We start from the raw sequence: 144,179 nt of genomic DNA, 5'->3' as shown, positions 1-144,179 counted from the left end.
TAGATTTAATTATCTTATAATAAAATTTGTTAGAAATTTATTTAACCATTCTAGCGCTCATATTAAATATATAGAAAAAAAAAAAGAAGAAGGAACATGTTATGGAAATAGTGTATTTTGGTCTTTATATATATTGTTTGAAAACCAATTTGGGTTGGTTGAGTGGTCAGCTCACTCGTTCACTTAAACAAGTGTCAAAAGTTCGAATCATGCCTTGTGTATGCAGCAACTCATTGACCAGCGACAGACCGTTAAATGAAGCTCAGATCCGCGATGGATTAATCATTGACCTGTTGAATTAAGAGATACCATAGGCAACCAAAAAAAATATATATTGCTTGAAGGGAAGGGTTTTGGCTTTCACATATCATTGCATTTATTAAAAAATGAGATAGCACACTTTAAACAATATTGATTATTGAAGTGTGACACATAGAATAGAAGTGCCTTTAAGAATCTTGGGTTTGTAGGATTACATATCAATTCAGTAGTTCAGACTTCTCTCTCCAATTCTGAGTTAAAGACAAGCAAAATTGTGTTTCCACATGCATTTTTCTTTACCTTTTCATACACCAATACTTGCTTAGCATAAAAAACAACAAAGAGGGAGAATATGTGTTGCAAATTAAAGTGTGTTTCACTTATTTTGTTGAATTAAATTTATATTATTAAAGTTTTGTACATATATATTCAATTATATTTAGTTTGTTAATCATTTAATAAAATTTTCTGATAATTGTATCATGATATAAATATAAAGATACTAAAAAAACAAAAATGTTTAAGAAATGCAACAAATACAAAATTAATAACATTTTAGGATAAAATTTATAACAATTATTAAAAATTATGATAATTATAAAAAAAAGTAATTATTTTTCATATTCATCACTACTTAGCAGTCATAAAACAAATAACATCAAATTACATTGTATTATAAAAAAATAATTATATATAGTGTCAAGTAAATAAAAAAATTAGTCTCCAAATCGGCTGTTATTAGTGACCAATTTTGTTAGTCGCTAAAATTGATCGTTGAATGAAATTTAGGGACCAAATTTTTTTAATCATAAAAAATTTATATCGATCATCAAATCAATCGCTATTAGTAACCAATTTTATTAGTCGTTAAAATCAGTTGTTATTCTGCTAATTTTCTATAACGACAATTTCGAATAAACAAAAATGTTGTTACTATATATTATGGGAAAATTTTCAAGTATACCGTCATACCGGTGTTTCAGTTATTTTTAACCGTTAATCTTAACTATAAAAAATATATATAATATATATAATTAAGATTAAGGGTTAAAAATCACTGATACATCAATATAACAGTACACTTGAAAATTTTCCTATATTATGTCTCAAAAATGGTGTGTGACAAGAAGTATCATTATCCAAAGGACAAGTACAACTTATCCTAATAAATTTGGATGAGTTTAATAAGAGGACAAATGTTTATCCTATATATGCACTTGAATTCACCACAAACCGTACCAATGAAGAAAAACAAAAATGAAGTTGTTGGCCACTGCCAAAGTTACATGTTCAAAATTCAAAGCACCGGCATCTCTTTGGAATTGTAGCAATAATAATGAATTTTATATATATTTTTTCTTTATCTCTCTTTTTCCTGCTTTATTAGAATGAATTTCATTGATGATTCCATTTATCAAGGTTTGCCACACTCAAACAACAGTAGTACACTAAAAAGTACTACAAAACACGGCCCTCCATTTATTCTCCCTTTAATTTTTTTCTTTTTTTTTTTCTTTATATGATCTCTAATCTCTAACAATATATAAACCCTCCCACCCCTTATCACATTTCCTCATCATCCATCACAAATTCCTCTTCTGCTTCTATATCTTTGTGTTACTTCAATTATTACTGTATTACTGTTATTATTATTATTATTATCTTTGAGGTTGGTCTTTCTGTTTATTTTATTTTCTACTATTATTTTCTACCACATACTATATATTTCCATATTATTATTCTTTAGCATTTAAATAAATACATAAATTGATAAATTATTGTATCTACCTTGAAACTTGTTTTATAGTTTTCAGAGACGCTAATCAATCAATGACGAATATTTTTTAATTATATTATTTTAGTAAACTTTTTTTTGTCCCTGTACTATTTTAAATTTATTATCATAAGCAGAATAATTCTTAGTAGTTATTTTGAGAAAAAAGTTTTTCTTTGATTAGGAGAAAACTATAGTTTCATTCAAAATAAATTAAATAATATTATTTTTTTAAATATTAGACAACTAATATTTTTTTTATTTTATATTTAAACCAATACTAATTAATTCTCTTGCTTATTCTGATGTAAGTCAGAATAAGCGAGTAATTATGAGCAGACCAGGGGACTGGAACTGCAGGTCATGCCAGCATTTGAACTTCCAAAGGCGGGATTCGTGCCAGCGATGCGGCGACTCGAAATACGGCGACAGAGTCGTCGATTTCGGGGGTTTTGGAGGAGGAGGAGGTAGAGGATCTTCATTTGGAATGATGACCGGTTCCGACGTTCGCCCCGGCGACTGGTACTGCGCCGCAGGTAACTGCGGTGCACACAACTTTGCTAGCCGCTCTAGCTGCTTTAAGTGTGGTGCATTCAAGGATGACTTGGCTGGCGCCTTCAACAGCGAATTCTCGCGCTCGAGATACGGCGGTGGCGGTGGCGGCGGCGGCGGTAGACCTGGATGGAAATCCGGTGATTGGATATGTAGCAGGTAATTTGATTTTGTTTCATGCCTATCATGTGTTTGTGTTTATGCTTACTAATATTTAAGCTTTAAGAATGTGTATATATGCTATCATGCATGCACTAAGTTTAACTTTGTGCATGGCTTTTATTCTAAAAAAAGAAAAAATTATATAAAATTTCTTATGCATGGATATGAATTCGGAATTTTGGATTCTGTTTTATTATTATTTATTTATTTTTTTGTTTGAACAGATCAGGATGCAATGAACACAACTTTGCTAGCAGACTTGAATGTTTCAAATGCAGTGCTCCAAGGGACTACTAGCTAATTAAGATGCTGCGAGATTTCTTTATTTAATTTCTTTGGGATGTTTAAGATCAATGATATGTAAAATCTGATGAAGAAAAAATTGTGGTTTCAAAAGGCCATGTTACAAGAGAAGTTATGATTAGCTAGCTAGTTATTACATTACATCCCTTAGGCTCTTTCTTTTTAAGAACTACAAATCAATGTTGTTTTGGTGCTTTTAAACTATTTTGTTTTTTTTTTGTCCTTTTTTTTTTTCCTTTTTTGTGTTAGAGAGTTCATCATTTATTGTATGGTGCTTGGTTTCTTAAATTAAGATGATTCTCCTTTCTCTACTTTTGTCATGAGATTGAACTAGTACTTATCACTGATTCATCATTGATCTAATCCTTAATACTAAGGGGTGGACCACTATATATAGTTTACATGGTATCTCATTATTAGATTCTTACAACTCAAAAGCAAAATGGAACTAGACACAGATATGTATATACCAAGAAATATATTTTTTTTGGGGTTTGACCAGAAGAATAATTGCAATTGCTTTGAATAAGCATCACAAACAATTCAGTTGTTCAAATGTGGAAAGAGAAAAAAAAAAAAAACAGAGGAAAAAAGAAAAAGAAGGAAAAGAGAGATTATTTTCAATATTTGAATTAATAAACCAAAGTTAACTCTCTATGAGTTAAGCACATATCTCTAGCTTAGCCGATTTTTATAAAACTCTATTCTATAGTATTGGTTTATTGAAACTCTATTTTTTAGAAATAAAATACAAGGTGAAAGTCATAGAACCATACATTAATCTTATATATAAATTTCTAACATAATTTATGGTGTTTAGTATGTTTCTAAAATATAACTCAAACTACATACATCTTTCGTTTTCATGACTTCACAAAAAAAATTAGTTAGCATATTTGAGACAAAACTCAACATTGGATTCCCTTGGTTGAATGTAAAGTATACCTTTAAAAAGAATATGAACATTGTGGATTCAAAAGATAACTCAAGACTCTTCAAACTATATATGCTTTTATGTAGGTCTATTGTCTGCCTTTCAGGCAAGCTTTATTTATATTTAGTGAAGTGTCTCCAATTCTTTTCAGGAAAGCTTTATGTTGGTAAAGTAGTGTCTCCACATCTAAGATTATGCACAACTTACATGGCCTTTGCTTTTTTATTACTATTATTAATTAATGCTATTAGTTTGTTTTTGTTTTTGTTTTTGTTATTGGTAATGGTGAAGGTTATAAAATATTTTGAATCTTTTTACTACTATATAATATTAATTATTAAGTGTATATTTTATTTTCTTAGTATAAAAGATGCACTCTTTAAATTGTTTTCATTTCTTTTTATTTATTTTTAATATAATGAAAAAATGTAAGAAATGGCTAAAAAATTATACATATAATATTCTTCTTATTCAAAATTAGATTAACCTATCAATTTTAAGGTTGAATTGGAATGATTTGTGATTAGACTTTCCAATATAGGACATTTTTATTATTAGACAAGCTCCCCCTTTCCTTTTTGGGTTCCCCTGTCTAGCAAGTTGGAATTATTTTAGAAATAATTATAGTAAGTGTACACAAAAAATTAGCTACCAAATTAGTTATTAGTATAAATTACGTGTTAAAATATAAAATATTCATTAAAAATAAATTAAATAATATATATATTTATATACAAATATATGATAATTGATATAGTAATTAATTTTAGTGTACAAATAGTATTATTTTTAGATATCATAAGTACATACAATTATGTTTATTATTTGAGGGGAAAACAAAAGAGATTCTTAATTATAAATGAGGAAATTATTTCTATTGGTTTTTAGAAAAGTTGGCATCAATAGATGAACAACACCAATGAGAATACTAAAAAGAAGTGAAGGATAAAAGATCATTGTTTTTCTATTTTCTATTTCAATCCGTTGAATCAAAGTATCAAACACTTATGACTAGTTTATTCCCCCCCCCCCCCCCCAACAAAAAAAACAAAAAAAAAAGGGGAAAAACACACATTACTAAGTAAAAAATGGTAACTGATCATAAGAATATAATTTTAATTACTTTCAAATTTTAGTTATCATGAACTAAAGATATTAACCCCATTGAATATTACAAGTGACATTAACCAAATAAAATCCTTTTTATCTCTAAAGGATTTCCCATTGGATAGTGAGGAAAGAGGTCCAACATATCATCAAAGGCAAGGAAGAGAGTTGATTGCCCTGATTATAAGAACTTGAAATGCAATAGATTGCAAACATCTTCCATGTCCTTTCTGTTCAAAACTTCAATTACAGGTTGCGTGCTCCATAGTGGCTATATCAGGCAGCACAACCTCAAACATCTAAATAGAGATGAACAACTATTTACATCTCTATATATTTGCCACCATCATTCAATGTGTTCTTGTAGATTATATTAGTTTGAAAAACAATTCTCTGCTTACAATAGAAAATAACACAATAACAACGACAATATGACTACGGATATTAAATACCTCTTTCCCGTTAAAATAAAAAATAAAACTAGCCTTTAAAAGACCCAAGGAAATAAAAAAGCCTTAATAATAATAATATTCACCATTCTCAAGTGAGAATAATACACGGGCTTATACACAGAATTGGGCCTTTACTAAGGATACCAACAAAGTATTGGTGTCAAATAATTTCGGATTTTTTTTTTCAATTCATTTGAACAAAAAAGAAAGCCCATTACAATTGTCTTCCCTAGCGACATTTCATGCGAATTTAATTTTTCGACGGACATCAAAATCAACTACTAAAATCAGCCACCAATATATTTGTGTATAAATACATGTGTAATTTAATTTATTTTCAACGTGTATTTATATTCCGACATGTATTTTATACTGGTGGCTGACTTTGATGGCTGATTTTAGTGTACACATAGCATTGTTCTTAATTTTATTTATTAGGTTGGTTGGTTTTTCTCAAAACATGATGATAGCAACAGCCAATAACAGCCTCGGCTTCTATAATATTAGTACAGCTTCATATCTGTTTTCTTCATGTCCTCTCTCTCTCTCTCTCTTCTTTGTTAGGCACATTACACAAACAGCTTAAATCTGCTTCTCTCATTTATAACATTTATCTTTCTATACTTAAACTCTCTGCGTATACATATATAATTCTACACACATTCGTTATTATTATTTTTTTAAATTTATGCATTCAAATACAAAAAGAGGATATACTACAAATCCTGCTTAGGCAACAAGTATGATGCAAACAAAAGTCCCAAGTTCTAAATGGAAGCCTTAAATAAAACTACACATTCCTAGAATGTTAACAATTATAGCGCCGACAATACAACACTCTAAATAGCATTAAACCCAAGACAATACAATAGTCTATCTGTGAAAATGACTCCAATTATCCAACAAAATCCATGTCCATTCTAGCTTCCATGGGTGGGAAGAACAATCATAAATAGCCATCTTGAATATCTACTGCATTCCAATAGATACAAAACATAAGAAGTTAGAACCCCAAAGAAACCCTAGGATTCAAAATATCATCCTATTACAAGACCAAAACATAAATAAATAACACCCATTAGGTAAACTGTTAAACAGTTGAGCATGATGTTGACAACTATAGGTCATGTGAACTTTAAGTCTGACATCTAAAACTATAGCTCATGTGCAAAATCAACGCAATGACGTTTTAAGATTGAGCAAAAAGAACCTCAAATGACGAAATTAGTGAATTACCCTCATTTTCAGGGGTTTATTAAGAAAGAATATATGAAAGAGGAGCTTTTTGTCCAAATCGTGCTTCTCCTAAGAAATAAAAGACTCTATTATGCACTATCAAAATTACAGTTATTGATCAAATTACTCCCTAACAAGTAACAAGACTCAAATTTGTAAATCATAATTTGCAAAGGTCATGTTTGGACAACATTTTTTCCTTTCTTTTTTAAGACCTAATCTGAAAAACTGAAAATCATACAAACTTACTAGTGGCTGAAAATCTAAATTCCAACAATTACAGATTCTTACTCAGATTATTACTTAGCCGTTATTGTCCTTAAGAGCAAGGAAATCAGTTTTTTTTTTTCATAAATCCTCAAAAATCCTTCAGTTGATTTTTCACAATTTCTCTAGAATGGAGAGTCCATAAACCCTAACAGTTCAGTCCTCTTGTATATTGTAAAATCCAAAATAAGGGTAAAGTTAACCACTTCAACCTCCATGCTTTCTTTATCCTCCTTTTCCATCACACCCCTTCCAAAACAAACCACAATAAGACTAATTTAACTCTAAACTCTCTCTGTCTTCCAAATCTGCCCAATTAGCCAATTCTGAATACTATTTGAAACTATCAATTTTATTATAAACCAAAGAATGTGTGGCATGTAATGTAGTCATGCAAATTGAGATCCAAGTGGTGCAAGCCTTGTCCTTGCACCATAAACAGCCTCAGAGCAATTATTCACAAACAGAAATTTGTAATTCTTGATGACACTTCACCCAACACACTTCAATACCTCAACCCTTCCAAACACAACTTTTGTAGTTCTTATGTCTATTCTAACAACAATGCTACAAAAGCCGAAGTATTTTAACCAGAATTTTTCACAGGATCACGATGATGATTAAATGAATATAGTATAGTGGTAGAATCCACTTTCCAATCCAAAGCTAGTAATCATTCTACACCATCATAACAATTAAATTGAATTCAAGCAACCTAGCAATGTCCTTATTCTTTTTGGTGATAAGCAATGTTCTGGATTCAAAATGTATTACCTAACTACGCAATGTTCTTACTCATACCACATTGTTCTTAAACTTAATTAGAGAAAAGATTCTGGCTATCTAGATATAAATTCATACTCAGCTAGTAAAGCTGCAAAAGGTACCAAATCACAACAGCTAACCACCTACAAAAACAACAAAACGGGGTACAGTTCATCACAACTTGCAATTCTACCACTCAGTGCATATAAAGCAATCTCCTCTTATTCCAAAACCTAACTATAATAGTGAACTGTAAGTTATAACTGTCAATAACTAAAATGAACCAATAACTTATATCTCAAACAAGCAACACATGAACATTCTTATTCAAAATTTGCAATACCTCTCAATGAGACGGAATCATGCCGGTCTTCCTCGCATAAGCGAAGATCCCACCGGCCTCGATAACAGGGCCGGCATCTCCAATTGATTTCAGCGCATACTCCTTTCCAGTGGTATGATTGATCAGCTTACTCTCCTTCAACTCAATCGTAACAACATCACCAGTCCTACACTCCTCGCACAACCTCCCCTCCGATTCCAGCGGGTAAACTTCTCCGGTCGCCACTGAGTTCCGGAAGAATATCCTCGCGTATGACTCCGCAACCACGGCCGCTGCACCCGACGCGCCAAGCGCAACTGGCGCGTGTTCACGGGATGATCCGCAGCCGAAGTTGGCGCCGGCGATGACGACTGTGTACTTGGTTTTCGACTCGCCGGGCTCGACGAAACGCGTGGCGTAGGAGGACGGGAGGCCGATGAGCGCGTAGGTTCCCAGCTTCTCGTACTCGTCGGGTTTTGACGGAACGAGAGTGAGGTACTCAGCGGGGATGATTTGGTCGGTGTCGATGTTGTCGCCGACGACGTAGCAGAGGCCGTGGAAGGTTGTTTCTGCGGCGGTGGTGGAGGAAGAAGGGGATGAGGTGGCGCGTGGGGTGAAGAGAGAGTGGATGCGCGTGGAGGTGGAAATGGCGGTGGAGATGGCGCGTGAAGTTAGGGTTTGGTTTGGGTGAGTGGGGAATGTGAGGGAGTGAGAGGGAGAGAATGGAAGTTTGGGTTTGTGTGAGGAGGTGGTGAAGGTGGTGAGGTTTTGAGGTGTGGTTGTTGTGAATGCCATTGTTTCTGTTTTCGTTTTTCTTTGGTGACGGCGAAGGTAAAACACACACTCTGCTTTTGTAATTGATTGGAACGACGTCGTTTGAACTGGGTGGCAAACTTGGGTTATGGAGTCAATGTGGTGACGGCTATAATGTTCTGATTTGAATTTTATTCTTCTAATACAAAACTTTTACCTGCACAACAAAATTAGAATTTCTATTAGAGTCCTTACAATAAACTTGTCTTTTCATTTATTAATTATGAATCTAACTAATTCAGTAATTCATGGGGTTGTATAAAAAACTAACAATTAGAAAATATTTTCAATTAGACAAGAAATTTTTCAAATTTTCTTGTATTTTTTTTATGATCATCAATACTATGATGTCGTATAGATTTTATTCTTTAGAGTGGGAAGTTAGCAATATATAATAGGACTATGCTACGTGTACACTAAAATCACTCATTATAAAATACATGTTGAAACACACATGTATTTATATACAAATACATTAGTGGCTGATTTTAGTAGCTGATTTTAGTATACGAATAATATTTTTGTTGATAGTTAATAATCGTTAAATAATAATTTATAGTCAAATCTATCAAGTCATCTAACGGTTTTCAATTATCAACTTCATGTGAAAACAATTAGATGAGAGTTTTCACCTAATTATATATATTGCCTTTGTAATAATATTATATATTCTTCTCTTTATCCGAAAAAATAAGTTAAATCAGTATCATGTTCAACTTTAATTGATTTTGAAGAAAGAAAAAAAAAAGCTGAAATGAAAAGATGTAACTAACTATGCAGAATAAGCACAGCATCATGCAATGTTTCCAAAAGAATTATGCAAAATCCTCTATTCAGAAGAATCAGTACAGCATAAATCAATGAACTTCACATGTATCTACAATTCAATTCCTGCTGAATATTCTTCACTAACTAGCCTATCATTTTAGAAGTTAGAACTCTATATATCCTAGTGTCTGCAATACTCTTGAACGATACTAGTGCTTTTACCTACTACTACAGCAAAATTGAAGTATCTGTGCATCATAGCTACTACAATCTCCTGATTCATCAGTGCCTCTTTACCTTCACAACTTCCTCTCCAGCAAAACTACGAACAATCTTCCTTACATCTTTTTTAATAGAAAAGAATGCTGATGCTACTGCAATGTACATTGCTGGATATATATGAACACTTTTAGCATGCCCCATAATGACTTCTCTAATTAGAGCCCACATGAGAAGAAGCATTCCAAGGAGACTCATTCTACCTGGTTTTATCAGCCCATTAATTGCTCCTCCCACTGACAAGTAACTTCCGGCTATAACCTGCAAGAGGAACCCGGATCGAAAATGAGTACCAAATATAATCAACATTTGTTTCTTAGCTCAAAGATTTGACAGGCCTGAGGGCCTATGCACTAAGGCATATGGCCTAGACCCAAACGAGGGTCGGCTGTACTAACAAAGAAGGGGAAGCCAGAAGCTGAAAGCCTTTTTTTTTTACCCCCTTCTCTTGTGGAAGTGAGCTGAACAGAGTCAATATTAACAAAGTCAAGGTCATCTCAACGATAACATGCTTAGATTAGATTTGAGCTCATAAGAATATAGTTCACTAGAAACCAATACACAAATTCTACACTTAAGACTTCGTATTACTAAACTAATAGGTGAATCAATTCTCTAACATAAAATTTTTGCATGAGCTGATCATATGTATATTTCCACTATCTATTAAGAAAGTGAAGCTTAGTCTGCAACTTAGAAACGAATTCTAAATAAGAATTAGGAAATATATATAACTGGATCATGTGAAAATTTTTCATAAGAGAAGATCGATTCTTGTATATTCAACCTCTAGGCGTTGAAGATCTGATGCAGCCGAGACTGGCCTTGTATTTAATTTGTGCCGCTCGAGCAAATTTCCAAAGCTCGGAAACGGTTTCCAGTGGATAATAGCCTTTGCAATAGCTCCTGGGTAGAGAAGAGCCTTCACTATGAAAACTGGGAAGACCTCACTTGCAATCAACTGAGAAGATGTCACTTCTAATGGTGTCTTACATATTCCAATTCTGCATGGAACACTGGGAAAACCCAATTGAGAACTTTTCCTTAGCATCATTGCCAATAGTAGTGCAAAAAAAGTTGTTTTGAAATTTGAATCATCATTGAAACACATAATTTAGAGCACTATTTCAGAACTTCATTTCAGGAACAAGAGAAAAAAAGAGCCCACTTTATGACCTTATTGCACTTTTTTTGTTTATACATATCCCGTTCGAGTCATACAATCAATTATCAGATTAGACTGCGTACATTATACATTATATCCTATGGATGCGACCCTTTCTCAGACCTTGTGTTTACACATAATACTTGTGCACCAAACTGCACTTCATAATCAACTGATCTAAAATAAGAACAAAATATGTTCCTAAATGTTAAATATTACACCACCCTTAATTTCTTTTCTTCTTTAGTCTTTGCCCCTTAATCTCTTGCTGAACAAGCCTTTTCCATCCCAAGAACTCAAAACCACTGGCTAACACTAAACCATTGTAATGCTAATCATCACCCCCCTAACTTCTGATTATTTAATTTAAATTCTGATTTTTATATTGCTGAAAAAGAAAATGACAAGAAGCATTCATTTTCTTCTTTAATGGTTTCATTATGAATAGGGTACCCTGAATCAATGACCAATTTTCCCCCTTTCTTCTCACTTACTAGTTACTACTAGTGTGTGGTTCAAATTTCTAGCTTCTTATTTTAATCACACCACTATTTGTAATCTAAACGTGATAAAACAAAAACGGCGAGACAATAAACAATTAAAGAAAAAGAAACTATTGACGGGAGAATAAAATTGATAGGTATACCTGAAAATGGGGACTTGAAAGATGATGATAACGAAATATATTGAGAAAGCAATGGAACAAATTAGGTTAGCCCATCTCTTGGAAGAAGCCATGGAATTGAAAGTCGAAATCTTTTTGAAAAGAACTTCCAAAAGGGTCCCCCAATTTAAGATGTTACAGTTTTTGACAGCTTCAATTTAAAGCTTGTGTTTTTAATTTCCAATTTTTACGATAATGAGAAAATGAGAATTGGTTAATGTTGAATTTTTTTTATTTTTTATATGCTAATTTTATATCTTAAATTCTTATCAACTCTTTCCAAAAAAAAAAAATTTCTTATCAACTGTGTTTTTTTTTTTATTAACTTCTTTATAAATATTTACTTATTCATTTATTTTTATGCATTTAACGAGAGTTAAATTTAAAAACAAAATTTCAATCATATTGTCTAGAAATTTTAGATAATTGTTATATATCTTCACTTAATGTTTCTATTTAAATTTGAGAAAGGGTTTGAATTAAGTCTAAATATTTTTATTTTTTACAGCACTAATTAAGATATTTAGGCAGATTGTAGAACAAATATTGACATGCACCAAAATAAGACAAATTTATGCAAAATAAAAAATGCAGTAAAATTTATATGACAAATTTATGCTTCTATTTAAGAGTCTGGTCAATAATTACTATATATACAAGTCATAATTTAAATTATTGATATTTATTTAAATAAATGAATGATTTGATCACTCAAACAATTTAAGTCGAGTAAATTGTAGTAAATTTTATTCATTAATTTAAGAAATTACAATTACCAGGTACCAAACAAGTGTGACCTGGGCCCAGAAACTCAGCTTCATTGTTGATTGTTGGGCTGCACTTCACTTTCTCATTTTATTGACCCCTAATATTTTCCTTCTAAAAAACACTTGTGCAGCTCATTTATGGGCATTTCACAAAATGGGTCTTGTATCAAAATTTTTTAGCAGTTTTTTTTGTTGTTTACGGTCTCATCCCTTAACTCGTTAGGATAAGGACTAATTTGTCGCGAGATTTGAACTCTCGATACTTACTTAAGCAGACGAATGAGTTGACTACTCGACCAACTCAAGTTGGTCTTTTATATTGTTTAAGAAACAAACTTATTTTATTAACCAAATAGAATTAACTTATGTTAAATTAACCATAATTGATAAAAAAGTGTTTCTTTTGGGGTGGAGAAAAAAAAGTAAGTATTTTTCTTTTGAAAAGGCAAATCCAACTATGGTAAATATTCTCTTACCTTTTGGCAATCATGAAGCAACACCATCCTGAGATTTTTAAAAGGCAAGCCCGTCCAAAACCAACCAAACATATTAAATTCAACTTGGAGGGCCTCACATGTGACATCAAAGTTGAGATGACATTACTCCACATCACATGTGGGTCACACATCTCCATGCAATAATTTGTGTGGTACCCCTCTATTCAAGCAACAAAAACATAAATTTAAATTCTATGAATAATTTTTGTGAGAAATTTTTTATTTTAAAAGTTACTTAATATTTTTTAAACTTTCTTATAATAATTAAAATATTTAATCTTTACTTATCTATTATTTTATTACTTGATTATTCTTAAGATAAAAATTGGTTCCCATATATCATCTAACATTTCATAAAGTTGCAACATAGTATTGTATTTATCCAAGAAAAGGATTTGTAATAATTGAACGGCAGCAATCATATGTGAATCGAAGTGATGAGTATAAAGCACAGAATCCAATTCTCTAATTTTACTTTTATTTTTGTTTATGCCATGTCAAATAAATAAACCTCATAAGTGGTTGACATAAGTCTTTGAAAAGCTTTATTAACATAAATTTTTTTTAATTAATTTCTAATCATTCAAGTAATTAGTCTAACCGATTTTTAACTATTTAAATAATTAATCTAAACAGTCTTTGTAAATAATAATTTATATTGATTTGAAACCGATTAAAAAATTTTAAATTGCGAATAATTACTTTATCTTTCGAACAAATGATTAAGAATCGAAAATGGCATTTATTTATTATTTATTGGAGAAAAACTTAAAACAGCCCCTGACAATTACCTCAAAAGATAACAAGACCCTCGACAAAAAAAAAATACCAACCCAACTCCTGAACTTTATTTTTATGGGACTGATTAGCCCCTGTGCCAAAAAAAAAGTTAATGTTATTTTTTTTTGCACAGGAGCTAATCAGTCCAAAAAAAATCAAGAGTCGAGTTGGGTGTTTTTTTTCTTGAAAACCTCGTTGTCCTTTCGAGATATTTGTCAGGATTGGGTAGGGTATTCACTCTTATTTATTTATATACTTAGCACCTATGTTTCTGTTAGTAGCCTCACATGGCAAGTTGAAGAGAGGGGAAAAAAAAAAACAAAAAATAAAAGATAAGATTTGTCACACTCAATATACAAAAGCTAATCATCATTCATCAACTCTGAAACCTTTCTTCCATTTCCAACAACCAACCATGTCTATGATGTGGAACAACCTTCCCTTTGATCTCTTATCCAACATCTTCTCTTTTCTCTCACCAGATTCCTTGGCCATAGCAAGAACAGTTTGCAGAAACTGGCATGCATGTTCAAATTCTTATCCTTTGATTCCAAGAATTACAAACTGTGCAACAAAGTGTAAGGCTCTTCAACCATGGTTCTTGGCTCTTCCAATAAGAAACCATAGACCATGTTGCTATGCACATAATCCAGATACCAACAATTGGCATGAGCTTCCACTTGAGTTCTTACCAATTTCATTGGTTAAACCAATTGCTACAATTGGAAGCCTAATCTTGTTGAGGATCACAAACTCCACAACACTTCAACTTGTTCTATGCAACCCTTTTACAAGGCAATTTAGGTACCTTCCTAATTTGAACATGTCAAGGACTAATCCTGCTGTTGGAGTAACCCTTTCGGAGTATCCGAAAAATGATGTTCTGTTTCAGTTTCCTTGCTTTAGAATCTATGTAGCTGGTGGCATGTCTGAGGCATCATCACAAGGTGGTGCAACATATAATCCAACTTCAGAGATGTATGATTCAACAAAGAACAATGAGAACTGGGAAATTGTTGGGTCAATGCCTGTGGAATTCTCTGTTAGGCTAACAGTTTGGACACCAAATGAGAATGTGAACATCAAGGAGAAATTGTATTGGATCACATCTGCAAGGGCATATAGTGTTATGGGGTTTGATGTTAGCAACAATACATGGTTCCAACTCGGCGTGCCCATGGCGGAGAGGCTCGAATTCGCGACACTTGTTAGGAGGAGCCATGAGAATTTGGGACTTGTTGGTGGAACTTGTGATGGTGGTGGTTGCATTTGGGAGCTGAATGATGATGGGGGAACATGGTGGTTAGTGGATAAGGTTCCAATTGAATTGGGGTTGAGATTGTTGTCAGGGCAGAGGAATTGGGATAGTGTGAAATGTGTTGGTAGTGATGGTGTTATTTGTTTGTATAGGGATCTTGGTTCTGGAATGGTGGTTTCTAGAAGAATTGGTGAAAAGGGTAAGTGGGAATGGAATTGGGTTGAAGGGTGTGGTTTTGTTAAGGGGAAACAAGTGCATAATTGCTCAATTAGAGGAACACTCATACACCCAACTCTTGCTTCCTCTGTTATCTTTTGAATGAGTCTTTTTTTTTTTTTGTTACAAGTTTGTAAGTGATTGGATTTTGTATGAATTTGTGTGAATTCTAGCTAAACACCTGCAAATAGTACTTCGACGTTCAATTTCAGTGATCTTGTAATCAATGAAATAATTAGTTTAAATTGATGAGTATATAATTATGTTATATGCTAGCTTTTTTTTGTTATCCATAGTATTTCCTAACTCAACAGGTTAAGAACTAATTCATTGCCAATTTGAACTTCATTTAAGGGTCTGCTGCTGACCAATGAATTGTAAGGCGGAATTCAAACTCTCGACATTTATTTAAGCGGACGAGTGAGTTGATTATTCGACCAACCCAAGTTGGTTTTCAATAATGGTAGCTAGTAGTTATGTAATTGCTGGACACTACTACATTAGTTTTGAGACACATGATTTTGATGCTTCCCATGTGACAAAGGTTCTCTTCAATTCCTTGTAGAACATGTCCCCTGTTTCTCCATGATTTTGATTATACTTGCATTCAAATTATTTAGGAATGAATTCATTTGACTATATGCGGGGAGCTGAGGATGCAGAGCGTGAGAATTCTGCTTTTGTCTGGGGCTGTAGTGTTATTTTGAATAGAGTTGGGCCACTACTGTAAATTTAGTATTCTCTAGGGGTTAATGTGAAATATGTGGCTGCTCTTGGGGATAATGTACAAAAACAAGACATCAGGGTCAGACCTCTGTCTAATGAAATTATGATCTTCTAAAAAAGAAAAAAAAATGATTGGTTATTAAATTTGTAAAGCTTGAACTTGAGACCTTTAATTTAGAATATTTAGTATTTTTCATCTAAATTAATCTCGTACTTATTATTATATAATGCACATTAAATTTATAAAAAATTAAATGTATGTTTATATCTATTAATATACCAATTATAAGATATATATTCATCATCTTTGTAAATACGGTTACATTTTATTAGATATATAAATATATAACTATTTATATACTTTTCTCTATCAATTATTTAAAATTTCATCATTTTTATTAAAAGAAACTAATATAAAAAACAAAAAATATCTATAAAAGAAACTCATATTTTTAAGATAAAAACAAACTCTTATCTAAAATAAATTACTAAAATATAATTATTCATTAATCTTCTTCTATCGATTTAAATTTTTAAAACATATCATGTATACTCGTATATTTTTATTTTCATAAACCTAAAAAAATTACATAATAGCAAGAGATTCTATCCAAGCAGCATGCAGGTTGCGTGATAACCTAGCTTAGCCACATGTTATCCATCCACGCAGCACGCGTGTTAGCTTCTCTGCGCCACGTGTCTTCATCAAAGCAACAAATTGTCTGCATGTTAATGCTGTTGCGCCACATGTCATGCATGCAGCAGTACGCAACATGCGTATTGTCCCGTGTCTCCTTACAAGCGGCAGACTTTGCTCCGGAAACAACAGTAATTTATGGTGAGAGTTGAGAGTTGGTGTCGCGGGTGTATTAAATGGTGGTGGGGCTGAAGTCGCGAGTGTATTAAATGTTGGTGGGGCTGGGGTTTGCTTTCATTCTATTGTTGAGAGTAGTGGGGTAATGGAGTGCTGAGACTAAGTTGTTTCATTTATTGAGTTGTATATTTTGAATTTGTTTAAGGTTGAGAGTGAAATTAAAACATTTAAAATGATACGTAATTATACGTCTCCTGAAAATCATATTTTCAATTATTTAAAATATCTTAATTATATAAGTTTGTTATTTTTGATTAATTTATTAGTATTTATTTGGTTAACATAAATTTAATAATTTATTATTATTTATTTAGATAATATTATTTTAAATGTACTGTTAAATATTAATGAATATTATTCTTTTTTTTGTTGATTTTTAAATTAATAAATAAGACACATTTTTTTTTTAACTTTCTGGTATAATATTGTGAATATGATTTTGTTAGGTAAATTTTAATGATTAAATTGAAAAATAGTAAAAATATTTATAAATGTTTAATTAATAAATTCGAATTAATATTATTTTTATTTTAAAAAATATTTCTGGTATAATATTTTATTTTATTTTTTGTTTCAACATATTAGGATTATAAATGGTTAATTAATAAATTCGAATTAATATTTTTTTCTATTTTAATTAATAAAATAATGTTATAAATGTAAATAATAAGATATTCGAATTTGTTTAATTATTATTTATTTTCTTTTCTTTTAGAAGAAGTTATTAATTTATTTTTTTTGTTATTTATTAAATGGGCAAAGTACTAAATTGGTCCCCTACGTTTGGACGTAATTCTGTTTTGGTCCTTAAAGTTTAAAGTGTTCTATTTGAATCCAAAAAGGTTTCATTTAACTTCAATTTAGTCCCACCAGAGGTCAAAGATAAATAATTAACAAAATGTCCTACATGACAGCAGTATAAGGACAATGTCGATAATCTAGAGAATAAGTACAAGCTCCATAGGCACAAAATCAACCGTGGATACATCAATACATTTATTTATCATTTTTCTTATAATTAAAATGAAATATTTTCTATAAAACTAAAATCGTTGCCAATTTGAACTTCATTTAAGGTCTGTTGCTGACCAATGGATTGCTGCATATATAAGGTGGAATTCAAACTCTCGACATTTATTTAAGCGGACGAGTGAGTTGATTATTCGACCAACCCAAGTTGGTTTTCAATAATGGTAGCTAATAGTTATGCAATTGCTGGACACTACTACATTAGTTTTGAGACACATGATTTGATGCTTCCCATGTGACAAAGGTTCTCTTCAATTCCTTGTAGAACATGTCCCCTGTTTCTCCATGATTTTGATTATACTTGCATTCAAATTATTTAGGAATGAATTCATTTGACTATATGCGGGAAGCTGAGGATGCAGAGCGTGAGAATTCTGTTTTGTTTGGGGCTGTAGTGTTATTTTGAACAGAGTCGGGCTACTACTGTAAATTAGTATTCTCTAGGGGTTAATGTGAAATATGTGGCTGCTCTTGGGGATAATGTACAAAAACAAGAAATCAGAGGGTCAGACCTCTGTCTACTGAAATTATGATCTTCTAAAAAAAGAAAAAAAAGGATTGGTTATTAAATTTGTAAAGCTTGAACTTGAGACCTTTAATTTAGAATATTTAGTATTTTTCATCTAAATTAATCTCGTACTTATTATTATATAATGCACATTAAATTTATAAAAAATTAAATGTATGTTTATATCTATTAATATACTAATTATAAGATAATATATTCATCATCTTTTGTAAATACGGTTATATTTTATTAGATATATAAATATATAACTATTTATATATTTTTTTCTATTAATTATTTAAAATTTTCATTTTTATTAAAAGAAATTAATATAAAAAATATAAAAAATCTATAAAAAACTCATATTTTTAAGATAAAAAAAAACTCTTATCTAAAATAAATTACTAAAATATAATTATTCATTAATCTTCTTCTATCGATTTAAATTTTTAAAATATATCATGATATACTCGTATATTTTTATTTTCATAGACCTAAAAAAATTACATAATAACAAGAGACTCCATCCAAACAGCATGCAAGTTGCGTGATAACCTAGCTGAGCCACATGTCATCTATTCACGCAGCACGCATATTAGCATCGCTGCGCCACGTGTCTTCATCCAATCAGCAAGTTGTCTGCATGTTAATGCCGCTGCGCCACATGTCATGCATGCAGCAACACGCAACATGCGTATTGTCTCGTGTCTCCTTACAAACGACAGACTTTGCTCCGGGAACAGCAGTCATTTATGGTGAGGATTGAGAGTTAGTGACGCGGGTGTATTAAATGATAGTGGGGATGGAGTCACGAGTGTATTAAATGTTGGTGGGGCTGAGGTTTGCTTTCATTCTATTGTTGAGAGTGGTAGGGTAATGGAGTGTTGAGACTAAGTGGTTTCATTCATTGGGTTGTATATTTTGAATTTGTTTAATAGTAAGAGACTCCATCCAAGCAGCATGCAGGTTGTGTGATAACCTAACTAAGCCACATGTCATCCATCCACGCGTGTTGCGTGTTAGTCTTGCTGCGCTACGTGTCTTCATCCAAGCAGCACGTTATCTATATGTTTATGTCATTGTGCCACGTGTCATGCATGCAGCAGCATGCAATATGCGTATTGCCCCGTGTCTCTTTGCAAGCAGCAGATTCTGTTCCGGAAACAGCAATCATTTATGGTGAGGGATAAGGATTGGTGCCGCGGGTGTATTAAATGGTGGTGGGGCTGGGGCTTGCTTTCATTCTATTATTGAGAGTGGTGGGGTAATAGAGTATTAAGACTGAGTGATTTCATTTATTGTGTTGTATGTTTTGAATTTGTTTAAGGCTGAGAATAAAATTAGAACATTTAAAATGGTACGTAATTATACATCTCTTGAAAATCATGTTTTCAATTATTTAGAATATCTTAATTATGTAAATTTATTGTTTTTGATTAATTTATTAGTATTTATTTGGTTAACATAAATTTAGTAATTTGTTATTATTTATTTGGATAATATTATTTTAAATGTACGGTTAAATATTAATGAATATTATTCTTTTTTTTTGTTAATTTTTAAATTAATAAATAAGACACATATTTTTTTTTAATTTTTTGGTATAATATTGTGATTATGATTATGTTAAGTAAATTTTAATGATTAAATTGAAAAATAATAAAAATATTTATAAATGTTTAATTAATAAATTTAAATTAATATTATTTTATTTTAAAAAAATATTTCTAGTATAATATTTTATTTTATTTTTTGTTTCAAGATATTATGATTATAAATGTTTAATTAATAAATTCGAATTAATATTATTTTTATTTTATTTTCTGTTTTAATTAATAAAATGATGTTATAAATGTGAATAATAAGATATTTAAATTTGTTTAATTATTATTTATTTTATTTTCTGTTAAAAGAAGTTATTAATTTATTATTTTTGTTATTTATTAAATTAATTCTTTTTGTGGTTGAATTTTACCATGCTAATAAAAATCTTCTGCCCCGTAAGCGTGACCAGCCAGAGACGTGGCATCCGGCGGTTGACGATGCCTTATGAACCACCGGATTCTACCAGCCACTCTTATGGAAAGGTGGCAGCCGGAGACACATACGTTTGTCATGCTAGTGGGTGAGGTTACAGTGACACTGGAGGACATGTTACACTTATTTGGCCTACCAATTAATGGAGAGAGTGTGACTGGTTGGACCGATAGCAATCACGACTTCTTGGTCACCCAGAGCCTCGTAATATTGGATACTGAATCCCAAGTGAGCAGTTCCTCCAAAAGCTACATAAATCTTTCATGGGTTCGCCATATTAGAGACACACAGTCTTTGGATACATGGGAGTCTATTATACATTATATTAAGTGTCACATCTTCTGTCTGCTGGGTACCACCCTCTTCGTGGATAAGTCGACGGCATATGCTCATGCGAAGTATTTACCATTGCTCCAGAATTTTGATCAGATTGGCAATTACAGTTGGGGGTCAGCTTGCCTTGCGCACCTTTATAGGTCACTGTGTCGTGCATCACGGTACGATTGTAAGGAGATGGATGGGCCACTTAGTTGTTTGCTTGGGCGTGGGTGCGTATGCTGTGGCTGGCGCCCATTCTCCGACACCAGCTTGTGCCGGTTGAGATACCGGTGACACGCAGGTAACGTCATTATTTTATTGGAATTTGACTTGTATGCTATTTATGGTTTACTGGCAAGATGTAATTCAAACTATGTGAATAATGTTCTCTGTGTAGATGGAATCATCATCCACGGTCTCGAAAATGGATGTTTATGACGCAGGCGAACATTAGGCACGCACTCGACTTTATGGAAGAGATGAGTATGGGTTTTGAGGTTTTTTGTTATAATTTACGGTATTATTAATAATCTAATGCCCCTTGGAATATTTTGCAGTTTGTTTGCAGGCCGTATGTCGGCATCATCACTCCTGCTGAACTACATGGACACCTTGATGTCTGTGACACGGTGGGGCCATTGGTGTTATTCGAGTCAAATGGGTTCCTGCGGACCGAGTGGTTCGCCAGTACGGATATGCACAGTCCCCCCTCGGGCAACATAAGCCATACCAGTTCTCACCACAGACATTTGGGGAATACGATATCATCTATCGATTCCTTGACAGTAGTGGTCCTGTTCTTGATGATGCTTACATCCCAACCATCCCATCACAGTAGTCCTCACAATCCCACCGGGCATTGGGTGCTCAAAGTCCCACATCGAGTAGTATGGGATGCTTGATGTTGTATATAAGGAGAATGTTCTTTCCCCTTAACAGCTAGCTTTTAAGGTGTGGTTCCCCACTTTCCTTAGATACTTAACAATGGTATCAGAGCGTGGTTGTCGGCGCCATGGAAATGGCTACCTACCCAAGTCCCTAACAATACACCGGCCCTGAGAGCTGACAGCTTTTAAGGCGTGGTTTCCCACTTTCCTTAGATACCTAACAATGGTATCAGAGCGTGGTTGTCGGCGCCATGGAAAGGGTTACCTACCCAAGTCCCTAACAATACACCGGCCCTAAGAGCCGATAGCTTTTAAGGTGTGGTTTCCCACTTTCCTTAGATACTTAACAATGGTATCAGAGCATGGTTGTCGGCGCCATGGAAAGGGCTACCTACCCAAGTCCCTAACAATACACCGGCCCTGAGAGCCGATAGCTTTTAAGGCGTGGTTTCCCACTTTTCTTAGATACTTAACAATGGTATCAGAGCGTGGTTGTCGGCGCCATGGAAAGGGCTACCTACCCAAGTCCCTAACAATACACCGGCCCTGAGAGCCGATAGCTTTTAAGGCGTGGTTTCCCACTTTCCTTAGATACTTAACAATGGAATCAGAGCGTGGTTGTCGGCGCCATGGAAAGGGCTACCTACCCAAGTCCCTAACAATACACCGGCCCTGAGATTAAGGTGAATACCGAATACTGATAGACCGTAGCAAAGTGGCTACTGTTGGGTCAGTGTCGATAGAGTGAAGCCGCTGTGGACGTCGGCTCTCGGGGCCGGTGTATTGTTAGGGTCTTGGGTATTATGGATGCTCAAAGTCTCACATTGAGTAGTTTGGGATGCTTGATGTTGTATATAAGGAGAGTGGTTCTTCTCCCTTAACAGCTAGCTTTTAAGGCGTGGTTCGTCTCATCAACACCATCCACTAGCTACACCTGATAGTCGAGCCACTGTATGCATCAAGTTGCATATTCGGATCGATCGGGGTCGTATGAATGCATCACAATAGGCTCTGATCAGTTTGGACCTGAATGAGCCGACATAGGAGCATGTTGGCGAGTATATCCCTAGTCCTTCCACCCCAACAAGTGGGTCAGGTCCAGTAGAGGGACAGGCAGGTGTGTCGAGTCCAGTGGAGGGACACGCAGATGGAGGTTGGTCCAGTCTGTCCATCAACCAGGTTTACACCGTCAAGTGTTAAAAGGATAGCGAACAAGACGATGGGGTTTTCAAGAAGTCGTAAGCTGTTAGTCAAACTTTGTTTATTTCATCATTGTATTTGTTGTATTAGTTTTTAGTTTAATCGAACTTTATTTACTTCATCGTTGTATTTCTTGTTTTAATTTAGGGTTTCCTCGAAGTTTGTTTATTTCATCGTTGTATTTCTTGTTTTAATTTTCAGTTAGTCAAAGTTTGTTTAACTTCCCATTAGTCAAACTTTGTTTAACTTCATCGTTTTATTTGTTGTATTAACTTTCAGTTTGAGTCAAATTTATAATTGAATGCGTTATCTCAAATACATTAACTTAAAATTACATAGATATTGAAATCCATAATTGAACTACATTAACTGAAAATAACTACATTGAAATTTAACATTGAAATACATTGACTCAAATTACATAGATATTAAAAGTACTACATCTATGACCCTACAAACCACCATTGGAAATAAAATCCTATAAACCACCACTGCCACCAACCCCACTTGATCCAGCACGTTGAGGACATCTACTACGACTATGTCCCTGTCTCCCGCAAAGACGACATACCCGGGGACCACGCATTTTCAGCGAGTCAATTTGGGACGACCTTTTGACTTTTTTCTCAAGGCAGGATTCGCGACCATCGTCGGTCCCGGGTAATCAGGCCATGTCTCCGTGTCACCTAACGGAACAAACTCAACTCTATAGACCTTCTGAATCTCTGAAATCTTGTATATATCGCCGACATACACCTGTCAATCCAGTCGCTGGTTAGCACAGCACACAATAACATGGCGACATGGAATTCGCTCTACCTGAAAATTCCCACAATCGCACCTCCGTCGCGCAAGATCAACAACTAACACTTTTCCACTAGGCATTCCGCGCACCTCAAACACCTCGTTTCTTCTATCAAACCAGTGCACAACGATGTTACCTGCACGCTGCGTGTTTGCCTCTATCCGCTGAGTCTCAAACTTTGAGAAAGTAAATCCAGCACGCTTGCGCTAGTAAGCCTCAGTACTCTTACGTGTAAACAACTCGTTCAACCAATAATATGTTGCTCGAACTAGCACCAAGATAGGAAGATTTCGAGCACCCTTCAACACCAAATTAATGCACTCGGCAAGGTTCGTCGTCATGTGACCCCATCGATGTCCCTCGTCAAATGCCAACACCCACTGGGGACGTTCGATGTTGTCGCACCAACAAACATATGCCTCACCTCGTTCTTGCAACCTCCTATAGTTGACGTTGTACTCCTCCATTGTCCTTGAATACCCAATGTTGACCACAAGCTTTTGCAAGTTCAGAACTTCGAATTCCCTTAAGAAGTTGCTACCAATGTACCGAATACAAAACATCCACCATGCTCTCGGAGGTTTCCGATCACCTCCGCTACGATTTACTACGGCTCAAATTGACTCATGATGATTGGAGATTATACCCACGCCGTCTCTTCTTACAGCATGTGTTCGTAAATTACTGAGAAAAAAGTGTCACGCATCAGCAGTCTCACCCTCGACAATGGCAAAAGCAATCAGTACAATGTTTTGATTCCTATCTTGCGCAACTGCAACCAAAAGGCAATCTTTATATTTTCCATATAGGTGGGTCCCGTCAATCTGAACCAGCGGCTTGCAATATTTGAAAGCTCTTCTGCATGGATTAAAACTCAAGAATACCCGATGAAGTATCCTAACACCGTCCACCTCTTGACTCTCGTTATACAAGGGTCGTGTTTCTCTTTGGACTTGTGAACTAGGCATCTTTTGAACCATTGCCAAGAATCACAATGGCAAAACTTCGTAAGATTCTTTCCATCCATCAAAAACCTTGGCTATCGACTTCTGCTTTACCAGCCAAGCCTTCCGGTAACTAATAGTGTAGTTGAATCTTGTCTGGACTTCTGCAATTATAAATTTGATCTTTATGGATGGATCGGATTCAACCAATGGCTTCATAGCCTCAGCAATCGTGTTCGAGTCTAACTTGGAGTGATTTTGTGAGATTGTTCCCATGGAACACGTGTGCCTCCTGTTGTATCTCCGAATCTCCCAACAGGATTTCTTCTGTATCAAGCTTACTTGGATAAGCTAGTCGCGCCCACGTCCATAATCTTGCACTTTGCATAGAATGTCTATCGCTCGGATTCGTAAACAACGTAATCGACTCCCCTGGAGATAGTGTAACTCTGAATTGCCGCAATGACTGATTTTCTTGAACCGTATTCCATTCCGATTATAAACTTCCCATCCTCAGGATCAGCAACACCTATAAGAAAACGAATTTGTCGTTCATCGATCCGCTAAAACAAAATCAAGTAAACATACTATCAACTGCTCACATACCTATGTTTGCATATTCAAAAAACTCCGGTGCATTCATAGCGTCCAGATCCAAGCTACGCATAAAAGGTGGAACTTCTATCGGTTGACTAACTGCGGTTGGAACCACTAAAGTTTTCACCACTGCCTCACCTCCCCCATTGCCGTCCTCGTCCTCATCACCGGCTTCGTACGTAGCTTTGAACTCCTCATTGTTATCATCATTCATTCCCGAGTGCGCCTCAACTCTGTCATCTTGCACATCTGTGTCATGTTGAACCTCATCTGCAACAATATTCTCAAACTTAATGTATAACTCAATCCTAAGGTGTTGCACCTAAGTTTGCTGGTGAATATGAAACATCTGCTGAATACTAGTTTCGTTGACGATTGGCATAACCTCAAACCGTATCAGGCTGCCAAATAGGACAACCGGACTCCTGTAGAGAATGTTGGTCACCCTCTTTAAAATATCAACCTCTATGCTTTGGCAAAACCCGTACTATAGTTCCGCGAACGTTATAATGCACGAAACCACAAACGAAAATATATTTTTACACGCAAAGTTCATACCCTCATACGTATTTCGTACGACCTCACGTGGTAAACCACTATATTTACAGTGCCCTCCATCGTACCAACCCTGGAAGAAAATACTTCTCTCACGTTGCAACGCCATCCAACCAGCGCCTGCCACGTGTGCAACACGTAAGATGTGTGTTGCCTGCCATGCTGCCATGTGTGAATCACATTACTTGCGTGTTTAATGGATGGGCGCCACGTGGCAATACGTTACCTATGTGTTTCGTGAAATTGTGCCACATGTCCAACACGTGAATTGCGTGCTGAGTCAGCACGATAACTACATGTTGTGCCTGCATATCTGCAACATCTATACACTCAAAATCTTTATTTTCAGGTAAAGTTCACCTTTAAAAGCCATATTAAAATTCTTTAGTCTGTAGTAAAAATTTTAAAAAAATATATATATTATATATATTCTTAATTTAATTCCAACAACCCTTTATGTTAGTATGTGCCAATTTCGAAGGAAGTGCCTTGTCTACATAGCCATTAGCCCATATGTTCAGTAACATTTGGCCATGCCACGCCTCAAAACATTTCCAAATGTTATCTAACAAAAATGATGAGATATGTTAGTATTTATACACCTAAAATTAAAGGATTAATAAGAATAGATTTATTTTATTCAATTTCATCTTTTATTTGAGTTCATTTCAATTTAGAGAGTTTAAAATGAAATTTGATTTTATTCAAATAAAATAGTCAAATGATAGTCTACTTACAAAATAGTCAAATAATTTTATTAAAAATTAATGAGCACCTAATATTTTCTTTTTATTAATAAATGATCCATTAGAGTGATAGATATTTCTTATTTTTTATAAGTAGTCTTAAATACAAAGTTATCAGGATTAAGAGAGCCAAATTTCTTGTAAGATCTTCAATGTTCTAATAGATTAACACAAATAAGAACATGTTTAAAGATTAATTTTTTGCATATTATTTGAACAATTCAAATTGGTTAGCTTTACTTTCAATTTTTGAATAACCAAACTCTCTCTAAAGTCCAAGCACTAGCTCCAAAAAAAAAAAAAAACCAAAACGAACCCAGCAGATTATTTAAGTAAGTCAGTTTATGCACGTAAAGTGTTGGTCTAGTGGTCATCATATATAGGGTTGGCAATGGGTAGGGTAGGGTATGGTTTGGACCCTATTCTAATCTTATCCGCGGGTTGAGAATCTCTCAACTCTAACTCTATCCGCACCATAAAGTTCTAAACTCTACCCTATCCTATCCTACCTGCAAAAATATCAAATTTTTTCAAAGTAAATGTAAAATTCAATTATTTCGAATTTTATACATATTAATAACATAAAAAATAAAAAATTAATGCTTTAAATTACTTAATTAACTAATTAGTTTAGTGGTTGTTCACTTATTGTAAGTCATTACATAAGGAATGTTGTAGGTTTTTTTTTTTTTTTGGTGACTAAAGGTTGTGGGTTTAACTTTTACTTCCTTCACTATATATCTAATTTTTATAAAATATGTGTTATATATGAGGTGCAAGTAAAATAGGATAGGGTATATCTTAAACTCGTATTCTACCTTACCTGCAGACATACCCGAATCTTACCCTACCCGAACGGATTGGATATCCGTGGGTAGGGTATAAATTGCCAACCCTAATCATATATGTCTTACAACAAGTATATTTAGATTTGGATTCAAGATTTGATTAGACCAAATAATAGATAAAACTTTTAAATATTGTATGTGTAAGTATAATATGAGTAAATTTGTAATACCTAAAATTAAAGACGGTCTAATTTATGTGATAAAAAATTTAAATTAAATAAAAAGAAAGATAAAAATGAATATTCGAAGGAAAAATAAGATGAATCTGCTATGGAGAAAGCCCACTTGCAAGTAATAATGTTTTAGTCTCAAGTCATAAAAAATATCTATAACTAATTTATACATGTAGATTGTAGTGAAACATTATTGATTAGTTTTTTACAGTGTTACCGTTAGTGATGGATTATACATTTATACTCTTTTCATGGGTGACATTTATCTAAGGATAAAAGCTTTATGTATACTATATTCTACACATATGTATGAAAAAAAATATTTGTATTATTTTTTACAGAATGAAAAAAGAAATATATGATTTATTTATAATTTTTAAAAAATATTTATTTTTATTAATTAATAAAGTATAAATATTCATCGCTTTGACTTAAGAAATTCTAATTAATATTTTTTCTAATTCTAAAACTTTTAATTAGGTTCATATATTAAATAAATCTTTCTTCTAGAAATAACTAATAATCATTTCATAAAATTCTTGGGTAGTTTAAATAAATTTATACATTTAGACATTACAAAATTCAGAAAAGAAACTATTAAATTATTTACAAATGTAAAAGATTTTAGAATATGAAATTGTTCTAAGGACTTGGTCACTTGATGATTAAAAAAATTTACTAAAATGTATGGACTTAAAATGATCTATAAAGATTTGATTCAAATTTGATTTGATCAAAGGCTTTACAAACAATTGACATTATTTTTTACAATTTCATTATGTAGATAATAAATAATGTGAATAACATAAATAATGGGTTGCACTCTTAGGTTCAATAATCATGAAAAAAATATCTCAACCTAATTACTTATCTTTATTTTTAATATCACTTTCACCTTTTATCTTCTCCATTTTATATTTTCACTTCCACTTACACTACACCCTAATTCATGACAACTAACCATTTTACCACCGTCTCCCCTACCTGTCACACTGCTCATCGTCGCCAACAACGAAGCTTCTCAGCACTGTCTTCGTCCGCCATCGTCACAACGAAGCCACTTTCTCCTTTTCTGTTCCGTCGCTGCTTCAATGCTGCACCTCTGCTCCTGCCATCACTTCTCCTCTTCCAACAGGACAACAGGATGCAAGTCCCGTGCCATCGCTGCCCCTCGCGAACTCTGTTCCGCGCGTCCTCCTCAACACCGCCGCCGCCTTGACCCAGTTCCACGCGTCGTTGCTGCCAGCGCCTCGACGTGAATTATGAGCGACGTCCTTCCAAAGCAGCGCCAATCGTCCTTCCTGCTGCGCGTCTTCAACGGTCAAGTCTGACCCAGTCTGTCACTGCGCTGCCACCCTCCCCACCGTGAGTCTCCTGTGCCCTATTTTTATCGCGTTTGTATTTATTTCTCTTTTCAAACCATAATGATTAAAAGAATGTTTTTTTTTTTTTAGTTTAATGGATATCTTTTCTAAGTTATATGGATGTTTCTTTATTTTTAGATGGATGTTTCTTCGAGTTATATGTGTTAGAAACAAGAGACTAAACTGGAGAAATAATTTATATGTTATTGAGTGTATTCAAGTTGTCTGGAATGATACAATATAAAAGGGTATTTATAGGTACTAAGAGAATCGTAATAATAAAGACGTAATCTCCTATAATAAATATTCAGATATACTAAATAATACTAATTGATCTTAATTGATCCTAATTATATTCTAACATCCCTCCTCAAACTCAAGTGACAACTTGAGTTTGAAACTTATTTAAAACAATGAAATAAAAAGAAAAAAATTGCATAAACTGATAAAACGGGTGCAGACGGAACTGTCGGAAGGAAACGCAGATGGAACATCCGCTTGTCTGAATAAAGCGCAGATGGAACTGCCACTAGTCTGAAGGAAGCGCAGACGGAACTGCCGCTTGTCTGAAGGAAGCGCAGACGGAACTGCCGCTATCTGAAGGAAGTGCAGACGGAACTGTCGAAAAGAAATGCAGATGGAACTGCCACAAGAAAACACAGACAAAACGCAGACGGAACTGTCATGAAAAAACACAGACGCAACTGCCACGAGAGAACACAAACGGAATTTTCACGAGAGAACGCAGATGTAACTGCCATGAGAGAACGCAGATGGAACTGTCGAAAACTATATGATTTCTTCATGAGAATAGGTAAGCAGCGGATGACAATGGTGTTTGATCATTCAACTCAAAATAGGCTAGTCGGTGAGGTGAAAAAGCATCAAAGGAGTGACAAAAGGGAAAAAAGTATGGCATAGAAAAAAAATACAAAAACTACGGTGATTTCACCGTAAGGAAAACAACATATTCTCTTTAAGGAGGATACTATGGCTCTCATACCATGTTAGAAATAAGAGACTAAACTGGAGAAATTATGGTATATTATTGAGTATGTATTCAAGTTGTCTGTTCAAGTTGTCTGGAATGATACAATATAAAAAGGTATTTATAGGTACTAAGAGAATCGTAATAATAAAGACGTAATCTCCTATAATAAATATTCAGATATACTAAATAATACTAATTGATCTTAATTGATCCTAATTATATTCTAACAATATGCATGTTTTTTATTTTGGGTGGATGTTTCTTTTAGTTAAATGGATGTTTTTTTTTCATAGGAATCACGGTACAGCATCGGCAACGCCACATAAATCATGGTACAACAGTAACGGTGTCACGGTAATCGACGGCGATGGCGTCACTTCCTTGGCTTGTTCATGCACTTGCGACATGGATGACGAGAAGGAAAGGATGCGTACCTCACGTCAAAACTATCACCGGCGGCGACAGCGCATTGCGGCAACGACGGATATCCGGCAGCATGAGCGGCAGAAGGTTGAGTCGATGATAGAAAATGTAGACATGCTGTGAGAGAATGTAGTGAAGGTTACATTGTGTGTAATCTTAATAATTCAAAAATCCTAATTATTCTTAATTAATGTAAAATTTGACTTTTACATTTAATTTAAAATAAATTTTTTATTCTATTGTTGTTCAATGTGAGTATTGTTCTCGGGTATTTTCTCTATTTCTTATATCTAGTAAAAATTATGTTTTCTATAAGGATTATGTTAGGTAACTAATAATTTTATTGGACAACATAAACAACGGATCTTAAAAATGGTCAAATTCAAGTAAAACACACTACGTTCTAAAATATTCACATAAATCATAATTTTAGAATAACTATTCGCACACCTAATAAATTAAACATCTAATATATCTATTATTCACATTATTTAATATTTTCATTATTTATCTATATTTTTCCTTTTCATAATTCATATACGTGTGAGTCCACGTCACGAAGTTACGTATTGATTTTACCTTTTTCTTTCTACAATTTTATTTCTCTTGTTATAAAATCAAGGGGTTGTTGGTGTCCATTTAAAATTATATGAATTAAAATATTCGACAAATAAAAAAAAAAAGGGATTATACGAAGTGAGTGGTATCACACCAGTGCCACCAATCTACATATATTCTTGAAATACATCAATGGTGATTTTATTTTTTCTTTATGCGGTACAACTTCCATAGCACTAATGATTAAGAATTAACAACTTATTTCCATATTAGGTTCTCTCACGGGCCATATTTGACGGTTTTTTTATTTAAATAAAATAAATTTTTTATTTATCAATTTAAATCAAAATATAAAAATTATTAATTGTGCTTTCGCTGATAAAAACAAAAACAAAAATAAACATTATAATATTTACGCTCACAGTTAGGGTCAGGGATGGTAAAACGAGTTGAATCCGTCGGGCCAACTCGCTAGGATTTGAAATTCGCCAAATTAAAAAAATTCGCCAAACTCGCACCGCCAAAATTGACGGATTTTGACGGAACGGGACGGGTCGGTCCGCCGAGCTGAAGATTTTTATTTTTTTTATTAAATAAAAGAGTGATTACTATTATAAAATTAATAATTATAGAATTTTCAAACACTTTTTTTTGTTTTTGTTTTTATTCTTCTTTTAATTATTAATTTAAAATAAAAATAGTTCTATTAACAAATATTATTTTGAACAATTTTATTGAAGTTAAAAAAAAAAGATAATAAAAAAATTATATTATAATTTAAATATTTTTTATTTGTATTTAATTTTTTCATTATTATTTTTTAGTTAATTTTAATGAATTTTATTTCAAAAAAAAAATCAAGCGGGCTAGCCCGCCAATTCGCTATAAAGGGAGACGGACTAACATTTTAAATCCATTTTAATTGGCGGGACGGGCCAGCCCGCCCCGTTTATGGGGCGGCCCTAGGCAGGGCGGGAGATTAGAGCGAACCGACCCGCTTTACCACCCATACTCACAGTGAAAACAACACTAAATTCATTAATATTTTTTCTATTTGCACGTAAACAATTTTCTTTCTCTTCTCTTTTGTCCATTTTTTGGTGGGAGTGATAGAAAAAATAGAAGAGAAAAATTGTTTCATTTTCGCTAACAATAATAGCAAAAATGTAAAAAAAATTCAGTGTAACGTAAATAATATAATTTTTATTTTTACTTTTTTATTAGCAAAATACAAATAAATTTTTAAAACAATATTTAAATAAATAAATAATTTATTTTATTTAAATAAAAAATCCCCATATTTGAATTTCAATTTTAATGGAATCACTGTAATCCATTAAAAGTTTGATCCATTATTTGAGCAATCTTTTTATGTTCATGATAACGTTGATCATGTGTTGAAGATGATGATTACGACGATGACAACTTTTTTATATCAATTTGTTGAAAATTTTATCTTCACTAGTTTGAAGTTTTAAGAGAGCGCACGCACACACATATATATTCTTTCTTTTCTATAATTTTTTTTTGAAAAAGTATATGTAGATAATGAAAATATTAAATAATGTAAATAATAGATATATTGGATATTTAATTTATTAGGTGTTCAGATATTTAACTTATTAAGTATGCAAATAGTTATTTTAATATTAAAATTTAGATTAATAATTTAAAATGTAATATATTTTACTTGAATTAGATCAATTTTAAAATCTATTATTTATTTATTTAAAAAAGTCATTAGTTACTTAGCATATTTTTTTTTTATCAATTGGTAACTGTCCAAAGCTTAAGAAATTTATGATAGTAATGGTGTAGTTATGCGTGAAGACAAAAGAGTAGATGCTGTTTTCTGCTCTTAATTATTTGTTTGAAAAATAAATTAATTTTTTATAATTTAAAAATTCTTAATTATTATTAATTAATAATTGGTGTTGAGACACTACAACAAACCCGGCAGATGGCGGCGGGTGTTTTGCGGCGGTTGACCTTTAACCGCTCCAAAATTGGAATTAGCGGCGGTTGATGCGGCGGCTGCTCTGGGTGTTGGTAGTCGTTTGTCTTTTAGCGGCGGTTTTTTTGGTAACCGCCGCTAATTGTACACAATCGGCGGAAGATGCTGATCCACTGTTTGCTGTTTAGCGGCGATTACAGTCGAACCGCCGCCATCTTGTAACATTTATATTAACTTCGATATTCGGACGTTATAACTTTTTACAGGCTAACAGAGTACGGACTACTTAATTTCTCGCTAATTTCTTGACCCTCGTAATACAAAAATGTTGTCTTTCATAAAATATAGAGTTTTCCGTTAGTAATTAAATTGAGTTTGCCTGTATTTTAATTTGTGATATATTCTAATAAGTTTATTTTCACAAATACGTTTCATGTTAAGGGAACATCAACCGTATCACTTGTTTTACGTTAGAAAAAGTTTAGTTTAATAATATATTTAATGAGGTGAACAATCTTAAAAATGAGATTTTTCCTTTTAGTATAAGAACTTCTATGTTTGTATTCAGGCATAACTATAAAAGAAATAGTTAAAGTATGTATAAATTAATGCTAATTTCAAATTAGCATGTGTTTATAATAGGCTTCTTCGAACTTAGATCCTACTAATCATAAATCAATTAATTGTAAATGTAGTGAAATAGGTCACACTGCAATCCAACTATTAAATTAAAGGACACAATGTAGTTTGTTTAATTAAAAGGTCAGTTTTTCTCGTCAACATCATATTCACCCGGCCAGAAAAATTCAGTCAGGAATCTACTGGCTTCACGTGACACAGGATGTGATAGGTCATCTCCAAACCATTGTTTTTTGTTCAGATTGAAGCGCTGTTTTGCAACATGTACGCCATCTTCTACTTGTTGGTCATCTGAAGTTTTATTGTCTTCTTCCGACACCTTATTCAGGTCAAACTGCATGGACATGTTAGTGCCAGTGGATGAGATTTTGTCTAAATTGTCTGCTGAATCAATGTCTGCCCCATCTAGAGTGTCGTTAACTACCTCGCCTGAATATTCAGCTAGAACTGATAATATGAATCCGCATACAACATTATTAGTATAATCAGAATATGCCAATAACTTCCAAGTCATTACATAGTACTTTAGGAAAAAAAATGGTTCGTGTAATTTATTAAGACAGGATTCAAAACTAAACAAAAATAAACAACAGTTACCATCTCCTTTGTTGACCGTTTGGGAAGATTCTTTGGAAAAAAGCTATGTAATTTGCAATTCTATAAATTTCATTTCCTTCTGTGATGCAATATCCAACTCAACTGAATGCTTGTTTGTAAAGCGCATCTATATAATAAAATTCATAGTTCATTATCTTTTTCGGTCAACACTGTGTCTGTATTAAGAACTTTGTATATAATATATTTTTTTAACCTTTAGTTCAGTAAGTACATCTTCAGAGCTCTTTCCAGAAGCACATGTCACAAAAACATATCCAAATTTCTTCTCATACATTGATCCCCATTCATAGAGTTCCTACAAATAAAGAAGGTTGACATTGCAAATATTAACGCAGCAATTTTGTTATTATATTTCAACTTTACATATGTATTGATCAAATATAGTTTAAGACAAGTTTAATAGGGTATGCTTGATGAACAAACCTGCATTGTAGATTCGTTAGCCATTTCCAAGTATTCATTGAAACAAGAGCGTCCTGAAATAGCCTCCAACCAACACCAGACATTCAGTTTGCGAAACCATATCTCTCTAGCAACAGAAATTGCATGTTCTAATGAAGAGAATGGCGAGGCCATAGCCATCTCTTTAGCGAATGTTGTGCTTGCACAGCATGATGAAAAGTCCTTCATTTTCCTTTGCCCTGTTATGCTATCATGTTATGTGCAATAATATTCAGTAGTGACAACAACTTTAGCATTTATTATATCTAATAGTTTGCAAATTATGATAAAAACGAACATATCTCTTCATTGTAAGCTAAAAATTTCCAACAAAATCATAAAAAAATTGGAAAGCTACTTTTATTTATTCAAACCCACTATTCTTAGATTTAGTTGAATTTCGAAAATACCACTCGTGCTATAACTACCAATCTACATACGCCATGAACATTAAGCCACACATTGATCATAAAAAGACTGTTGTTAACAATCGTCGATATTCTCATCTGCATTGTCTGCGGGGTCTTCTACATCATCATCCCTGGTCAACTGCAAGTCTCCAATGTCACCTGCCTCTGAAAAGTTCAACCCTGGTTGTGGAGAAAAACCAACTTCAGCTACTTCATTCTCTTCCCCCATGTCATACAAGTCTCGTGGCTTGACATGAACCACTATACTCCATGCTTTATCTACTTCATCATCCACATAGTAGACAAGATGGGCCTCTGATGCCAATATGTACGGCTCATGGTCTTCTTGATCACCGGTGTGTATCGAACGAGAGAAGTTAACACTAGTCAGACCCAAGTGATCTTGTTTTAAACCCCTACTAGTAGTCGTGTCCGCCCAAACACACTTAAACAACACGACTGAGAATCGACAACTGTAATTCAACTCAATTATGTCTACTATTTTGCCATAGTATGGAACACTACCGACAGCCACTTTGTTGTCACGCATGCTTGCATAACTTCGTGTATTAGACGAGACATATACTCCACTATTTTGGGTTTTCATTCCTTCTTCCTTTTCCATAGTTCTAAACTTATAACCGTTGATATTGTATGCCCCGTAACGTGTTGCTTGAAGTATCGGTCCACATGCAAGCCATTTAATCTCGTCTGGATACTGTGTGCTCTCCATCGGAACCTGCTATCATATAACAATCATTCTTAAATTCATGATTTATCGTTTTATTATAGTTAATGTTTGTAGCTATCGAGGCATTTGGCATAATGCATTTTATATTTGCTCACCTGTTGCTTGAACCACCGAACAAATTCCTTGTGGACAATGCTGTCTATTTTCGACTGCGACCTTGTTTGATCTCGTAGCTTTCTCTTTGTTTTAGCTCTAAATGAACTACATAGAATTGCAGAACATTATTCGCAAATAGTGCACAGGTTATATGATAAATATTCGAGGTTTGAATCAGAACGTAAGATTACTTACTCAATAAAGTCAGTAACAACCTCGCAGTTGACTAGCACGTGACGATGTGCTTGCAGTCGTTCCATCTGACTCAGCTTAAAATATGTTGCAGTCCCTATCGCCTTTCCAACTTTTGGAAACATGGTTTCATACGCATTAGGGAGTACTCCGCTAGGTTGATCGTCAACTCGCACCGGTCGATTCATTCTAGTCTCAATGTTATCCAGATATCTAGAACAGAAAGTTAGGATTTCCTCCGATAAGTACCCCTCCGCAATAGAGCCTTCTGCTTGAGCCCTGTTGCGCACATACTGCTTCAAACGGCCCAGATACCTTTCAAATAAAACCAATTCGTATGCTCAGGATCATAATTTGTGCACAAATGCATGTTATAGATATGGTTATATACACACTAACCTCTCTATCGGATACATCCACCGATAATGCACTGGGCCACCAAGTTTTACTTCTTCAACAAGATGAACGATCAGGTGTACCATGACCGTGAAGAACGAAGGGGGAAAAATCATTTCCATACAACACAGGGTATGAACAACATGATTTTGGAGTTCATCAAGCTGTAAAGGGTTTATGGCTTTCCCGCAGAGTGCTCGAAAAAATGATGAAAGATCGGCAATTACGCTGTCCACAGGGGCAGGCAGTGCATTCTTAACCAGAATTGGAAGTAAATGCTCCATCAGAATGTGACAATCATGACTTTTCAACCCAGCCAACTTACGCTGTCGCAAGTCAACACAACGCGTAACGTTGCTAGCATAACCATCTGGAAAGACAACTTTCTGGAGAGTCTTCAGGAATGTATCCTTCTGTGATTTTGACATTGTAAATATTGCAGAAGGATATTTCCCACCATCGCGCGGCCACAACTCTGGCCTTATACCCATGCATTGTAAATCCTTTCGAGCTTTCAGATTATCCTTTGACTTGGCACTATCATTTAATACCGTGAACACTACGTTATCGCAGACATTTTTCTCTATGTGCATCACATCGAGGTTGTGACGTAGCATATTATCTTCCCAGTATGGGAGTTCAAAGAAAACACTCTTCTTCTTCCAATTTGAGTCAAACTGGTTGGCATCTTCACCACTACGTCTTTTATGTCCTATCACGTTTGGAACCTTTCCGTATGACACGTGAATATATGATTGTTGCATCAAGATATCTGTTCCAGACAACATCTTCGGAGGATCCCTGTTCTCTACTTGGCCATCAAATCTTACCTGGTCTTGTCTAAATTTATGAGCTTGATTCAGAAATCGACGATGACCCATGAAACACCATTTTTGACTAAATGTGAGTCGCTGTGCCCTAGCATCCAAATTACAGGTAGGACATGCTAAGCCGCTGTACGTATTCCACCCAGATAAGTTTCCCAATCCTGGAAAATCGCTAATAGTCCAAGTCAATGCCGCATACAGCTTGAAGGTGCATTGGGTATGAGCATCGTATGTTTCAATGCCTTCCCATACTTGCTTCAACTCATCAATCAAGGGCTGCAGGTAAATATCTATATCATTACCTGGCATTTTAGGACCAGGAATAATCATGGATAGAATGAAAGAGGTCTGACTCATACAAAGCCATGGAGGAAAGTTGTACGGGATAAGAATCACCGGCCAAACGGAATACTTTGTGCTCATGTTTCCAAAAGGATTAAATCCATCGCTAGCCAAGGCCAGGCGAACACTACGCGGATCCGATGAAAAAGCAGTATGCTTTGCATCAAACTTTTTCCATGCTTCAGCGTCCTTCGGATGCCTTAACAATCCGTCGTTGTTGTGACCCTCCTTATGCCATAACATGTCTTTAGATGTCTTGCTGCACATGAATAAACCAGAAAAAATGAAAAGAAAGAACAAAATTTACAGTTTGAATAATATTAAATATATTTACTTTATTTTTAATAAATTATTTAATATTTGTTTCAATTGACCCAAGGAGGTTGAAGGTACTCAATTTTACTGGGCTAATAAAGGGGCTTTCTTATGAAAGAAGAATAACTCCCCTTGAGGGAGAACTTATTTCACGGGACTGCCTAAAGAGAGTCCTAATGTAAAAAAAACTAAGTATCTTAATGAAGCAGAAAATCCTTAGGTGCTTTTTATTTAGCCCTATTGGCAGACTATGACCAATTGGATGGTTAGAGAACAGGGCTCCCCATCGAACTTTCTTTCGGCCTTCCTTTTGCCAGCAATGGTGATCTCTCATGACTCTTAACAATTCTCATTGTCTCGAAGTTAGCTGCTTGGAATGAGGGAAAGTTTGGTTTTTGATTTTGATGCATATTAAGCCTTAATCTTCCAACTGTTTGTGTAAAAAAGTTGTGGTGTCTTCTATTATGTAAACAAATTTGGATTTTGATGCATGTTAAGTCTTATTCCACCAACTGTTTGTGATAATGTCAAAGACACCAAATGTGCTGATAGAAAAGTGCTCTGCTTTTAGTTTAGTTTCTATAATCTGTACACTTCCATTGTAACATCCCATAAGTGGTACAAAATATTATGAGGATATGGTTGTTAGAATTACCTTGCACGTTGCTTATCTCTTGAATGGATAGATAGAATAGTGGATTAGACTACTTTATTCTTAGTAATTCTGATAGTACTTTGCTGACTGTGTGGAATTGCTCTTTCTAAGTTTATATACTCTCTTTCTCGTTAAGAAGACTTTGCAAAAATTTGTATGTGGTTTTTTTTTATTGAATTAGTGTTCCTCTGACAGAAAATTAGATTCAAGGTGAATTCTACGGGGGCTAAATTTTACCAAATTTATTTTTCAGATTAAATTTTAGCTATTTAAAAATGACTTATTTTTTTTTTATAATTAAATATTTTTAAAAGTTTTTTTGCAAACTAGACATCACCTTTTAGGCACCATAGGAATCACCTGGTTTGAATGAAAAATCAATTACCGAACTTCTTCTTTTCCTGTGACATCAAAATTCACATGAATATATACTTTGCAGAAAGCGAGGAAGAGAAGATAGATAGAGAGTTTGCTGTATTGCTGGATGCTTGTTTAAATACGGTGAGACCCATTTACTAAGAAATTTACTTATGTTTGAACACACACATATTCAGAAAACTGTGAATAACATATCATAAATGGTGTGCTCCAAATCACAATCCTTCCTTAACTACCTTTGTTTGCAATCTTTGATTATATTTTTTTCTCAAGCACTTCTCATCCGATTTAAAATCTTGTTAGGAAGCTCATCTTGTGTGCTCCCTTCTACGGTTGTCGTGTTGTAAAATCTATGGTGACATTTTAATATGCAAAATTTCAATAATAGATGTGATTTTTATTTAAGGCATGTAATTTGTGTAGTTACACTGAATTTTTAAATTAATTACATTTGTATCATTGGCTTTTGGTATGTTTTTACTCTCTAATAAGGGTTAGTAGTTTGCTTGAAGGTTTGAAAATATGCCTAAGAAACCGCGGTACAACTGTATCTCCAACGCTGCCACTGAACATGTTGCTGAGACTGCCGAAAGTTCTTCGGAGGATGAAGATTATGATCCCGAGGCTGATGAGGTTGACTCATGGGATGATTACGTTGATGACTTATATGCTGAAGAAGAAGCTGTACCCCGGAACAAGTCCAACGGTCGCAAGAATACAGATTATTGGAATGTTGTTGTAAGCGGTAAAATATCTGTCATTGGTCTGCATTGTTTAATCATAATTGGATGGACTTTGTTTTTTTTTTTTTATTTTAAGGTAACACTAATGCAATTAATCCTTCTATTTTGTTTCTTAGATGATGGCATCACAAGAACGATGAGTTTGAGCGTCAGAGAGGCCATAGTTCTTCCACCTAGCAGAAAAATACTTTTGGAGTTTAATGAAGAGTTGCAACCGATCGGTCAGGCAGCTGGATTATTGAGTGGGTTTCTAGGGAATCTGGGTGATGACTTTCAACATTTTCCCATCAATGAAGACAGTTGGAAGACAATGGACAAAGCTTTAAAGGAACATGCATATGAGACAATTAAGGTATGATATTAAAATTTAGAATTTATTATGTTAATTAAAATCAGATCAAATTCTTACTTTTGCATTTGTGGACGTGCATCACATTGTGTCTCAAACTTTTAGCGCACCTTCCTGTATGAGGAGGATGACAAGGGAAAAATAAAGCGGGTAATGATTAAAAGGTTGGGAAAAATCTGGAAGGAAGCAAGAAACCACTTGTTTCACAAGGTTTACGACGAGAAAGAGAGTTTCGAAGTAAATGCCAAGCGTAACCCATCAGGAATAGATGCACAACAATAGAGATGGTTCATTAACTATCGTTTGAAGGAATCTACAAAGGTAAGTAATATTAAATTGGTACTCCATTTAATGTTGCAGTTTTTAACATTTTTTATACCTGAATAAAATATTTATAGAAAGTGGTATAATTAAAGAGCCAAAAATCTCTCGAATTAGTTTCAAAGATTAAAAAATAAAATCTGTGACACTATGAAGGCATCATTACTTTATACAATTCATTGCATGATAAAATGTATTTGTGTATTTATGTATAGAAAATGTGCAAACAAAATTCTCAGAATCGGTCGAAGCAACTATATACACACACTGGGGGCTCTAAGACAACAGCAAGACTAAGGGATGAAGAGGTAATTATGTGTGTATTATGTTTGATACATATATTTTTGCTTTGTTATATTCTTTTGTAAGATGTATGATTGGGCAAATTTTTTATGTGGTTGTAGGAGAAAAAACAGCAAAGACGCATCAGCAGAGGAGAGATGTTTATTATGACTCATAAAAAAAGGGATGGCTCATATATGAATGATGATGCGCGTGTTGTTGGAGTAAGTAGTGGTTAAGAATGATTTACATGTGTTACTCTATTCATGTTGCTAACTTCAAAAACACTTAAACTTAACTCTGGTATGTGTGTAGGAAGCGATTGAGAGTATCGAGAGCCAAGGTGAAACCTCGAAGGAGATTTCTGCTACTGATTCACTTGCGCAAGTCCTTGGAAAGGAGCATTCAGGACGAGTTCGGGGGTTAGGTTTTGGACCATGTCCAAGCGAAATTATTCATAATACTCCACAATCGACCCCTAGAGTGCAAATTGAGGAGTATCAGAGAGAGCTTACAGAATTGAAGGAAGTGGCAGCAGAACAAAAGGCGGAGATTACAGAATTGAAGGCAGAAAAAGCAGAAGACAAGGCAAAGATACAGATCATGGAGAACCTGGTGAAATACATCTTACAACAGCAAGGACATACTTTGCCACTTGAAATTGATGCACAGCTTAAGTCATTGGGGGGTGGAGCAGAATAGGGATCTTAATTGCAATTTCTTTTCCTTTGTGAATAGTATACTTTGAGAAGTATTTGTTATTAACTATTTTCGTTTGTGATATAAGTCAATTATTTTTTTGAGCAGAATAGAATTCCACTTCATTGTGTTTTAAATCAATTATTTTTTTTTACTGTAGTTGCAAACATAATCCGTTAATTTTATACGTAACATTATATATTTAAAAGATTTGTTAAATATTGATGGTGATATGAAAACACAATTCAAATAATCAATTTAAATCAAAACAAAATTGAAGTTTTAGCGGCGGTTACTATAGGACGACGCAATAGCCTGAAATTTTAACAAAATTAAATAGCGGCGGTTATCTAACCGCCGCGACATTTGCGTAAAATTAGTTCTGGAAGATAGCGGCGGTTCCTAACCGCTGCGAAATGTTGTCGACGCTAAAAACAGATTTGCAGCGGTTATTCCGGCGGTTGTTAAAAACCGCCGCTAAAGGTTTACCAGCGCCCTTACTAGCAGCGGTCAGACAACCGTTGCAAAATGTCTAGCGGCGGTCAAAAAACCGCCGCCATCCATGATTCCAACCGCCGCCATCTGCCGGGTTTGTAGTGAGAGTATTTTTTATTTATTCATTAGTTGTGAATTTATTCGATAGATATAGTGTGTTTGGATACTTATTACTTCTAATAGATTATAAATTGTTCCAAATATTTTAAAACAATATTATGAAAATTAGACTGAAATGCCTCAAAGAAAAGAAGAGGAGAAGAATTGGTTGATTAGTTTTTTTTTTTGTTATATAAAATATTTGGTTAAAAAAATAAAAGGACCTTCAAAAATTAAGACTTGAGTATAGTGAAAATTATTAATAAGTCGGAGTAGAATAGTGTTGACTCTTATGGTTATTAATAATAATATCAGAGATGACTAAAAATTTAATTTTTTTAATATATTTATTTATGCTTTTAATTTTTGTTGAATTATTTTTGATGTTCTATCATATTGTATTCAGCTCTTTACTTTAAAAAAAAATTAATCTAAACTGTCCTTTTTTTTTTTATGTTCTTCATTCCTAGTGGAATTTTAGAGATATGTTCATTTGTATGGCAAAAATTATATTCTTGTTTCATCGTGATTACCTTTAATTAAAACATATAAGATGAGAAATTAGATTGAATTTATTGAGAGATTTTTATATCCACTCATTTATAAACTAACGAAAAATAATTAGTTAGTTTAATTATCTGGGCAAAACTAATGCCCAAATTGTCACAAAAAGATTAGAGAATTTTAAATAAAGTTGTGTCTAAAAATACTAATAAAATACATAATTTATAAATAAATGATGACATTTTATTTTTTATTTTTTTATTATTTTTATTATAAATTTTTTTGTACATAAAAAAATAAATTAAATTTTTATAATTTATTTTATTATTAAATTAAATATAAAAATATTAATTTTTATATTTTTATTTTTTATATTTTATCACAATATTTTATCTTATTTTATTTTTATAATAATTAAAATTATGATTAAATAAGCATAATTTAGTAATTATCTAACAGTATTTTTTTCTATGACCAATCTGGTCAATAAGATGATAACTTATAATTACACCAAGAAGGAAAGAAGAATTTTTTGACAAGAAGGTGGTTAAATAAATATTCTTCACACCAATAAGACAATTCCACATGCTTTATAAAAATTTATATATTTTTAAAAGAAAAATATCATAGGCAACATCCCATTTAATTATTATTTCCAAAGGCATGTTTTCTTTTAAGTATATGATCACATTCTCTGAATCTCTTGTGCAGCATTTAATTATTATTTCCAAAGGCGTTCATTTTTTTTTTCAGATAAGTAGATATTATTTGTTGATCGCCACAGATAAGTATTTTTTATTTTTTTTAGAATTTATTGTACAAACTAAAGAATTAAGAAAGAAATGAGTATTTTAAAAATATAACTTACAAAATTATGAAACAAAAAAAAATATTCTTAATTTTGCATGTTATATAAGCAAAATCATAGTGAAAGATATTTTAATCATAAATTTTAATAAAAAATATTTTTATTTGTATTTAAATAAAATAAAAAGTAAAACTAATACAAATTGAAATTTAAATTTTTTTATTCTAAATCAAATTTATTTGTAAAATTGTATTTTTATAAATCTATAACTTTAAACTACTCATTTTAATTTTAAAATAATTTATTTAATATATAATTTTTTAAGGTGGCATAAGAATTTAAACTTAAAAATTTACGATAACAAATAATTATAATAAAATAAAGTAAGAATACTAATTAAATTTATGCAATTATGATTTTGAAAATAATTAAAGCATAACATTAGTTAAATTACTATTTAATTTGTAAAATAAATATAGTACAACAAATGTTTAGATATTATTATATGTTAATTCAAATTCTAAAAATTCTAACTTTAAATTCATATGTGATATGTACAATATATTAGGTGTATCTATTCAAAATAAAAAAATTTTATGATGATAAATTAAATGATAATTTATAATTAAACTTAAGAAATCATTATGGATTTATTTTAAATTGATAAATTTATAAAAAATATAATTTTTATTGAATTTGAACTAAAACATAAATTTTAGTTTTTTATTATATTTTATTTGAATTGAAATAGAGGTATATATTTTTTTTATTGATATTTTTATAGAATTCGTTTAATCCCGAAATTTCCTTTCAAATTCTAAAAAAAAATAACTAACTCAATTTCCTAAACTTCACAATAAACAATAACAAATATTATCATTATTTCGAGAGTACATAGGAGTACACAAGAGTACATAAAAATATAAATAATATTTTTATTAAAAATATTTTTTTAATTTATAATAAAAAATTCTTATTAAATATAACTTATTAAGTATATTTCATAATTAATAATAACCATCTACTAATAATAATATCTAATTAAATTTATACATTTCTCTTAATTATATTTAATTATTTTTTTTTTTTTTGCTACAAATTGACATTTTTTTTTTAGTTACACAGCCATTTTCTCACGTCCAAAACGAAGCATCATGAGTATTCGCTCCAAAAGCCACATTTCATTAAGTTTAGAAATATAAAATTTACAGACTAGTTCGGGATATGGAACTTCCTTTATTTTCTTATATTCTTTGTCCATGAGATCTTGTGGAGAAATCATCAAAAAAGTTGTCAATGAGATCTTGTGGAGAAATCGCGATTTCTTCTTCTTTATTGTATTTATCTTTTAGATTAAAACGTGCCTCTATAACACCAGCAATGGTTATAGCCCAACAAGAATCTAAATATAAAAAAATTATTATTTTTTAAAATCTTATTTTTTTAATTTTAATTTTTCAAATACAATTTTTTTTGTTCAAAGTAAGTTTATCGCACTCCCGACAAATTTTTTTACTTCATCATGGCAAACTTTTTTTTTAATTCTAAAAAAATAACTATCTCAATTTTTTAAACTTCACAATAAACAATTACAATTATTATCATCGTTTCCAGAGTACATAGGAGTACACAAGAGTACATAAGAATAAATCATATTTTTATTAAAAAATATTTTTTTTAATTTATAATAAAAAATTCTTATTAAATATGACTTATTTAAGTGTATTTCATAATTAACTATAACCATCTATTTAACTTAATTTTTAAAAAGTAAATTACTCAACTATAACAAAACCATTTTTCATAAATTACATTTTATATTTATTTTATTACTAAATTAAATATAAAAATATTAATATTTTTATATTTTATATTTTATTCATAATATTCTATTTTATTCTATTTTTATAATAATTAAAATTGTGATTAAATATGCATAATTTAATAATTATCTACCAATATTTTTTCCTACGACCAATCTGGTCAATAAGATGATAACTTATCATTACACCAAGCAGGAAAGAAGAATTTTTTGACAAGAAGGTGGTTAAATAAATATTCTTCACACCAATAAGACAATTCCACATGCTTTATAAAAATTTATATATTTTTAAAAGAATAATATCATAGGCAATATCCCATTTAATTATTATTTCCAAAGGCATGTTTTCTTTTAAGTGTACCATCACATTCTCTTGTGCAGCATTTAATTATTATTTCCAAAGGCGTTCATTTTTTTCCCAGATAAGTAGATATTATTTGTTGATTGCCATAGATAAGTGTTTTTAATCTTTCTTAGAACTTATCGATATATATATGTATATGACTTGTCAAAATTAAATGGTTGAGATTGACCCTTTTATTTTGGCACCAAATTTGACCAAACCTGGTCTAAAATCTAAAATGAAAATTATAAGTGGATTGATTCTAATATTAAGTTAGGAATTTTTCAGTCTGACCAATTATTAAGCTGGTTGGAATCATAAAACTACATCAAAATAAAATATGCTTTAAAGTTTAAACATCATTCTCTTAATTATTAATGCTTACATCACACTAATATATATATATATATATATATATATATATATATATATATATAACCCTAAATAATTTTTTATAATACTGTTATATTTGACTGGTTAATAAGTATAATATTTAATTAAGTGATTCTTCATCCAATGATTTTTGTAAAATTTCGGATCCTATTTTGACCCTTTAATTTGTATCGTCAACCTTCTAAAACTAAAACAATAATATTACATACACATCAATATAGAAGCTATACTAATAATTTATTATCAATTACATACTTCTTATTAGAATTAATACTGTTACATATAACTACTTTTGTGTTTTTATTTATTAGTTTTAAATTTTTAAAATAAATAATTTTATAATATATAATATATTAAAACATTTATAACAAAAAAGTTTAGAGTTTAATTTTTGTTTGTCATAAAAAATAATTTTAATATAAGACAAATAAAAAATATTTAAAATTCACATAAATCCAAAAAAATTTTAACATAAAAAATTATTAAATATAATCATTTTTATGTTTTTATCTATCAATTTTTTAGGATAAAATATAAATTAAAATATGAAATATTCTACATAACATACCTATAATTAGTGCAGATACCCCATGTTTTGGGGCTCAAATTTGGCCATCATCTTCGATAATCAATCTATCACTGTTTGGAGAATTCTGAACTTATCTTCCAAATGTCCACCCATTATTTAATTATATGACATATAATTGATAATTAGTTGGATTAAAAATAAAAATTCTATTTACGTGCCGGCTTATGCTAACAAGCTTAAATAAATCACTCTCATTGTTATTATTATTTTGAGTAAAGTATTGTTTTTGTCCCTACATTTGGGGTGAATCCTATTTGTGTCCCTAACGTTTAAATCGTCCTATTTTTATTTCTAACTTTTATAAAAGTGATTCAATGTTATCCTGCTGTCAATTACACATCATGAGCGCTTTAGTTTGAGTTTTAAAAATCTCTTTTTGAAGTTAGAATACAAATGTCTGGGATAGAATTGATGATCTACTCCAAAAAATAGCTCATCAAATGTTGAAACTAATTCCTACAACATTTACATAATTCACTTTTCTAGGGACATAATTGAATTTAAACACAAATAGATGGTATAATATTAAAATCGAACACATTCAAGTGAGACTTAATTGAGAATGAATACATTCAAGTGAGAATAATTGAAAAATATAATCTGATTTGTTAGTATAATTGATAGTAGGATAATATTGAGTCACTTTTATAAATGTTAAAGATACAAATAAGATAATTTAAACGTTAAAAATACAAATAAAACTTACCCAAAAACGATACTTTACTCTATTATTTTTATGCATGTGATGTTCTATTTCTAAAAGGGTTTGCTTGTGTGTCATAGCTACGCAATCTAATTAATGTTGAATAATGGGCTACACACTAATGTTACACATTGCATTCTCTCACATCAATTTATATAAATATATTTTCATAAAAAATATATATAAATATGTTGAAAAGAAAATTTCAAATGCTCAAAGACATGATTGAGAACGGTTGGGAGTGTGTAAATTATGAACAAAACTAGGTCAGCATGGTGGTCCAGGTATATTATTAATTATGGGTTGATTAAAACTTCAATCACACTCTATATTGCTCCTTTTTGGATTAAAAACAAAATTAATAATAATAATATTTTTGGTTTTACTCAACTCGATAGACCATATAATAATAGGAGCTTCTTTCTCTGCTGTTATATATTAGGACATACACTATACGAAAAATGAGCATTTTTTAATGGCTAATAAAAATAATAATTTTAGTAGGCTATTTACGAGCACTGAATATTAATAAAGTGTAAAAAAATTAAAAGAGAATTATTATTCGTTTAAATGTTATAATTCGGCTATATACGATATAAACTAGTTATTAATAACGGGCATCAAAAGAAATATTATAACATTCGATATGTCATTATTTTCTATTAAAATGAATTATTTATTTAAAGATATAACTGCTGATACTTCATTCCACTTTATTCCAGATATAAAAAAGAAGTAAAACATTTATTTAAGACATTGCAATTTATAAAGTATATTATTTATTTACTAACGACGTATCCACCTCTTATTTTTTTTATTATTATTTACTGGCAAATGAGTTATACACGACCAACTTAGGAGTGGCAATGGGTAGAGTAGGGTAGGGTTTGGATCCAACCCTAACTCTACCCGCGGGTTGAGATTTTTATATAAACTCAACTCTACCCTACTCGCAAGTTGAGAATATCCCAACCCTAATCCTACCAACTCTTAACCCGCGGGTACCCGACCCTACCCGCGAGTTACAAAAAATATACAACATTATTATATAACTTTATGATAATTTAAAATAGAACTGATTTTTATGTAAAAAAATATTAAATTATCAATTAATGATTTTCTTTTGGTGGCTAAGGATCTTTTACATTTAGTGAGAGGTCTTTGATTCAATATCCACTTAAAACATATTTTTATATAAGTATATAATATAAACATATATAGAGTGCGGATTGATCGGGTAGGGTTGAAGCTCAACCCGCACCCTATCCGACCCGCACGAGAACCCTACCCTACCCACTGCGAATCAAGTTGGCAACCCTACCCGAACAGGTGGGATCGAATTGGATACCTACGAATAGAGTACATATTGCCAGACCAACTTTCACAAAAACAAATCCATATATAATTATTGACTGTCGTTGAATTTTTTCTTTTTCGGTTACACATGTTAAAATTATATTTAAACATTTTAAAATACTATGACCATAAAAAAATAAAATAAAATAAAAATACATATCTGAAACTAGTTACTACTTAGTGACCAACAATTAACTTATATGGTTTGAGTTAATTCACTTATCTAGTTAAATAACGTCAAAAATTTAAATATTTTATTATCTTAATATATATAATTGAAAATTAAGTTTGTTTGTGTGTGTTTTATATATTATTAAAATATTATTAAAATGAGTATTTGAAAACTCCCCTTCATTTTTAATATTTAATTTTAAAAATATTTAGTTAGTCACATAATTAATATTTATCAAAATTTGATAAACTAATTATACGCAAAAATAACAAAAACAGAAGGGAAAAAAAGATTATACAAGAGAACGAGAGCAAACAAATTAATACTTCTTTATAATTTTAATAAAATATCTGACAATTATTTCGAAAGCATAACGAAACTCCAAGAAAAAAACACTCAATCCGACTTCTAATTTTTTTTTTTTTTGACTGATTAGTCCTGTACTAAAAAAAATAACATTGAATTTTTTTTGCACAAAAATTTCGTCCTTTCGAGTTAATTATCAGGGTCGAATTAAATTTTTTTTTGTCAAAGATCTCGTTATCTTTTGAATTAATTGTCAGAACTGTTTTAGGTTTTTGTCTAAGAATTAATACTCTCTGACCGTATTTAATTAATTTGATTTAAAAGTTTGCTACAATCTTAAATGTATTCCACAATAACCATAACAAAATTTAAATAATACATTAACTTAAAAATACATAAAGATAAAATTTAACATGCTCCTATCATTATTAGTCTTAATTAATTAATTAACTAAAAAAACAAAAATAATAATTAAAAGAAAATCCAAAGAGATAGAATTGACTAAGTTTGGGTTGAAGTTATATAAAATATGAATAAAAAGATTAGGTACAAATAAAAGATCAACCATTAAATTCATATCTTTATATATAAATATATATTTAATTTATTTTTAATATATATTTTATATTTTAATATATTTTTATATAAATAATTAATTTAGTAGTTAATTTTTGTCAATATATATAAAATAGTTTTTTTTATACAAATAACCAACTGGATATAATTATATTGATAAAAATAAATAATTTTTAAATATATTACTCAAAAAAATTCAAACAAATAAATTTGATTAAATAATTATATAAAATTCTATTATATTAAATTAAAAATTTAATTTTAATTCATTGACTACAAAAAAAAAAATTTATACCAACATTTAATCATTTAAATAATTAGTTATGTGATTAACATAAAAGATATTTAAAAAAAATTAAGTATATCAGTCTATGGATATTTTAGTAAATTTTAACTTTGATCTTAATTATATAAATTATTTTTTAAAAAAATTAAAAAAAATATTTTTATTTAAATAATATTATATAAATAAAAACACGCGTCCCGATACATCAATCAAAATTAAATTTTTAAAATTAAACTTATAAAATATTACTAGTACTAATAACTAATAAGTAATAACCACTTTCTCCTAATTTACTTCACCAACTCTTATCTTTTTCTCTTCATTAAATTCCTTCCCTATATATATATATCAAAGTCATACAAATCATAACCTTCATTATTCATTCCTCAAATCCTACAACAACACACCAGAAACATCGAGAGAGAGAGAGAGAGAGAGAGAGATCATGGACATGGGTGGCCTTCAAAGATCCGCAGTATCTTTCAGAAGACAAGGCTCTTCTGGTCTTGTTTGGGATGATAAGCTCGTATCTGGTGAATTGAACAAAATCAACAAACAAGAACAAGATCAAGATCATAATCAAAAAGACCATGCCTTATCCATCAAAACCAACTCTGCTGGATTTCGCACCAGAAAACAAGAGCCGGCGGCGGTAGACCCTCCGTCTCCCAAGTTATCTGGCTGCGGATTCTGTGGCGGTTTTGGAAAAAGTGGCGGTTCAGCGAAGAACAATAATAATAAGAAGGGTCAACGGTCAAAGCCACTTAATAACAAGAAGGGTCAACGGTCAAGGTAGAGATAATAATTAGATAAACTTGTTTCTTCGTTTCAATTCAATATGATCGTCTTGTTGTTGGTGGTGTTGTACTTTTTCCCCCTTTTCCGGCACCGGAGATGGGATATTCCGGCACTGGCTAAGGGTGAGTAGTTTAGAAAATTCTTGCATGTTTTTTTGGAACAGATTATAGAAGAGAAAATTTTCAATTATTTAAAATAAGAACTTTGGTTAAAAATTGTAAATTATTTTGAAATATTTCGAAAAACATGCAAGAATTTCCCCAAAAAAACGGAAGAAAGATGTGAATTGATATTACTATATCCCCTTTGTTAGTTTCTTCTCTTTTGGGTTTTTAGTTTTACTTTTATTTAGATTAATAGGGTAGTTTATGTGGCTGAGTTGTGGGTTGTTGAACTTGTAACTATGTGTATATTTGTTGGGTTCATAAAGAATTTTGATGGTTTGCAATTTGAGATTGTTGGTATTGCTAAGAAAAGTTGGACTTTTCTTTCTTTTTTTTATGGTTTTGGTCTACTTGATAAAAACATTAACATACGGTGAAAATTTACGTGTAATTATTTTTAGGTGGAAATTCAGGTGCAGTGAATTTCACGTAAAGTTGATTGATTTAACTAAATTTTCATCTAACTGTTCTCAGATATCAACCCCACCTGAATTTTTATCTTATTTTTATTTTTACGTAAAATTGATAGATAATAATTATGAGGCGATAATTTAGTTAGATTTATTAAATTTTATAATTTTTAAAAATAAACTTTACATGTGAATTTTTACCTATATATACATAATCCGTTCCTTTTTATTTATTTATTTTTTAGTTTTTGTGTACATTATGCATAATATACATGTTGTGATGAAAATTCATAAGAAAAGCTATTGCATTGAATGTGAAGCTTTTATGAACTTGGGATTTATTTCCAGCTTAGGATAATGCTACTAACATAAGGAGAACTGCCATTAAAGCTTGAAAAAATGTAATTATGTTTAAATATTTCATCATTCTTTTCCCTTTTTTTTTTCAAAATAAAGTACTTTTTGTAGTATTATAATTTAACAACAATATGCTCTTATTAAGCAGAAGAGAAGATATATAGTGGAAGAATTTTTATATATAAAGAAAAAGTTATCACAAGAATAATTTTATAAAATAAGTTTAAGTTAGTTTTAATTTCTATAAATAATTAAATTACATTGAACATACAATAATGATTTTTAATTAATAAACTAAATAGTTAGTGAATGGCAATGAATAAACGAGCAACTTTTTCTTTTAAATGTTGGAATGACCCACCATTTCATAATCACCACAAATCCTAATCCTTTTATTTATTATATGTATTATGGCCAAATACTACTGTTGGAAACCAACTTGGGTTGGTCGAGTAGTCGGCTCATTCGTCTGCTTAAGCAAGTATTGGAGGATTTGAATCCCGTTTTGTGCATGCAACAACACATTGGTCAGCGACAGACCCTGTGGGCAATTTGCTTATGTATAATAATTTCTTATGAAAGGCAAGTAATCAATATGCAAACCGGTGGTATGAGATTTTGAATATGGAACAAAAATCCATTTAAAATTAGTTAAAAGTTGTTTTATTTTGGATAATAATATCCAATTTAATTCATAATTTTACACGCGAGTTTAAATTTTGTAAATATGTCTCATATTAATTTTTGAAATAATTTGGACACATAAATATTAACGGAGTATCAACATTATATTAAAATTTATAATATGATGTCAGTTTTAGTTTTTGGGATAATTTCGATACATAAATATTAACAGAGTATCAACATTATATTAAAAATTATAATATAATGTCAATTTTAGTTTTAGTGCTCATCAAATAATTCAAAAATAACGTTGTATCACGTGTTTAAATTATTTAAAATAAACTGTGTTTTATTTTTAGACTAATATGCATCATATTTACAAAGTTTGTGAATTAAATAAAAATAATTAAAATTTTAGAGACTAAATTAAAGTCTATCTCATATGCAAGTTAAAGACTAAATTAAAGTCTATCTTGCATATAAGTTAAGTACTAAATTGATTTTATCTCTCTTATTTTATATGTATTAATTACCTCTTATTACATATATAAATGTATAATATTAGATATAATAAGTATATAATTTTAAATATTATATACATAAAATTATAGATATTAAATTAAATAAGATAATTTTATATTATTATCTCTTTAATGTTGCTCTTTTGAATAATATACATTAGGGGTGTTCAAATCCAAACCGATCCAAATTAAACCATTCATCTAATTCGATCCAAACCGAAAACCGATTAAAACCGCACTAATTCGGATTTGATTGGATTTTATTTTTTATAAACCGCTGGATTGGATTGGATTTCGGATCTACTTTTTATAACCATTCCAATCCAATCCAAACCGCACAATGTGCCATAATATTAATATTTTATTATTATGTTTACAATTATACTTATAACATGTTCAATTTGTTATACATTTTTCTATTATTCATGTATTATTATTATTTAATAAATATTTTATGTTGAAAATGTTATTTATTTATTTATTTTAACTAACCTATAATTTTATTTCTATTGTTATGTTATCGTTGGCTTTTTAAGATATTGTTAAGACTTGTTATGTCATTGTTGATTATTTAAAATTTGATGTTGAGACTTGTTATATGTATTTAAATTTTTTATTTTAAAAACCGTAAATCCAAACCGATCTAAACCGCTTGTAATCGGATCGGATCGGATCGGATTTCCAAAAAAATTTCATCCAATCCAAACCGCACCGCATATAAATTAAGCGTTCGGATCGGATGACTTTTTCCCTTAAAACCGAACCAAACCGCACCGCGAACACCCTTAATATACATTATGCTAAGAAATTAATAATCATTACAAATTAAAAAATTAATTACTAAACTACTTAAATAAGTATTGGAATTCGAATTTTGTGTTATGCGTGAAATAATTATTAACCAACAATAAATTTTTAAACAAAACTCTAATTCACCACGAATTAATTATTAAGCTGTTGGACTTAAAAATACTGTATAAATAGTTATTTTAAACAGGAGAGAGTCTTCAACAATTTTTTAAAATATTTTTATATATATATATATATATATATTAAAATCATTCACTAAAATTATTTATTATGATTTGTGTATAAATTTATGTATTATTTAATTATTTTTAATATATATTTTGTTTTTTAATATATACTTTATAGTAGTTGTTAGTAATTAATTTTAATATATACCTATACCGATTGGATTTAAATTTACCCATTTCTCTATGTTTCGGTTTTTTTTTTTTTTTTTTGGTATTTTATCCGCTTATCAATAAAAAAAATATATATTATTTCTTGTTCATATAATTGCATTTCGATCAATGATATTCTTCGTAATCTAATCAACACTACTATTTCTTCTGGTCAAAATAAACATGTTAATTTAATTGGTAAAATGGTGCGACACAACAACTCAGTACGATAGCAACTGCTATACCAATAGAACAATCAAGAAGAAGAAGAAGAATAATCAAACAAGAATTTGATAGTTTAATCCTCTATATAATGGGAGAGGATTTGATTATTATTATTGTTCACATAAGTCTAACAAGTCTATAATTGTGATGACTTTAAAGTTGAAAATTTGATTTTGTCCATAGTTTTCGTCCTGCTTCATTAAAACGAGTAGAAATAGTATTATTAATGTTTGTTGAAATCTGAGTTCTAGTCGAATTTTTAATTAATAATATTTATATAATTTTCTTTTTAATTTCAAACTTTGAGTAAAACTAAAATTTGTTCCCAAGAATATTGGGGTGTTATAAATTCATCTCTAAATTATAAAACATATAATCCTTAGTGACAACTAGTCAAACAAAAAAAAATTCTAAATTTGATTCTTATATATGATAACTTGTTAGAACAACGTTGTTTTTTCTTGAGGAATCATATCATATATTCAATTATATGTTTAGATAAAATTGAGATATATACAATTTATCAGAAGCATCGAATCGTTAAATGGTTATTTATTTATTTATGAATAAATTAAAAATAATTTGCACAATTGTGATATATTGCAAAGTCGGTGGATTGCAGAAAACGTGGGCCACGCAGATTACCAATTCCCATTGCAGCCAAATTGGACCAACAGGCACATAGACATGAATATTTTTTATTTTATCAACAAAAAAAGCGTAAATTAATTTGGGTTGCTCATTCTTATAAACAAGTTTCAGGAAATCGAATCAATTTTTTATAACTCAAATTTTTTATCTAATTTTCAACCATTCAAATAATTTATCTAAGTAATTCCTAACACATCAATAGGGAGCATTTCAACTTATGATACACGGACACTGACACGGATACGAGACACAACACGACACGGGACACGCTGACACGCGAATTTTAAAATCTTACATGACACGGAAACACACATATATATAAAATATAAAGTATTTTTTAAATAAATTGTAATAATATTTTGATATTTTATTGATATTAAAATATAAATTAAAATTTTTAATTATTTTTAATGTCTTATTTTAATTATATCAAGTATTTAAATTTTTTTTGTTTTAATAAATAATAATATATACTATATCTAAATTTATTTTAAGAATATATGTTAAGAATAAGACTGGACACGCGGACACGTGATGGTATTTAGGTGTGTCTGGACCTGTTCGGCGAAAATTTTTTTATTTTTTATTAAGACACGGTTGGACTTGGACATAGCAGACACGCGTGTCGGTGAGTGTCGTGTCCAAAATGTGTCCGATACGTAGACACGATAACTCAACGAAGTGTCCGTGCTTCATAGATTTCAAAAGTTATAGGGTTTAACACATTATTATGAATTATATCAAAAGATAGAATCACTAGAATACCTGAAATATTTGAATAAAAAGGTAATATTTCGTTGTCATAATTCATTGCAAAATTTAAAACATAAAATAAATGCTCATTCATATAGATTTTTATTTGATTTGATTTAGTTGTAAATAGCATTTAGGATCTACAAATGACATTGATTTCATACCCTACAACAATGATATACAACTAGAATAATGTAACCAGGACATTTTCATTAGAAATCATGGTGGAAGAAGTAGATGAAATGACATTGATCTAGCATTCTTCTACTAGTAACATGTGCACGGCCGGCCGTGGCCACAGCCGCCGAGGATGGTTGCAACCGGAGCTAGCGAGAGCCGAGTTTGGGGCACCCCTTAGCAAGAGGCAGGGTCAGGTTTTCTACTGTTCTGAAAGTTTTAGGCACCATCTTGTCAACATACAGAGTTCCTTCCAAGTGATCACACTCGTGTTGTAAAATCCGCGCCTGCCAACCAGAAGCTGTTACTTTGATTGGTTCGCCATATCGATCCAAACCGGTGACCTCGACGTCAAGGTGTCGCTCCACCAATGCTCTGAATCCATCAACACTACAAAATTTTATGATAATTGAAGTTATTTAGTGGTTTCCTGGACTAAAATGCTGAATACAAATATAGAAATAAGATTAGAATTTAGAAGCAAAAATGTCATTCAAATGGACTACTAGATAACATTACACAATTAACCCTTATGTACTTTATTATCTAAATTATCAAAATGTGTAATTTGACAAGTTATAATTGATGCTGGACATTAAATTATAGAAACAGTGAAACACAAAAAATGCATATTCACATCACAATCAGAACACATTTTGGTCAGTAACAACTAACAACTACTAGACTTAGGTAATGAATCAAACATTCAGATCAATATATACAAAATAGTGTGTTCTGGTGGTTCCAAGGTTTGAAACTTTGAAATACTGTTAATATCAAAATAGCATCAATGGTTTAGGAAATCTTGTTAAAAGAAGGAGGTAATGATTAAAGAGGTATCGAAAAGTGTCTACTACTCATCTCAGCTACTGAATTGTTATGAGCAAAAACAAGTGAATTGTTGATCTAGCAAAGCTATTACAGTATATAGAAGTTTGATAACTTGTTATAACTAGTTAACTAGTTAGAAGGCATAGTAATTAGTCACATTCTTCTTACTATATAAGCCAAATGGTAGATTAATTGTAATCACTTTTCGCATTCTAGTAATTTTTCACTTCTAGTTTTCTCTTGTTTTCTCATCTCTTCCTCCATTACTATCAGTCAACAAAACCAAATAAGGCAACTAAGAAGGAAAACAAAAAAAAAAGGTAACTTCAATCATTGACAAACCTTAGGCATCCTTCAAAAAATAGGGCAGTCTTGTTGCTCTTTTTCAGGAGTTTGGGATTCAGGATCACCTGCCTCAAGAAAACTAATGAATTATGTAGCAAATAACACACTTTAAAGGCAAAATTATTGGAGTAAACTACCCTTTTGGCTCCTAAATGATTTAACTTTTGAGGAAATGGCCCTCCAAAAAAAGAAATGAAATTTTGACTCTCCATGATGATCTCAATTTGACAAAAGGCACAATTTTTTTCATCATTAATGGCAAACAGCTCATACATTTTATCCGATTTTTTCTTAAGGACATTTGGAAAATTATTTAGGAGGTACATACAAAAATCGAGGAAAAATTCGATGTTTAGAGGGCTAAACTGTTATTTCTTTATTTCAAGGGCTACTTTGTCAAAAGTTAAATCTTTTGGGGCCAAATGGTAGAATACTCACATTTATTTATTTGATGTTCAATGCTCTTCTTTTTTTCCCCTGCATATGCACATACCAAAAGATCAAAAGGTCTTCTATCTTGAGCTTTGACCTCTTCCTTTGGTGCATAACCAATATACTCTGTGGTATCTTCCAAAACAATTATCTGCATACATGAAAAAAAAAAAGGATGGAAACCACATACAGCTGCACATTGCACAATAATATCTAGAAGATTGTAAGTTTTTAACCTAATATATACTTTAAAGAATCAACATTCTGAATTCCAACCCAAATTGCAAAGGCTAAATGCTAATAAAAAACTCACTTTGATCATAGAAAGATATGGTGTTGTAGTGTAGTGTAAATTAGAAGCACAACTTGAGCTTCAATTGTTACAACTTCCAAGCAAAAATTATGTAATTACAGTATAAATTATCTACTTTTTTCCCCAAATGAGGAGACTTTTAAGTCTTTTCAACTAGACAAATAGTTCCCTAACTTTTTAATTCGAAGACATATAAGTCCCCGACTAATTGAAAATACAAAAACGTCCTAACTTTTTAAAATACGAGACATTTAAGTCCCTCCAAAATATATAAGAAAGACTTAGATGTCTCGCATTTTAGAAAATAAGAGTCGAGACGTTTTTGTATTTTTAATTAGTCAGATCTTATTTGTGTTGGAGATAAAAAGTCAAGGACCTATTCTCGTTTACTCTATCAACTAAAAGCCTGCCTATCACTCCAATAAACAATGTCATTCAATTCATGATCAATCTACAAAGTTAATCATAAAATCCTGAGAAATGAAAACATAGACAGAATAAAAAACAATGTGACATCTTTTGTCTAAGTAGTTTCAATTGTTCAGACATTTTGATGGTAGAAGCTCATTTCTTTCTACAATCACACACAAAGCAAATAAGCAAGCAAGATACAAACTTTAGAAAAATGGGGGCATGAAGAATGAATGAAACAAACAAACAAACCCTTAATGGAACACCAATCTGGGGAGCAGCAAGGCCAACACCAGGAGCTTTTCTCATGACCCTGATCATGTCATCAATGATCTTCTGAATCCTCTCAGACCTAACCTCATTGGGATCCACATCCTCTGCAGGCTCATGCAGAACTGGGTCACCTGCTTTCACTGTCTCAGGCAAACCCATCTTCTTGTTCTTGCTGTCTGTGAGGCCCAAGAACCATCCTGCTCTAACAGCCACGGTTGAAGAACCAGAAGATGATGAGGTCAAGCTCAATGCTTTATGGTTGCTGATGAAGATGTTGAGTTGCAATGATGATGATGATGATGATGTTCTTGCTCTTGGAGATGATGAAAGTGTGGATAATGTTCTGGGAAACAAACTCTGCAACTGTAAGGCCTCCATGGGCTTCTTTTCCAAACTCTCTTTTTCTGATTTTATTACTATTATAATTTCTTTTATTTTTTTTGGTCAGAGTGAGATATTAGGTTTTGATTATGGATTGGGTTTATAGTTTGTTTTTGGGACAAATCCTAAGATCCTAACCATATTGGATTGGGCTTAAGGGTTTTACTTTAGGCTTTTACTAATTATACTAGTATACTGTGTTTGAAATATTCCAACATCATGACCAAAATAAAAAATGTTCCATCATCATGTCCTAAGTCCATTTTTTAAGTTTGCCTTTGCTTGTAAGTACGAAATACTGAGATAAAGATACAAAAATATAAAAATTATCCTTTTTACCGGGGTGTCCATGGATCGAATTGTATCCGCAGATCTGCGGTAAATATCCACGTCCGATCCGAAAATTGCAGATACGATTCGATCCGCAAATTGATCGGATCGGATCACGGATATCTGCTCTACATCCGTGTATCCGATCCGCGGATCCGCATTATAATAATTAAAAAATAAATAAATATATATATATATATATATATTTGGTATTATATTTATTTGTTTGTATGTTTTAGTTAGTAATTATTATTTATATATTGTATTATTTTATTTTTGTTATTTAGAGAGAGTTTGATTAAAAATATTTTAGGAATAAATAAATTTAAAAGTATGAAAGAAATATTTTTATCGAATTCTTTTACATAGAAATATGATTAAAAAGAGAAGGTTTAATTATGCGGATATATTCGATATCCGATCCGATCCGCAGACACCCCTACTTTTCCACCGAGGCAAAGGTCTGGATATCGAATGAAGAAAAATGTAGAATGGTGTAGCTTTATAGGTAAGAATTTAATTTTAATGCATTATTAATATAAAATTGTTTTACACGTACATCTAATCATATAACATCATATTAGCAAAAATAATTATCTTTTATATTGATTGCATAAATAATTTCCAACGGAATAATTCTAATTGTACGGTAAGTATCAAAATTAAACTCTTACATGTAATATGTCACGGATTATATAAATTGAACCTATCCAGCATACGATAAAATCCAGCTCACTTTCCGGAGACAAAAATCCATATTACAAAGGAAATTTATAATAATAACCTGCATGCTATCAAAAATCATCCCAAAAAAATTAATAAAATTAATATTCTATTTTCATAACGTGCTTTATGTCTTGATTCAAAGAATTGTTTCATGTGACCCCTACCTGCATTTCCTTACATAGAATAATCTTTTCATTATGTAGCTATATATTGCAGCTGGTAATGAATTAATTAAGAGCATATTGATCCTTTTTCAGAATATTTTAATATTGTTTGATATTATTTAATAGAGTATTAAAGAATAATTAGGCAGGGTTTTACCAAAAGAGAAAGAAAAATGAATTAGGAAAGGAACTCTAGAATTTTCCAAAAGAAACCTTTTTTTTAATGTGTTACCATATATAGAGTAACATAATATTAGCTAGCTTATTAGCCCTAATTTTAAAAACCCTACGTGGATATAACATTAATCATGCCACGTATAGACATCAATACTTTCCAGACTAGTTATTTTTTTTTATGCCACTTCGATCTCATGAAGAACATGCATGTGCATGAACTGCACCTATTTCCCTTAATAATCAAAATTTATTAGGTTGTATTGTTAGGTATAGATGCGAGGTTTTCTCAAGTATTAATATTTTATTATTGATTAGTAACATAAGATTCTAATTAAATTCTAGGAAAATGCCTTTGTATAAAAAATTAAAAAGTGACTAAATAAACTCTACTTTTCGGTCCAAAAGCTAAAGATAAATTATTGGCTTCTTATTTCGATAATAAAATTCTAAGAAAAAATTCTTCTTGTTTTGTATACAAACTCCACCACAAACACAGTTGCGGTATTTCTTGACTGGCCAAACTTGGCGCTTTGGAGGGTTATTAGTACTTTTCATATCATACATATCTTTTACTTAATATTTACAAAATTTTTCAATTCATTCATATTTCTTAAAAAAAATATTTACAAAAAAATTATGAATATATTAAAGATATAAACATTCATATCTCCTTTTATTAGTTTAAATTTGTAAGATAAGTAATTTCATGACATGTTATTCGAATTTTTTATTCGAAATGTCTAAAATTTGATTTTTAGTGATTCTAAAAAAAATAGCATAGGACAAATAACAAAAAAGTATATGAAAAAATCAAGTAAATCCAAAAAAAAATTTTTGTTTGACGAAAAATATTAAAGATATAATTATTTATGTTATTTTTTCATACTAGTTTAAGCTTTTTAAAAAAAATAGTTTCATAACACACTGTTAAACCAAAAAAAAAATTTAGCATAAGACAAATTTAAAAAAATATATATACAAAAAATTTAAACAAACTTAAAAAGCATATTAAAAATATAATTATTTATGTATTTTTTTTTTATTAACTTAAATTTTTGAGATAAATAACTTTATGATGTGATCATATATACTAATTAAGTAGCTTTCATATTAACATTAAGCAATTTGAGTTCGCGTCTTTATAAATTAAAGTTTAACAAAGAAGCTAACTTTTTTTTTTTTTTTTACATTAATCAACTTTTTTTATTTTAATTTTAAATCATAAATTTTAAATTCTATATCCTAAAAATCTAATCATAATCCTTAAGTTTTCTAAAAATAAAGGTTAAAAAAATGTACAATAAAAAAATTAATTATTATTGACTACTTTAAAATTGTTCTTTATACCTCTTCTGTAAGATATATACAAGAAGATCAAGAAGAAACTATTTTGCATGGCACTCGACAAATTGAAAAATTAAGTATATTATTAGATTCGATGCTTAGACATTATTCCAAGTACCTTCATATACTTGTCACCATCTCTGACTTTGCTTTGAACTTTGAAAGGTGGAATAGTACAAAATATATATATCACGAAAATAAAAATAAAATATATATCATATGAAACAATATTCCCTTTTGCTTGCTTGCATTGAATTATATTATTATGAAATCTATATAAAGGAAGCACACGAATCCATTCAACAAATTACATATATAGAAGCAAATAATAAGAAGAATGAGAAGTAGTATATGTAGCTACTATATCCAACCTTCACAACAAAATAATAACCATCATCACCAAGCTTTTCCAACAATAATGGAAGAGAACATCAATAATAATAATAGAATGATTGCAATATCAACATCATCATCATCACCATATGGGTTAGAGAAGAAGAAAATAGAGTCTCATCATCATGATAATGAGACAAATAAGAAGAAGCTAGAGAGGGTGGGAACCAATGAAGATGTGAATGCTAAGGCTGATGCATTCATCAAGAATTTCAGGCACCATCTTCTCCTTCAGAGGCTCCAATCATAATCCATTCATAATATATAATTATGACCAATGGCTTCCAAGGTGACTCTACCTTATATATCTATGCTCGTGAGAAATTGATAACTAATAAAGATTAATTACTATTATTATTATAATAGTATAAAGATGTATAGTTCAATCTCATATATACTATATGATCATGTCATCATGTCTCTAATAATAAGGCTATGTATTTATATTATGAGGCCCGCTACACATACAAGTCTTTTTGACTTACAAGCTATACAAGTTGGTCCAAATTCAAAAAAAAAACACGCGCACCACTCCTTCAAAATCGAGCGTCCAACGCGTTCCTTAATCACCCTTCCACAACATGTTCGATATGCCGCACTCTTCCTCTTCTTCCTCATCAATCAAAACGCGTCAAGATATCGAAATTAAACAAATTACGATTCTGCAGAAACATTCCAACTCCGTCGCAAAGAGTAGAAGAAATAAAAAAGAAAAGATACAAATCTCCATCAAAAATCACCAAAAAAAAACGAAGAAACATTATTCAAGGTACTGTTTTACTGCTCTTCTAGGTTTTTTTTCTAGATTGTCTTTGTCATGTGCCTCATCCTTAACCAGCAAAACATTAAAAGCTATCTCTCCCATATTTTGGGTGTATTTCTTAAATCCTTTGGGTGTATTTCTGTAATCCTTTGAGTGTATTTCTGTAACCGTTTGAGTGTATTTCTGTAATCCTTTCTGTAACTATTTGGGTGTATTTCTGTAACCGTTTGAGTATATTTCTGTAATCGTTTGGGTATATTTCTAAAATTCCATTATCTTCAAAACAATTTCAAAGCTTGATTTCAGAAACCATGGAAAAAAAAAACATGAAGCAAGAAGGAGATCCAACAAATTTAGCAAGAAATTCGAAAAAAGAAACGAAATTTTTTGAAAAATAGAGGTAATATATTTGCGCGTTAATTGATTTGAATTGATTTAAAAGTTTGTTAAAGAGGCATGTAAAGCAGCGTGTTTAGTGGGTTTTATTCTCTTCAGGCTTGTAAAGTTTGTAAGCGCAAAATACTTGTATGTAGAGATTAAAGGGTTATTTATAATTTTGAGTTATTTTTTTTTTATCAATAACTACACTGTATAATGATTAATTAATCTTTCATTCAAAACATCATTATATACATTTGCCTTAAAACTTAAAAAGTATTACCCGCCACAAAGATATTATTATTATTATTAGAGAAAAAGTTCTATGAAATATCAAAAACCAATATTCATTCTTAAATTTTTAATAATTGTCTAAAGTATAATGAATAAGTTCTTATACTATATTAAAATTGAGATCGTGAGAAGTTAATTTAACACAAAAAAATTAGCTCATGAGATGATATATGTTCAGGTACGCTTATAAATTCTCTAGAGATTTTATCATTAAAAGATATTGATCTCGTAATATGAAAATAAGTTTTAAAAAAATTCAAAACAAATTTGGCTATATTTGTTTTTTTTTCCCCTTATTTTATGTAAATGATTACAACGTACTGATATATCACGATTTTTGTCTATATACATTATGACAGACTAATGACTTTATGAGTTTGTTTAATTAGGCTGTCAAAATTATTAAAAAATTGAGTGGGTAGAAATACACATAAATTTTGGAAGGCTAATAATAAATTTTACAGTGGAATATAATACACATAAACTGTAAAATGCTCGTATATATAGCTCCACTACACCATATTCGGCAAATAGCAGCGGTTATACACAGGATTAACAGTGATTTTTAACCGCTGTCAAACAGATAGCAGCGGTTGATATATCCGCTGAAAGATAGCGTGCAGCTAAACCGTTTGTAGCGGTTAATAACAACTACTGCTAAATAGTATTTTGCAGCGGTTCTTTCTGCTACAAAATCATAAGAATATGACTGTTTGGAGATGTCAGCGGTTGTTAACCGCTGCAAAATTCTAGCCGTTGAATTATTCTATTAAAATATAGTAGCGAATTTAAAACCGCTGCCAAATGTAGAGTTACACTTTTTTTAAAAAAAAAATTCGAATTTACACTAAAATATGCCAATTCTTTTATTCTTTATACGTTCTTCCACTCAGTTGGCTAATAGTTTAATAAGCTAAACTCGTGAGTTTCTGAGCCGAGTTTGAGTTTAGATAAATTCAACTCATTAGTTCGTGAGCTAACTCGATTATATATATATTAAATTATTTTTAATACATATATTATTTAAACTACAATTCAACTAAGTATCCTTTAAAAGTTGTACAATATTCAGTCTTTTATTACAATAATTTAAAAAAATTAAAATAAACACATCTAAAAATTATAAATAGATTTAGTGTCTTTTTAAAATTAAATACATATTCAAAATACAAACTAAATAAAACTGAAATTTAAAATTTAAATTTAAATTTTAAATTTCTGTTTCAGATTTAATATATTTAATTATTAATATATTACAATTTAAATATACATCCAAAAATAAAATTAGTTAGAATTCAAAATTTCGAATTTAAAATTTTAAAATAAATCTTAAACCATCTTAAATCAATGGTAAAATCTTCACCCTGTAAAGATCCAGAGCTGCGGTGCCTCCTCCTCCTCATTTGTGGCCGCTTTCGTCTTCTCCCGCGTTGCGCACTTCTCTACGACGATCTCCTCCTTCGGCGACGCGCTCCTCCCCGCGACGCGCACCCCCGCGCCTCCTCCATCGATGGGTTCCTCCCTGTCCCTGGTCTCCTCCCTCGCGCCACGCACAACCGCCCCCTTCTCCCGCGCCTCCCCCTGTCTCCTCTCCCATGTCGCACTCCTTCTGTCTCTGGTAGTTTTGCTTGCAAACTTCTAAAAAAATTTGGTTGAGTTCATTCATGAAGATATGTTATCCCTTTATTTTCCGCTTAATAAAAAGTTCTAATTTTTTAAATTTATGTATAATATTGAAAATGTCTGTGTTTTTTTTTTCTTTTTTTAAATGTATTTGTGATTATAATATTTTTTTGCACTCGTATGTTTGATTTGAGAGTTGTAATGTTAACCTAATTTGGATGTGTCAATACTTAATTTTGGATGTGTTTATGTTGTTCATTATGTTTTTATGTACATATATAAGTTTTTTTACATGAGTTTTAGATGTGTTGATAAAATATTTAGAATGCATTCTTATAATTTTGGATGTTTATTTGAGTTTAATTTTGTCTATGTTCAATATATAATTTAGAACTACAATGACAATAATTTAAATATGTTAATACATAATTTTGAATGTGTTTATTTTGTTTATTTAATTTTAGATGTGTTTTTGACATGAGTTTTGAATGTTTTGAATAAAAAAAATAATTGAAGTGAGTTTAATTTATTTTGAAAACTTCACTGATTTTTTAAAAATTAGTACACAAAAAATTGTTACGAGTTTTATGGTTTGGTTTGCAAAAAATTAATGTATTACAAATGGTTATAAATTTCACGGTGATAAGTATTCAAAATAAAAGTAGTTCCTTAAAAATAGGAAATATAATTAATTAAAAAATTAAAATAATAAAATATTAAATTTAAAAACTGAATAAAGACTAAATTTTGTTGTACAAATAGCATTTTTCTTTAATCTATATATATTTTTTATATAAGATATAAATAAAAAATTATAATTGATAGATAAATAATATATAAAATTAATCTTTTTAAATATTTTAATATATATAAATTATAATTTATTGATATAAAATTACATATTATATTTTTATTATTTAAATTAACTTGTAAACTTTTAATAAATTAAATTTAAATTTAAAAAATATACTCAATTATTAATGAATCAGAGTCTTGAGTGAAACTCAATTCTAATTATTCGAAAAACTCCATCAATTAGCATCGAATCTCTCCCTAATTTACCAATTTTAGTAAATACCGAAAATACTCCTTAATTAGCAGTTATAGATATTAGATAGTGATGGTGGTAAGGTGAGCAAGAAAGAGGGTGCCGGTTCGCCACTTTCACCTAATCATATATACAATTATGTTTAATTTGGTCACTTCAATTCATGTCTTTTACATGATTGGTTATTGATGATTTGGCATATAAAGAATTTTCCAGAACAATTTCACTTTCTCTTAGCTTGCTACTACTCATATGTCCATATCTTCCCTAACATCATTATCTTACCGACTCTATCTCTACTATCTATTCTTTCTTGCTTCTCTACTTGAAATTCATAAAGCTCTTCACGTTGGTTATCCTATTTAATATGTCCAATTGAAGTGCATATGCGTCTAATTTACTACTTAAGCTTGTTCACTATAACTAAAAAAAGGAAAACCGTTAGAAAAAGTCGGCGGAAAATAATTAATTGAAGAAAAATGTTGAAAAATCACTACCTTCTATAATAAAATTTAATTTTAATATACTAATTATAAAATATTTTATATAATTATTTAATTACATTTGTTTTTTTAAATAATTTAAATTATTAATATAAAATAATTATTTTTTTAAGGTTATGCAATTATATATATTAAAATAATTTTATAAGTACTATGTTAAAATTAATTTTTATGAATTTAAATTTAATTTTAATATATTAATAATATAAAATATTTTGTATACATGATATTAATATTAAAATTTAAAATTTAATATTTTTATTAACAAAAAGATAAATTTTATTAATCATATGCTTAAAAATAAGGAGTCTTTTTCACATGTTATATGTATGTAGTTCGGTTTTGGAATATTCAATGTACCTATCTACTTGTACTTGGATGATAAGATCATATGACACATTTTTTTGGTGTGGTGGCAACTGCCAACTAAATCTGAGTCACTACTACCTGGCCAGCCTTAAATAATGCTAGGTGCTTTATACGAGAAAATTAAAGTAGCAACATTATTCAAAAGTGAAAACTCAGGTACAGTCGATTTCACGTGAAGTTGATAGTTAAAAGTCGTTAAATAATTTGATCAATTTAACTAAATTTTTATCTAATGATTTTTAATTATCAACTTCTATCAATTTCATCAATTTAACATTATTCAAAAGTAAAAACTAACTCAGATACAATCAATTTCACGTAAAATTAATAACTAAAAATCGTTAAATAATTTGATCAATTTAACTAAATTTTCATCTAATGACTCTCAATTATCAACTTTTATCAATTTCATCAATTTAACTAAATTTTCATCTAATAACTCCCAATTATCAACTTTTATCAATTTCATTAATTTCACGTAAAATCGACTATACCTAAATTTCCACCTTATTCGAAACACCCGGCCAAGCAAAATTCTAAAATAAACCCTTAAATTTGCTCTTTGATCTTCATCATTTCTCATTAAGCTTCCACCCAAATGAAGCAATTTAATTTACATTGATTAATTGATTATGAACAAAACAATTGATTAATTGAATTTGTTTAATCATTGTTATTATTATTATATAATAAAACGTAATGAAAACTAGACAAGAGGGTTTATTAATTTACATCATCTCAAACTCTCCCCATCAAAAGAATCCACAGGTCCGAATTCTAGAAATTTCTATAACTACTTATTTTAGATGTATTCACTTAAAAGATTTTTAAATTATCATAGGGAAATGATAAATTACTAAATCTTTTAATAAATACACATAAAAACAAGTGATGATCAAGATATTATTATATCAGTTAAGGTTTTTCCAGCTGGCAACTGTGGGGACCACGTTCTGAATTTGTGGTGGTTGAGTCATGATGACACGTGAGCAAGATCTTGCCACCTCACCAACCAAGGGAATGACAGGGAGGCATTCACAGTTGCAAATCTCAACCATGAAACCATCAGGGTCATGGAAGAATAACTGATCCACTTGGATTCCTCCTTCTTCAACTCTTGCTCTCACATGATTTATGTCCATCTCTTTCAGCTTCTTCTCCACTGCTTCCATGCACTCACACTGGCAACAAAATATCAAATAAAAATTATAAATAATTTTTTTAATTAGAAACCGATTTAGATTTTTAGATTTCTTAAGGAGTGAAAAGTCCATCGGACAAATGGTTAGAGATCAGAAAAAGTAGTTACTCATTTTTTTATTTTTTATAGTATTTTAATTTTAAAAAATTAAAGACTATTTTATTATGAATTTAAAATTTATATTTAGACAAACAATAAATTATAGTAGTTTTATTATTCTTCGGAAAGTAAAAAAAAACAAGAAACAATTATATAAAAAAAGAGATGAAACCTTTTTTAATCAAAAATCAAATATAAAATTTATGTAGTTAATTTATTTTATTTTTTTGGTTAATTCTAAAAAAACAAAACAATTGACTGCTGAGCAGTATGATATAGAAAATTTTTAAGTACGATTCTTAAAAAAAAAAAAAGAAAGAAATTGATAGTTAAAAACAATTAAATAATAATTATCTGTTATTAATTTTACACTTTACACGAAGATAATTACAGTTAAATTCTTATCTTTTATAATTGTTATCATTATTATTAATTGAAAAGTTTAGATAGATTGTTTGACTTGGTCAATGCACATGTTTTTAGAGGATAAACTTTCATAATCTATGAGATCTAGACACACTCATTAATTTGATAACTGAACTGGTTAGATATATGTATCGCTCTATATGGTTAACAATGGAGCTAGGTGAGGGTGGTGTCAATTATTATTTCTATAATTGCAGGTAGCTAGAAGTTTCTATGTTCAATTATGTATATCCCTTTGTGTCGTCAATCATATCATGATGATGAAAACAAAACAAGTGCTTGTTTGCCTCATCCACTTACAAGACACGTACAAGTAATCAGTTTCAAAATTGCTTGAAAAATCACGAATTTATTGTTTCTGAACTTTTTCTCAACAGCCACGAAAGTGACATGAAAAATAATTAATAATAAATGTAAAAAAAAATAAATACGAGTCAAGTATTGAATCTAACCTTTGATTGCTTTCTCTCTCTTATTTAATTTTGTTGCTACTTATAAAATTAAAGATAAGAGATCACACTTTATTCTCTTAAATATTTTTTCACTGGAGAGATCCATTTCCGTATTCTTTGTACGCATTATTGATCCATCTCTCTTAAAATATCTTATCATTTTGAAGCATATTACATTAATATCATGTTTTTCGTTTTTAATTTATTAAAAACAAAAATTTAATTTTAATACATAATTTTGTATTTTTTATATTAATTACATAATTGTAAAAATAATTATCTAAAAAAAACAAATATAACTGTACTACCGTATAAAATGCCAGAACAATTCCAGTAAGTTAGAAACTCGATAAAAAAAAGTGAGAGTAAAAAATTTAATTTGAAATTAGATTAATTATATATTACCTGAAAAGATATGTGATTATCCTTTGGATTAATCTCTTTCTTCTTCGGTAATTTCTCAGGATCCTCTGCTTGTAGCAAATGAATTCCGATCCCAAATCCAAATAACCTATTATTCAAAATTAATCACCATATACAAAAATCAAATAATAATAATAATAGAAAATGTGTTAATTACTACCATGCCCCATCAAAATCAAAAGATCCAGGCCTCCTTATTGGGAAGAAGCCAAGAACATTCTGGTAGAAATCCATGGATTGTTCCACTGATCTGCACACTAACGAGATGTGGTTAAGAGACTTTAGCTGCAAAGGATTTCCCATGCTTTCCTTCATTTTCTTCTAAGAGAATTGAATAATAATGTTATTCCTAAGAATCAAAAACCAAACTCAAGCTTGTGAATTTTTGAAGAAAAATTGAAGAAGAGAAGAGAAAAAAAATGCATGAAAGTGAATGATTCACGGAAGTAAAGTGACAGGGTGTTGGTGCTCTATATAGAACTTGAGATTGCACCAATCAGTGCCACGTGTCCGTATACTTTAAATGTACGTGTCAGATACGTATTTTGTTTTTGTCAGATCAGCTCCACGTTGCTGATTAGGATCATACGATACTGTTTAGGTAGGGTGGGCCACGTCAACTTCCATCTATATTTATTTATTTTCTATGAATAATAATTTATCTGTCAACAAATATTTCAATTATTATAAATGTTTCCAAGTCAGACAGATTTCCTTCTCAATATTTTTAATAAAATTCTTATTGTGTATTTTATATAAATAATTTTATTTAATAAATATTATTATAAAATAATTGAATTTAAAATTATTATTTAAAATAAATTAATATTTTTTTAAAAAAATAAATTCATTTAAAGACCTCAAAAATAATAAATAAATTTTATTAAAAAATAAAATTTTAATTTAATTTTTTCTAAAAATTTAAGTGTTACTCATAATATATATATATATATATATATATATATATATATATATATATATATATATATATATATATATATATATATATTAAAGAAATTTGTGAAATGATGGATGAAAGGCTAAAATGATGTTTAGAATTTGATGTTAGTTACTCATAGAGTTGGAATTATCAGCTCTTTGACTCGTTAATAACTTTATACTGAATTCATGAGCTGTTCACACGAATTTGAGCATAAAATTAAACTCATAAATTAAATGAGTCGAATTTAAATTTAAATAAGTTCAACTCATTAACTCGTAAGTTGGATTAATTATATATATATTTTATAGTTGTTACGGATCCGGCCCACAGATTCCGGACCCAGGATCGAATCTAATTCCGGTTTTTAGGGTCCAACCCGCCTCACTCTTCTGGAAGATCCGAAACCGGCCCTCTAGAAACTCCCAACCGACTTTCGAATTCGAACGTCCCCCTTATCTTACCCAAACAAGATAAGATAAGATAACCACCATCACCTATAAATAAAGGATCCAAGTCTCCCCAGGTATTCATTCATTCCTCACACTTTCTACCTCTTAGATCCATTCTGACTTGAGCGTCGGAGTGTCTTTTCAGGTACCACCCCATCGCTCCAGTCAAATAGTCCGACGTCCGCCTCGACCCGCAAGTTCCCGATCCATCTCTCAACCCGTACCGGAGACATCCAATACAATAGTCATTTTTATATATAATTTTGAGGGTTAAGTATGATTTTGGTCCTTAACGTAGAGGCCGAAAATTTATTTTGTCCTCATCCTTTTTTTCACTACAAAATGGTCCCAAATGTTTAACTTAGTTTTAAAATCGTCCTTCAAACGAAAATACCATTCCCCCTTATTCCCCAAAATCAACCAAAAAACAAAACAGATACTGAACTTTAACCAGAACCCACCACCTCACCACCATCATCATCATGGTCATCATCATCATCATTAGAAGAACAATGGATAATAAAATCATAAGAAGGAAGAAAAACAACAATGAATAATGAAATCATAAGAAGAAACATCAGAGGCACAGAGGCACAAGCAAATGCAGAAATAGAAGCAGAATGCAGAAGCAGTAAAACAACAACAACAATAAAACAACAACAACTAGAAAAATAACACCAACAACAACAATGGATAATGAAATCAGAATAATAACAAAAGTAAAACCAAAAGCAAAAGCAAAAACAAAAACAGAAGAAGAAGCAAAAGTAGAAACGGCGAGGAGTATCGACGACCGAACTAGGAAGAGGAGCAGAAACGGCGAGCGGCGACGGCAGCGCTAAGCGCGGTCTCCCTCTCCCTTCCGATCTCTCTCTTCTCCCTTTCTCCTCTGTTGCTCTCTGTTTCCCCTTCCGATCTCTTTCTTTTCCCTTGCTCTCTTTCTCCCTCCTCTTCATCCGTGTGTGTGGCGGTTTTCCCTTCCGTTCTCTCCATCACAGGCGGCGGCGCGGCGGCACTACCTTCCCTTCCCCCTTCTTCCCTCCCATTCCCCCATTCTTTTTCTCCCCCATTCTCTTTCTCTCTTTCGTCGTTCCCTTTCTTTCTTTTTTTTTTCTTTTTATTTTATTTTATAATTTTTTAAAATTAGAAATAATTTGGTAATAAAAATAAAAAATTTGGTAAAAAAGATAATTTTAAAATAAACTGAAATTTTTGGGATCATTTTGTAACGAAAAAAAATTAGGGACGAAATAAATTTTTGACCTCTACGTTAGGGACCAAAATCATACTTAACCATAATTTTAATGAAAGAAATATGTAAAAAATTTATAATTAATAATACACAACATATAAAATTAATTTTTTTAATATTTTTAATATATATAAGTTATATTTTTAACCGTTTTGATATATCCAACATAAATTTAAAGAAAGAATTTTTTCTTTTAATATCTAGTGGTACCTCTTTAACTTGTTTTTGCTGGGTAAGCAAGTGCTGTAGTTGTTGTTTGTAGTTTATTTGGACATTTCCCTCAATGTGCCAATAATTAAAAGAAGAGTAAAGTATTGTTTTTGTTTCAATGTTTGGGATAAGTTCTATTTGTATTTTTAATGTTTAAATCATCCTATTTGTATTTCTAATGTTTATAAAAGTTATTCAATGTTATCCTACTATCAATTAGACTAACAAATCAGATTATATTTTTCAATTATTCTCACTTGGATGTATTCATTTTCAATTAGGTCTCATTTGAATGTGTTCGATTTTAATATTATACCCACTATTTGTGTTTAGATTCAATTATGTCCCTAGAAAGGTGAATTATATAAATATTGTAAGAATTAGTTTCAATTTTTGATGAGCTATTTTTCGGAGTGGATCATCGATTTTATCCCAAACATTTGTATTCTAACTTCAAGAAGAGATTTTTAAAACTCAAACTAAAGCGTTCATGATGTGTAATTGACGGCAGGATAACATTGAATCACTTTTACGAACATTAGATATACAAATAGGATGATTTAAACGTTAGAGATATAAATAGAATTTACCCCAAACGTTAGGAACAAAAACAATACTTTACTCTTAAAAAAAGTAAATAGTAGTAAATATTTTAATTTGACATTTTTATTTAGACACTGGTTATTATTATATGAACCTTAAAAATATATGAACGTACATATTCTATATATGTCTGTGTTATCATTTTAAAAATTTGATGTGTTCACATGTTGATATTAGTATCCATATTGTGTTGAATGTCTATCTTTTTTGGACAACTAAATCAACTACCTCAACTCTAAAATAAGATGATAGTATAAATAAAATTATTTCAATATATATTAAATTTTTTTTCACTAGATAACTTTGACTGACAACTTAAGTAGATAACTTGTAATTTTATTAACAGAAAAACTCTGCATACAAGTCATTAGGGCTTGTATGCTTTACAAGTTAATTAACGAATAAACCTAAAAAATGCGATACAAGGTCTACGTTCTTCTTCTTCCTCTTCCTCTTCCTCTTCTTCTTTTCTTTCGTTTCTTGCCTTCTCTTTCTTCTTCTTCTTCTTCTTCTTGCTGCACGTTCTTCTTCCTCTTCCTCTTCTTCTTCTTTTCCTTCGTTTCTTGCTTTCTCTTTCTCGTTCTTCTTCTTCTTGCACGTTCTTCTTCCTCTTCCTCTTCTTCTTCTTTTCTTTCGTTTCTTACCTTCTCTTTCTCCTTCTACTTCTTCTTGCTGCACGTTCTTCTTCCTCTTTATGTTCTTCTTCTTCATTTACGTGCTTTTCTCTCTGTTTTCTTTCTTCGTTATTCTCAATTTCCATTGTTTTTTGACATCAAGCTCTGAAATCGTTTTTGAAGAAGAAGCAGCAGAAGATGAGGAGGAGAAAGAGAAAGAATTCTGAAATATGCATAAGGTGTACTTCAACGAATTTTGGGTGTATTTCTTAATCATTTGGGTGTATTTTTATAATCCTTTGGGTGTATTCCTGTAACCCTTTGGGTGTATTTCTATAATCGTTGGGGTGTATTTCTATAATTGTTTGGGTGTATTTCTGAAGTTCCATTATCTTCAAATTTGGCAAGAAAATTGTTTTTATGGAGGAAGAAGAAGAAGAGTCGTTCATAATGCATGGTGAGTAGCGCGCTTTGGAAACACGAAGTTGTTGAATAACATGCGTTTTATTTACTCTTGAATGTGGAAGTGTGTAATGCGTTAATTAAATGTAATGCGTGTATTTTGTAAGACTTGTAAGCCAAAAAGACTTGTATGTATAGCAGGTCTCTTTTATTAAAATTAAGTTGAAAGTTTCGAAAACGAGTTGTTAACCATTTTCACTTTTTTAAATAAAAATATTTATATATTAAATACTCTTTATATTTGTATAAAAATATAGTTATTATTAATTAATTATGTATTTAAATTATTTTTTAATTAATAAATTAAAATTTTATTGTAATTATTAAAAAAATATTAGCATCAAAATAACATTTATTATAAAAAGTATATCCGTAGCGGAATTGTTCTAAATAATATTGTTGAAGTTCAAATAATATAACATAAGAATTTGAGAAAGTATAAGGAACCAATAGAGTATATGTACAATATGTACAATGGAGTTTACACTTTGTTTGGATTTGATGAATTTGGACGAAAAGAAAACAGGAGAGAAGAAAATGGATAGAAAATATGATTTTTCTTCGTTTGGATCAAATGTGAAATTGGATGAAAAATACAAAAGTGCATGTCGGGCCCAACTTAAAGTTTTCTCCTCAAAATAGCGAAGAAAACTAATATTGGAATGGTAACTTAAGTAAAAATACAAATTTGCCCTTTCAATATAATTAAAAATACATTAAAAAATGTTGTCCTTTAAAATACATCAGAAAAAGATAAATTAAAAAAAATATTATTAACAAAAATAATACATTAAAATTCTGAAATACAATTAGAATCACTTTTTTTTGTTAAAAAATAATTTAAATACATTAATATATTATAATTTATATATAAAATAGATAAAGATGTTAATGTAATTTCACATTTTTTCTCTTTTTACTTTTTCTTCCATCCAAACAAAAAAAATTTCTCTAACTTTCTTTCCATTCATTTTCTCTCCATCCAAACAACATAAAAAAAAAATCAACTTTTCTTTTCATTTTCTTTTCTCTCATTTTCTTTCCTCCTATTTTATTTCCTTTCATTTTCCATCTTCCATCCAAACAAAGTGTTAAGGATGTTCGATTCAATATGATAACAGATGTTTATTATCCCTGGTATCCAGATAGTTATTCTGGATAGTATAGATGTATTATGTTTGAAAAATTAGTAGTATTTTATTCTGAATGTTTATTTTTTAACTCATATTAAACTAAATAAATAGTCCATTATATACATTATACAGATACTCCATTAGCTCCCTAACGAAATTCTAAGAATTTATATTACTGTAAACAATTATTATATCTAGTATTCATTATTTGAATCCAAACCCACCCCACCAAAAAAAAAAAAAAACCATAAATAAAGTTTCTATAAACTTCCACAAGGTCATAACTATTCTTTTGTTTTTTGTAATAACTTTGTAGAGATGATGACCAATAATTGAGTATACCTCGGATTGGTTAATAATAATAAATTAATAATAATATTTTTTTGGTGTATAAATTAATAATAATATATACTACTTTAAATATAGCACTAGCTGGAAGCAAGCCACTCATTACTTAATTAATAAACCATAGATTCACGAGTTTTATAGTATGTGTAAAATAATAATAATATATATTATTAATATATAAGAAGAATCACATCACTGATTATATGATGTCTTGCATGAAAAAGTGCCATGTGTGTATATAGCTCGAGGGGTCCATGCTAACGATATTTGCTAGTGACATCTTAATTATTCTCATCGTTTCAATCGTTGTCATTTATTTCCGAAAATGAGTTTTTTTTATATAATGTCTAATTTTCAATATCTGACCAGTTTCATTGACTAACATTTCAACTGACAATATATATATATATATATATATATATATAGGTGTATGCAGATCGATCGGATATGGTCGAAAATTCAATCTGATCCGCATAATTTTTATCGGATCAGATCGGATATTAGGTATATCCGCATAATTGAAAATTATCTTTTTAATCATATTTCTATATAAAAGAAATTTAATAAAAAATTTTCTTTTACACTTTTAAACTTATTTATTCTTAAAATATTTTTAATCAATTTTTTTAAATAGTAAAAATAAAATAAAATAATATATGAATAATAACTACTAACTAAAACATACAAACAAGTAAATATAATACTAAATATATATATTTACTTTTTTTAATTATTATTGTGCGAATCTGTGAATCTGCAGATGTAGAGCTGATATTCGCAATCCAATCCGTAAAGAGTGCAGATTGAATCGTATCTGCAATTTTTAAATCAGATGTCGATATTTACCACAAATTTAGGAATACGATCCGATCTATAGTTGAAAAGGGTCTTGTTTCTTTCGACCTTGAACGAATTGGTCGCTCCTACTTAATTAATTCAATGACTACATATATTTAAGATTATATTATCATAAAATTTGTCATTTAAAAAATTTAAATTAATAAAAAAATAAAATTAATAATTATATCTCTATTATATATATCTCATCCAATATGAAGCTTCCACAACATAAATATAAGATAAAGTACATCTTAATAAAATAAAAAAGTTTAAAATGGTAATGTCTCCGTTGCCTCATTATTCACTGTTAGAAGTTAGGACAAACTGAGCACATAAACAGGATTAGTTTGTTTTAATAATTTTAAAAAGGTTAAAATGAATGAGTAGCTGACCCACAAAAATGAGATGGAGTTTTTTAATTTAAACTTGCTCTAAGAATTGAAGTAAATGTAAGTGAAAATATGAAACGTTACACAAATAAGTATAACATATGTGCAGCAATTCTCAACAGTCAAACACCACGTTTCATCTATAAAAAACATGCTTCTTGCTCAGTGCCAACAACTCAGCAGGGACGGACATAGAGGACAGGTGGAGGCCTCCCCCAATTCTTTTAAAAAAAAATTAATAATAATAAATTATTAAATATAATTTAATTTTTTTAAAAATTTATTTAATATTTAATTTAATATAAATAAAAATTCAGTCTAACTTAAATATTAATGATTTTTAATATCTAAAAAATAAGTAATAATATTAAAAAATTTTAAAAAGATATTATTATTAATATTTTTTAATTAAATAAAATTCTTCTAATCTTATAAAGTGAAAATTTTTTTTGTGAGTATCTTTTTTGATTCATTTGGTATTAATTCTCTTTGTTTTAATTACTACAATTGAAAAATCTTTTTCATCTATGAATATTGTGAAGAATAACTCAGAAACAAAATGAAAGATAAATTTCTTACTATTTGTCTTTTAATTATATTGAAAAGAAAATTGTTGAAAAAATTGACACAAATTCTATTATCGATGAATTTTATGATACGAACAATCGACTACTTCATTAATAAAAAAATATATACATATTTTTTATATTTTAAAATATATTTTCTATCAATATATTTTTGTAATACATTTTATATTATATAATTTTTTACATAATTTTTTAATATTATATATATTATTGACGCGTGATAATATTTCAACAAGATCATATGGAATGCAATTGCAACCTTCGCCCTCGGAAACTGATAATGACAGAAACTAATAATGACATATTCCTAATATATTTACATGGCTTTATTATTACATATTCCTAATATTTACATTGTGTAATTAGAAGACATCGGGAGAGAAATGCCCTGGAAAGGGGTTGCTCTGTTGAGCTTGCTTCAAATGCATTGCCAAAGCATAGTTGTTCACTTCAAGAGTTTTGATCTGTTGTTGGTATTGAGAAGCTAACTGCTTCAACTGCTGCAACTCTTGGTTCTTTTGGTCATAGTCAGAAAATCGCTCATGTTGGATTCTAAATGCATTTTTGAAAGAATTCCTTTCCTTAATCAGCACCTGAATTTGCTCCTTTAGCATCAAATTGATCTCCTCCTGAACATTTGTTGCTTCAGCACGTACACGGGCACTTATTGATTTCTCCAGCGCTTCCAACATTGTAGCAGCTCGAGCTCTAGCATCATCAACACTGGTAGCAACCATCATTCCTCCTACGAAAAAGTCAACCCATTCTGCACCGTCTTTAGGAAGGTTGTCCACTGGCGGCAAGTTATCCGATGCAGAAGCAGCGGCACCTCCATCATCTGTATCCTCGTTAACTTCAACTTGTGGTTCTTCAGCATCAGTAGTCCCCAAGCAAAGTTCGTTCAGCCTCTTGATGGCAGCATCTAGATCATTGCCATTGCCACATTCCTCAAGTGCTCTCTCTAGAACCACCTCATCCATGTGAGGGAAAAAAGTTCGAAGGCGATCAATGAGAGAAGGAGGAGCGAATCGAATCGGTGATGATGAGTAACGTAGCTTCTTGGAGAGTGCCGGCGAAGAGGCAAGTTCGTCGAAGAAAGATCTCTTGATTCCGCACACGGCAGCAGACATCGTTCGAAATTCCGATCGTGCTTTCCCCGCTCGCTAATTCAGCTCCTCCAACAAGTAAAACAAATTAACTAAAAATTTTATTTATCAGAAGTTCTACAAAATTATCTCACAAGGGGTGTATTTATATAGATTCCTAACAAATTGGCTCAAAGAAAAGATAAGATAATATAATTTAATTTAAATTTTTTAAAAGATAAGATAACTAATTTAAATCAAATTTGATCTTATTGCATTAGATCAAATTTGATTTAAATTTAAAATCCTAAAGATATGATAATTAATTTAAATTGTAGTTAATTTTATTAGATTATATCATATTTGACGTAAATTTAAAATTTTTAAAAATACTACTAAACAAATAAAAAATAAATCAAATTTTCTAAAAAATTTTAATAACAAAACAAATTAAAATAAAGGTTTAATAAATTTGAAAATTAATAATTAATTTGTGCTGGATTTGAAAAATTTTATTTATCAAAAGTTCTACAAATTATCTCACAAAGAGTATTTATACAAATTCCTAACAAATTAGTTCAAAGATAAGATAATATAATATAATTTAATTTTTTTAAAAATAAAATAATTAATTTAAATTAAATTTGATCTTATTGTATTAGATCATACTTAATTTAAATTCAAAATTCTAAAGATATGATAGTTAATTTAAATCATAATTGATTTTATTAGATTATATCAAATTTGATGTAAATTTAAATTTTCTAAAAATACTACTAAACAAATAAAAAATAAATCAATTTTTTTTAACAAATTCTAATAACAAAACAAACTAAAATAAAGGTTTAATAATTTTGAAAATTAATAATTAATTTGTGGTGGACTTGAAAAATTTTATTTATCAAAAGTTCTATAAATTATCTCACAAAGGATATTTATATAGATCCTTAATAAATTAGCCAAAAAATAAAATAAGATAATTTAATTTAAATTTTTTAAAAATAATATAATTAATTTAAATTAAATTTGATCTTATTACATTAGATTATATTTGAGTTAAATTTAAAATCTTAAAGATATGATAACTAATTTAAATCATATTTAATCTTATTAAATTATATCATATTTAATTTAAATTTAAAATTTTTAAAAATACTACTAAATAAATAAAAAATTAATTTAGTCTGTTATTAACCAATAAATTATTGCATACATAAAATAAAATTCAAACTCTAGATATTTATTTAAATAGACGAGTTAGTTAATTATTCAACCAACCTAAATTAGATTCATTAAATAACATGTATCGCTTATTAATAATCACATATATATACCTAACATTTATGACTAATGATTCTCTTATAAGCATGGACATATATGATGGTGGATACAGAGTAGACAACCACAAAAAAAACTACGTACCTCTGATCACATTGCTTTTTCTTATGTTCTTTAATTTGTTGAAAGTGTGGACAAGTGGCTAAGATTTTATTTTTGGTTATTTTTGTTAATGTTTTAAATGTGAGGAGTATATAAAATTAGTTCCACATCAGCTATCAAAGAAAATAAGAAAAAATGAGAAATTTATAAAATAAAAAATCTATTTACTTAATACTTTAAAATTTTGAGTTAAATATCATGTCTTCTCATCTTATGTTATCTCACTTTATTTTATTTTGTTTTTGTTCGTAATATATAAATTATGAGACACTAAGTTGATGCACTATTGTAGGTAGGTTTTGATCCGAAATACATATATATTATTTAACCTCTTTAAACATTTCTTAAATTGTATATATCATAGCGCTTTAAATTCTTAAATATATGTTTTTTTTTATAGTAAACTATAAATTTCGAGAATGGTAGTAAAAGACTTGTTAGAAAATTATTCGTTCCAAAATTTTATAATAAAAAACATATAAATAATTATATATTTATTTTAATGTATTTCTCACACAAAAATTTTTTTTGGCCGTATGCTAAAATATTTGTTCTTTAGAATAATAAAAATAATCAAACCCAAAATTATTAGATACCATAAAAATTTTAATATTATATTATAAAATTATTTATCTCAAAATTTAAATTAATAAAAAATATATTAGTAATTATATTTCTAACCAGATTTAAATAAGAACGTATGTCTTTTACCAACAATTTGTCTAAATTGTTCATTGTTCTTTTGTGAAGTAATAGAGCTTTCAGGTATTAAATATAATAGAATTATTTAGATAAAGATGTTTAAAATATTTTTTTAAAGATATTTTTTAGTAATTAAAATTTAATATATATAATTGATTAAATTGTATTATTTTTATCAAAATTAAATTAGACAAATTAATTTAGCAAAAAAATTATTGAACTAAATTTTGAATCGGTCTAAATTAATATTTTTTATAAAAAATAACTACAATACTTTTATTATAAAAAATGACAAAATAATTTTATTATATATTATTAATTTTAAAAACCCTAAATTCTAGACATTTTCTTATTTCTAAGCCGACAAAGACTTAAGATTTAGGTTTTTCAAAAATATATATATATATATATATATAAAATAGAATTATTTTTTATAATAGAGATATTATAGTCATTTTTATAAAATAATATTAATTTAAATCAATTTAAAATTTGATTCATCGATTTTTTAGCCAAATTGATTTGTCTGATTTAATTATGACAAAAATACAGTTTAATTAATTACATATGTTAAATTTTAATTTTTAAAAAATACCTTTAAAAAAATATTTTTAAACATCTTTATATAAATAGTTCTCAAATATAATAGTATTATTTCAATACGCATGTAGCCATGGTTCATGAATAATAATTAATTAGGCATTCCTAATATATTTGTTATTTTCAGATCATCACCTAATAAATTACTGAATCACATACATGTGTCAGAATATTCTCTTTTTAATTTCTTCTAATTTTATTTTTTTAATTATATAGAACAGACAACTACTGCTATTATACATGCATGAAATGGATATAGGTACCAACAACAACAAGCGATATATATAGAGATTATCAATTTTAACTTTTGTTCAGATATATATTATTATATTCAAACAAAATGAGTATCAATTGAAAGTGATGATGATGAGTTGTTGTCATGTTTCTTAGTTAATTCTTAGTTTAACATATAATTAAATGTGTATTAATTAATTAATTAGTTACTTTTGTTTAGGGGTCTTTTTCATTCGTTAATAACTTAATAAATAGGCAGGCACTGGTTTTAGTTAAAATGGGTACCAAATTTCATGTCCACACACACACACACACACAAGAAAACCATTTATATAAAAATGTTAAAAATATTTTTTTAAATATATTTTTTAATAACTAAAATTCAACATATATAATTCATTATATTGTATTATTTTTATTAAAATTAAATTGGACAAATCAATTTAACCAAAAAATTAATAAATTAAATTTTAATTTTTTTAACTTAATAATTTTTTTTATAAAAAAGACTATAATATTCTTATTATAAAAAATAACTAAAATACTTATTATATATATATATATTAAAAATTTTAAATTCTAACTCTACAACTATAGAAAAAAAAGAGTTAGAATTTAAAATTTTTAAAATTAATATATGTAATAAGAGTATTTTAGTCATTTTCTATAATAGGAATATTATAGTTATTTTCTATAAAATTAATATTTGATTTATTATTTTTTTTTGTCAAATTAATTTATTTAGCCTAATTTTGATAAAAATAACACGATTTAATCGATTATATGTGTTAAATTTTAATTATTAAAAAATATCTTAAAAAAACGTTTTAGACGTCTTTATCTAAGTCACTCTTTATATATAACAAAAAAACTCTACATGCATGTAAAAATTACATGGATGTTATCCAAGTCCCTTCCATTCCACGCCCCACACACTCGTTTGTGTACACGTGCCTCATATAACGTATATAACATAATCCTTATTTTGCGTGATCAACATTTCTCAACGTAAACCTTTTCATACAACGTCAACCTTTTTCACGTTCTTCAACCTAATTAAATTCGTTGCTCTCCTTTATTCGCATTTTTCTTCTCTGCATTATCGATTTAGATTGACTTCAACGTAATTACCTTCGTTGTTCATCTTCTTCTTCGTTTTCTTCTTCGATTTGCACTTCTGAATTGGAACAATGAATGAATCAACTTCAAATCAGTTGAATGAGTGCGATTTGGATAATTCTTCTGAAACGTATCAATTTGACGAGGTTTGGACTATTGAATTTTGAATTTAATTCAATGGAATGAAATTGCTAATTTTATTTGAAGTGAATTGAATAATGGACTGGTGTGATCTATATATATCTGAATTGAATTGAATTAAATTGATAATATGTAACTGTGAGTGTGAGTAACTGTGACTAACTGTGAGTAACTTTTCGATTCGGTAAGTACTAAAGAGTTGATTCACCATGTGCATGTGTTCGGTTCGGTAAGCAAAAGGAGTCTAAAAAAATTAGACGAATATATTCTGTTTTGTTCCCTAAGCACTATATAATTTTTTTACCGTAATTAAGATTTCAGTTCACCATAATTAAGATTTCGGTTCACCATGCAGACCAGCTGTGTTGTGGATGAAAAATTTGTCCCAAAGGTGGGAATGATTTTCAAGACATTAGAAGAAGCTGGAAAGTTCTACAAATATTATTTCAAACTTGCTGGTTTTTCTACCAAAATAAGGAACACGACTCGAGACAGAGACAAGATTAAGAATCAACTAATTGTATGCTCCAGAGAGGGGAGGTGGAAATCAAAGATATCTCCAACTTTAAAGACAAACCCTTCAGCTGGGTTAAATTGTCCAGTCAGAATTTACGTACACATAATGAAGGATGTTAGTCTTTGGACAATTTCCAAAGTTGCTTTGAATCACTCACATCCTTGTTGTGCAGACCAGGCCGAGATGCTCAAACAACACAGGGAGCTTAGCATGTTCGTGCGTCGCACCATCGAAACCCACGAGGAAGCCAGAATCAGGCTGAGCAAAACTTACCAATCATTTGTGGCAACAGCTGGCAACCACCGTGAACTAGATTTTATAGAAAAAGACGTAAGAAATTACATCACAAGGGAAGTACGGAATATTTTCGAAGAAGACGATGCCAAAGAATTTAGGAAGTACCTAGTTAGAATGAAAGAGAAGAACCAAAATTTCTTCTTTGAGCTCAACCTTAAAGACGATCACTGCATTAAACATGCATTCTGGGCTGATGCAAGAAGTAGGACTGCATTTGATTATTTTGGAGACGTGGTTTCATTTGACACCACCTATAATACAAACAGGTATTTGATTCTTTCAAACATATTTTGGGTGTTCAGTGCATGTATATATTTCTATTCACCACCTTGTGTTTGTTATTTATGCAGGTACAATTTGGTTTTAGGTTCTTTTGTTGGCGTGAATCACCACGGCCAGCAGGGGCGGTGCTAGGTACAAGGAAAAGGGGGCAATGGCCCCCCCTAATTTTAATTTTTTACATGTAAATTATATGTAAATTTTAGTTTAGTCCCCCCTTAAAATTTTATTTTAGTCTTATTTTATTGTGTAAATATTTTTTGCCCCCTCTAATATTTCTTCTAGCTCCGCCCCTGACGGCCAGTCAACACTTGTTGGATGCACGCTGATGAAAAATGAGGACATCCAATCATTCAAATGGCTATTTGAGTGTTGGCTACGTGCATGGGAGGGAAGGCACCAAAATGTATTATTACTGATCAATGCGCATCGTTTCAAAGGGAAATTAAGCTGTGCATGCCAACAACAATTCACCGCTGGTGTATCTGGAACATCATGAAGAAGATCCCAAGCAAACTAAACGACTACAAGGGACATTGATATTGAACAAGAGATGAGCCATGTTATTTGAAACTCTACACAAAAGACACATTTGACAGAAATTGAAACGATTTCCTCACAAAGTATGGTCTTAGAGGCAACAAGTGGCTTTTAGGTAATTGAGATTTTAATTCGAATTATTTTTATACTATATTTTTTTCACAAAAGCATGCACTGTTTTCGGTTCACCAGACCTTATAGTTTCGGTTTGGTATGCAGAGCTGTACGAGAATCACCATATATGAATTCCGGTTTACTTGGATCACTACTTTTGGGTCGGGATGAGAAGCACGCAAAGGAACGAGAGTATGAATTCATTTTTCAACAAGTTCATCACACGGAATAGCTCCTTGAGCCAATTCGTGAAGCAATATGACAATTGCCTAGCAAGCAGAGAGCAAGCAGAGAGAGAATTCAATGCTGCAGATTTTCACACCGTGATACCGTGCACAACAAAATCAGCAATAGAGGCACAGTTTCAGCGTGTATATACCCATGAGAAGTTCAGGGAAGTTCAAGCTCAATTCAGAGGTAAAGTGAATTGTATCACAAGATCAATGCATTCCACCCTAGGTTTCACAACATATAAAGTCATAGAGCAGGTTTTCAACTCCACATTCAACAAGTTTGTCGTCACCTACGACGTAGTATCACGAGATGTAAAGTGCGATTGCTTGCTGTTTGAGTCTAGGGGCATATTGTACCGCCATTCGCTAAGCGTTCTAAGCTTTGAGCGAGTGGATAACCTGGCACTGAAATACATATTAGAACGCTGGAGCAAGAACATAAAGAAGATGCATACACACATCAAGAGCAGCCAAGATGAACCTCTACTGGAGCCAAGAAGTAAGAGATTTGACGAATTGGTGTTTCGGTCACACAATATATGTGAATTTGCATCTGTGTCTGAAGAGTTGATTGGAATTTTGCACCGAGCATTTGACAAGGTCATGGTGGAGATGGAAGAATATCAAGGAATAAGCAAAGGAAAAAAGTTTGTTAACCCACGAAAAAGTGACATTAAGCAATGTGAATGACCTTTAAAGCCCACCACGTGTCAAAATAAGAGGTCGGCCCAAGAACAGACTTGGATCAAACCTGGAAAAAAAGATCTCAAATGCCATGAAGAAAAAGAAAAAGACAGCTCCAACCGAGGTAAAATTGACTTGCTTTTAATTAGTTAAAAATTCAAATGTTCATTTTGCTAATACACAATTATGTCTTTTGTAGTTGAATCTTTTAGACTCCGGATCATCAATTCAGTCAAGCTCCACTCTTTACAATATACCAGATATGAATTATCCAAGAGAGGATTGTACAAGTTTTAGTTTTTATTAATGTAAATTTTTGTTCACCCATGAGCAAATTTCGGTTCACCATGGTTATAGCAGGTTTAATTTCTGAATGTTGATAGTCTTTAATGAATAGTCACTTTTTTAGTGAAATTCTATATTGATATATGCAGTTTTTCGATTCGTCTAGTGTATTAATTTCTAAGTTGAATAAGAGAGATTTTGAGAAGAATTAAAGGAGAGAGATAATTTTATTGAAAAAAATTTTTAAGAAGAAAAGATACAATTACTAATATTTTGTTTATCAATTACATTTCTATTAAAATTAGTAGTATAAAAAAAATATTTCAAATTTAATATTATGAAGAAAAAATAAAAAAAATTATATAAGGACTAGTTTGACTAATTTTTAAAATTTGAGGGATGAAAATGACTTACGTTTGGACTTTCAAGGACTATTTTGACTATAAATTTTTTTTTTACATGTCAAGTGATACGTGGCATGTTACGTGTATGCCACGTGTTACTGACCTGCTACGTGGCACTGACCTGCCACATGGCGTGTCACGTCATCGTCCAACTGACATAAAGATTAATTTGACTTATTTTTTATCTTTTAAGGACTAATTTGATTAAAAAAATCATTCGAAGACGAAAATGAAGATCGTGTAATCTTTTGGGGACGAATTTGAGTATTAACCCTCCTATTTGTTGTGGTATAAATTAAACCTCTTTAAAATAAGAAGATTAGTAAAGCTATAAAGTAACAAATTAAATAAATATTTGATCCTTATAATTATTAACGGCAATCTCAGAGATGATTATGAATTGAAATTTTGCTTTATTTTTTGTTGTTTAGTATTTCTTGTACTTTATTGTTCTACCTTACTACCTTACTGTATTGAGCTTTTTTATTTTAAAAAATACTAAAAAAATACTATTTTGACACTAACGTTTTGCCAATAAATTAATACATTTTTTCTTTAGTTTGTTAATAGAAAAATAATTTAAATACATAGTTAATTAATAATAATTATATTTTTATACAGATTTTAGAAGTACTTGGTATATAAATAGTGTTTTCTGTAAATTAAATATCAAATATATAAAGTAACATTTCTAAACCAAATTTTGCAGGTTAAGTTCGTCAAAAACTTTGATATGATACCAATTAATAACATAAAATTAAACAATATAATAAGTAACTCGAAAAGACCGTGATGAGTTTTAGAATTTCATTTAAAAGTTAAAATTTTGTATGCCGGAATTACTATAATTTTTTTGTTTAAAAAATTTGAATCATTTTGTAAAATCTTTGTAAAGTTAAAAGCATTTGAATTTACATTAATGTTAATCATAATTTTTGTTAAAAAAATATATGCATAAAAAGATAAAGCTAATTAAGTGTATTGCATATTTAATTAATTTGTTTTTAAAAAAATTAATAAAAAACAGAAGAGTTAATATTGATTTTTTTTTTCACACAACACATATTTTTGTCATGACATAATTTCACAAAATTTATACTTTAAATATTTTATTTATTTATTATTCATATACTCATATGAATGATAGAGTAGGTTAGGTTAAATAATCTATATTTTATGATTTCAATTTATATATATGTATATATATATATATGTCATATTTTATTACAGTTCAAATTAAAAACTAAATATAAAATATAGTCAAATTTTTTTATGTTTATTTTTCTCATATATTATAGTTGTTCTTGCAAAAGTAAAAGAAGTTTAACCAAAAAAAATTATATAAAAGATATTGATATAATTTTTACAATAACAATTTTTTATTAAAATATGTTACTTTATATATTTAAAATATATTATTTTAAATAAAATATATTATTTAAAAAATATTTAAAATTGATTATTTTGCATTAATAATATTATTAAAAATATATTATTCATTTTTGTCAAATAATATGACCAAAAAAATTTACATAATAGAATTTACTAAATAAATATATTTATTTATTTTTATATTACATGCAAAATAAAGAACTAATGTTAAAAAAAATACAATTTGGTTTAAATTTTTTTATTTGAAATTGGTTTTTTTCAAGTGATTTAATTTAAATTGTGCAATTTAAAAAATACATCAGGAGGGAAATGCCCTGGAAATGGATTGTTCGATCTGCTGAGTTTACTTCAAATGCATTGTCAAAGGACTTGCCATTTACTACTAATGCGTGTAGTTTTATAAGGATAGACAGTTATTTTAAAATTACGAAATAAGTTACGAGAAATTTAGAAGAAGATGATAAAATTAACAAAGTTATATTAGAATACATGTTATCATGAAAGAATTTAAATCAAACAATTATTCCAAAACATTTTTCTAATAGATTAGAAAAATGTGAGTCTAGTGTGAAACAAAGATAAAATTGTTATTGATCTCAAAAGTTCTGATCTGTTTCTGGTATTGAGATACTAACTGCTTCAACTATTGTAACTCTTGGCTGTCCTACTTGGTCTTGTTCTCACATTAATTCCACATATGATTTAATTATCTAAAAAGATTTTAATTATTTATTTGGATTAACTTTATAGAACCTAAATGATTTCACTTCTATTATTATATCTAATTTATCTTATCAATGAAACGATTATCTAAATGATCTAAGTGCGATTATCTTATCAAGGATTAATTATGTTTTATTTTTGAAAAAATATAAAGAAACAATGGTAATGGTGAATAATATAAATAATGAATTAAAAAAATTAATTTAAAATTTAAAATTAAATTATTAATTATTTATTTAATTTCAAATATTAAAATTTTAAAAATTAAGATTAAGAATTAAATACATTCACATTATTTACGATTACTTTTAATCTCATCATAACCTCTCAATATCCGCTACACACCTAAAATTCATTGTCGTCAATCTCCAGTCTATGGCAAAAACACTGCAGCCAGGGCACCTTTCATGTCCAACACAGAAGACAGAACACCCAAACATGACTTTATGCCTCTATTGTTCTTCCCTTTCCTCTCTCTCGTCAACATCGTTGTTCTTAATCCAACCACCAAATCCAAAACCTCCCTTAAACTTATTCATGTCACCTTACAACAACACCAACACCCAAAACAAGAAGCATCCATGTCTTCCTCCAAACCCCGCGCCACTGCACCCCCTCCCCCAGCCGTACCAACGCTGCCTTAACTTCCTATTGACATCGCCGAAGCCTTACCTTGCGCCGCTATCTCTACGTAGCAAAGGCATATCCCTCCGCATCCGCATCCATGTATGCCTTTGCCGTTGTACTCCCCGGCCCATGCCGACGCCACCACAGTCCCCCGCTGACACCGTCACCGATGCCTTTCCCCTCACGTGTCTGTTGATTTGGAGGATGAACAATCTAACAAGGTAAGCAGCGAAAGTTCATGCATTGATAACGAATAATATGCCGGTTGTTCAGTTACTAGGTTGATGGATGGTTATTGTATTTCTTACGAGAATGGTTAGTTTAAGTAAATACAAATAAAACATGCTGAATATTCAATTCAGTAGGTATGTAAATGATTATTTTAATTCTTAATTGAATGGTTATTTTGTTTGATTCGGTGATGTTTGGTGAGAGAGAGATTGATGTCAATGAAGGGGATGGTTGATGAAGACGCAGCGGCAGAGAGTTTGGAGAAGAAGATGTTGATTTGGTAAATTAGGGTAGAGGAGATGGGTTAAAATTTTGGAATAACTGAATGAGATTTTTTGTTTGAGTACTTCAAGTGGTATTTTTTTTACCTTCATTAGGCTAAATTTTCATCTCATTGTTCAGATTCTCCGTTGTCTACCTAACAAAATTCTAGGGAGACAATGAAGAATTTAAACAATTTGAACAATGGGCTGCAGATTTAGCTCAATACATGTAAAAAAATAAAAACACTCCACAAATTACCTGAATAAAAAATTCACTTAGTTCTTCCAAAAAAATAACCATCACAAACCTTAATTTACCAAAGCATTTCACTCCAATACCCTCTTTTTCTTCCAACCGGCTGCCACCCACACTTTCATCAATAATCATCCTACTTCACTGTCACTGCTTGGCTTGCCACAGCCGCCATCGGCGTCGCTCACACCTAGTAAAAATAACCATCCACTCAGGATAAAAATAATCATATGCATATCTAATGAATTGAACATCCAACATATTTTAATGAGTATTTACCCATTTTGGTCCTCGAAGAATTTTGGACCAAACACTTTAGTCCCTAATTAAAATTAATTATTCGATTGGTCCCTAACAATTAACTCCCTAGTGCAAGGGTCGCTCCGAGTAGCAGCGGCACGGTCCCTCTTGAGATAGAGACGACCGGGGGAGGTCCCGACGTGGCGATAGTCGAGAACCCTCGTAAGCGGAAAACGACCTCCAGTCTTGAAGGGTCGCTAACTGTTATGGAGAAAAACTTTGATGCTGGGGGTTTGATCAACTCGTAGCTTATGCTGGGCACTGATGGGTTCTTCCACGATGGGGATCTTGGCGCCCAGGCCAGGTGGATCTACCGGTGTATGCTGAGAGCAGCGACCATAGCAAGGAGGGCGGAACCCATCTTGACCCAAGCCGGGGCGCTGGATGGGAAGTACCGTCAGTTATTGCGAGAGGTCGAGAGCCTGAGGTCCAAGGTTAGGGTCTTGAAAGAGAAATTAGCCGAGTCGGAGGGAAAATTAAAAACCTCCGATGAGGCAGTGGCCCGCATTACCGACCAGGAGATGACCTTGGAGAGTCAGCTTAACTCTGCTCATGGTGAAACCATTGCGGCCCAGGCTAAGGTTGCTGCCTTAGAGGCCAAGGTTGAGGAGGCCGCGAAGTCGGTGAAGGATGCAAAGGATGAGGTCGCGGGGCTGAAGGGGGAGGTTGCTGGTTTGAAGAAAAAGAACAAGGAGACGGTGCAGAATGCTCGTGAAGTGATCTCCGGGACCGAGGAGGCGATTGATAAACCACTATTTTATGGTTTATTTTGTATTGGATTGAGTGGATTTTATCCACTATTCTCACACTTATTCATATAATTCGCATGTTTTACATTTTCCTTCCTAATTTTGTGCTATGATTGAAAATATGCTTCTTTGGCCTTAAATTTGCTAATTTTAATCCTCTCTTATTACCATTCGATGCCGTGATATGTGTGTTAAGTGTTTTCGGAGTTTACATGGCAAGAATGGCCTAGAGGATGGAAAAGGAGCATGCAAAAGTAGAAGGAACACAAGAAATTAAGGATTTCAGAATCTAGCAGTGACGCGAACGCATGGACGACGCGTACGCGTGACCAATAGATAACCAAATGACGTGCACGCGTGGCTGACGCCTACGCGTGGCCAGTGAAATTTCCAAGTGACGCGTACGCGTGGCCGAACGCGTACGTGTGACAAAGTGCCACGTCATGTAGATATCAGAACTCACTAGGGGCGATTTCTGGGTTATTTTTGGCCCAGTTTCAAGCCCAAAAATGCACTTTAGAAGCTAAAGAGTGGAGCTGGAGGGTAAATGAATCATTCACTTTTCATTATTCATAATTTTAGGTTTTAGATGTAGAATTCTAGAGAGCTCTCCTCTCTCTAGGTTTTAGGGTTTTTAGGTTTATTTCTTCTAAATTTCAGATTTCTACCTTGCTTTAATTTAGGTTTCTTCTACTTTTATTTGTTCTATTACTTTAGTTTATCTACTTCTCTTATTGATTCCTTTATTTTGCTAATTTAGTTTATGAGTTCATGTGTTACTCTCAATTTTCATTAATCCAATTTATGTTTCATGTTTCTTACTATTCAATTATTTTGTTATTGTTATTCCTTTGCTTTGGTTAGTCTTAGATTTTGCTATGTCTTGTTAGTATTCTATGCTTTTATTTTATGCCTTCCAAGTGTTTGATGAAATGCTTAGTTCGATTTTAAATTAGATTTTTATATTCTTAACTTGGATTGATCAATTAGAGACTCTTGAGTTATAAAAATTCTTTGGTTGATTGGTAATAGAAGATTGCCGGTTAGCTTGAACTTCACCAATGCTAGTCTCTCACTTTGAGTTGACTAGAACTTGTGAACTCAAGTTGATTGTATGCACTTGACCTTCCTCCATTGGTTAGAGGTTAACTAAGTGAAGGCAATTCAAAATTACCATCACAATTGACAATGATAATGAGGATAAGACTTCTAATTCTCTTTCCTTGCTAAGAGCTTTCTCAATTATTAGTTTATTTTCTTGTTATTTACATTCCTTGCTTATTAAAATCGATCAAAGCCCAGGTCAAGCTCCTTTCTCCCGACTTCGACACCTCCGCCATTGGAGCTTTTAAAACTATTCGGGATGGGCAGATTAACAATATCCCGAAGAAGTGATGTATATTTACTTTGTGATTTCTTACTTTGAACTTTTTGGTAGTTTGAGTGAACTTGTTTACCGCTTTGTTCGATCTTGGTAATTATCGACTTGTTTACCGTTTTGTATTGACATTGGTAATTTGAGTTGTTTACCGTTTTGTTGTGAATTAACAAAGCCGGTTCGTGGCTTTCATGATTAAGAGTTCAAGTTATGGCTTTTACTTTGGTAACCGTTTAGTGTAGCGTTCACGATATCATTGGCTTCCGGGGTGATCAGTCCCGTGAGGCCGTAATTGTGCCGAACTGGTTAGTTGACAAACTAAATAAAGATAAAGATAAAAATGGGAATTAAAATGAAAAAGAGAAAAATTGAGACATGTTAAGTAATGACAAAAATTAACAATGTAATTCAACATGAAGTAAAACGGGTGTTATTGAATCAGGGAAACGGGTGGTCGTCACGGATTGTCGTGGATTCTAAGGGTAGAACTTTGTCAAATTTGCCACATTCCATGTTTGGGGCGCCTCTTTCCCGTCCAGACGTTCCAACTTGTAAGCTCCATTGCCGACCACTTCCTTTACTCGATATGGACCTTCCCAATTAGCCGCTAGCTTCCCTTCTCCTGGGGTTGGGAGGCCTACGTCGTTGCATCGTAGGACCAGGTTGTTTGGTTCAAAATTCCTTTTAAGCACTTTGGCGTTGTACCATAGGGCAATCCTCTGCTTTAACGCTGTTTTCGAAAAGTGGGTCATCTCCCTAGTCTCGTCAACCAGATCCTTCTTGACTGCTTCCTCCACTCCGCCAAGGAGTAGTCGTGGGCTCGGCTCTCCCACTTCCACAAGGATCACCGCATCGACCCCGTAGGTAAGCCGGAAAGGCATCTCCCCGGTGGAGGATTGTGGTGTTGTCCTGTACGACCATAAAACTGACATGAGTTCGTCAGCCCATGCTCCTTTCTTCTGGTCAAGTCGTTTCTTAAGGCATTGGAGGATGACTTTATTAGCTGCTTCCACTTGGCCATTGGTCTGCGGGTGCTCTACCGACGAGAACCACTGTTTTATCCCTAGGCCTATAAAGAATTCCCCAAACTTCTTGTTCGTGAATTGCATCCCATTGTCCGATATCATGGACTCTGGGATTCCGAATCTGGAAATTACCTGTCTCCACATGAACTTACAGCAATTTGCGGATGAAACGCTAGCCATCGGTTCTTCTTCGACCCACTTTGTGTAGTAATCGATGGCCACGATAAGGTATTTAACCTGTCCAGGGCCTACCGGGAAGGGTCCCTAAAGGTTAATCCCCCATTGGCTGAAAGGTCACGAGGCCATTAGTAACCTTAACTCAGCTGCTGGGGTCCTATGAAAGTTAGCGTTCTCTTGGCACTTCTTGCATCTCTTGACGAATTCTTGGGAGTCCGACATCATCGAGGGCCAAAAGTAACTGGCTCTAACGAGCTTCCGGGCCAAAGCCTTTCCCCTGATATGGAGGCTGCAACACTCCTCATGGACTTCCCTTAACACGTAGTCCGTCTGGTCGGAGCGTAGGCATTTTAAGAGGGGTTGATTCAGTCCTCTCTTGAATAGCTGGCCCTGTACTATTACGTACTTTGCCGCCTCCCTCATTAACGCTTTTGCAGCCTTGTGGTCATCAGGAAGCTTGCCGTTTTTCAAGAAGTCGGTGATTGGGTCAATCCATGAGGGAACGACGTCTGCTCGGGTCGCACACATGGCGACTGTAGGTTCTTTCACCAATCCTTGGATCAAGGATTGGTTTCCCGTTCCTGACTTTGTGCTAGCAAGTTTCGATAGGAGGTCGGCTCGGGTATTCCTTTCCCTTGGAACGTGCTGCACTACGACCTCGTCGAATTCTTCACTCAAATTTTTTACCCTTTCCAAGAATTTTTGCAGCAGGGAGTCCCTGGCTTGGTATGTTCCATTGATTTGGGACGTGACGACTTGGGAGTCGCTGTTCACTTCCACTCTAGTCACCCCGACTTCTTTTGCTAAGAGCAAGCCACCAATTAGAGCTTCATATTCTTCTTGGTTGTTAGAGACCTGGAACCCGAACTTGATGGACTGCTCGTATACCATTCCGGTTGGGCTCTATAGGATTATCCTCACTCCCCCGAACGTTTGGTTGGAAGCTCCGTCCACATGGAGTTTTCACCGCATGTTCGGGATCTCGTGAGGGTCTCCAGTCACTTCTATCAGGAAATCGGCCATTGCCTGAGCTTTAATTGCGTGTCGGGGCTCGTATTGCAGATCATACTGAGACTGCTTGACTGCCCAAGTCATCATCCGTCCCGCCAGGTCGGGTTTTTGTAAGACTTGGCAGATTGCTTGATCTGTCCTGACGATTATCCGATGTCCCTGGAAGTATTGCCGCAACCTTTGGGACGAGGTCAAGAGCGCATACGCTAGCTTTTCCAGTTTACTGTATCTTAACTCTGCCCCTTGCAGTGCTTTGCTAACAAAGTAGACCGACTGTTGGATTTTTTCCCTCTTCTCGTACCAGAACGGATGCCAAGGCTTCGTTCGTTATTGCCAAGTACAGAAACAGTATCTCCCCATCCTTAGGCTTGCCGAGAACTGAGGGTGCCGAGAGTATACTCTTGAAGTGGTTGAATGCCTCTTCTCACGCTGGAGTCCACTCGAAAGCTATTCCTTTTTTCATCAAGCTGAAGAATGGGTGGGCTTTGGCCGCTGATGCACCGAGAAAACAGGATAGGGCCGTGAGTCTCTCGGCTAATCTCAGCACGTCTTTGATGCATCCTGGGCTAGTCATTCGCAAAATTGCCTTGCACTTCTCAGGGTTGGCTTCAAATCCTCTATGGGTTATCATGAAACCCAGGAACTTCCTGGCCTCCATGGCAAAAGTGCATTTGAGGGGGTTAAGCCTCATATTGTGTCGTCGGAGGGACGCGAACATGGTTTTTAGGTCGTCAACTAGGTCTTCTGATTGGCTGGTCTTTACCAGGATGTCATCCACGTACACCTCTATCGACTTCCCTATAAGGTCGCTGAAAACTTTGCTCATCAGCCTTTGATAGGTCACTCCCACATTCTTTAATCCAAACGGCAATACCCTGTAGCAGTACGTACCACCTGGCGTTATAAACGCCGTTTTCTCCTCATCAGGACGGTGCATCGGTATCTGGTTATAGCCAGAATACGTATCCATGAAGCTCAGAAAATGATATCCCGAGGGCGCGTCAACCAAAGCATCAATGTTGGGAAGGAGGAAGGAGTCCTTAGGGCATGCCTTGTTGAGGTCTGAGTGGTCCACGCACATCCTTCACTTCTCGTTGGCCTTCTTAACTAGGACTACGTTTAACAGCCAAGTCGAGTAGTTTAACTCCCGGATGAACCCTGCTTCTAGTAAGCTGGCCGTCTGCTTGGCCACCTTGTTGGCTCTCTCCTGGGACATCTTCCTTCGTCTTTGGGCTACAGGCTTGGTATCTGTCTTCACGGCCAGACAATGCGACATGAATTGGGGGTCGATCCCCGGTATGTTGGCTGGTGTCCAAGCAAACAAGTCGCCATTTGCTCAAATCATCTCTATTAGAGGCTCTTTCAGGTTGTGGGGGAGGTTTCTGTTCACGAAGGTGAACTTTTCCAAATCTCCTTCAGGCTCTGGTCTTGGTTTGTCGTCAACCCTAGCGTCTAGGTCGGCTAGGAAGATCCCAGACGCCTCCTTTGACTTCTTCCTTAAGGAGAGGCTAGCATTGTCACACGCGACTGTCGTTTCCAGGTCTCCCCTGATGGACCCTACCGATCCATCGTCGGCTACAAACTTCATGATTAGCAGCTTGGTACATATTACCACACAGAACTCATTGATTATTTTCCTCCCCAAGATAAAGTTGTATGCTGTGGAGTCCCTCAGAACGACGAACTCCGCCATAAGTGACCTCTTTCCTTGGCCTCCTCCTATGGAGATCGGGAGGAAGACTATCCCGTCTGGCTTTATAAAATTATCTCCCAGGCCGACTACCCCGTGCTGATGAGTTCTTAGGTCAGTTTCTCAGAGGCCCAGAGCGTCAAACACGTTTCGGAACATAATGTTGGAGTTGGCGCTGGTGTCAACGAGAATCCGCTTAACCAGACCTGTTCCTACTCTTGACGTGATTACCATAGGAGGGTTCTCTGGTATGTCGTGGAACCATTGGTCCTCCGGTCCGAATGATATTGCTGAGGTTCCTCTGGGGGAGGGTTCATGGTTAGCTGATGATACGGCCAGGACCTTAGCATCTTTCTTCGCTGCCGACTTCGATCTCGGTGCCACATCTCTCCCGATTACGACATTCACGACAGTGAGGCCGCAGTCATTATTTTCTTCAGGCTCTTGCCTTGGCTTTATAGCACGGGTTCTGTCGTCGTCAAATCGGTCGCGCTCTCGCCTCCTAGGTTCTCTTATGAACTATGAGAACTCTGTCAGTTTGACTTCACGAATTGCTTTCTCCAAAACGTCCTTCAAGTCAAAGCAATCTTGGGTTTTATGGCCAAAATCTTTGTGGTAGTCACAGCAGAGATTCTTGTTTCCGCCAGTTTTGTCTTTAAGCTAGCGAGGCTTTGACAGGATGTCTTTGTTGGCTATCTGCTGTTACACCTCAACAATCGGGGCTGTTAGGGGGGTATAGGTCGTGAAACTTTCCTACTCGTACGTTCACGGGAGGAAGCCAAGGAGGCCCCCCTACTAGCTCGATGAGCGTTCTCCTCTACGTGCGGTTCGCTTCCCTCTTGCCCTTTCACTGGACCCAAAAGAAAATCCATTCACGCCAAGAATCCCCATAGACGGCGCCAATATTCGGGGAGTCGGTTCCTGAATGGGTCAGAGACACAATGTGTGTGATGTTGAGAGAGGACCTGGATCTGAGTAACTGGTGCATGGGTGGATTTCCCGGACTGACGTTGGAGAGAGAGGAGTGGAGTTTCACGATCTCCCGGGTTGTTGGAGTGATGAGAGGAGGAGTCACCTGCAAAAGGGACTCCAACGCTCAAGTCAGAATCCGTACCAGGTGGCAGAAAAAATGAGGGTTAGGTGCGTACCTCGGGAGAGGGGGTAGGACCCTCCCCTTATATAGTCTACACCTAAGGCGGATCCCACAGGAGCAGGACCGCCTTCCAAAAAACTTTCTTTCCCCAGTTGTCATATACCTCGTTGGAGAAGAAGAGGTGTGCTGAATTTTCTCCCGATTTGGATTTGGCATACTCGTCGAGCTGTCCATTCAGACCGAGACAAAAGACCAACTAGGTCGGACCGAAACATTATCCATTACTAAAAAGACTTGACATAAGAATAATATTAAAGAATTTTAGATCCTTTAATTATCTTAGTCCTTACTTAATTTAACATGGTTTAAGATATTAATATCTTGTAACACTGTTTTAAAAATTTTAATTATTGTTCAGTAATAGATGTAGACACATCTCTGCTGAATTAATATTTTGTTATTTATTGCCTTTTTATTTTACTTAATTTGTTTTATTCATTTAATCTTATTTTGCTTTATTACTTCAATTATTTAAAAGCTAACGGCTCAACATGCATGAGTTAACCGTTTTTCTATTATTTGTAAGAGTTAATTTTTATTTTTATTTTTACAATGACAAAATTAATAAAATAATTTAAAAGTTAAGAATAAAAAATGTTTAATAATAAATATAAAATTTTATAAATTATTTAAGTTTTTAGATTGTATAAAATTCATAAATTTAAATTAAATACGATATTAAAAAATTATGTTATAAATTAATTATTTATAAATATTATTAAGTTTATTTATTTATTTTTTAATAGTATTTAATTTAAAATAAAATAAAAATTTATATTTAAAATAATATTTATGCATAATTTTAATTGATAAAATAATTTTTATTTTTTTAATTTAGTTTAAATTTAATTTTGTATTTTATATTTTATTAATGTGTTTATAAAATATGAAATGATTAAATATTATATTTGGTTAAAAAAATTGACTTTATTATAGATAGAATTGAATAAAGTCGAATTAAAAATTATAAAATGTAAATAAAATTAAAATTGAGATATTTTTAACTTACAAATAAAATAATATTAAATTTTAAAACAATTTTAATTTGAAAATAGAGTTAAGATTGAACTTAAATTCTACCCTATTTTTTTCATTGTCAATATTAGTTTGGATGAAGACATCACAATCCAACCAGTGCCATTTGCTCAAATCTATCTAAATCATTCATCAAGTCATACCCCATCCCTTGCTCTAGTTTCTTATCCAACATACACTTTAACATCTAGTAGTGGATTAAAAAATTTTATAAGAAAGAATCAAATTAAATATAAAATAAATTAAAATATAATATATTAAAAAATCAATATAATAAAATATAATTTATAATATATAAATAAAAAATATAATTAATTATTATATAAAAAACAATATTTAACTATATACTTTAGAATTTTGAAATTTTAAAATTTATTTTATGATATTTTTTATAATTAAAATGATCAATTTATCATTTAAAATGAATTTTAAAGTATTTTCTTTTTTAATATATATAATTATATAATTTGTTAAAAAATTATCTTTTATTTTATTTCAAAGACTTAATTTAATAATTTTTATAATTAAAAAAGTCTAGTCAGTTATTACCATTATCATAGAAAGAGTCAAAATATTTTTTATATAATTTTTTTGCATTAATCCAAATCTATTTTTTAAATAATTTTTTAATTATTTATATATTTATACGATTTTATCCTTTTTAAACATATTTATACGCTTTCATTATTATTTACATAATAATGACATTAATCCTTTTTTGTTATAAATATAATAGATTATTATTAGATCGAATTAGATGTATAAATCTACAAAAATCTCATTAATTAAAAACTAATTTCTGGTAGTTAATTTTAACCAATATTTTTTTAAAAAAAATTATTTTTATATTCGCAAACTCATTATTTTTCACATTTTTTTATTTTTCTTTTCAATACCACAACTACATTCATTGTCATTGCTTTTTTTTTTTACCATCATAAATCTTAATTTTTAAATTTTAAATTCAAAAAATAAATCTTATATATATGAGTCTCTACCTTTGTTTAGTTATAACTAACTTATAATAGAAGGAATGTTAGTTAAGTGGGAAACTAATTATAACCAACTTAACTAACTTCTAACACAGCTAATCTAATAATACCAGAGACAATATATCTCTGCCATTAATATTAATAATGTATACCATAATTCAACCAAACATATCAGAATAGGATTAATCTCTACATATAAGTGTTTTGCGCTTACAAAATTTACAAGTCTGAAGGGAACGAAATTCCATAAATACGCTGCTTATGTTACGGACCTCTTTAATAGACTTTTAAATCAATCCAAATTAATTAATGTGTGAATATATAACTTCCATTTTTTTAAAGATTTTGTTTCTTTTTTCAAGTTTCTTGCCAAATTTGTTCGATCTCCTTTGTGCGTTCTCTCTTTGCCTTCGATCTCCTTCTGTTTTTTTCGATTTTCATGGTTTCCGAAATTAAGCTTTGAAATTCTTTTGAAGATAATTGAACTTCAAAAATACACCCATCAAACGATTACAGAAATACACCCAAACGATTATAGAAATACACCCAAAGGATTACAGAAATACACCCAAAAGATTACAGAAATAAACCTAAATGATTTAAGAAATACATCCAATATTAGAGGGGAGACAGTATATTTCTTCTTGAAATCTTTTAATGTTTTGTTGGTTAAGGATGAGGCACATGGCAGAGACAATCTAGAAAAAAAAACCTAGAAGAATAGTAAAACAATACTTTGAATAATATTTCTTCGTTTTTTCTGGTAATTTTTTTATGGAGATTTGTATCTTTTCTTCTTAATTTCTTCTACTCTTCGTAGAATCGTAGTTTGTTTCGAATGTCGCTTGAATCTTGATGGTTTGCGTTTTGATTGAGGAAGAAGAGGAAGAGTGCGGCATAATGAACGTGTTGTAAGGTGCGTGCGTTGGACGCTCAATTTAAAAAAGTGGTGCGCATGTTTTTTTCTTGAACTTGAACCAACTTGTATAGCTTATAAACCAAAAATACTTGTATGTGTAACAGACCTCATCAGAATAATACAAGATAAATCCAAAGAATTTAATTAATTTAATATTATTAAAGATAATCTTTATGAATTCATATATACCAAATTAAACTCTCTCAAAATGAATTTAACTAGGTTACTTTGTCCCTATATATATATATACACGCGACTGTGTGTCATGAAATTTAGTACCATTTTAATTAAAATCAGTCGCCTACTTATTAAGTTATTAACGAATGAAAAAGACCTCTAAATAAAAGTAACTAATTAATTAATACACATTTAATTATATGTTAAACTAATAATTAACTAAGAAATATGACAACAACTCATCATCATCACTTTCAAATTGATCATTTTATTTGAATATAATAATATATATCCGACCAAAAGTTAACATTGATAATCTATATATATCGCTTAGCTTGTTGGTACCTATATCCACTTCATCATGCATGTGTACAATAGTAGTAGTTGTCTGTTCTATTGTATATAATAAAAAAATAAAATCAGAAGAAATTAAAAAGAGAGAATATTGTGACACATGTATGTGATTCAGTCATTTATTAGGTGATGATCTGAAATTAACTTAAATATTAGGAATGCCTAATTAATTATTATTCATGAATCATGACGACATGCGTGTTGAAATAATGCTATTATATTTAATACCTGAAAAGCTCTATTACTTCACAAAAGAACAATGAACAATTCAGACTAAGTGTTGGTGATAAAAGACATACATTCTTATTTAAATTTGGTTAGAAATATAATTATTAATATATTTTTTTATTAATTTAAATTTTAAGATAAATAATTTTATAATATAATATTAAAAATTTTATGGTATCTAATAATTTTGAGTTTGATTATTTTTATTATTCTAAAGGAAAAATGTTTTAGCATACGGCCAAAAAAATTTTCTATGTGTGAGAAATACATTAAAATAAATATATACTCATTTATATGTTTATTATAAAATTTTCGTACGAATAATTTTTTAATAAGTTTTTTATTACTGTTCATATCCTATTCTAAAGCATCTGTCAAATCTAAAATAGAAAAAATTCAAAAGGCAGTTATCGAATAACCTACCTCCTAAAAAGTCAGACAGAATGTTACAAAATGATAACTCTCCTAAAAGAGTTATAACAAATTTTTATTATCTCTTACCTACTTTTAAAAGAGAGATCTCAACAATTCTTAGATAAAGAGGACGGTTATCTGACACCAGATTCGATGGTCCCAGAACGTTTGGACCATTAAATGGTCCCATAACAAAACATATTTTTTAAGTTTTTTTAATAACTGCTAAATAATCTTTTTTAATTTTAATTACAAATTAACCTCATATATTTTATTTAATTATAAAAATTATTTTTTATTATATAAATTATTATTTTATCATTCATCTATTATGTTTATTAACAATAAAAAACAAAAACAAAAAAAATGTTCTTTTAGGATTTTTTGTGCTTTGGTAGGGTTCTGTGAATCTGCTAGAGTTTTTTGTGATTCTTAAATTTTCTTCAATCAGTAAGTCATAAGCACAAATCATTGTGAGGATCTTCTTTTCTTTGATTCTTCTATCTTCTTCTACACAAATTCTACATGGCAGTAAGGGAGGTGCGTGGAACTCAAAATCCTAATTCTCCAGGAGAAGAAGTGGAAGAGATCGTGAACCTTGAAGTGAAAGATGTGAGGGAAGGGATTGAAACTTGTGCAAAAAGTTTGATAGGGAGATTAATGGCGGATAAGGAATTTAGTAGTGGTACAATGGAGGGTGCTTTTACTGCAATTTGGAATTATCTAGAGGGATTCCGAGTTAAATCACACGGAGAGAATATTTTTCAATTTTTTTTAATAAAAAAGCTGATGTTATCCGGGTGGAAAGGGGGTCTCCATGGTTGTTCAGACAATTTATGATACATTTAAAACGGTGGAGTCCTAATATGAAGGTGGAAGAAGAGGACTATACAAGAATTTCAGTATGGATTTAAATGTGGGGAATGCCATAATTTTGCAAAATCAGAACAACAGCGATGAGGATAGGGCAGAGATTGGGGGAGGTAGTGGAGGTGGATTCCTTCTTGATGAGAGGGAAGGGGGATAGGATTATGAAAGTGAGAGTCAACTTAGATGTAACGAGAACTCGTTGACAGTCAATTAAGGTATCAAGCCTTGACAAAATTGTGTTTGAAATCATGCTGAAGTACGAGAAAATTGGGATTTACTGTGGCTTCTGTGGACACATTGGACATGAAACTAGAAACTATGCTAATTATTTGGAGATCTCAGAAATAAACCAAGAAGTGGAAGAGAGATGGAATAAGGAGTTAAGGGCATATCAACTTGGCTAGAGAATTGATGAAACTAAGGAGAATGCATACCCTAATCATAGAAGAAAGGAAGTCAGGTCAATTCACCCAGATAGTAAGTCTACACCAGTGAGCCTATTGAAGAGTTTTTCTTAACTATCACTATCCAATCCAAAATATACTTCTTTCTCTCACAATAACATAGCCCCAAAAGAACACACAAATCCACCACCTATACACAATTCCTATAACACCACAAAGCAGAATCATAACATGAAAAATCTACCACTGCTATCTGGTACTGAAGCTAACCAGATCCTAGGAGAAATTGGGGGAGAGCTGAAAATAGGAGGAATATGAAGCTTTCAACTAGGAACCAATGATAAAAGTTTAGAAAGGTGCAAGAAGAAACAGAAAATCAAACAGCTAGCAAGAAGGATGGAGGTGAGGAATTCTATTGAACCAATCATTGGAGCAAAAAGGAGCTCTGAGCAAAGAGAAAAGGAGACAGACCATGAAGGAACTGGTTATGCAATTGAGGTTTCTGAAGGGCTACAGGGTGCCATTCCAAAAGCGGCACCCCAAGGGCCATGAAGATACTCATGTGGAATTGTCGGAGTTTGGGAAAACCCCTGACAGTTCACAACATCAAAGGGATTAAGAATTCCCATTCCACAGAGGTGTTGTTTTTGTGTGAAACTAAATAACAACCCTCTTATGTTGAAAGGCAGTTGAGAAATTGTGATTATCAGGAAATCTTCACTGTGAATCCTAATGGAACGGCTGATGGACTAGCGCTTGCATGGAAAGAGGGTGTAAAGGTGGAAGTGGTAAAAGCTGAGGAGTTTTTCATCCTTTTTTCCATAGAGGATCAAGAAAGACAGCTGATTTGGGAAGTCTTTGCAGTATATTTACACAGCTCTGATCACATTCGCAATAACCAATATGAGGTGCTGCTAAATCTTATGGAGAATAGGGGAGAACGACACTTAATAATTGGTGATTTCAATGCAATTTTGTCTAATCAAGAAAAACAGGGAGAAAGGGATAAATAAGCTCAATCAATCCAATCTTTTCAAGACTTTATCAACAGAGGACAATTGATAGATATGGGTTTTAATGGTGATAAGTTTACCTGGTAGAACCGAAGTTGCCAAGATAGTGCTATTCGAGAAAGGCTAGACCGAGGACTCCTATCTCCTAAACTAAGAGAGGAGTATCCTTGGGCCAATGTTACTCACTTAGAAGACACAAGATCAGACCACAGACCGCTCCTGACGTGCACTAACCAGACAACACATAAGGGCAAGAGGCGCTTCAGATTTCAAGAGAGATGGTGTGGAATGGCAAAGGTTGATAAAATTGTATCTGATGCATGGCTGACTTCTTTTCCAGGTTCATCAATGTACCAACTGTTTCAGAAATTAAAGAAGTGCAGACATGAACTGGTTAAATGGCAATCAACTGGAACAAGTAACTCTAAAAAGAAGATAGATGAGCTGAAAGCACTATTATTAGTGGCCAAGGCAGACCCAACAACAGCAGACAAAGAACAGATTCTATTATTAGAAGATGAACTAGTTGCCGCCCACATTAGTGAGGAATGCTACTGGAAAGAAAAATCAAGAGTGAGCTGGCTAAAATGGGGAGATCAAAATACCAAGTTCTTTCATGCAAAAAACCAGTCCATAAACAGAAGAAACAAGATATGGAAATTAGAGGATGAAGAGAAAAATTGGTGCACCACACCCGAGGCAATTGGCAACAGGGCACAGAGGTTTTTATTGATCTATTTGAAAGTAATAACCCAGAAAATCCCTCTCAATTTTTCACCGAACTTAGAGTCAAAGTTTCTTCTGAAATGAATAGGAGTCTGACTAAACCAGTCTCAGATGATGAAATTAAAAGGGCTACATTTTTCATTAATGCAGAAGCCGCCCCAGGAGACGACGGATTCACCACAAAATTTTATCAGTTCTATTGGGGCAGGATTATAGGGGATGTATGCAAGGCTGTGAGAAGTTTTTTTAGTGGCAGCAGCATTCTAAAGGGATTTAACCACACCCAAATTTGTTTGATACCTAAAGTGACTCAAGCTACTTCTATGAATCAAATTTAGCCAATTAGTCTCAGCACAGTCTTCTACAAAATTATCTCGAAAGTTCTAGTTCATCGACTTCAACCTTTTATGAGTATGTTAATAAGTGGCAATCAGAGTGCTTTTATTCGGGGAAGACTCATTAGCGACAACATTCTTATGGCTCATGAATGCATGCATTTTTTTAAGAATAAAACACATGGGGGAAACGACATGGCGATAAAGGTTGATATGAGTAAGGCATATGATAGGGTAGAATGGAGTTTTGTGTGGTTTATTATGAAGAAGTTGGGTTTTTGCTCAAAGTGGATTGAATGGATGAAGGCTTGTGTCTCTACTATATCCTATTCTGTTATTGTGGATGGTACAATAACTGGTTTTTTCAAACCAAGTAGGGGTCTCAGACAAGGAGACCCCCTCTCACCATATCTATTTCTTTTTTGCACAGAGGATCTATCCTATCTGCTCCACAAAGGAGAACAGAACAACCTCTTTCAAGGACTGCGATTGAACAGTAGATGTCCGACTATTCATCATCTCCTATTTGCCGACGATTCACTCTTATTTTGTAAAGCTACCCAATACAACTGCTCTAATCTGTCCCAAATTCTCCAACTATATGGTAGACTAAGTGGACAACAAATTAATTTCTCCAAATCTGCTGTGTTTTTCAGCAAAAATACCCCTTTACCCATCAGAACTGAACTTGCAGCATCTTTGGAAGTCCCAAATATTGGGACACGGGATAAATATTTGGGGCTACCCTCCATAGTACACAGATCCAAAAAAGAAACATTTGCTTTTATAAAAGAGAAGGTGGCGAAGAAGCTCTCGCATTGGAAGAAATCATTTCTATCTGCTAGTGGAAGGGAGGTGTTGATCAAAGCAGTGGGTTCAGCTATACCAATTTATACTCTGGGCTGTTTCAAACTCCCAGATACCCTCTTTGATGAACTGCACCGAATGATGATGCAACTTTGGTGGGGACAGAAACAGAATGAAAAGAAGATGCAATGGATCAGTTGGGACACTATGACCAGAGAAAAGAATTTCGGGGGTATGAAGTTTAAGGACCTAAAGACATTCAATCTAGCCATGTTAGCTAAACAATGATGGAGGCTGATGACTAAACTACATTCTCTTTTCTACAAAATCTTCAAGAATAAGTACTTCAGATACAGTTCCTATCTAGAAGCCAAACCAGGAAATCGACCATCCTGGGCTTGGCAGAGTCTTTTGGAAGGAAGGAAAGTTTTGGAGAAAGGAGTTAAGTGCAAAGTTTCAATTCAGGGATCTGTCAGAATCAGAGAAGACCCATGGTTTGGGGACTAACCACCATTTCGCATTGCGGTTAATGAATGCAGAGATGAATCGCTTACCTAGGTTAGACAGCTAATCACAGCCGAGGGAGAATGGAATCAACAACTCCTTATGGAAGCCTTCCCACTAGACACAGCTCAGCAAATTCAACAAATTCCTATCACAGAAGAGGAAAACTCGATTATATGGTGCAATAACAACTAAGAGGAGTACTCGGTAAAATCTGGGTATAGTATAGCATACCAATTCTTTCACCCTCCAGGGAATTCACTCCATCCCCGATATGCAGACTCAGAAATGTGGAAGACCTTATGGAAAATGAGAGTAACACCAAAGGTCAAATTATTTGCTTGGAGATTAGCCCATGAAGGCATTGCAGTTAAAGCAAAATTGAACGAGAAATTACCACAAGTTAGCAGCCTTTGTCCCCGCTGTCAATCGGCGCCGGAGACACCGATGCATGCCATTGTCTTCTGCCCAGAAGTTCTTCAAATTTGGAACAGCTCTCCAGTAGCTAGCACTATTCTCTGCGACCCTAACCTAAAAGCTTGGGATTGGTGGAGTCAATTCATGGAAGCTGAAAAATCCAAACCCAATTTCAGAATCAGAAGTGCTCAAGTGGCTTACCTTCTATGACAGATTTGGTTGGCGCGGAACACTTTAGTCTTCGAGGACCAATGCCAAGAACCTGGAAAAATTCTGTCTCAGGCGATATTGTTGGAGGAGGAATACCGGCGACATCATTTTCTCAAACCACCTTCTCTATGAACATAGTAACTAGCGCTTTAGAACTTCTTTCTTTTCTTCTTAATTATTTTCTTTCTCTCTTTTACCCATTAGATAATTTTTATTTAACATCTCGATTGAAAAATTCCTTTGTCTTGACATAATGTACTCCAAGAGAATATAATGTACTCCAGGTATAAAGTTCTTTTATGCAATAAAAAATATATCTTTGAAAATAAAAAAATAAAAAATAAAAACAATAATGAATTAGATCTTCTATTGATCATAATAATTTTTTGGCAATCCCAATATTAAAAGTTTATCTTTGATATGTTACATTTGTCGAGGATTGTGAAATATCAATTGAACTTCAGGTTATCACAAAACAATCGATTAAATAGCGTTTGAAGCTGGGCTTGTGAATGGGAAGAACAAGATGATAGATCGGGGGATTCAAGATGCTTATATTCAAGCTATTTGGCGAGCAAATAATTTCATCTATATTGAGAGTCAATATTTCATAGGAAGTGAATTGATTGGAGTCGTGCTGTGAATGACATGGAACAAAAGGACACTGTTTATGAGACATTGAATCTGATCCCAATTGAGGTTTCACTTAAAATTGTTAGCAAGATTAAAAAGGGTGACAAATTTGTTGTGTACGTTGTGATTCCGATGTGGCCGGAGGGTCACCCAAATGACAGAAGGAGAACCGTTCACCCAAATCACAACCCTCAACGGATGTAATGGATCAAAGATAAACTTTTAATCGATTGGAATTGCTAAAAAATTATTATGATCAATGAAAGATCTAATTCGTTATTATTTTTGTTTTTAATTGTTAATAAACATAATAGATGAATGATAAAAATAATAATTTATAAAATAAAAAATAATTTTTATAATTAAATAAAATATATGGGGTTAATTTGTAATTAAAATTAGAAAAAGACTATTTAGCTGTTATTAAAAACACTTAAAAAATATGTTTTGTTATGGGACCATTTAATGGTCCAAACTTTCTGGGACCATCGAATCCGATGTCCGGTTGTTATCTGCCACCAATAATAAGACTACTCCAACTATAATTATTGACTCATCACCTATAAATACACTAACACCCCTTTAAGTATACTTAAGATCTAATTTACTAAAAAATCTGTTTAAAGTCCTTGCTAATTTAAGTATTGGAGTTACCATCCCTCATCTCTTCACGAAAAATTCGAACAGATGGTATTTTGGTACCAAATAATCAGGGGCGGAGCCAGGTACAAGGAAAAGGGGGCAATGGCCCCTTCTAATTTTAATTTTTTACATGTAAATTATATGTAAATTTCAGTTTAGCCCCTCCTTAAAATTTTATTTTAGTCTTATTTTATTGTGTAAATATTTTTTGCCCCCTTTAATATTTTATCTAGTTCCACCCCTGCAAATAATCGCACGCTGCACACAAAAAAATTTGAACCTCACGTTCAGACCCAAATATAATCCAATTTCAGATAACACTCAAAACAATTACTATTCTCGAAATCTATAGTTTACTATTAAAAAAGCATATATTTAAGAATTTAAAGCGCTATGATATATATAATTTAAGAAATGTCTAACGAGGTTCAATAATATACATGTATTTCGGATCAAAACCTACCTACAATAGTGCAACAACTTGCCAACTAAGTACCGTCTCATAATTTATATATTACGAACAAAAACAAAACAAAATAAAAACCGTGCCTAAATGATGAACAGGAAAATAACCGAAAATAAAATCTTAGCCACTTGTCCACACTTTGCACAAATTAAACTATTAAAGAACATAAGAAAAAGCAATGTAATCAGAGGTACTTAGTTTTGTTGTGCTTGTCTACTGTGTATCCACCATCATATATGTCCATGCTGATAAGAGAATCCATAGACATAAATGTTACCTATATGAATGTGATTATTAATAAACGATACATGTTGTTTAATGAATCCAATATAGGTTGGTCGAGTAGTGAACTAATTCATTCCGTTTAAATAAATGCTGAGAATTTGAATTTTATTTTATGCATACAGTAATTTATTGGTCTGTTAAATTAAAAAATATCGTGTGTAACAAAAAATGTTATTTAATGAATGATATTTTTAATTTTCTCTTATTAAAAATATTTTTAAAGTTAGTTAATAAAAAATGACAAAATTAATTTCTGTTTTTTATAATGTTAGATAAATTGACCTCTAAGAAAATAAAATGATAAACTGGTCTCTTTAATTATTTTTAGTATTTTAGATAATTTAATTTCAAATATTCTATTTTAAAAAAAAAAATGAAGAAACGAGTTTTTGATTTTTATTAATCTATTATTTTATTTTATTAAGATGTGCTTATCTTATATTTATGTTTTGGAAACTTTAATTTTATGGGATATACATAGTTTTTTTTATTTAAATACAAAATTTCATTATTTACATAATTAAATATGTAAATAAAAAAGTTTCATCATTTAAAGGGACGAATCTCATAAGCAAAAAAGATTTTTGGTTGTAAATTTTTACATTTAAAGAGAGAAGTGATCCTAAAGCTTATTTCAAATGAAAAAAAAAAAGTAGAATTGATTTTTATAAATTACATCTTTAAGAGAAAAAAAAATTTCTATAGATACAAGCCAGCTTTTTTGATGATGTTCATATATGGTGAATTAGGAAGATTTAGAAGGCGGTACAAAAAAAGTCTAATTTATAGTTAGAAGAAGATGAAGAAAATTATAAAAAATCAATTTGTGCCATCATCATATCACAGGAGGAATCGGTTTGTGTCATTATCATACCACAACGAATTTTTAAAAAATTTTCGTATGTTGCAATAAGGTTCACAATTAATGATGAAATACTACACGAAATTTCTATATTTGATGGATAATAAGACTAATATTAAAAGGAGTTCTAAAGTTCTTATGAGAGAATTTTTGTTTGGATTAAACAAAGAACTTGCAGATAAAATCTAACGTTACCATTTTAGAATAGTGAAAAATTTTCTGATTTCAAAAAGAATATAATAGATCAGACATAAGAAGATAATTTTTTTTACACCTATCTTTAATTTTTTTTCAAAATCAAAAGTGAAAGAATTTGTTGAGTATGTTATAGATAGAAATATGTTCTTAGAGGATCCAAAAGTATAGAATTTGTCAATTGGTTGGGTTCTTAAAATGTGAGCAATTTAAAAAAAGATCAAAGAGAAAAGAAACTGGAGAAGAGAGTGAGCGTTTGTCTTGTCACATTTAAAGATAATAATTTTGTCACGTTCAAAGATAAGGAGAAAAATAATAGTCTTGTCTTGAACATCAAGAAGTCAAAAAATTTGTCTAAAAAAGTTCAATAGTATTTTTTCAAATCCAGCACAAATTAATTATTAATTTTCAAATTTATTAGGCCTTTATTTTAGTTTGTTTTATTATTAGAATTTTTTAGAAAATTTGATTTATTTTTTATTTGTTTAGTAGTATTTTTAAAAATTTTAAATTTACGTCAAATATAATATAATCTAATAAAATTAACTACAATTTAAATTAATTATTATATCTTTAGGATTTTAAATTTAAATCAAATTTGATCTAATACAATAAGATTAAATTTGATTTAAATTAGTTATCTTATCTTTACAAAAATTTAAATTAAATTATATTATCTTATCTTTTCTTTGAGCCAATTTGTTAGGAATCTATATAAATACAGCCCTTGTGAGATAATTTTTAGAACTTTTGATAAATAAATTTTTTAGTTAATTTGTTTCACTTGTTGGAGGAGCTGAATTAGCGAGCGGGGAAAGCACGATCGGAATTTTGAACGATGTCTGCTGCCGTGTGCGGAATCAAGAGATCTTTCTTCGACGAACTTGCCTCTTCGCCGGCACTCTCCAAGAAGCTACGTTACTCATCATCATCAATTCGATTTGCTCCTCCTTCTCTCATTGATCGCCTTCGAACTTTTTTCCCTCACATGGATGAGGTGGTTCTAGAGAGAGCACTTGAGGAATGTGGCAATGGCAATGATCTAGATGCTGCCATCAAGAGGCTGAACGAGCTTTGCTTGGGGACTACCGATGCTGAAGAACCACAAGTTGAAGTTAACGAGGATACAGATGATGGACGTGCTGCTGCTTCTGCATCGGATAACTTGCCGCCAGTGGACAACCTTCCTAAAGATGGTGCAGAATGGGTTGACTTTTTCGTAAGAGGAATGATGGTTGCTACCAGTGTTGATGATGCTAGAGCTCGAGCTGCTACAATGTTGGAAGCGCTGGAGAAATCAATAAGTGGCCGTGTACGTGCTGAAGCAACAAATGTTCAGAAGGAGAATTTGTTGCTAAAGGAGCAAATTCAGGTGCTGATTAAGGAAAGGAATTCTTTCAAAAATGCATTTAGAATCCAACATGAGCGATTTTCTGACTATGACCAAAAGAACCAAGAGTTGCAGCAGTTGAAGCAGTTAGCTTCTCAATACCAACAACAGATCAGAACTCTTGAAGTGAACAACTATGCTTTGGCAATGCATTTGAAGCAAGCTCAACAGAGCAACCCCTTTCCAGGACATTTCCCTCCCGATGTCTTCTAATTGCACAATGTAAATATTAGGAATATGTAATAATAAAGCCATGTAAATATATCAGGAATATGTCATTATTAGTTTCCGTCATTATCAGTTTCTGAGGGCGAAGATAGCAATTGCATTCCATATGATCTTGTTGGCACTGAGCAAGAAGCATGTTTTTTATAGATGAAACGTGGTGTTTGACTGTTGAGCATTGCTGCCATTGCACATATGTTATACTTATTTGTGTAACGTTTCATGTGTTCACTTACATTTACTTCAATTCTTAGAGCAAGTTTAAATTAAAAAACTCCATCTCATTATTGTGGCACACCAGATGAAAAACAAGAATCTGGTCACGCATGTTTCAGAATTGACCGACTCAATTAATTTTTTTTTTTATCAAAGATAGGAGACTCGGACTCGCAACTTCTTAATTGAGTATGGAGAGACTATGTTATTTGAGTTATAACTCATTGACGATCGACTCAATTAATTAATTAATTAGAATCAATTTATTGTATGCATCTCATCATGATAGGTTAAGGTACATGTAAAATAAGTGATTATATCTGTTATATTGCTACAAAATTTAAAATTAGCAACTAGCTACTTCTGGAAAACTCCACTTGTAAAATAAAGCTATTGATGAAAGTTGAAATCTCCACCTTTGATTTAAAGAACCGCCTTGTGAAAGAGAACTCACACAAGTGATTTAAAAAAAAAAAAATCAAAGTGCACCTCAGAAAAGACATAGGGATAAGTTCAACATACTTTTAATATATTTTATTATTTGTCTTGTATTTATATTAATCAATTTTTTTTAAACTAAAATTCCTGACCTCCTTTTATTATTATTATTATTATTATTATTATTATTATTATTATTATAACTTAACTCTGATACTCTTAATTATAATAAGCACTTATTAAACATGTGGAGACATGCTAGCTATAGTTATAGTTTTTCAAATCGTACATATTAATTAAATTTTTAATAATAGAGTTCGAATATTATAATAGAAACCTTGCTTAAAGATATGGAGGTATACTTGTCTTTATTCGTGGATTAATTGATATCAAACTTGTTTAAATTGAAAAATATAATCATTCGGATACAAGCTGATTTTGGGATTCATTAAGGATCGAACTCTTGACCTTTTAAATGTAAAACTTTAATACCATATCATGAAACCATTCATCCCAAAAACATAACCTGACAGGACAATATAACACTAATGATCATATCTCTAATACTTCCTAAACCTCGATTGTACACATTGTACGCTTAAACCATTGGCTCCCTATACTTATTCATAATATAATACTAGGTATGTATATGTCTGTAAAAATTTATTGAAAAAATAACATAATTTTAATTTTCTGAAATTTAGGTAACATATTTTTAAGAGGAAAAGTCTAGGGGGCTAGCAACATTTGTATTTTTTAGTCAGCACTTAACCATCAAAACAAAAGTTAGTGATCTCCCACCATTAAATGTAATCTCACACCATTAAAAATATTATTGATGGCTAATTGATGGTTACAAAACACTAAAATTGCTGCCCCCTAGCATTCCTCTTTTTAAGAAATAAAAAATTTGTTTAAATACATGGAATAATACTATTTTCTTTTTTTACAAAAATAAACTATGTATTCTTATTTTTTGTACATAAAGGACAATATATGATGTTTGAACCTATGATGCATATCATCATATTTTTTTATATGTAAAATTGTGGGAGACGATGTTCTTACTTTCCAACTACCACTAAATAATAGTAATAAAATAAAATAAAATAAAAAATAAACTTGTGTTGATCTTAACCTTATTAGGAATTGAGTTATTTATCATTCATCTAACAAAGCTTGCTAGCTAGTTGTCCCCATTTTTCTTCTCATTTGGCTTCATCGGAGTGATCCAAATTATTGTTAGTGTTAAATATTAATGTATAGTGCAATGGTTTCATATTGATCAGAAAAGGCCAAATCCACATCCTAATTGATAAGAAGTTTTGGTTTTAAAAAAAAAAAGACTGGAAAGAAACTTACTTTATGAATTCAATTTGTTTGATAGTTCTTTGACAGTGAGTTGTGCATGCTTTTCCAGTCAACATGCACCAGTTCTGCTATGAAAGCTTTTAGTGGTTTTTTATTTTTAGTTGTTGGCTTCCATTAAGGACTTTTTTTTTCCTTTAAATAAAAGGTAATAAAATAAAATTTACTCTTAAAAAATATTTAGATAGGATGAGAGTCAAACATTAAATCCCAAAATAAAAAGGTTCCAAGGTATTATTTAATACAAGGATATATAAACTCATAAAAACAAGTTTTGGTATAAGATATTAGAGATATATATAATGCATTTAATATCATTTAAATTTAAATTTAATTGAAGTTTAAAATTTTAGTTGATTTATTTAGATTTAGAATTAAGTTTTTTTCTTTTTATAGACAACAGAGGATAAAACCCAGAAAAAAAAACTAAATAGAAATTATTCTAGAAAATATAATTCCAATAAAATCTGCATGAAAACTTAAAGAAATACCCGAGAGAATAGAAAAGAAAAAAATGAAGCTTATACAGTTTGTCTCAACATTGCACAACGTGATGAAGCTTATACGCTATCTCCATTTTCTCATACAATTTGTAAAGCTTAGACCAGTGAATTTCAACTTTACAGTTTCTAATCGTCTGCAACTGATTTAACTGAGAAAATGAGAGTATGTGAGACATTCCAAGGTTTAACTTACATATATTAGCAAAAAAATTGATAAAGTATAACTATGAAGCTACACTAGAAAAATTTCATCAAACAACTTAACAGTTCCTTCAAATTCATGTCAAGCTTCATCTTGATTCCATGCCACTGGAAAAGGATGAAAACTGTAGCAGGATCTAACATGAGTTACTAGTATATAGAACTTTGCCAGTTTTGTCACTCCATCATATTCTTGGTGCTGTATTAAGAACCATAGTTCAGTTGGTTTAGTACCAAATATGAAAATAAATAAGAAAAAAAGATTTGACTGTGTTCAAAAGTTAGGGAAAAAGCAAAAGCAAAAATTAAAACATAAAACAATCATGTCCTGTTAAAAAAAAGAGAAGAATGATTATTCACTGGTGTTTCTAATAACAATTCAATTGCTTCAAGACCTGATGAAATCTGAATATTAACTACTAAAGATTAATAAACATATAAGAGAGGCAGAGAGCTAATGATCTGAACTAATTTACGGAACAAAAAGCCAATATGTGTTTGTAAATTTCATCAACAAACAAGGATGTTATTTTAGAAACAAAACAGATTTGGAATACAAGCTAAACAAGGAACTTTGCTTATCTTTTGTTTATTACTTTGTTAAAGTTAGTCCACAAAACAAAGCCTAAGCTAAAAGAATAGATGACGGTATACATATTCTTTCAAGTTAGACGTTAACCCTTCGCGACAGACAATGAAACAAATTATACTGTGCTGTATATAAAATTTAGATTATTTACCTCCACCCATAGTTGCTTCAGGTAAGCGCTCAATCGAGTACTGGCGTTTCGTGATGTACATTATTGGCACTCCGGGAATCTGCAATAGAGAAACCAACTTCATTGATCACATAATTGCATTCAGAAACAACATAAGCAAAGCAAAATGCTTAATGACTTTACCTTCCGGATCCTCCTCTTCAAGTCCCGATCACAAGTTGCAACAATGTAGCACTTATTCTGCTTACAAGAAAATGGTTTTTGTAAATAAATTGGGAGGAAAAAAATAAATAGTTATTTGCAATCAATTACTTAAAAATAATTCTGAAACAACATTTTTAACATATACTTAAAAATAATTAAAAATGAACCACACCCGAGTAACTCTATCAACAATACAGTCATCAGCATATGTCCCTTTATGAGTACAGAGTATTCTCTCAAATCGAGGATCCTTTGCAATCCTGTCATGTACAAAAATAAAAACTTACACACTAAGACGATACTATAATAATAATTTATCACCAAAAAGAAAATGAAAGAAAAGTAAAACTATACTTTAGACCTAGTAAAGATTTGTATTCAAACACATTATACCTTAAACTCTAATCTTTTGAGGACTCATTAAGGTGTCAGAATGTACATCTTCCAAGTAGGTTTACTAAGAAAAAAATAATGTTGTTTCTTTCTTATCTAAATCGAAGAAATGGCCTATAAAAGAAATATGATCCATAGTAGCATAAGCAAGCAAGCAAGCTAGTGGCCCAGAACTACAATGTTTCAAAGGAAAAAGTTCACTGAGTCTTATGATTTCTTTACCCGCAACTCTCATCGTTTTAAGAGATGTTTCAAGCAGTGTGATTTAATATATTTCAATCAGAGCCTCAATATGCCTCTTTCAATTTTAAAAGAAAAATTGATAAATGAATAAAATTTCATGGGGTATCTCTACTTTTCTTTTGAAAAGTTAGGTATTTCAGAGGAGCAATGGTTTGTTTCTTTGTAAACCGAAGTTTTAATAAAGCACATGGTGATGATGAAGGCTTGCAGAAACAGAGACAGCCTTTTTTTTTTGTTGGATCACAACTTCACAAGCATGTGAAGATATAGGCCACATAACCAACAATACAAGGCACAACATAAACCATCTACCTCAGAGCGACACGATATTTCTGCCCTAACTTTTCAAGCTCTGCCATCACACAATCTGTGATGCAAGGGGTGCCTGAAAATTCAAAATACCAATAGAGAAAGGGTTAGAAGATAACATGGGATTGAGATTAATATGTTCACTACCCAATAGTGAAAAAGAAAAACAATTTTATAATCATGGCAAAGCTATCACAGCATGAACTTAGATAAGTAACCAATGTCTTCTAACTCACATTTTGCATATAAACACTTCAGCATTTCCTTCTCCAGATCCAACTGCATAAACAATGCCAAAGATTTGTGAGGACCAACTAGGAAACTTCACATGAAAATTATACAGTTGATAGTAGTTGGTTTTAAATCCCTCACATGTTAACAACATTACATGTAGAATCATATGACTATCATCATCAACACATTGAACTTCATTCGAACAAAATAAAAAATAAAAAATAAAAAATAAAAAATTCTAAGTAAAGCAAAAATGAGAACAGAATCATATGACTATCATCATCAACACATTCAACTTTATTCGAACAAAAAATAAAATAAAAAATTCTGAGTAATGCACACTGACTTTATTCTGGATGGAGAAATTGATGAAGTTGGTATCGATTAAAACACGGTAAGGGGGTCCCAATGCAGTATTGTATTCAAAGAAAAGTGCCGAAGAATAGCGCGGCCTAAATGAAGTAAATTCAGATAATTGTTATTGAAAACAGAAGTCAAAATAGATCAATACAATTGAAAAAGGAAAGAACTAACTGACAGTCATGAAGCCTTACACGTTTCTGGGTAGCTTTTCCTTGTCATGATCCTTCTTTCTTGGGTCCAAAACCTCCTGCTTGTAGCTGAATTCCAATATTGATATATGAATTAAAACAAACGACTTAAAATAAAGCTAAACCAAACATACAAGGAAATTTAGAAAAAGAAACTAGAAAAACTCACTTTTTGATAGCTTTGGTGGTAATAACCTTCTTCCTCACAGCAAATTTTGGTCCTTTTTTAGCTTTACCCATCTTGTGTCTATAGGGATTATGCAAAAACCTAGCAAATCATAGAATTCCTAGCTGCTTTAAGTATATGGCATTATATATTCAACTTCTGAGGTGAACTATTACAATAATATACATGAAGCAAAACATCAAACAGATGGAGTGCAACTTTCATACCACTTTACATGAACAGAAAGAACCACCACGAAGACTCCTCCACAAGGACTGACTGAAGCTGCCGTCGCCGTCACTAGAGATTGCCAATCGCGCTCCAACTTGTCCCTGGATCGGTGGTCTCTCAAGACGCCATCTGCTCTCGAAACGGCTGAGATGAACGGCGGTCTCTGCCTTTTTTTTTTTTTGTTTGGGGGGGGGTCTTGGGCCGTCTCTGCCTTCAACTGAAGCTTTATCAACCTCAGAAGCTGAACCAACTGTTTCTCTCTTGGGCCTAAAATTGGGCCAGAAATCTTTTTTGGAACTTTGTTAGAAGGAGATCTTATTGGTATCTTTAAGGCCTTGGAACATGTACACACTTCGGCCCGTTTCAATTTTTTGTTATTTTTGGATCACAATAAAATCATATTTAAATTGAATAAAATTGAGTCTAAATAAAGTTTAAAAACTAAAATATTAAATATGTTAAGTTTGTATAACAACCCAAAAAGAGTTTTAAAAATTAAAAAAAAAAATCTCAATATTAGTTCATCATATTTAAAAAATCAAGTATACCCATTAAAGATTCACATAGTTAGAAAAGCAACACATTAAATATTATAATTAAAATAAATGAATACATACTAATAAGAATCAATTTTCGTCATTTAACTATAATTCAAATAGATCTAATGAAGATCAGATCTTAATCTAAATTGATTAGATTCGAATTGGATTGTTGGGTCAAACTATAAACATTTCTATTAATCCTTATCACTCATAATACAATATAAGTGGAAGGTAGTTATATTCTTAAAAAAGAAATTAAATTTAATATTATTTACTAAAATATATTTATTATAATAATTATTTTTATTATTATTAAATACATTTAGTAAATAAAAAAAGTTACCACACTAATGCATTACAATAAATAATTTTTTTTATTTTTAATTTGAAGCAACAATTCATGTTAAGTTATTATATAATATAAGAGAGTTATTATGATTAATTAATTAAGAGTATCAATGTTTGATTTCATGCAGTTTTTTTCGTTGGCGACAACAACACACTATACTATTTTAAACAAGCAGCAGCATATTGCACTTTTTAAATACTCGGAAAATAAAAAGAATAATTATTTCATCTCAATATATATTGGATTTGGGGGAACGCTTCCATTAAATTAGGGTTTTCATTCTTCTGTACTTTGTATTCTATCTATCTTTTACCGCTTCTTCAGCTCACAGAAAGAGACAATGGAAGCAATCACAGAAGGAGTGAACAACATCAACATCTCCGAATCCCACAAGAAGAATCGCATTCAGGTCTCCAACACCAAAAAACCCCTTTTCTTCTACGTTAATCTCGCCAAGGTATGTATCAATTATCAATTATTTTTTAGGTTAATTTTTTTTTTCTATATAAAGCTGGAAACTTTTGAGGATTTTAGGTTATATTAGTTTATTCGGTATTTATTGATGCTACTAGTATTTATTGTATTTTGTTTCTATATTTTTTATTTTAACAGAGGTATATGCAACAGCACAATGAGGTTGAGCTTTCTGCTCTAGGAATGGGTAATGTATATTGGAACTTTAATCTGTTTCAACATTTTGGAAATTTCTAATGAGGATTGTTTATTTTGGTGGTTGTGAATTGTGAATTGTGTTTGTGAACTTTGTGTGAGGTTGAGTATTGTGTCAAAATGAAGAATGGTACAAATAATGAAACGTTTCATTAAACCAAAGATGTTATGTTTTTGTTAGCACAATGTTTATAATGTTTATCATCTTACATCAAATCCATTCTCTTATATGTTTATTGAAAAGAAAATGCTTTATTTCACTAGTTCTAATGGTATAATAATGAGTAGAATGTGATTTAAGAATAAAATTTGACACTGAATCTAGATGTTATTCATTTCTCTGATGCATTATCTTGTTATCTCCTCCTTTCATAAACTCGGTATAATAGTTTCTGATTATAGAAGGGTTATGAATGTCTGTGCTGTGATATGTGCTCTTTTGTGCTTGTTTTTCCGAAGTCTACTAATAATTCGTAGCAACTAGCATATTTGAGCAAGGATTCACAATGGAACTTGAAAAATTTGTGTAATAGTTGTCAAATTTGGTAAGCTAATTGAAGTATTAGACAGCACTGTGTTTTGGAAATGCAATACTTGTAGTTGTAGAGCTGTTTCACTGATTTTGAAGTATAACACATTGTTTCCTGGGATGGGAGAATTACATTTCAAAATTAATATGAGGAATATATGCATGATTTCTTTAGTGATTTATTTATGAGTTGTTCTTTTGTAGTTCAATATTTCTCAACTTTTTTCCGTGATTGCAATTTTGATATTTCTGAATTATTTGTTTTTTTTTATTTTGCTGCAGCTATTGCCACAGTGGTAACCGTTGCTGAAATATTGAAAAATAATGGGCTTGCCGTTGAAAGGAGTAAGACATTTTATGATTATTGTTGTTGTTGTTGATGAGCGAAATTGTTCCCCCTTCGCTCTTTCTTTTGGCTCAAATGATCGAAAAGTTAAATTCATGATGCAGAAATCATGACATCAACTGTCGACATAAAAGATGATTCGAGAGGGAGACCTGTTCAAAAGGCCAAGGTAAGAGTGGAAAAGTCTAAATACAATGCTTGCTGATTTTAGATTATGATTGTTGTCTTAATTCTTCTGATCTGCTGCATTGATTTCTGACTGCTACATGTGATAAATGGTGTTTTAGATTGAAATATTACTTGGGAAGACTGCAAACTTTGACGAGCTGATGGCTGCTGCGGCTGCCGAAGGTGGCGAAAATGGAGACGTCGAAGAAAACAATGCATAAGGGTTATGGAAATTACTCGTGAATCGGGTGATGACATTTTGTACTCTTTAAAGAATTTCATTTTTGTTGTTAGTTGGTAGAAGACAAGCATAGAATTCATTATATATAATGTGACTTGCAATTTTAAACTCTTAAATTCCTTCATTTCTTTTATCCATATAAAAAGAGTGCCCGGTGTTTTCTTTCTCGGTGGGACTAATATATGGAGATGATGCATTGGCCATTTGATTATTTTGGGAAACATTCATATCTATGCTTTTATGCTCTGGTTGAGAAGCTTGTTGAGAAATTAGAATTTTGAATTCGAGATTTATTTTGTATTTGAATATTAGTTTTTTAATGTATAAACAAAAATTATAGCAAAAGTTATTTTGAAATGGATAGAGTATATTTTTCAAGATGGATCAATGTAATTTACTTTATTACTAGAAAAGGAAAAAAAAAAGTATTTCAGTATTTCTGAGAAATGCCAAACGGGCATCAACAAAGGTGATGACTGAATGAGAAATTTTTTTTTTTATAGCATCATTTTCATTTGTAGCTTTGAATTTTTCATCTAATAATAGTGTCTTCAGACATAAGTTTAACTCTTGATTTTGTGACACTCCAAAAGTAAACATCTTGAATTGAAAATTATTTGATGAATTTAACTTTGGCATGGTGGGTTTGATGAATTATGGATCAAAATAATGATTACGATCATAGAAAATAATTTATTTCAATTTGTTGAAAAAATAATTTTTCTTACATTTATAAGGCATTGAATACGTCAAAAATTTAACTTTCTATTATTATAATTTGGAAACATCAAAATTTATTATTTTATTGGCTAAAGAAATGTTATTGTCACCTTAACATAACATTACCAAACCAACTGAAATTCTAAATCAACATTCTGTTTTAAAAAAAAAAAAAATTCTAAATCAACATAGTCCTAAAAGTTATATTTGCCCTCATAAGTTAGTTCAAATTGCCAATTAGAAGGAGCAACATCATCAAACTCCAAGGTTTTCCCATCACTAGTTTTGACTTTTGACCTTAAAAGACAAGATTTGTCCAACCAAGTTAACCCCCAATTAACCAATTTTGTCCCCAACTTTTTGACATGGTAAGCCAGTTAAGATTTCAGCCTTTGATGATAACACTAGAAACATCACCAGCATTACCAACATTGAACACCAACACAAGCAACCAATAAGGTGTCCCTTTCAACTGAAACTTGACACCACCTTGTTTATGACATGGAACTCTTCTATATAAAACAGGTACAAACTTTTATATAAAAGAGTAAATCAGTACATGAGTAATGATTAGGAATCATAATTTATTTTTTAATATATATATAGGTGAGTTCTACCCAACCCCCTCTAACTCAACATGTAAATTACCCCTTGTGACGTGACATGTTTTAATTGGATGTTTAGTTTTAATTTGAGTTAATTTAACTCAATAAGAGTTAATATCTTAATTAAAGTAGGATAATTTTGTAATTAAATATTTTTTAAGAGGGATGAATATATAATTTCTATAAACATTAAAAAGTAAAGTTATATTTTTATCATTGTTCAAAAATTCAATTCACCGTTGATGAATTCTTCACCGTTGCAGATCACCAATGGCTCTACTGCGTCAATATATTCTTCAATTTCAATTAGGAAACAGAGAGCAAGTGCGATGGTTTCAATTGAAGGGCAATTCTGGGGGAATGACACTGATACTCCGTCATCTTCTTCCTGATGCTCAAACCATGCTGGAATTTCCTTCCTAAGGATCAACATTTGCAAGAAGTCTTCACGATCAGCCACAGCATGCCTTTGATATAACATCATCAATTGAAAAGAAAGGATTCATTGTTTAGGAGCATGATTTGGGGAAGAAACAAAAATTGGATTTTTAATAATTTAGTAAATTATACCATTATTCACTTTGGGCTATAATTTAATTATCAATAGTTTAACCATAGTTAACATAACTACCAATTAGAGAGTGACATGTCAAAGAGGGTAATGTACATGTTATTATAGGAAGAGTAGAGTAGAATTTACCATATATATGTAAAAACTTTTTTTATTTAAAAAATATGGAGATAATAAAGAGAAAACAAATTAGGACTTCCAGTTATTTTTCAGATTAAATTATCATTTTCAACTATAAAAATTTAGAGTATTGATTTTATTTACAGGTAAATTTGTCAATGTTTTAAACTTTTATAGATAAAAATTTATTCATCTTTTATGGATACAAAACTAATTTTATTATTTATGAATAAATTTTTATGAATTTTTTATAAATAAAAATAGTAGTTGAAAATTGAAATACGAAAAAATGCCCTCTGCAAAATTTCTTTACTTATTTTCTTAAGTGATGTTTTTTATTTAGTAAAAAACCTTAGTAGAAGGGTAATTTTGAAAGGGGAAAAATGTATCTTGTTAAGGGTAATTTTCGAACTCCATTTCTACATAATTCGAACCAGCTTGGTTCGAATTATACACAAACACATGCACACACATCATTCGAACCAGCTTGGTTCGAATTACAAACAAACACACGTACACACATAATTCGAACCAGCTTGGTTCGAATTACACAGAAACACACGTACACACAATAATTCATGGTATAATTCGAATTATGCTGTTAAAAAATTAATAATTTATTAAAAAAATTTATTAAAAAATTTATTAAAAAAATTAATAATTTAAAAATTTAAAAAAATATATATTTTATTTCATACATTAAAAAAAAGCTAACAAAATATTTAATTACGAGACTTCTTTAAAATATTAATGAGTTATCAATTCGAATTCCATACAATACTTTTCTGTCCATTTTTAATAGTTCATGAATATTTTTTAATAAAATTTTTTAAATTATACTACAAAAAATATTTTATCCTATGCAAAACAATTTAAAAAAAATGGCTTAAAAAATGTTAGGAGTACTATACAAATTTGTAATGTTATAATAATTTAGGTAAATACATGCATGTACTCAAATTTTAAATAAAATACTCTACATAGTCAATAATAATTTAGAAATGAAAGAAAATATTTTATTCCATACAAAATAATTAAAAATATATTTTATTCTATACAAAATAATTTTAAAAAATGGCTTAAAAGATGTTAGAAGTATTATAAAAATTTGTAATGTCCTAATGACTTAGGACATTAAAAAAATACTCCACGTAGTCACTAATAATTTAGAAATTAAAGAAAAAATATTTTTATCATGTATTTACCTAAATCACTAGAATATTACAAACTTTTATAGTACTCATAACATCTTTTAAGCCATTTTTAAAAATTATTTTGTATAGAATAAAATATATTTTTTAATTATTTTATATGGAATAAAATATTTTCTTTCATTTCTAAATTATTATTGACTATGTAGAGTATTTTATTTAAAATTTGAGTACATGCATGTATTTACCTAAGTTATTATAACATTACAAATTTTTATAGTACTCCTAACATTTTTTAAGCCATTTTTTTTTAAATTGTTTTGCATAGGATAAAATATTTTTTGTAGTATAATTTAAAAAAATTTATTAAAAAATATTCATGAACTATTAAAAATGGACAGAAAAGTATTGTATGGAATTCGAATTGATAGCTCATTAATATTTTAAAGAAGTCTCGTAATTAAATATTTTGTTAGCTTTTTTTAACGTATGAAATAAAATATATATTTTTTTAATTTTTAAATTATTAATTTTTTTAATAAATTTTTTAATAAATTTTTTTAATAAATTATTAATTTTTTAACAGCATAATTCGAATTATACCATGAATTATTGTGTGTGTAATTCGAACCAAGCTGGTTCGAATTAGTGTGTGCGTGTGTTTCTGTGTAATTCGAACCAAGCTGGTTCGAATTATGTGTGTGCGTGTGTTTGTGTGTAATTCGAACCAAGCTGGTTCAAATTATGTAGAAATGGAGTTCGAACCAAACTGGTTCGAACTACATATAAACGTGCATTGGTGGATTCATGAAGCAATTTTCGTTTTGGCTTATTCACGTAAATTATTTTCTCCCTTGGCTTATTTTTGTTTTTTACCCAAAGCTTAAACTCGTGACTAGCAACAAATGTTACCAACTACATAAGTCAAAGTTCAAGGAAACAAATTGCAGTCTTTTAAAATAAAATTTTGCAATTTTATTAAATAGATGATGATGATATAATTTGATGAGGATGACGATGATTTAAGACAAAGAAATTAAGAGATGACCCATGGTATCTCCACCTTGCTTGTCACCATAGAATGTTGCATTAGCATCAGAATACCAACCTGATGAAATAATATAGGCTTGGATCAACACCAACAGAACAGTAAGACAGATAGGTTTAGGCATGACTAAGGTGGTTGACCACACTCGGGTTCAAGTCTCAATGAAGACACTAGATGAAGAATCCTTAAATAGAATGTCTTAGAATGTAGGTGAGTGTGTCTAAGTTATATGACCGGACAAAAAAAAGTTTAATTAAGAGTAAGTGACTTTTTCGGTCTCTAAATATTTGTCCGACTTCGCACTCCCTAATAAATATAAAAATTAAAATTGGTCTCTATCTACTTTGATATATGTACGTTCTAGTCCATGCAACCAGTTCTGAACAGGTCACTTGGTGATATATTTGTAACTTGTCCACGTGAATTTTTTTCCTTCATAATTGAGACAAATCGTTCTTGAACTTTTGTTAAAATACTGCTTCATAAAGAGGTGTTATCATCTGGATATTCACAATTGTTTAGGGTTTTTTCTTTATTTTTCATTGTCTTCATTGTGTGTAGAGTGAAGATAAGGACTTTTCTCCTGAAAAAGACTATGGCTACAAAAATCAGAGACTCTTTTTCACGAACCGTGGAGAAAAGCAGTGAAACTGAAAAGAATTTGTGCTAGAGTCCGACTCTGGGTTCCACTGGGAGTATAAGAAAAAAGGCAAACTAAGGGAGGAAAAGATTTGTAGCACCTAGATGTCATTGTGTCACATATATGCAATATTGTTTGAATTTAATACGCAGAAAATTTGAACAGGTTTTTTTTTGTTGCTCTTATTTTAAGATAAACATTTTTCACTTTTGTTTTGTTTTGGGAGAAAAACCCTTATCTTCACTCTACATACAATGAAGAATAAAGAGAAAATCTTAAACAACTATGAATATTTAGATGATAACACCTCTTTATAAAACGCAGCGTTTCAACAAAGGTTTAGAGGGCAATTTGTCTCAATTATGAAGGAGAGAAATCTACGTGGATAAGTTGCTGACACATCAGCAAATGACTCCGATTGCAGTGGAACGTACATATATCAAAGTAGATAGGAACCAAGAGCAGAGTTAGATGAAATATTAGAGAGTGACAAAAAATATTTACACAATAAAATAAGATTTAAATTAAATTTTAATGGAGGCTAAACTAAAATTTACCAATGTTCTGAAAACCGGACCGGACCGGCCGGTTCGACCGGTTTAACCGCGAACCGGCGATGCCAACGGTCCGGTCCTCCTGCAGAAACCGTTCTGGAAAGAACCGGCAACAAACCGGCGAACCGGTCAAAAACCGGCCGGTTGGACCGAACCGGTAACCGGCCGGTTCTGCATAAACGACGCCGTTTTATTATTTAAAAAAAAGAAACCCTTAACCCGACCCGACCCGACCCGTAGAGCACCCTGCACCCCAACCAGCCCCCTTTCTTCCCCCGCATCCCTAATTCTGAATCAGTGAGTCATATTCATCTGCGTGAGAGAAGAGAACAGAGAAGACTGAACCCTCCACGCCCGAACCCTAGCCTGCCACCGCGCCCTCCTTCGTCGCCGCGGTCACCGGTCAACAGCGCAACCGCCGTCGCCTGGTCGGCAGCTCAAGTAACCCTCCTTCTTCGCCTGGTTCCCTGCCCAGTAGCCATCCATCTGCGTCGTCTTTATCTTCTCAACACCAGCAGGCAGTAGCCCGTCCCATCGTCTTCATCGTCGCGCGGTGAGTAACTCGTCTCTGCTCATCTTTGTTCTTTGCCTCTGTGAACTTCGACTTGCCTCTGTAAACTGACTTCCTCTGCTCATCTTTGTTCTTTGCCTCTGTGAGTAAATTTATAATGATAGAAAAATCATGAAATTTGGCAACACTTAAAAGAAAGAATGAGAAAATTGGAGCAGTCTGTAGTTGAATGGAAGTGTTTAATTTTGTTCAAAGGGAATTATGCAGTAGCAGAATGGGGGGAAAGGGTACTGGGAAAGCAATAAAGCATAGTTAGAAAGAAGAAAAAAGGATCCATCTTTTTTGGTAGCAGGCAGCAGATGATAATTGAAATCCATAAAAAAAACAGCTTTGCCCCCAAAAACAAAGTAATGAAGAAGGGTACCTGCATCATAAACGAGACTAGTACGAGGGATAGTGTTAGGGGAGTGTCTTGGTAACTTGGTTTGCAGCTCAATTTCTGGTTGTTGGTAACTTGGTTTGCAGCTCAATTTCTGTTTGTAGTTCAATTTGTGTTTGTAGTTCAATTTCTGTGTGTTGCTCAAATTTCTGTTTTGTAGCTCAAATTTTTACTGTTTTGTACTTTGTTAATGCTGGAAACTGACTTGGTTTTGCATATTTGTTGACTGGCTGAATTTCTCAAATTTGTTCTGCATAATTGTTGATGTTCATTGTGTAGATAGAGTTATTAATGTTTATTGCTGTGGCTGTTTTTGATTTCATATATGTTTTAGGATGTGTATTTATAATTTATTTATTATTCTATTCTAAAACGGTTTTTCCGGTTGAACCACTGGTTAAACCGGTTAGACCAGTGAACCAGTGAACCAGTGACTAGAGCGGTTTGATGACCGGTCCGGTTTTCTGAACCTTGAAATTTACATATAATTTACACGTAAAAATTTAAAATTAGGAGGGTCATTGCCGCCTTTCCTACTACATAGTTATATGGACTGATTTGAATTTTTTATATTTGTTAGGAGGTGCGAAGTTCATTGAATAAATAATTAGGAATCGAAAAGGATATTTATTTTAAAAATAATAATTATTTTTGAGGATGTAATATTATGCTATTGGATACACCTATAAAGTTAAAGTTAGTGTATCAAAATAAAAGATAAAAACTGTATCAATAATAATGACAATAGATAAATTATTAGACTTACTCTTTTAATTTAGTTACTAGTTATCTAAGGGGATATGTAAAGAAAAAGTGAAAAACAATAACTTTCGATTCTTATTGATGTATTACAAGAAAACATATAATCTTTTGATTTTGCTTCCTTATATATACGATCGTATATATAGTAAAATTGCAATTTTGGAAAAAAAAATGAAATTAGAATCGTGCAGCAAGATTATTATATTTAAACTGGCGTTGGTAAAGTTTTTTGAAAAAAAAAAAAAGAGTTTTACAAATAAAAAAACCATGCGTTTTTAAAGTCAAATTTTGCTTTCAAAGCTAACAAACTAATATAATTATATATTAATGAAAATTTATTTACGTACTCTTAATAATATATTTATATAAACTAAAATTATTTAAAAAATTAAAAATAATTTAAAAATTTTTAGACTATTAAAATATACGCTAAGAATAATAGATAAATAAATCATTATTATTGTTTTATTTGCGAAAGAAAATTATTCCATAAATTGTACAAGTTCAAATACAAAAAATGAAACATTGTCACTAGAAACTAAATATAACATTACTAAACCATTTAAGATTCTAAATCAACATAATCCTAAAAATTAAGCTTGCCCTCATAGGTTGATCCAAATTGCCAATGAGAAGGAGCAACATCATGAAATACCAAAGTTTTCCGATCACTAGTTGTGACCTTAAAAGACAAACTTTGTCCAACCAAATTAACTCCAATTAACCAATTTTGTCCCCAATTTTTTGACATAGTAAGCCATTTACCATTTTGCCCTTTGATGCTAACACTAGAAACATCACCAACATGACCAACATTGAACACCAACACAAGCAACCAATAAGGTGTCCCTTTCAACTGAAACTTGACACCACCTTGTTTATGGCATGGAACTCTTCTATATAAAACAGGTACAATCCCTGCTCTATATTCTGCCATAGTTGTGAACATCTTCATTGATAAATCAAAGTGTTTATATGGAGGGTTGCACCAATGTCCATCACCTTGTCCATAATTTGGTGGACATAAGTTTGTTACGGTTACTCTTATTGGGCTTGAGCCCTTTTTGCAATAATTCCAATTGGGCTTGTTCACACATTTCATCTCAAAACATGATCCACATGTGTAACCATTGTTGAATAGGGCAGGGCTTACAGCTGTGGTCATAAGACCATACCCTTGCTCAAAGAGATCACCATAGCCACATGCACCCCCTTCATATCATACAATATAACAATACACATAAATAAGAAGAAAATGATGGTGAAATATTACAATATAAAGAGTAAATTATCGATTTTATCTATAAATTTTTGGAATATTAATACATTTATTCTAAAATAACAAAATTAGCTTTGTACTTAAAAAAAAAGTTTTCATGTACAGAGATACTCGATTCGTTAATTTTATTCATAATTTTGTTAGCGTTAGGGGTAAACACAGGTCGGTTTGGTTTGGATTTATGGTAAAATTAGAATCGAATCGATCAAATGTAATTGGTTCGGTTTGGTTCGGATATGTATTTTTTTGTATATGTACTCGAACCAAACCAAACCGATTAAGAACGGATTGATTTGGTTCGGGTAATTGGGTACCCGATGACTTTGAAATTCATAAAAAAAACCAAATTTTTATCCTAAAAATTCAACAAGTACAATAAACATGTAACATCAATAGAAATAATCCGAACATGTTAAACACCAAATATATTAAAAATTAAACTCATTAAAATTCAAACATATTAATAATAAATAATCATTGCCTAATGGAAAAGTCATATGTATTTTTTTATTATTTTTTATTTAATTAATATATGATCGGGTTCGCAGGTTGGTTCGGGTTCCGCACCCCAAAACCGATACCCAAACCAATTACTAACAAAAGTCATCGGTTTGGACCCGATTACCCGTTGGTTTCAGAACCAATTTAATTGGTTCGGTTTCGGATTCAGATGGATAATCGAGTATCCGCTACCGGTGCTCACCCCTAGTTAGCGTTCTGAATTTTTATAAATCAAAATGGTAGTTTGTTCATTTTTTATAGATAAAAATTATTTTTATTTTTTTATAAATAAATTTATCAACATTATAAAAATTATAGTTTAAATATGAAAAAGTGTTTTTACAAAATGTTATTGTACTTACCCATGGTTTCTCTACCTTCCATGTCACCATAGAAGGTTGCATTGGCATCAGAATACCAATGATGGAGAATGCCATCAACTGAAATGATGGCTTGGACCAATACCAACAGAGCAATGCAAAAGATGAGCTTAGACATGACAAAGGTGAAAGTTGTATTCTATAATAATGATAATAAAAAATGGTTTGATTCACTCTATTTATTCTGATTATTTAAGAAAGATGGTATGTAAAGAAAAACAATAACTTTTGATTCTTATTGACCTAATATAAGAAACATATATATATTTTTTATTTTGTTTCCTTATATGTCGATCATATATATAGTAAGATAGCATTTTCGACCCGTGAATCAAGATTATTATATTTAGTTTATTAGGTGGAATAATAGTATGTTCAAAATTTAATTTATCATAATTGATTCTAATATAAATAAAAGATTGTTAAAAATAAATGATATAATCACAATTTAATTTATCATATATCAAATAATTTGTTATTACAAGTGTAATAATTCGTACCATACATATGATAAAATTGAAATTATAATTTTAAGTTATTTTTTTAAAATTAATTTAAATTATAATCATTTGATTAATAAAAAAATAGCATATCATGCGTTATTATTTTTTTTTAATTTAGCGTTAAGTGTATCAACTCTAATGTAGTTATTAATCGGTTTTATTCATCTACTCTGATGGCGAGTACGTGACGGCGCGACGGGTGGGTGGAGATGGCGAGCACGTGACGGCGCGATAGGTTTATTCTTTATGTCATTGAGTGGCCGCTAGGTTTGTTCACTTATTTAGGTTTAGGATTATTTGTGGGCTTGCAACTAATTGGTTGTAACAGGTGGCAGTTAGACCCCAATTATGATGAGTTTCATGATCCTGGTCAGAGAAAGAGAGGAATTGCTAGATAGATTTATGAAAGTAGGTGAAGTAGTTAAATGATGGGTGGGTTAGGAAGTTCTTTACTCTCATTGTGTTTGGAGTTAGGTTAAGGGTTTGTTTGGGTGAGTTTTTAAGAAAAGATCTTTTTTCGAGTTATCTTTTTTTAAAAGATCTTATAGAGAAGTAAAAGTAATTTTATATTTGGATATCTCATGTAAAAAGGTTTTTTTATCTATCAATTATGTTTGGGTATAACAATATAAAAGTACTTTTTTGTTTATTTATTACATGAAAAAACATCTTTTTTTTAAAGAAAAATATCTTTTAAAAAAAATGTAAATTACAGCTTCTCAAAAAATATCTCTTTTTTATTTTACTAGTGCTTTTACTTTTACTACTAGAAATTTGCCAAACACGTTAAAACATAAAAAAAGATCTTTTTTCATTGAAAAAGATATTTTTTTAACAAAATAATGGCGCCCAAACATACACTAAATGGGTTGTGCCTGTGTTTGTGTTTGTAATATCTATTTAGTTTAATTTTTATTTTTACCATATGTTACAGTTAATTTTAAAATATTTATTTAATACACTATGTGCTAATACTAAGAGTATTTTTTAAAAAGATATATACGTAAAAAAATATATAATATGATTATAGATATAACATAAACAAATATATTAAATAAAATGTTAAACTAATATGCTTACCAATGCATTTGTTAAATTTTGCAAATTAGAGAATAAGTATATATTCGGTTCCTTGGTAATCATGTAGATAATAGAATAAGGAAAAGTCTAAGGGGCCAGCAACTTTTTCAAATTTTGACCAGCATGTAACCAGCAAGAAAAAGTGAGCCATTGGATGAAATCTCATACTAATCTCACACCATTAAAATCATCATTGATGGCTATTTGATGGCTACAAATACCAAAAGTTGCTGGCCCCCTAACACTGCTCATAGAATAATTGGGTTGCAAATTAATCCCACACTGTGCACCTTATTTTTTTTCTCATTTCTAAATAAAAGCGGAAATTAAGAGAAATAAGTAGTAATATATCATAAAAAGGATAAAATATTTTGCATATGAATAGATAATTGTTACAAAATAAAATTTCGTTGCGAAATATTAAAATTTCACATACTGCAAATCATGAAGATCAACCACAATGTAATGGTCATTTCTCCCTGTTTTTGACCATGATATAAGCTCTTATTTTCCGGTCAAAAATCCAATAACATCTAATTAAAAAAAATGAAGTAAAAGTATTAAATTAAAGACAAATAAATGAATAATATAATAAATTACTTATAAATTAAAGAGATTTTATTAATTTATTTTATACTAAATAATAAAACTAACAATATATTAATAAAAGGATATACTTTTAAAAAAGCCACAATACAATTTTAAACTTTTGCATAAAAAAATAATTTTGTGTAGGTTAATACAAATTAATTATGTACCAAATAAGTTTGACTGTTTATTTGTTTGTTTTAATATATCAGCATGAGCAAGAAAATTGAAATGATTGTTAGAAGTTTTATGATCATTGACTGTATTTACTATACGTGACTCCTTCTTAAAAATTATTCTACACACGTGTGCAGTTGGAAGATAAATTCCGCTTGATTTCTCAATCACAAAATTTGAGAAGACATAGATCCTTCCCTCGATCGGTTCATTCTCAAACATCTTTGTCAAATAACTCTTGATTGAACAATTAATTTTATCACTGTAAAACAAATTAAATATAAAAGCTATTAGCACTTATAATCCTATTAAAAATATTTATAAATTGGACTTAATATCACTTGAAAAAATTATGAAAAATAATCAACTAACTTTATCATCCATTAGAACCATTTCTATGTAAGTCGTCTTTCTCTTATCAAATTTTGATGAGACTTTCCATAACCTTATAATTTTTTCCTTTATTTTCCAAACTTTTTCATCACATAATCTACCAGCGGTAATACTATTGATAGACTCGTAGTTAGTAGCCATTATGTATAAAAGATAAAAAATAAAAGAGAAAATATGTCTGAAATACGAATCCCCTAAATGATAAATAAAGCGTGTTGAAAAGATATCGCTACACTTTTTTGCATTTTTTGCACGCTTTAAAAGTGTATAAAAGTCAGTTTTTCTTGTAGTGCGAGATACTTATCGATTTGTTACTAGTTTAAAAGAAATTTGTGATGACATTTTGCGATAGTATTGCAACTAATTGACGACATATTATTTTCTAACAAGTTAGCCACTACTTCATAACTCTACTTTATCATTTAGAATAGCTTTGGTTTAACGACAAAATTCCTACGAATTTGATTAAGGATTTTCAAAGATTAGCTATAGATTTGCTACAAAATGTGACAGATTTGCGGCCATATTAGCGGACAACTCACGGCGAGTTAGGTTCGGAAAAATTTCTCGCTAATTAGCGTCAACTAAGCATTCCATTTTGTCTACGAAGTTAGCTTGCATTTAGTGATGAGTGCATGCAGGAGAGTTTGTGGCTAATTAGCGACTACTGTTTAGTCTATTTATTCTATGGAATTTGCTGTTATTTTAGTGATGGATTTGTGACTACCTATTCGGTAGCTAAAAACTTTCCGATGAATTAGCGACTGTAGTGTTTGTCTCATTAATCTACGACTTGTAATTAGTGAGAAAAGCATTCATTGCTAGGCGGTAGCTAATTCGTCATAAATTATATTTTGCGTCAGATTAGCGATAATTTTACTACTCTTTTTGTAATAGCTAATCAGCCATATTCTTGTAGTAATTTTTAATACTACTAAAATAAATTTTATTTTTGTTTTCCCATATTATTTCTGGCATTTTCAGTTCTACCAACTAAATGAAAACAAAAATCCATTATTACTATATTATTATAATCTTTTAGACAAGGCAACAATAATTATTATGAAGTAGCTCTTATAATTCTGAATTTATGCTTCATTTTTTATAAGCATTTTTTAATTTTTCTTAGTTTTATGAAACTTTAATTCTTATAATATAATAGTTTACTAGTTTATATTTTGATGCCTCATCAAGAGGAGCTAATTAATAACTATTAAATTAAAATTATAAAAACGAATATTTATCAACAATAATATATATTATAATAATACAGGGATTATATTAATCAATCCTTTTACTTTGCAAGAAATTAAAATAATAAAAATGAGAAATAATGACATACATATCTTAATGGTAAAGAATAACAATAGAAAAAAAAATACATGGGACTATATATAATGTGAGAGAGAGAGAGAGAGAGAGAGAGAGAGAGAGACTCAAATTAAGTAACATTATGAACTATTATTTAGCTTAATTATATAATTTTACATGAAATTAGATATAATTATTAGATATAATTAGCTTAAAGCTATATAATATACTTGATTATATTTGACGTGGATCATATATATATATATATATATATAGACCTTAAAAGTGATTTGGAGGAAGAGGAAGGTGGCCATTGTCCTGAAGATTCTTCACAGTTTCATAGAGACACAAGTTCACTAGGGTGAATTCCATTCTCAAATCTCTGAGCCTTTGATTTGAAAATATGTAGGGTTTTACTCTTGGGTTTTTCTCATCTGAACATCTGCGTGCACATATACATAAACCTGTTGTGTTAAATTTTTTATTCCACAAAATTACACTATCAACTATATAAAATTTATTTTATTAATTTTTTTAAAGTAGGATAAGCATGTAACTACACAATATTATCTCCCATTTTATTCCAATATTCTGTATTTTTTTTAAAATAAAAATCTTTTAGAACAAGCAAGAATGATGCAATAATTGAGAAAAAAACAATATAAAAAAAGTCAGAAGATTTGTATCCTTATGACCTTATCTATCAATATATGATAATAAAGGATAAATACCTTTTTTGGCCTTTGACTTTTTACCCGTGAGACATAGCGCACCTTAATTATCCTTAAACCCCATCCAGGTTCTCATCCACTAATAAAAATAGATAAGACGACCCTGCAACCGGATGACAACCGGTTGCCAGTCTGATGTGTCAAATTGAGTCTAAGGTGTCAAAATATCAGTGCCAGGTGTCAGTTCCTTTGGTTGGAAGGACTAAAAACCCTTTCTTTAACATCTTCCTCTTTTTCTTCATCCTCCTTCTCTTCCTCTTTTTCCATTTCTTCAAAACCATTATCAATGGCTTTTTCCTCTTCTTCAGAGCCATCATCAATGGCTACCCAAAAACCAGAAAAGAACCCCCTGAAAACCCACACAAAACCACAAAACTCAAGTTTGTGCCTGCATCAAAAACGAATCCAAGTTCATGGTTTTTCTTTCCCCACACCTTAACATTGTTTAGATTTTTGGAGCCTATGAGGATTCTGATTCTCTCTCCATCGTCGCTGCGCTTTGCGAACAAGAAACCCTATTCGACCGAATTTCTGATCGACCTTTTTTGAGATAGAAGCTGCTGCAAGCTTTGCGAACAAGAAACCCTAGCACACAAGGATGATTTGCAAGGATCCTTGAAGGAGAATTTCAGCAGAGCAATCTTCGAATAAGTTTTTAACTTCTCTTTTTTTTTTTATTCATGATTAGTAAGTTTTTGTAAACTTATATTTTTGTTCCTGGAAATTTACCTAATGGTGGTACTGAGCATGGTGGTGTCTATGGTGAAGGAGAGATTTGGATGAGAGGCGACTCGGATTGGGCACGACATCATGGCAGGGAGGAGGATGTGCATGTGGTTGCTGTCAGGGATGTTCGTGGCAGTTTCGGTGCTGATCCGATGGAAGGTGGTTTAGGGGGGGTGGTAGTTTAGGGCGAGAAGGAAAAGAGAATGAGGAAGAGAGAACTACAGTGGTAGTGGTGAAAGTGAAGTTCGACGATAATGGTGATGGTGATGGAGATGTGAAGAGAATGTTAAAGAGGGGGTTTTTAGTCCCTCTAGCACTAATATTTTGACACCTTAGTCTTAATCTAACACGTCAAAATGGCAACCGGTTGTAGGGGCCGTCTTGTCTATATATGTTAGTGGACGAGGGTTTATATGAGGTTTAAGATGATTAGGGTGCACTATGTCTCACGAGAAAAAGATCAGGGGTCGAAAAGGGTATTTACCCGATAATAAATAAATAAATATTCATTAATAAGAAATTCAATGCAAGTAACTTGAAACCATTTTTTACTCAAGGAATCATAAATATATATAAAAAAAAAACTATTATAGATGATTAGGTATATATAAGCTTATATATATTAATGAAAAAAGGTAGGTTAACTTCTTTTTTCTTTTCTCTTTTTTTTTTTAAAATAAAATAAAATAAAATAAAATAAAAATGATAGGTAAATGGCAGGAGGCAGGGATGGATTTAAGGGACAAGTAGTGGCCTTGGCCCTCTAACAAATTTTAAAAGCTCATATACTATTATAATAGATATCTTGTATAGAATAAAATTTAATAATATAGTGATAGTAAAAAGAATTATTATTTTTGTTAATGAGCTATAGTTTAAATGGTATAGTCTCTCCATACTCAATTAAGAGGTCGCGGGTTCAAGTCTCTCTATTTTTGGTAAAAAAAAGAGTTATTATTCTTTATGTAATAGGATTTAAATTTTTCTACATATATTTATATTATTTGTATTTTTTATTTAATTCATATTTTTTTTTACATTTTTTTCTTAAGATTAATTTTAACATTTATAATCATATAAAAATACTTTAATATTATTTATAATAATATTATTTTTTTCTAATTTTATTTAGTTGTTTTTTATTCTTTTTTAATTAATTTTTACTCTATTATTATATAAAAAATACTTTAATATATTTTAAATTCACGTAACAAAATTGTTAGTGCAATTAACTTATACTATTTTATGTCATATTTCTTAATGATATAAAACATAAAAATATAATTTACCGTCACATAAATATTAAATAAAGTAAATTAATTAATAAAATATTTAAAATATATATAATTTCATATTTTATTAGACATAAAATCATAAAAAAATTATGAAAAAATTATAAAAATTGAAATAATTTATTTATTTGATAAATATTTATTAATTTTTTAAATTAAAAAATTAATTATAGTTATATTTATTATTAAATATATAGCATTATATTTGATTATATAATATTTTAATTTTCGATTCCTACTCTTAGATTTCTGGATCCGTCCTGAGAGGAGGTACTATCAATGTCAAAATGCAACAAGCATGTGACAAGGACATTAGATTTGGTAAAGACAAGTAAGCTCCATGTATGGTTCATATGTTTGGATTTCAATTTGACTTGACTCTTCACAATGCAAAGTCAAAGTTGTTACACCTACAACTTGAGAAAACCATTTCTATATTTGCAGTGTGAATTAAATGCTCAAAATCCTTAACCACCTAATTACCTCTAATTATGAAACATTCAAACAAAACTGCGCTCTAATATTATTTCTACGACTAATTCAGCTTTAACATTTACAAAGCACTCTGTCTTCCATTTTAAAAATAATATAAATATTAAGAGAGGTAATAATAAATTAAATTAAATCGTACTAATTATTTTTCAAATAAAAAGATTTTACATTCAAAATATTAGTAGTAGCTAGTAATGCCTTTAATAATGACATAGATTCATTGTTAATAGTTGTACTTTAAATTACTAAGCAATTCGGTAATGCTAGAAAAGAAAAGTCTAAATTTATTTTATTTAATATTTATTAATTCTAACTATAATTAATGAATATTAAATAAAATAAATTTTAATTATTTTTTATTAATTAAATATATAATCGCAACCTTTCTTTAACATATGTATTTAAATTTATCTTGATCTCTTTTTTTTTCTTATTATTACGTCGTTTTATTTTTCGTTAGACCAGTATATATTATATTAAAAAAATAACATATGTATTTAAATTTTTATTCTTTTAAATATTAAGAGAAAATTTGGAGATGAACTAAGATTCACAATTATTATTTATATTGTGTATATATGCAATTAGTTTAAGAGCAAGCACAAAGTAGTAATGATTTGTTATATAATATATACTTATGTATATTTTATTCACATTATTGAGAAGGCTCAGCATCTTTTAATCATTTTTAGAAATTTATATATTTTTTAAATTTTTTTATACAATTTTTTTAGTACTTAATCTGAAGACATGTTAACTAAATTTATATGTATATTACTATTTTTGCTACAAGAACATGTACCAAGTAGTAAAAATCATGAAAATAAACCCAACAAGCAGCCCAACAAAAAGCCCAACGTATAAGCCCAATAAACAAGACTTACCTCCGTGAATTCAACATTGAAGGCACCAGTAAAAAATAACAAATCCTCCGCCTTCTCTTCTCCGATTCACATGTGTGATTTTGTGCATCACCGAATTGAAACTCCGTGTGCTTCTCTCCTGTTTCGTTGTTATTTATTGATTGATTCTGAAATCAGGTTGATAGTTAGAGAGAGATATGAATTCTGCCGGAGATCAAAGAGGTTGGGATGGTGTGCATGGTATACCGTATTTACCGGTGATTACTCGTGAACAACTTGATGATTATTTTCGACGACGCGAGGTGCTTTTCAGTGAACAACTTGATGATTATTTTCGACGCTTCCAGCTGCTTTTAAAGAGAAAATGACAAATAGATTTCTTACCTTTTGTCCCGCGAATATTTTTGTCTCTGACTATTAAAAAATACTTTTAAGTCCCTGACTTTTACAAAACTTGGACGGATCAGTCCCCCCGTTTAAATGCCTACGTCAGAGACTGATTCGTCCAAATTTTATGAAGATCAGAGACTTAAAAGTATTTTTTAATGGTCAACAAAAAAAAATGTTCGTAGGACAAAATGTCAGGACTTATTTATCTTTTTCTCGCTTTTAAATTCACCACACGCTTTATTTTTTTTTCTCTGTGTTCTGTTTTATGCTTTTTTATATAATCTCATAATTTAACTCTTTAGTTTTTTTTATTTTTATTTTTTGTTTATAGTCAGTTCCATTACCTGCTGGCGGAATTGCACCCGTTGATAAACAACGTGTGATTTCTGTCGGTGTGGATGGTATACCGAATATACCGGTGATTACTCGTGAACAACTTCGTGATTATCTTCGACGCCCCCAGCAGGTGCTTTTAAATTCACCACACGCTTTATTTTTTTTGTCTCTGTGTTCTGTTTTATGCTTTTTTATATAATCTCATAATTTAACTCTTTAGTTTTTTTTTTTATTTTTTATTTTGTTTACAGTCACCTCCAATACTTGGCAGAATTGCACCCTTTATACTTAATGAGGTTGATAAGCAACGTGTGACTAATTTGGCTAAGCGATGCTTGCAACTCTACAATGACCAAAATGTTGTGTCTATGATGGTTTTTGTTTTATTGAGTTTTATTTATGTCTATAATCTCATTCACTAATGATTATTTTTATTCTTGTTATTACTACGTAGGAGAGGAGGTTTGAGTTTCATGAGCTTGTCTATGTTAAGAGGCAATGTGGCCCTACGTTTTCCATTACTTTTACTGCACGCTCTGCTGATAATGCATTTGAAACCTTTTATGGCGAAGTGTGGCACAAATTCGATAATACCCTCCATGTCAGAGGGATTGTTATTAAGCAGGTACCATCATCATTTATTTATATTTAGGGTGTGTCTTGTCATTTTAATTTGTTTATTTTAGTTATGACTTTGTTGTTGTGTGTGTGAATGTATTTTTATTTTAATAATGTGGTTTTGTTCTGTGATTACTTTATCATAAGGTTCTTAGATTGTGACTCATAATTATATTTGATTGTTAAGTTCTTTGCATGAGTAATTATAGCTGCTACCTATCATAAATCATCCTAACTATTAATGCTATTGCTTCTATTTTTTTTTTCTGTCAAGATATCTCGTTTAATTTTAGCTTCATTTTTTTTGTATATATTTTTTTATAATTGGCATCAAGTATTTCATAATTTTGATTAATTATTGTATTCAAATATTTTCCTTTTATATTTCATGTGATTAGTATTTTTTCATTGATTTTGCATTGGAGTTAATGTAACATGCTGAGATCCTCTTTCAATATATTTATCCAGTAAATTGGTACATCTCAAGAAGCTGGTACATCTCAAGCCTAAGTTGTGGAATCTGAGTTCTGGTAAATGTTCTAGTTGTGTGTTCATGGTTTCTTCAAGAAGGAAAACTCTGATGCTGTTATATAATTTTAATACTCATGAAATAGTGCACTGTGTATTGCACAGTGATAGACATAATAACTGACAGCTGATGAGCATTATTTACAGAATTTATGGAATTTGTTAGTGTTCTAGCTTCTATCGTTAACTTGCTCTATTAATATAATTTTCGATTTGTGAATGGTGATTTTAGACTGGAAGTGCTTCAAAATTTTCTTTCAGAATATCAATTAACAATGTTTTATGTTGTTTCAATAAAATAAATGACCCTAAAATTGAACATCAACAAGTTTTACTAGCTGCGAATTGTCAATTTTAAAAAATTTGAGCTTTTTCATGGTCTATATATATTATATTCTGATCATTCATTCAATATATAAGTGATTTTTATTTGAATGGTGATTTTTCAATTATTTGTTCTACTTCTGGTATTTGTAATTTGAATTGTAGATGAAAGAATGGTGTGAAGAATTTTCTAATCAATATGTTTTGTGTGATGCGTTGTCAATTATTTTCACTGCAATTAAAGATGATCATTTTGTTTGTTCTTCATGTCCTTAACAAGATTTTTTTTATACAAAAGTCACAATTCTATTCTATAAGTGAGAGTAATTTTATTATAATTTTATCATGAATGAAGTTTATTTCCTCAAGAATTTTAAATGGTGTAAAAATTAATTACTTGTAAGAATGCATTATTTTGAATTAAAATAAAATATTTATAAAAATTATTTATTTATTATTTGTTAATTTTGTGAAGTGTTTTAAATTTAAATCAGTAAATCTTTTTACCCTATCACAATGTACATCAAAAATATTAGATTGTTGTACCGGTCCTATAATGATTTAACATGAGACATGATATTCATTTTTTAAAATAATTTACGTATAATAAAAAATATGTTTACTTGTTTACCGTGCAAATTTTATTATTATATTTGTATGTTCATGATTTTAATTATATTTTTAAGTACTCTGAATAGAATTATTTTATTATATTATGTTTTATATATTAATATATGTTCCATAATGTAATTAAGTAAAAATATATTTTTTTAATAAAAAATTAATAACCAAACTAATAATTAATCATGTTCGAATGAGAGGAGATAGCGATGATACCGGAAAGGATGGTGAAATTACGGGCAATGGGAATTCAACGACATTGTTAAGGATGATGCTGAAGAAAGAGAGATTGTGTGAAAGGGCAGTAGATTGCGATGACGTCGGCGCTTCTTGTCACGATCGCGAAGACGATGCTTGGAAGGACCGAAACTATAAGATGAAGAAAGTATGAAGGAGTGAAAATATGCTTCCATTAACGGGAGTGGAGTTTTGATATTCTAAAAAATTATATCATTACCCATCTTAAATAATAAATTACAAAATAACCCAACTATGGTTAAGATAATGACCAATTAAAATATGACGCATCATGAAGGATAACTTACATGTTATTTTAGAGGGGTGTTCTATGGATTTTTAGCAAATCGAAGGTGGTTCGATATCTAATGGTTTGGGAGCGAAAACCTACTGCTCTGTGAGTACCAATTTTCTTAAAGTGCATCAAAGACCTTTCGATCGAACAGAAACTTAAGAAAATCTGAAAAGATAAATAAAAGATTTTGAAAATAAACTGACTAAATTTAAAATGAATTGCATTGAATTTAAATAAAACAGTAAAATGCCTTCAATTAGATCAAAGGACTTTTGACATGAAAAATAAAGATACTGGAATATAAAATTGGACAAGGAAATTAAATGTTGCTTGAAAGATAAAATTGCAAGAAAAGTAAAGTTTGCAGAAAATATAAATGAAAAGATAAAAACAGTTGAAGAAAACCTACAGAAAAGTAACTCGAACGCAGACTCAGAAAGTCTCTGAGATATAAGTGTGCTTGAGTATTTTCTGAAGCAAAATTTCAACCCTTGTGCCTTCGAGTCTTCTCTTATTTATAAAAATCTTCAACCAATCAGATTGAAATGTAACCCCCACATATATTAATCCATCAGTAACTGTTCCCGCTTCTTTTGTTTGACAAAAGTAACTGCTAGAAGTAACCTTTAAAACTTGGATCCTTCGACTTAACACACCGAACAGCTGATTAACCAAACGTGGCAGTTCTGACTCTTGCTCAGCATTCCCTGCCAAATATTCTCTCTCGATGCAAGCCCTTCTTCGAAGATACGCGCTTACTAACTCTCGAATACACCCTTTTCTCGAAATAAATTATTTTCGACTAACAAATTGCCCCTAGGATTAATGTGTTTTTTTGATATCATCCAAAAATGAAAACACTTAATTCTAACTACTCTTACTATGCCGCCATAAGAAATTAATTAATCATAAATGAAATTCATTACCTTTCATTTACTCGCGCCTATCCTGACACGTTTCCCACTACTCTTAGTCTCTCTCTCCACCACTTCACCTTCTCCAAGAAGTTATCCAATCTCAAATTTTGAACTTCATCATATGAAACGGTAGAGCACCCCTTTAACTATTGGTTTGATATTATGAGGACTAAGAATCCGACCATGTGTGATTGGGCCAACCAGTTGGAGAACGATAAGTAGACTCAGCACCAAGATGAAGACAGAAGGTTCGGCCACATGATGACGAACATATCTGAGTGTGCCATGTGTGATTGGGCCAACTGGTTAGAGTACGATAAGTGGACTCAGCACCAGGATGGAGGCAGACGGTTCGGCCACATGACGACGAACATATCCAAGTGTGTTAATTCCGTATTGAAGGGGACACAGAATCTGCCGGTTACTGCATTAGTGAAGTCCACGTATGGGAGGATAGCAGAGCTTTTTGTCATCTGAGGTCAGACAGCAGAGGCGCAGTTGGGATCTGGGCAGCGATTTTGCCAGGCACTGGATAAGGCGATAGAGCGCAACTTGAGAGATTCGAGATGCTTCACTGTTACTCTATTTGATAGGCATCAGTCTGAGTATACTATGGCTAAGACGACTCCTACCGGTAACTTCTTGCTTGGTTCGTATCGGGTTTCTCTCAGGGATCACGCTTGTGACTACGGGTATTTTCAAGCTCTCTATTACCTGTGCTGCCATGCGATTGCATGTTGTGCTCAGTCCCGATTGGACTGGGCCACATACGTTCATGAAGTTTATACCATGAGTAAGGTGTTTAGTGTATACTGGATGGGGTTTCTGCCACTTATTTCAGAAGGGCTCTGGCCACTTTATGACGGTCCGACTGTCGTTCCTGATCCTAACATGCGACGTGCCAGACAAGGGTGGCCGAGGTCTACCCGAATCCGCAACACCATAGATGAGGCCGATATTGATAGGCCGAAGCGTTGTGGGCTATACAGGCAGACGAGATACACTCATAGGAGTTGCCCTCAGCGAGGATCCGCGGCTGGAGCCGATGCATATGTGTCATGAAGTCGTTGTGATTAAGTTTTATTGTCCTTTTTGTATTTGTTTTCTTGTTCTTTTTGTATTTGTTTTCTTGTCCTGTTTTAGTGTGTTATGTTGTTGGCTTGAATGTATAGTCCTTGTTGTTATTTTGTTTTGATGTACTATGGTTATTATCTGCCACATTTCTCTATGTAGTTGTGATTCTCTTGAGTAAAGTTAAAGTCTTTATGTTTGTGATTCTGTTGAGTACAAGAAACTGACTTCATTATATCAAACTATCAACGTATAATTTGCCCTCCAACTATAAATAGCGACTGTTAGAGTTAGCATACCAACTATAAACAGGTTCATGACAATAAACAAGGCACAAATGAGTTAATGTTCATGAACATATATAACCATAAATAAGGCATACATGAGTACAAGTTCGTAACCATAAATAACCATAAATAAGAAATACAACAAGTCATGAAAATAAACATAAACTAAACAACTGCTGATCCTAGTAGTCCTCATCGTCCCCAAATGCTCAAAGGAGATGCGACCCTGTACCACACCGAGTAGGCCGTCTCACTCTAGCTGGCCTCTGAGGCTGCTGTGTGGGAGGATCATCAGGCATGGCCACACCGTATGTAGATGGAGGTGTACCTCCATGCTGAACCAACTATTATACGGGCTGCCGGTAGGCTCATTAAGGTCTACATGAAACTATGGGTGGTACTCAGTCATATGAGGCAGAATCTCTGGTGGCTGGGGATACTCAAAATAGAATCAACTCTGTTTGCCAACTCAAATGCCACACTTGATAGTAGCTCGGGAACCACCTTTCGCCACCCATACCATCCTTGCCATGAAGCCAGTCTATGTTCAAAGCCGGCTGAGGCACGTGCTGAACGCCACCGAGCTGTGGCAACACCCTGTCCACCTGGTGCCACTCAATGACAGCGAAGTAAATCAGGCTAGTACATGCGCACCATAACCGACTATGCTCCTCGGCTAGAATCTCTAGATGTAGCAAGCACGTCGAGCGCAGCATAAGGCTCCCAAACAATCTGCAAATGTTTACAGAATGCTCCATTAATACATTAAACACTAAACATGTAGGCAAACAAAGAGAAAAAATTGGCAACAAAAATAAACAAATTACATCTCGATCACTTAAGCGGTCCAATGCAAGGCGACACTGGATAACTCTCTCCTCCTTGCGGTCGGATGTCGATAAATACGTGGCCCACCTGAACGAAGACAACGTTATATGAATATATAAACTGGGAATAGCTTAGTTAATAACTAGAACCTTAAAAACTAAAACTGAAAGTCTAAGTGCCCATATATCGATACCTGGAAGCTAACGGAAAAGAGAAAACGTCGAATCCCTACGGTCTGAGACTAGCGAACCGCCAGAAAATCCAAGATTGCAGTAGCTGGAGCGGGCCGGCCAAGTTCGTCACATTTCTGTTGGCAACCCGACACATGCATCGATATAGCCATGCCAATGCTGCCGAAGCCCAATTATAATTGCCCATCTCGTCAAGCCTTGCCACAAAGGGCAACCACCGTATATGAACCCGATTTCCACTCTTGTCACTGAACAACTGAGTGGATAGCAGCATTATAATATAAGCCTGTGCATATATCTGTACGGTGTCCTCGGTAGCATCCTCGGCAGCACCCTGAATCTCATGGAACCAGCTGAAGTGGAATGTAAACTGCTTTACCTTATTCGGCAGGAGAAGCTTGCCAAATAGTTCCTGAAACCACTCCTAAGCGGGTCTACCATCATCCATCAGCTTCTTGAAATCTGTAAGGCACCCGGATACAGGTAAACTATCTACGGGCAACCCCAGCTGGTATGCAACATCCTGCAGCGTGATGGTGCACTCCCCGA

The 144,179-nt window shown here is 31.3% G+C and overlaps 18 protein-coding genes across 23 annotated transcripts; 8 read left to right on the top strand and 10 right to left on the bottom strand.

The window, feature by feature from the left end:
• Positions 1–1,789: 1,789 nt before the first annotated feature.
• On the top strand, positions 1,790–3,363 carry LOC107617786 (RNA-binding protein csdA). 2 transcript variants are annotated; one of them, XM_021111451.2, is made up of 3 exons: positions 1,790–1,930; positions 2,352–2,746; positions 2,974–3,363. In XM_021111451.2, the coding sequence occupies exons 2-3, from the start codon at positions 2,367–2,369 to the stop codon at positions 3,044–3,046; spliced, it is 453 nt and encodes a 150-aa protein (XP_020967110.1). In that variant the 5' UTR covers positions 1,790–1,930; positions 2,352–2,366; the 3' UTR covers positions 3,047–3,363. The 2 variants fall into 2 exon arrangements, with proteins under 2 accessions (XP_020967110.1, XP_016175143.1); XM_016319657.3 differs by having other exon boundaries at positions 1,841–1,930; positions 2,348–2,746.
• A 2,825-nt stretch (positions 3,364–6,188) lies between these two features.
• LOC107617784 (3-isopropylmalate dehydratase small subunit 1) lies at positions 6,189–9,103 on the bottom strand. Of its 4 annotated transcripts, none has more exons than XR_002354875.2 (3): positions 8,157–9,103; positions 7,910–7,956; positions 6,189–6,517 (listed from the first exon to the last, which is right to left on the bottom strand). XR_002354875.2 is itself a non-coding variant. In XM_016319653.3 (2 exons), the coding sequence occupies exon 1, from the start codon at positions 8,928–8,930 to the stop codon at positions 8,160–8,162; it is 771 nt and encodes a 256-aa protein (XP_016175139.1). In that variant the 5' UTR covers positions 8,931–9,103; the 3' UTR covers positions 6,189–6,517; positions 8,157–8,159. The 4 variants fall into 4 exon arrangements, 2 of the variants coding, with proteins under 2 accessions (XP_016175139.1, XP_016175140.1); XR_002354876.2 differs by having other exon boundaries at positions 6,284–6,514; XM_016319653.3 differs by lacking the exon at positions 7,910–7,956.
• Positions 9,104–9,698: 595 nt separating this feature from the next.
• LOC107617785 (uncharacterized) lies at positions 9,699–11,936 on the bottom strand. The gene is made up of 3 exons (XM_016319656.3): positions 11,807–11,936; positions 10,783–11,011; positions 9,699–10,256 (listed from the first exon to the last, which is right to left on the bottom strand). The coding sequence occupies exons 1-3, from the start codon at positions 11,896–11,898 to the stop codon at positions 9,999–10,001; spliced, it is 579 nt and encodes a 192-aa protein (XP_016175142.1). The 5' UTR covers positions 11,899–11,936; the 3' UTR covers positions 9,699–9,998.
• Positions 11,937–14,139: 2,203 nt separating this feature from the next.
• LOC110266620 (F-box only protein 6) lies at positions 14,140–15,607 on the top strand. Its single transcript, XM_021111502.2, has one exon. It carries the CDS (start codon positions 14,284–14,286, stop codon positions 15,442–15,444), a length of 1,161 nt encoding a protein of 386 aa, XP_020967161.2. The 5' UTR covers positions 14,140–14,283; the 3' UTR covers positions 15,445–15,607.
• Positions 15,608–23,509: 7,902 nt separating this feature from the next.
• Positions 23,510–24,946, bottom strand: LOC107614662 (uncharacterized). The gene is made up of 4 exons (XM_088498136.1): positions 24,785–24,946; positions 24,445–24,694; positions 24,002–24,333; positions 23,510–23,677 (listed from the first exon to the last, which is right to left on the bottom strand). Exons 1-4 carry the CDS (start codon positions 24,944–24,946, stop codon positions 23,510–23,512), a joined length of 912 nt encoding a protein of 303 aa, XP_088354262.1.
• Positions 24,947–35,060: 10,114 nt separating this feature from the next.
• Positions 35,061–37,834, bottom strand: LOC107614664 (uncharacterized). The gene is made up of 4 exons (XM_016316806.1): positions 36,426–37,834; positions 36,030–36,341; positions 35,834–35,939; positions 35,061–35,726 (listed from the first exon to the last, which is right to left on the bottom strand). Exons 1-4 carry the CDS (start codon positions 37,832–37,834, stop codon positions 35,061–35,063), a joined length of 2,493 nt encoding a protein of 830 aa, XP_016172292.1.
• Positions 37,835–39,461: 1,627 nt separating this feature from the next.
• LOC107614665 (uncharacterized) lies at positions 39,462–41,336 on the top strand. Its single transcript, XM_016316807.2, has 6 exons — positions 39,462–39,684; positions 39,799–40,034; positions 40,137–40,268; positions 40,568–40,660; positions 40,757–40,858; positions 40,950–41,336. Exons 1-6 carry the CDS (start codon positions 39,462–39,464, stop codon positions 41,334–41,336), a joined length of 1,173 nt encoding a protein of 390 aa, XP_016172293.2.
• Positions 41,337–50,084: 8,748 nt separating this feature from the next.
• On the top strand, positions 50,085–51,059 carry LOC148543524 (uncharacterized protein At1g15400-like). The gene has a single exon (XM_088497867.1). The coding sequence runs from the start codon at positions 50,231–50,233 to the stop codon at positions 50,579–50,581; it is 351 nt and encodes a 116-aa protein (XP_088353993.1). The 5' UTR covers positions 50,085–50,230; the 3' UTR covers positions 50,582–51,059.
• Positions 51,060–55,540: 4,481 nt separating this feature from the next.
• On the bottom strand, positions 55,541–58,668 carry PDF1A (peptide deformylase 1A). Of its 2 annotated transcripts, none has more exons than XM_088497866.1 (4): positions 58,237–58,668; positions 57,267–57,411; positions 56,826–56,907; positions 55,541–56,042 (listed from the first exon to the last, which is right to left on the bottom strand). In XM_088497866.1, the coding sequence occupies exons 1-4, from the start codon at positions 58,633–58,635 to the stop codon at positions 55,802–55,804; spliced, it is 867 nt and encodes a 288-aa protein (XP_088353992.1). In that variant the 5' UTR covers positions 58,636–58,668; the 3' UTR covers positions 55,541–55,801. The 2 variants fall into 2 exon arrangements, with proteins under 2 accessions (XP_088353992.1, XP_016177378.1); XM_016321892.2 differs by having other exon boundaries at positions 56,826–56,893; positions 57,322–57,411; positions 58,237–58,667.
• Positions 58,669–67,393: 8,725 nt separating this feature from the next.
• Positions 67,394–69,792, bottom strand: LOC107619323 (glyoxylase I 4). The gene is given in 4 exon segments (XM_016321578.3): positions 67,394–67,720; positions 67,722–67,931; positions 69,334–69,439; positions 69,512–69,792. Coding segments are annotated over 4 exon segments (546 nt in total). The 5' UTR covers positions 69,667–69,792; the 3' UTR covers positions 67,394–67,645.
• A 7,751-nt stretch (positions 69,793–77,543) lies between these two features.
• LOC107617002 (uncharacterized) lies at positions 77,544–78,311 on the bottom strand. Its single transcript, XM_016318838.3, has one exon. It carries the CDS (start codon positions 78,309–78,311, stop codon positions 77,544–77,546), a length of 768 nt encoding a protein of 255 aa, XP_016174324.1.
• A 4,540-nt stretch (positions 78,312–82,851) lies between these two features.
• On the top strand, positions 82,852–83,730 carry LOC107614666 (protein FAR1-RELATED SEQUENCE 5-like). The gene is made up of 2 exons (XM_016316808.2): positions 82,852–83,582; positions 83,667–83,730. The coding sequence occupies exons 1-2, from the start codon at positions 82,852–82,854 to the stop codon at positions 83,728–83,730; spliced, it is 795 nt and encodes a 264-aa protein (XP_016172294.2).
• A 9,360-nt stretch (positions 83,731–93,090) lies between these two features.
• LOC148543523 (uncharacterized) lies at positions 93,091–93,864 on the bottom strand. Its single transcript, XM_088498125.1, has one exon. It carries the CDS (start codon positions 93,862–93,864, stop codon positions 93,091–93,093), a length of 774 nt encoding a protein of 257 aa, XP_088354251.1.
• Positions 93,865–110,083: 16,219 nt separating this feature from the next.
• LOC107616917 (uncharacterized) lies at positions 110,084–110,920 on the top strand. Its single transcript, XM_016318793.3, has one exon. It carries the CDS (start codon positions 110,154–110,156, stop codon positions 110,916–110,918), a length of 765 nt encoding a protein of 254 aa, XP_016174279.1. The 5' UTR covers positions 110,084–110,153; the 3' UTR covers positions 110,919–110,920.
• Positions 110,921–113,453: 2,533 nt separating this feature from the next.
• Positions 113,454–116,927, bottom strand: LOC107617713 (uncharacterized). Its single transcript, XM_016319553.3, has 10 exons — positions 116,703–116,927; positions 116,479–116,577; positions 116,313–116,378; positions 116,105–116,210; positions 115,761–115,803; positions 115,528–115,600; positions 114,752–114,839; positions 114,559–114,615; positions 114,397–114,475; positions 113,454–113,855 (listed from the first exon to the last, which is right to left on the bottom strand). Exons 2-10 carry the CDS (start codon positions 116,547–116,549, stop codon positions 113,842–113,844), a joined length of 597 nt encoding a protein of 198 aa, XP_016175039.1. The 5' UTR covers positions 116,550–116,577; positions 116,703–116,927; the 3' UTR covers positions 113,454–113,841.
• Positions 116,928–117,790: 863 nt separating this feature from the next.
• Positions 117,791–119,715, top strand: LOC107617714 (uncharacterized protein At2g34160). The gene is made up of 5 exons (XM_016319556.3): positions 117,791–118,054; positions 118,210–118,258; positions 119,078–119,140; positions 119,246–119,310; positions 119,429–119,715. The coding sequence occupies exons 1-5, from the start codon at positions 117,938–117,940 to the stop codon at positions 119,528–119,530; spliced, it is 396 nt and encodes a 131-aa protein (XP_016175042.1). The 5' UTR covers positions 117,791–117,937; the 3' UTR covers positions 119,531–119,715.
• A 7,490-nt stretch (positions 119,716–127,205) lies between these two features.
• On the bottom strand, positions 127,206–128,961 carry LOC107614668 (expansin-A23-like). The gene is made up of 2 exons (XM_016316811.3): positions 128,814–128,961; positions 127,206–127,883 (listed from the first exon to the last, which is right to left on the bottom strand). The coding sequence occupies exons 1-2, from the start codon at positions 128,947–128,949 to the stop codon at positions 127,258–127,260; spliced, it is 762 nt and encodes a 253-aa protein (XP_016172297.1). The 5' UTR covers positions 128,950–128,961; the 3' UTR covers positions 127,206–127,257.
• An 8,081-nt stretch (positions 128,962–137,042) lies between these two features.
• On the top strand, positions 137,043–139,031 carry LOC110267223 (uncharacterized). The gene is made up of 5 exons (XM_021112405.2): positions 137,043–137,289; positions 137,709–137,843; positions 137,965–138,072; positions 138,168–138,338; positions 138,800–139,031. The coding sequence occupies exons 1-5, from the start codon at positions 137,185–137,187 to the stop codon at positions 138,800–138,802; spliced, it is 522 nt and encodes a 173-aa protein (XP_020968064.1). The 5' UTR covers positions 137,043–137,184; the 3' UTR covers positions 138,803–139,031.
• Positions 139,032–144,179: the final 5,148 nt, after the last annotated feature.

This window comes from Arachis ipaensis, chromosome B9 (assembly GCF_059453495.1).
Source record: "Arachis ipaensis isolate K30076 ecotype BB chromosome B9, ASM5945349v1, whole genome shotgun sequence".
NCBI lineage: Eukaryota > Viridiplantae > Streptophyta > Magnoliopsida > Fabales > Fabaceae > Arachis > Arachis ipaensis.
The sequence above is the reverse complement of the archived record's forward strand: the minus strand, read 5'-3'. Positions and strand labels throughout refer to the sequence as shown.

Coding starts and splice junctions, on each gene's coding strand:
- LOC107617786 (XM_021111451.2), top strand. CDS start 2,367: ATGAGCAGACCAGGGGACTGGAACTGCAGGTCATGCCAGCATTTGAAC. Junction 2,747..2,973: donor GGTGATTGGATATGTAGCAG/GTAATTTGATTT, acceptor TTGTTTGAACAG/ATCAGGATGCAATGAACACA.
- LOC107617784 (XM_016319653.3), bottom strand. CDS start 8,930: ATGGCATTCACAACAACCACACCTCAAAACCTCACCACCTTCACCACC.
- LOC107617785 (XM_016319656.3), bottom strand. CDS start 11,898: ATGGCTTCTTCCAAGAGATGGGCTAACCTAATTTGTTCCATTGCTTTC. Junction 11,012..11,806: donor TTTCAAGTCCCCATTTTCAG/GTATACCTATCA, acceptor GGGTTTTCCCAG/TGTTCCATGCAGAATTGGAA. Junction 10,257..10,782: donor CAGATCTTCAACGCCTAGAG/GTTGAATATACA, acceptor TTCCTCTTGCAG/GTTATAGCCGGAAGTTACTT.
- LOC110266620 (XM_021111502.2), top strand. CDS start 14,284: ATGTCTATGATGTGGAACAACCTTCCCTTTGATCTCTTATCCAACATC.
- LOC107614662 (XM_088498136.1), bottom strand. CDS start 24,946: ATGGGAACAATCTCACAAAATCACTCCAAGTTAGACTCGAACACGATT. Junction 24,334..24,444: donor TGCTTTTGCCATTGTCGAGG/GTGAGACTGCTG, acceptor TTTGAGCCGTAG/TAAATCGTAGCGGAGGTGAT. Junction 23,678..24,001: donor CTCGAAATCTTCCTATCTTG/GTGCTAGTTCGA, acceptor CTGGATTGACAG/GTGTATGTCGGCGATATATA.
- LOC107614664 (XM_016316806.1), bottom strand. CDS start 37,834: ATGTTATGGCATAAGGAGGGTCACAACAACGACGGATTGTTAAGGCAT. Junction 35,940..36,029: donor GTTGTTACTGACTTTATTGA/GTAAGTAATCTT, acceptor AATTCTATGTAG/TTCATTTAGAGCTAAAACAA. Junction 35,727..35,833: donor TTCGGTGGTTCAAGCAACAG/GTGAGCAAATAT, acceptor ATATGATAGCAG/GTTCCGATGGAGAGCACACA.
- LOC107614665 (XM_016316807.2), top strand. CDS start 39,462: ATGCCTAAGAAACCGCGGTACAACTGTATCTCCAACGCTGCCACTGAA. Junction 39,685..39,798: donor TTGGAATGTTGTTGTAAGCG/GTAAAATATCTG, acceptor TTTGTTTCTTAG/ATGATGGCATCACAAGAACG. Junction 40,269..40,567: donor ACGAGAAAGAGAGTTTCGAA/GTAAATGCCAAG, acceptor ATTTATGTATAG/AAAATGTGCAAACAAAATTC.
- LOC148543524 (XM_088497867.1), top strand. CDS start 50,231: ATGGACATGGGTGGCCTTCAAAGATCCGCAGTATCTTTCAGAAGACAA.
- PDF1A (XM_088497866.1), bottom strand. CDS start 58,635: ATGGAGGCCTTACAGTTGCAGAGTTTGTTTCCCAGAACATTATCCACA. Junction 56,908..57,266: donor TGAACATCAAATAAATAAAT/GTGAGTATTCTA, acceptor ATAATTCATTAG/TTTTCTTGAGGCAGGTGATC. Junction 56,043..56,825: donor TTTTTTGAAGGATGCCTAAG/GTTTGTCAATGA, acceptor AAAATTTTGTAG/TGTTGATGGATTCAGAGCAT.
- LOC107617002 (XM_016318838.3), bottom strand. CDS start 78,311: ATGTCTGCTGCCGTGTGCGGAATCAAGAGATCTTTCTTCGACGAACTT.
- LOC107614666 (XM_016316808.2), top strand. CDS start 82,852: ATGCAGACCAGCTGTGTTGTGGATGAAAAATTTGTCCCAAAGGTGGGA. Junction 83,583..83,666: donor ACCACCTATAATACAAACAG/GTATTTGATTCT, acceptor TTATTTATGCAG/GTACAATTTGGTTTTAGGTT.
- LOC148543523 (XM_088498125.1), bottom strand. CDS start 93,864: ATGGTATACGAGCAGTCCATCAAGTTCGGGTTCCAGGTCTCTAACAAC.
- LOC107616917 (XM_016318793.3), top strand. CDS start 110,154: ATGTCTGCTGCCGTGTGCGGAATCAAGAGATCTTTCTTCGACGAACTT.
- LOC107617713 (XM_016319553.3), bottom strand. CDS start 116,549: ATGGGTAAAGCTAAAAAAGGACCAAAATTTGCTGTGAGGAAGAAGGTT. Junction 114,840..115,527: donor AAATATCGTGTCGCTCTGAG/GTAGATGGTTTA, acceptor TGTACATGACAG/GATTGCAAAGGATCCTCGAT. Junction 114,616..114,751: donor TTGTTGATAGAGTTACTCGG/GTGTGGTTCATT, acceptor TCTTGTAAGCAG/AATAAGTGCTACATTGTTGC.
- LOC107617714 (XM_016319556.3), top strand. CDS start 117,938: ATGGAAGCAATCACAGAAGGAGTGAACAACATCAACATCTCCGAATCC. Junction 118,259..119,077: donor GCTTTCTGCTCTAGGAATGG/GTAATGTATATT, acceptor ATTTTGCTGCAG/CTATTGCCACAGTGGTAACC. Junction 119,311..119,428: donor GACCTGTTCAAAAGGCCAAG/GTAAGAGTGGAA, acceptor ATGGTGTTTTAG/ATTGAAATATTACTTGGGAA.
- LOC107614668 (XM_016316811.3), bottom strand. CDS start 128,949: ATGTCTAAGCTCATCTTTTGCATTGCTCTGTTGGTATTGGTCCAAGCC. Junction 127,884..128,813: donor GGAAGGTAGAGAAACCATGG/GTAAGTACAATA, acceptor TATGATATGAAG/GGGGTGCATGTGGCTATGGT.
- LOC110267223 (XM_021112405.2), top strand. CDS start 137,185: ATGAATTCTGCCGGAGATCAAAGAGGTTGGGATGGTGTGCATGGTATA. Junction 137,290..137,708: donor ATTATTTTCGACGACGCGAG/GTGCTTTTCAGT, acceptor TTTTGTTTATAG/TCAGTTCCATTACCTGCTGG. Junction 137,844..137,964: donor ATCTTCGACGCCCCCAGCAG/GTGCTTTTAAAT, acceptor TTTTGTTTACAG/TCACCTCCAATACTTGGCAG.